This window comes from Chelmon rostratus, chromosome 7, assembly GCF_017976325.1.
Source record: "Chelmon rostratus isolate fCheRos1 chromosome 7, fCheRos1.pri, whole genome shotgun sequence".
Lineage (NCBI taxonomy): Eukaryota > Metazoa > Chordata > Actinopteri > Chaetodontiformes > Chaetodontidae > Chelmon > Chelmon rostratus.
In genome coordinates this window covers 19,408,030-19,534,937 of record NC_055664.1, presented here as the reverse complement: position 1 = coordinate 19,534,937, position 126,908 = coordinate 19,408,030, and the positions used below count along the sequence as shown (strand labels likewise).

Here is a 126,908-nt window from a genome sequence, read left to right as displayed (position 1 = left end):
TAAATCAGTTTTATAAAGTTATTTTTCAAATCACCGAGTGAAAGAAAGAAAATAGCAAAACACATAGACTTACTTACTGTGAGACAAGTAAAGTATCACAAAGTTAGAATCATTGAAAGGCAAGGGTAGTTTCAAACTGTAAAAATAAACACAGTCTGATATAATACATCTCAGCCGGATGGTAGCAACAGGCCAAACACGGTTAAAAAGACAGACAGGGACACCACTGAAGTTATATGTGTCCTGTAACTCTGGCCAGTTAGATTTTATTCGTCATTGGTACATCCGGGTACTTTATTTTTTGATTGACAGTTGCCATGGCAACAAGCTAGAGCATCGCCATTTTGTCAGGAGGGTTTTTTTCCCAGCTCAGTCTTTTCAAATGTTCTCCCTTCCCGCCGGAATAATGCTGTCAGTGGATATATATTTGACGTTTTTGGATATCGAAATGCGTCTAGTGGATCGGATGAAGAAGATCAAGAGGCCGACGTTTTAACATAGTTGAAATAATTAGGCGGCGCCGCACTAACTCAGTTGTCCGTGTCTCTGGTCCACCGGGCCGGTTCACTGCGCAGGTTTGGACCGCGCGCCATTTTGTGAAAATTGACACAAAATTCCTAACCAAAATTATCAGAGGACACGGTTTCTGTTTCATGTTTGAAATACTCTGGATTTAACTCTATTGTCGTATTTATCGAAGTGGCCGACGCTAAATTTGCAAAGACAACGTAAAATCAGAATTTGGCATAACGTTTATTTAGCGGTAGCTAGAATTGTTAGCTTGAGGCTAGCCAAAGAAGCTACAGCTAGCCAGGGCAGGTAGCTAATGTTAGCTGCGTTCATTTTGTCAACTAGCTAGCCAGTTCGCTAAGGTTAGCTAGTAAGTTATGCGTGCTAGTTAACGTTAGCATGTTGCTAGTCATCAGCTGATGGTAACGTTAGTCAAAGTTGCTTCGATTATCGATGTTGTTCATCAAAGCCTGGGAGATGAAACGCGTATTAAACCTGGCTGGCGAATTTTAGAGTTTGCCGTTCAGAGGACGGGGATTGGATTTAACGTTAACATTACTCGCTAACCGTGCAGGGAGGGGAGAATCTCAAGCTGGATAAGTTTCCTCATCATACAGGTTATTGGACTTTAAATGAAGATCGTGCCATCAGAGGTGAGCAATTGTAAAATGTTATTTTTGATATAAAGCTTCGTTATCTTAACATATCACCTTAACGATTTCGCAGATGTATATTAAATGCAACGTGAATGGTTAACAATGATGGACGCGACAGTGAAGTTGAGAATGGTAGCTTATGGTATGGCGGCTAGCTAACATTTTGTGGCGGTGCCGACTCCGCCGAAGCCAGCGTTAACATTTGCTTTCAGTCAGTAGGTCAACGGACTAATTTTAACGTTTGACGGGAACAGTTTTCCAGGATGTTGTGAGCTAGAGGGTGCAACGGATTGTATCGACTTGGACGGAGAGTCATGCTGGCACGGTGTTAACGTTTCAGCTAACGTTAAGCCTGCGATATTAGACACTGTCATTGTATGATTTAAGCAAATGTTGCCTGTTAGCTAACCACCCTGTTTGATTTACTGTCAATGCAATCTCTAAGTATATTTATATAGGAGGTGTAGCGTGAGGTTTAGAGTTATACAGAACGGAAGCTCCCCTAGCTAACCTGGCTAACGCCTGGTAGCTATTTCGGCTAACCTGGCTAATGGTTAACGTTGACTTGTTGACGAACCAGCTGAATGGGCCCCACAACCCGCTGGCTGAGCACAGCGTCACTAGCTAACGTTAACGTTGGATTGGTGAGAGATATGCTTGCTTGTCCCGCAGTTTTCAGGGTAACGTTAACGACGACAGCGTTAGCTAGTTAGACTGCTAACGGTAACGTGAGCCTGAATTCCGTTTGCCATTTATACGGGGAATTGGAGGCATACACGAACGATATGTAGCAAGAGAGGACGCAAATTAACACTGAATATGCTTTCTAAATTCCAACCATGACGAGATCTACCCCATCATCTGTAAGTACAGAGCTACTCGGGCACCGTCTTTATACACGAACATTGGGCTTTTAATTGTTTTGGATGGGTTACATTTGATTCAGCTTTGGAATGGATCTAATCAGTTGGGCGTGAGAAGATGACACATAGGCTTCTTACATAGGTCTTTAGCTATCACTTAAAATATGAAACGGCTACTAATAGCAAGCTAGCTGTCGTTATATTTACACATAAATAGGCCCATTGATGCCGTGATGAGTCGAGCCAGGAAAGGAACTGTTCATATGTCAGTACTGAAAATGAAGAATAATCAAACGTTTAGGAGAGAGTAAAGCTACAAGTGCGCTTGCAAAATGGCTTTGTGGTCAAAAATAGCTTAATTTTCCCACTAGGGTTTGTGATTTTTATAATGACAAATTCACCCTATAGTTATGTTACTCTGATGTCAGGTATTGTGTTTGTACAATGGGCTCAAAACAAACTTTTTCAGTTCTTTGTCAATTTGCATAATCTTGTACAGTCATTTCAGTTGGGCTTGCCTATTTTTAAAAAGTAAATTTCAGGGCCTACAATTCACTATAAATTACAAGTACATTGACAATGGACATGCTGAGAGGAGATCCTTTGCTATTAAGTCCACAACAATATTAATCCTGATTTGTTTTGTTTAGTGTTATGTAGTCTGAGATAACTATTTATCTTTCAACAGTTTCACAAGAGCTTTAGATCTTTTGTGTTTTGAAATTTCATTGCCTGGGCATTAGTTGCTTTTTGACTGGATCCACAAACAGCTTGTTGTATTTAATTTCAGCTTTATTTTTAAATTCCCTGAAAGTTCATAAGTTTACCTCAAGCCCACTTTTTAAAGTTTTGGAGTGTCATCTGTTCTTTGGGGGGGGGGGGGGGGGGGGGGGGGGGGGGGTCATCTGTCCCGCCCTCTCAACAAAAGTTAAATCACTATGAAGTTAAATCCCCACCAAGAGATGCACAATGATAATGATCTGTTTTTATTCTTTGTAGTGGGTTGTGGTTTGCTGCTGGACTCTCCTCCCAGGATGATATGAAATTTTACAGGAGATGATGCATCCAGGTTAGCTGCTATATATTAAGACTTAACCCTTTGCTGGGAAGTGGTGCACCTAAGATCTTCTTTTCTTTCAGTCATTCTGCTGTTCTGAATTTGACATCCAGACTCACAAATTGTAGGTCATTGTAATGCCTTAAAAAGTCAAACATTGTTAAATTATTGTTATGATTGGTCAAAACATGACTTTAAATTCCATTTAATGCATTTCAACTTTTTATTTGATGACAGAGCTCAAAATGATTAAAATTTGTTTGGCATAATTGTTTTCGGGTTTCAGCTGAACAGGCAGGAAAATAGACACACTAGTCATCATGACAAATCAGTCTTATCATTTTAGTTCTTTTTGTATAAAAGATTAAAATCTAAAGTCTTGGTTAAAGGCTTATCTAATTTAGCAGAAAGTGGTTTTACTGTTTTTTCCATCTTTGTAACATGAGGTTTTATTGAAAATATTTTAATTCATATATATATATATATAGATAGATAGATATATATCTATAATATAGATATATAGATATATATCTATATATATATATATATCTTGATTTCTTAAAATACAGCCTTTGCCTGTGCTCTATCATCTTACAGTTCCTCTTTTTTCTGTCAGTGGATTTGTATTTTTTCCTTTTCCAAAGCTGGGTCAGCTTTCTAATGCTCTCAGATGGAGTGCAGGTTTTGGGCTGTGCAGCTATTTTGCTGTCAGGCTCTTGTGTTGAAAGCAGCGTCTAAGTGTGCCAAAGTTCAATTTTATTTCTTGTTTATTTCTTGTTTTCTCATTGGAAAATGGGAGCAGCTCTGCCCTGGCAACAAAAGTAGGCTATTTGCATACTGCGTTGTGATTGGTCTGTGCATTGATGGGCTTGCCAAATCACGCTGTATCTCTGTGGTGATAGGCTATGCTAATTAGGTGCTGTTGCTGGGATTCTGAATAGTGGTTACTGTGTAGCACTGGTGAATTGTGTTGTCTGGTGAGAGATGCTGATAGCTGAACATGCTATTTGATAATTTTTTGATTCCTTCTGGCTTAAAATGAAGGATGATTCACTGTATAGTGTGGAGATGCTTTATTTTCACCCCTTTTCACTGTTAAACCTGCTGTTTTGCTCCTTTTTCTTCACAAAGGTTGATATATTACTGTTATGATTTATTTTGTGGTTATCCTTTGATGCATTTTCTGACTTAACATGTTTATCAAAAGACACTATGTATTAACTTGACATTTATTTTAACAATGAATTAATCCTTGCTGCTCTCAAAATCTTATGATTATTTTTATCTGTGTTAAAGTGTGAGCTTGATCATTTCAACATACATGTAAATATTACAGATGCATAATTTGTATTTTGCATATATTTTGCTTTCCCAAAGGTAGATTTAGACATTTCTATGTTAAGGCAATTCTGATTGGTTAGATTAAGCAGCAAATAATTCCTTTTTATATTAGATTTGTACCATAAGTAGCAGATATCTTTACCTGTTTTATACTGAGGCCAAAAATCTCTTGTGTGAAACAGGAAACACAGCTATTTTTCATGAAGAGTATTACCCCTTTCCTTCTTTTTGTGATTTGTTACATGCAATGTTGAATTAAGCTATTATGCAACTCATAGCAGTGTTAATTTCTTCCAGGAGGAGAGACTTCAGCATGCAAACCTTCGTCCGTCCGGCTTGCGCCCTCTTTTTCTTTACACACTGCTGGTCTTCAGATGGCTGCTCCAATGCCCCATACGCACCAGCAGTACAGTGACCGCCACCAGCCAAGCACTGACCAATCTGTTACGGTCTTACCGTACAGCGACCAGACACCACAGCTCACTGCCAATCAGGTACACTAACCCTACCCTACCCCAGCTGTTGAATTTCCTTTTGTCTGAATGTGCAGTGTTAGAGGAATTGCAATACTTACTGTGATATGAAAGTCTACTTCTCTTTTAGCTGCTGTCACCAGGCAGAGTAGCTGCTTCTCAAATATTCTTTCAGTCTGGCAGTTTGATATGTGCAATATTTACTGTATTAAATGAAATAAATGGCTTCTTAGATTTATTACTAGTAATTCAGGTTAGTCCCTGTTACTTACAAAAGTACTGTGCATATCGTTTGTTTATTAATGTTGTGATTTTTCCCTTCTAATACTTCAGAGGCACATGCCCCAGTGCTTTCGTGACCCAACTTCAGCTCCCCTGAGGAAGCTCTCCATTGACCTTATCAAAACATACAAACACATCAATGAGGTTAGATATGTTTTTTTAATTAATTTAGCTATCTATCTGTCCATATTATGTTTGTTACATGGTAAAGATTTCCAAAGCTTTTAACTATTTAGAGCACTATGACATTTCTTCAAGTCTAAATGTGTGACTTATTTTTTTGTTGATTTGTAGGTGTATTATGCAAAAAAGAAGCGACGCCACCAACAGGGTCAGGGTGAAGACTCCAGTCACAAAAAAGAGAGGAAAGTCTTTAATGATGGCTATGACGATGATAACTATGACTACATCGTCAAGAATGGGGAGAAGTGGATGGACCGCTATGAGATTGATTCCTTGATAGGAAAAGGATCATTTGGACAGGTGCTTAATTACATATTACACACGCATGCACTTTGAGTACGTGGGGCAGAAAAAAATGTCTTGGATTTGGGGAAAGAAATGATGGTGTCATTTTGCTCAACATATTTGATGCTACTTACTGAAGATTTTTTTGTGTGCAGTTAGCATTTGAAGTGTTTGGGTTTACTATTAAACAAACAATTTGATTGAACATTGGGTAACACTAAAACTAGCTTTTGTTGGCATCCTTAGGTTGTGAAAGCTTATGACCGTGCTGAGCAGGAATGGGTTGCCATTAAGATCATCAAGAACAAGAAAGCTTTCCTCAATCAAGCCCAGATTGAAGTGCGCCTCCTAGAGCTCATGAACAAACATGATACCGAGATGAAATACTACATTGGTAATGCTCTATTTGCCTCTCATCTGACAAGACATCTAAGATATACTAAATCTAAGATGCATTAAAATGATTTCCCTTTATTTGACTAACATTGGTACATTTTGGTTTTCTGCAGTTCACTTAAAGCGTCACTTCATGTTCCGGAACCACCTCTGCCTCGTGTTTGAGATGCTTTCATATAACCTGTATGACCTACTCCGAAATACCAACTTCCGTGGCGTCTCACTCAACCTCACCCGGAAGTTTGCTCAGCAGCTATGCACGGCGCTGCTCTTCCTGGCCACGCCTGAGCTCAGCATCATCCACTGTGACCTGAAGCCTGAGAACATCCTCCTCTGTAACCCAAAGAGGAGTGCCATCAAAATAGTGGACTTTGGCAGCTCATGCCAACTGGGACAAAGGGTATGTAGCTGCAGTTTTCTTTTCCAGCAATAAAATGAATTTATGCTAGAGAGAAGTGTGGGTTAGTTATTGCTTCTAAACATTAGCTCTAATGAATAGATAATTCAAGTATGGAGTCTGACTGGCCGTGCTTTCTTTTTGTAGATATACCAATATATCCAGAGTCGCTTCTACCGTTCCCCAGAGGTGCTGCTGGGAATGCCCTATGACCTGGCCATCGACATGTGGTCCCTGGGTTGCATCTTGGTAGAGATGCACACTGGAGAACCTCTCTTTAGCGGAGCCAACGAGGTATAAGGAACTGCAATACTACTCAGATTAGTTCTGTGTTGTGTTTCATAATATAACTCACAATGGCAATGGTTTCATTGGCAGTAATAGTTTACAACTTTTCACCTAATGTCTAACTTACAGATAATGCCATTTAGACTTCTAGAGTTCACACACCTAAAAGATATCAGATAACACTCAGTTGTCAAGACTTGACATGCTTGTTTCCTGTAATTGTGGCCTAAGCCTTAGTGTTTTGACAGAGAAGTCATCTTTGGATAGCATTTGATGACATTTAAGTTCACATAAATGGGGTATAAAAATGGTTCCCAGAGTGCCCGCCTTTAAGTTGCAGGTGCACAATGTAAATGTTATGTTAACGATAATTTTTCACTTTTCCTCCCAGGTGGACCAGATGAACAAAATAGTCGAGGTTCTTGGTATCCCGCCGAATCACATAATGGACCTAGCCCCAAAAGCCAGGAAGTTCTTTGAGAAGCTTTCGGATGGTACATGGAGTGTTAAGAAGACCAAAGATGGCAAAAGGGTGAGCTCAGTTTATTTTTTCTGCAGTTAGACTCTGACTTAAATTATTATGTGATTATTGTTAAAACCAAGGTAGATTGTGTGATAATATACAGAAGTCAGAGCTATATAAATCTCTTAATCTTTGTGTACTCTTCCTTAAACAGTATAAGCCTCCAGCCTCGCGGAAGCTCCACTCCATCCTGGGTGTGGAGACAGGGGGTCCAGGTGGCCGGCGGGCGGGGGAGTCTGGCCATGCTGTTGCTGACTACTTGAAGTTCAAGGACCTGATCCTCCGGATGTTGGACTATGACCCTAAGAGCCGCATCCAGCCCTACTATGCCCTGCAGCACAGCTTCTTCAAGAAGACTGCGGACGAGGGGACCAATACAAGCAGCAGCGTGTCTACAAGCCCCGCATTAGAGCAGTCCCAGTCTTCAGGAACGACCTCCAGCACCTCCTCCAGTTCAGGTAAGTGCCACTTGAATACTGTGGGCAGATGTTCTACTGTCCTTCGTTTTTAGGAATAAAATACTTTGATTTTTCAGTTGTCGTATTCTAAGACAACATGATAAATTTATTACATCCCCTTTCTACAATTATCTATTTGGTAAAGGGTATTGATTTTGTGGAACTTCTGTACTATGAGCTGTAGCAGGTCATTGTCGAGAAAGAACTACTGACAATGACAGAACAATTAAAGTATCGAAATCCATTTCATTGTAGAACTAAGACAATTCTGACATATGATGGGTACTCTAATAAACATTAGCTAACCATCTTGTAGCATTTGTAACATCACTTTTGTTTAACCCTTAGGAGGCTCATCTGGGACAAGTACCAGTGGCAGAGCAAGATCAGACCCTACCCATCACCACTTGCACAGTGGAGGACACTTCGGCACGGCCCTGCCTGCCATCGATGGTGACAGCCTCTGCCCACAGGTCAGTGAGTTACCGGGAATGAGTTATTGTGGCAATATTTAACGGTTTGAGCAGTTATATCAGAACAAACATAAACAAAGATTGTATTTTTGTCTAATAAATCCTTTGAATTATTTATTTTTTTCATGTTGCTTGATTGAGTAACCCTAATTGCGTTATCCTAATGCAAGATGGAATTAACATCAAATTAAATAACTCTGGTCTTAAAATGAGATCTTACGAAAGTGTGATTGTTTCTGGCATGTATCAATGAGAAAAAATATCATGATTCCTAAACTGAGAATTCTGTTCTTATGAATTATGATAACATTAAGCAATACAAACTACACACATTCCACAACTGACTTTTGTTATTTGCTTGACATTGACAGGCAAGACAGCCTTACCCACCCCCGCTGGTGTGGGGAGGTGGCGTTGGACCAGAGTCAGTCACTGGAGAGACCCACCCAGTCCAGGAGACCACCTTCCATGTTCCCCCCCAGCACCCTAAGGCCCTGCATCCCCACTCACATACTCATCACCACCACGGGCAGATGATGGCTACACGGCCACGCCCACGCCACTACACCTCCCCGACACACAGCTCCTCGACACAGGACTCCATGGAGGTGGTTCATGGCCATCTGTCCATGACCTCCCTGTCTTCCTCTGCCTCCTCTTCCTCTACATCGTCCTCTTCCACTGGGAACCATGGCAACCAGGCCTACCAGCTCCGCCATTTGCCTGCCGGAGCCCTTGACTTTGGTCAGAATGGTGGGCTGAGCATGGGGCTAGGTGCCTTCTCGAACCCACGGCAGGAGACTGGCATGGCAGCGCACCCTGCATTCTCCATGGGCACGAACACAGGGCCTGCCCACTACCTAGCGGAAGGCCACCTGGGCATGAGGCAGGGCATGGACCGGGAGGAGTCTCCAATGACTGGAGTGTGTGTGCAGCAGAGTTCTATGGCCAGCTCGTGACTGCACTGACATTTGGCTGTGTGTTCCCCCTGTGCGTCATTTTTAAGGTGGTGTTTTTTACTACAAGGTGTGTTGAGAACAAAAGCTGCTCACGTCAGAAGGGAGATATCACTGAACCGCTACTACAGAGAAAAACCTTTGTTAAAAAGTATATATGTAATTTTCATCAGTTTTTCTTTTGCAATCATTAGGCACAAAATAATACTGCGGAATAACCATAGTGAGATTGAGACATCCATCTTACCATTTCACCAGTTTCATGTAACCACCAAGTAATCACCATATGGTATTATGTGGCAAAATCTTCTAAGGAGCATTTCAGAGCGAAGTTTGAAGCTGTTTGCAGGTAGCTGTTGGTGATGAAATGCTTGGCGTCCTCTTTCGGTTCAAAGTGTGGACTGCCTGACATTACTGTTCCACTGGTTCTTAATTATTTTGCCCTTTTTAAGTGAAATTTCTCGTAAAAGCTGCTTGTAAATCCTGTAGCTTGACAATGAGGGGAAGTGTTTGCGGTGATATTTCTTGTTGTTGGTCGGTATTGTGTAACTCTGTTAAAGGGGAGCACATAGCAGTGGAGTCCCTATAGCGTGTGCTGGCCGAGTGGAGAAGAGACCCTGCAGGTGGATACTGACACCAACCGGGTCAAAGGAGAGGGAAGCACCACCCCTCAGGCCGAGAGGCCCCGTAGTCCTGCAAGCTGCAACCGGGCCCGGCACAGATGAGAGCAGCGATGGGCACGGGAGACGAAAGGATCCAGCCCAGTGAAAGGAAGACAGTCAGTGGCTGGTTCTAGATAACCCTTTGGCCTTATGACTCATGGACTTGGAATGGGATGGAGCTGGACATTATCATTTGAATTAAGATGGCTTTTCTCTATTTTTCTCTCTAGACAGCCCTTAATTCTTTAAGGAAATTAAAACAACTTAGAAAAGGTAAATAAGAATGGTAATTTGAGGCCTTTCTCAACAAAGATTTCTTCTTCAGCAGGGCCCCACATAACAGGGTCTTATTGTACACAACAACCTCCTAAACATTACTTCCTTGAAAATCTTATTCACTGGTTAAGGATTTTGCAGTGGAAAGAACTATCTATTCCAGAGTCTACCCTTTTATGTTTTATTTTTCCCTTTTGCATGTAGTTCCTCATCAGAACCACCTGCACAAGTCTCTCCATCCAAAACATGGAAACTGAAGAAAAAAATGAGTTAAGTGACTGCCTTTTTTCTCCTCAAATTATGCTGTGAATTTTACAAGAATTTATTTTCCCTTTGGATATGTTTTTATACCAAAGCAGTTGTTTTATAGCATATAGGTGTCTGTAACCAATAATGTAGCAGTTCACCACTTTGACGCAAAGTTTATCAAGATCTTATTTTAACGTCAATACAAACAGCTGCAATATATTACTTTAGCAAAACTGGAGACCGTTGTTGAGACCGTTGGCTATTGTGTATTCTGGCCAGATTTGTTTGCAACGTTTTACCAAAACTGTTTCCATTTTAATTGGTAGATTATTTTGGGAGTCTTTTAAAACTTTGGTATGTTAGAGAATTTGGTAGTTACTCTGCAGGCTCCGGAGTAGCAAGTTAGAAGCTGATGGTTTAAAAAAAAAAAAAAAGGAGACTAATGCGTTCTATTTCTGTGTCGTCGTTTTTCTTTTGCCCCCATCATACTATTTCAAAGGGTTTTGCTGCCTTTCATACATCATTTGGTCAACTTGGTTAGTTTCTGCCGTGAAGCAAGACTTAATGTCTTTGTCTTGGCAGGGTAAGGATAATTGTGGCAAATCAGTTTGTGTTGAATGGTATTTTTCTGATTTGGTAGGGCATCCCCCATGATTGTTGTCCTATTCAAAGGGAAAGGGTGTCCGTCAGCCCACAATCACATGCTTTGCCTAGGCAGACATGCATGTCCTCAAAACATTAGTCAATAACCAGATTTTTTTTATATCAGGGATTTTGAAGTGCTTTCTTTCTTCTGTTGCTCATTATACCAGCTTGAAATTAGACAGAAAAACCTGCCCATAGCCACCATTCAAATTAAGGGCAGGCCACAGGTCATGCTGTTGCCATTTTAAAGGAGAAACCATCGTAAGAGATCATGCTTGGTATTTCCACAAACACAAATGTAAAGCTACCTATATTGAGATTGGGGTTTTATCTGGATGTCAAGGTTAATTGCAAATTTGCAATCATTTTTCATACCCCACAGAATTTGAGACATTTAGAAATTGCCAGTGGTTTTATTACTGGCTCTCATACTGGTACTAAACATTCCAAAAATAAAGACTGAAAAAGAAAAAAAATTGACTGCAGTGACTCGTAAGTGTGCGCCTATTTCAGATCATGCTGATTGACCTCTTATTTAGAGCAGTTGTCATGAAATGCAGCCCCTTTTTAATAGTTGAAATAGAATTTATGTATATATTTATATTTTTTTAATAAAGGAAGTATAGAACTCACTACCTTGCTCCTGCTGGTATGTTGATTATGTTTGTCAATTTGGTGACCATTCAGTGGGCAGGAACTCCTGTTTTCTTAGTGGCAAAACCTTGCCTTTTGGCAAAGGTACTTGACTACATCAGGACAACACTATGAGGTAGGGTTTGAATCAAACAGGGAAAGCTAGATCTTCAAACCTTAATAATTTTCACAGGGTATATTGTAAGTGCATGTACATCACAAACCTTACTTTTTGGTTATATGAGAAGCACATGGTTGAAAAAAAGGTTCCATCTTTCATAAGCCTGTTGAGTTTGTGGGTTATACACAAACACATATACTTGTCGACATATCTGAACACCCAACAGAAGTTGAAATCCTCTTATTTAATTTGGATTTATCCTTTTCATTTTTGATTTCACATTTTTTCACTTTTTTTGTACATGCAACATGCACTATAGAATTGAACAGCATGGGGGAAAGGATAAGTCCATGTATCCACAGATTGTAAGATCTAGTCAAGACTTTGCTGTGTTTATGACAATGCCCTTTGTATTATATTAAGACAGTCTTATGTATGATATATAAAAAGAAGTTAATTGAATTGCTCTGTGTGTCTTTATTGTTCTCTGACAACTCCATCTACATTTTCTACTTTCAAAGAACTGTTCATTTCTCATCCCTGATAACATAATCATACATTCAGAGACATTGTCACAAGTATTTACGGCGACCACAGGTATGTGTATGACGTGGGATTTTATAAAAGACGGGGAGTGACGTCTAAACGATCTGGCTCGTTGGTCTAGGGGTATGATTCTCGCTTCGGGTGCGAGAGGTCCCGGGTTCAAATCCCGGACGAGCCCTCTCTCTTTTACTCCACAGACAAAATCTGTCGAAAACCCAACCTACTGTCGTTGATAAATTGCAAACTTGAAAAAGAAGTATAACGAGTAAATTTCAAAAGATATGCCGAAAACACCTTATTTCTTTCATTTTATGCTTCTGTTGTGTTAACATTACCTCTGTAAGCTTTCCGGATGGTGTTCATTGTCTTTGTTTGAATGGTAGCATTGTATTGCTTTGGCAATATGGGGAGTCGCCAGGCCCATTCACCTTTGATCATAAAGATCTAAAAGTGGGCTCGTCCGGGATTTGAACCCGGGACCTCTCGCACCCTAAGCGAGAATCATACCCCTAGACCAACGAGCCAAGCGAATGCCACAGGAAAGCGGACAGAACATAACACTATTTTCTTTTTATGTATTTGATTTATTTTTCTACATTCCTAAAATGGGCATTCTGGCACCAGCATTTGCTGGAATGAACACATAGCTAACGTTAGGTAAGTCGCTACTGACCTGGAGACATCGTTACGAGGAACTGATGGTAATACATGGCGTTAGCTAGCGTTATCGATTCCTAAAATGTCATGTAATTGCAAGCTATATGTTATCACTACAAACGGTCAGTTCATGGCGTAGCGTTAGATCAAAATCGGGCCATTGAAGGATAGCTATCGCACATTACCCAGTTTAGTAATTGCAAACGCAGTCAGACTGGTCGCTCTACCTAGCAGCTAGCTAGCTCCTGTCTTGTAGCGATTGAACCAGTTGACGGCAGCAGTGCACCTTAAAGGGCTGCTGTGACTACTTTCAAGGTAGAAGAAGAAAAATCGGTCTTTTAATTGGTCTATAGAATAAACCGGTGTAGCACGACCGACCAATAGTTACACGTAAATGTTGAGGTACGTCCAATCAGGTGCATTGTAGGCGAGGTATTGCCCTGGAAAACCACGATTGACTCAAAATTCAACGGTTTTGTGAATATGTCGTGAATCAAGTCTGCACTGTGATAGTTTTCTGTAGAAACTCTAGTCAGACACTATTTGAAGTCATATAAATTGTTGGTGTTAGAAGTCATCTGCATCCACGCGAACCCCGAAAGGAAAGCGCTAGAGTTAGCAGATGGTATTAGTGAAGTTAGCTAAGCTAACTATCTAGCCTGAAGCATGCCGAATTTTTGCGCGGCCCCAAACTGTACACGAAAGAGCACACAATCGGATTTGGCATTTTTTCGGTTTCCACGGGACCCAGAGAGGTAAGGCATCGTATCAAACGTTGAGGATCTTAAATATTAAGGCATGCACCGTTAACTGGTGCGCTTACACTTGTATCCTTAACGTTACTAGATTGACTGTAATCATAACATTCGTTAAGTTCGCTAACCTCATAAAACGCAGTTTGTTTTCATTCTGAGTGCAACGGTTGGAGTAGTCCTTATTCTCCCAACAAGTTACCCATGTAAACACATTTTGAGCGGTAAATATGTTTACGAACACATCGACGTCTTTTTTAACTCTGATGTTTGTGTTGCATATCTAGCCTTGTGTTTAAAGTGAGTTTAGAGCTATTTGGTAGGTAACTCAGACCCATGAAAAGCCTACAATGTGCAAACGTACTTCAATGTAATGTAGTCTCAACAATACACTCAACACACAGCAATACACAATTGTTTCAAAGTTTACAACTACGACCACTTTCATATTTGAGAAATTCAATATAAAACTAGAGGAAAATTTTTTCAATTATTTATTCCTTCATTTCTTGATTTCCTGAGCTGTTTTCACACAGTGTTACATTTTTTGTGAGTACCTTTTTGATGTCAGTTGTGTTGTGCGTTATAACCTTAATATCTGTCAACCCCACACTGATACAGACACGGCTACTGTCTCAGTGCGTTACTGTTTTTCAAATGGTGCATAAATCTGATGTGTGTAATTTTTAGATGCCGAATCTGGGTCGAGAACTGCCGCAGGGCAGATCTGGAGGCGAAAACAGCAGACCAGTTGAACAAGCACTATAGATTATGTGCCAAACACTTCGACCCAGCTATGGTGTGCAAAACAGTAAGTGTCTTCCGCATTTCTAGCCAACAGCCTATTGGCATGTTTCCTCTTAATTTCCAATAATTCTGAGTCTCCTAAAAATGGCTCATTTGACTTAATTGTTTTTCAGAGCCCATATAGGACTGTTTTGAAGGATACAGCCATTCCAACTATATTTGACCTGACAAGCCATCTAAGAAATCCTCATACAAGACATCGCAAGCGGATTAAAGAACTTGTAAGAAAAATATTTATTACCTCTTAGGTCACTTTTCAGGGTTGTTTTAAATGCACCTCGTAAGTTTAATAGTTTGTCCAACTGTTGTTGTTAACTTCTGTTTTTATTTCAGACAGAAGAAGACATAAAGAAGATTAAAGAAAGGAGATGTAAGTAAAAATGACATTTTATTTGTAGTCATCAATGTAAAATAATTTCACGGTAATTTTATTCAATGCCCATCACTGTTACTTTTCTTTGTTTCTCTCTCTCTCTCCCCAGTGGCATCTTCTATTGAACAGCTTAACTCCAAAAAAGATGCAGCAGTTGACGATAGCACAAGCACCAATGACGACGAACCTCAACTGTCCACAGAGGAGAAGGCGTTTCGTGAATACCTGAGATCCTTGTTTGAGGTTTTGGTCATGTTAGGGAAACAGAGTATCCCATTAGTGGCTGACAGAGCATCCGAAGTTGAATGCATGTCCAACAACTTCCAGGCCCTTCTGCATTACCGCATGAATGCTGGAGATGAAGCTTTGAGGAAGCGGTTTGAGGCGACAGCTGTAAACACAGAATACCTGTCTGCAACCCAGCAGAGCCAGCTCCTGGACATCTGTGAGAACACAGTGAGGGAGGAGATGCTGATGGAGGTGAGAGAGAGTCGCTTCTTCTCCCTGGTCACGGGTGACCTTGTTGAGTTTGGCAACGAGAAACACCTGCCTCTATTTTTACGCTTTGTGAATCAGCAAAACGTCCTCCGAGAGGAGTTTTTGGACTTTATACTGTTTGATGGTGATGAGGCCACACTGGTCGAGAGGCTGGAGGCCCAGCTGACAGACCGTTGGGGGCTTAGCATGGAGGACTGCCGTGGTCAGGCCCACAAGGCCACTGGTACATCCACCACCAAGATGAAAGCTGTGGCAGTATTACTGATGGAGAAGTATCCTCTGGTATTGCACATGCCTTGCTCTCATATGGCTTTGAACATCCATCTGGCCAACAGTCTGCCTTTTCCCAATGTCCAAGTCGTCATGGAGACTCTGAGGAGGATCGGTGCATTCTTTCGAATCCCGTTTGCTCAGGATGAGCTAGAGAACGCTATCTCTACCCACTACCAGAAAAATGAAGAGAAGGCAGCTGTGTTAAAACAGGCCTCTGGCTCAGGATGGACAGAGCAGCACAATGTCTTTGACGTGCTGCTAGACGTGTTGGAGCCCCTGCTGCTGTGCATGGACAGCATTCGGGACAATGCTGACGGAAAGTTTGCTGACGCTGCCGCGGAGGATGCATATTCAATCGCAGAAACTCTGGCTGACTTTGAGATCATCGTCACCATTGTTATCTTAAAGAACGTTCTCACATTCACCCGCGCCTTCGGAAGGAATCTCCAAGGGGAAACACTCGATGTGTTTTTTGCTGCCAACAGTCTGACTGCTGTCCTGCATTCGCTAAACGAGGTCAACGACAACATCGACGTCTACCATGAGTTCTGGTATGAGGAGGCTGTGAGCGTGGCCACCGTAATGGCGATTCCTGTAAAGGTCCCCAGGCTATTTCTTCGGAAGCAGCGTGCAGCTGATGTGGGTGAAATCCAAGCAGAGGCATATTTTAAGGAGTATGTAACAGTCCCTGTTATCCATGGCATCATGCAGGAGGTGGAGGACATGTTCTCTGAGACCAACCTCAAAGCTCTCAAGTGCCTGTCTCTGGTCCCAGCTGTCATGGGCCAAATGAAGTTCAACACCACCGAGGAGAACTATGCAGATGTTTACCGCAACGACCTCCCCAACCCAGACACTCTTCCTGCAGAGCTTCACTGCTGGAGAATCAAGTGGAAGCACAGGGGCAAAGAGGTGCGCCTGCCCACCACCATCCACGAAACCCTTCAGCTGCCAGATGTCAAGTTCTTTCCCAACGTGAACTCCTTCCTGAAGGTGCTCTCCACCTTGCCGGTGCTGAAATTAGAGGACAACAAAAGTGCGACGGCGAGCGAACGGCTGCAGGCTTATCTTGACAGCATGTCGCCTAAGCAGTGGAACAAAAGTCTCGCGATGCTTAACATCAACACTCACGTCAAACACGACTTGGATGTCATGGTGGACAAATACTGCAGACTCTACCCGGAGGATGATCCTGAAGCTGAGGCCGAGTCTGAGGAAGTGGCTGAGGAGGATGTGACGAAATGATACGACACAGAGACTGAGCGCAGCTGTTCTGGGACAAGAACAAGTCAGTCATAAACACATCGTCCGTTAGTGCTGATCATTTTAATGCCATAGATGCCATTTGTATTTGGTCTCTGAGGCTCCCAAGAACATTTCAATTACCCTTGTTTTTATTGTTTGAGTGAAAAATGTGTATATATTTAAATGCATCTGAGTGTAATCTTGCATTGTAAATAAGTAAGCTAATTCGGCAGGAAGGAGGAATAAATACTCAATACCTCGTCGAGACTCGATGAAAACTGCAACACAACAAAACGTCCAGAATTGTAAGGTAGTGGGCATGAGCTGTAAACATTCAGAGCACTGAGTGTCTGTCAGGCTGCTTTCCTATTAGACGAGCCTCCTCTTTAATGATGCCGCGATCTTAAGGCAACATTTTGCAGCCTTTTTCTGCTTCATTTATTTTATTTGTTCAGTTCAGCAGATGGTGGTTTTTGTGCACAAATTATCTGACATAAACGGCTCATTTACTGTCAGCATTTATTTTATTTTTTTTTTAGTGAATGTAAGTAGCCCCAGTACATGGATGCCACTATGAGGCAGGAAGAGCACCAGAGGGAGCAGTTACACCAACACCAGCAGCATCCCTGAATTCATACTCTCATTAGGAAGCCATCTTTTTTTTATGTACAAATAAAAAGCTTATACTGATAGTGTGACATATTGTGTATAGTTAAAGGGCCTGTGTGGTGACAGATAACCTCTTTAAAGGGTGCGTTCTGGTTGGGGTAGTTCTTGATCAAACTTCTGTCTCAACACGGTGAAAATAGCATTCTGTGATGTAGTAACATGTACTGTTTTGCAGGAAGAGAAATACAGGAAATAAGATGTAGCAGTCATTGTATGTTATTGTGGTAATTATGACGAGATGCCCTCTTTTTGCTGGCAGCCAATCTATTCATTAACTTGTTAGATTTTATATGAACCTTCACATTCTGTTCACAGTTTGGTCTAATAAAATCCTTTGTGCAGAGCGCAGAAATGAAGGCACTAGAGGGCAAAATGCGTCTTTGTTTTCCTCTTGCTTCAGTTGTGCGCACTTGGCTCCATCCATCCAGTTACCGCCTTAAAATGAAAAATCACATTGAAAACATGAACGTGTAATAAAGGAAACAGGAAATAAGCAGGAATAAATGGAAGTATTTGACTCTTGCATTTAGACATGGACGAGTAAAGCTTTATTTTATTTCCGATTTGCAGCAACATTATCGGCCATTTCCTCCAACTACAATAGGCTGCTGTTGCATCCGCTGTAGCATGAAGTTGGCATTTTGCAACATGGCACGGGTTAAACGTGTCTCCTCCTCCTCCTCCTCTGCCGGCCAGACGGTGACGAGCTCAGGTGATAGTTCACCGTGCAAACTCACAGTGCAGACCCCGGGCATCACACGAGTGTGGGTGGGGTCGCTTTGATGCGCAACCAGACAGCAATGTGCACTCCACAGCAAACCCCAAAGTCCCTTTAAACTTCCAATAAGAACAAATACCCTGCAGGAGGAGGGAGAGAGGGAGGCGTGGGGGCCTTACTTCCTTAAAGTCTCACGCAAAGACTGGTGAGATATCCTCAGCAGAGAATTACAGAAAGCTAGGAGGAGGAATAACCCTGACTGGACAAAAACTGAGAGGGTACGGGGTGAGGGATCGGGCATTTGCAAGTCTTCGAGTCGTGAGTAGGACGCTTATTAACACGTTTATTCCTGCTTCAGAGTTTTTCTGTGCACCCTTTTACCTGACAGCCTCCTAGCATCCCTCGCCATGGCCTGGCCGTGCATTACGCGTGCTTGCTGCATCAACCGCTTTTGGACCGAGCTGGACAAAGCGGACATCGCGGTGCCTTTGGTTTTCACCAAATACTCGGATGTGGCCGACGTGCAGCACCTTCCCCATCACCCGCAGCCGAAACAGAAGAGGGCCGGTGCCATTGCCATAGAAACGCAGCCCCATCCCGGCGAGCAGGAGGCAGGGAAGGCACCGCCCGCGACGGGTGCCGCAGCGTGCAAAGATGGCTCTACTGCGTCCGTCATGCGCCAAGACTTCAAGGCGTGGAGAGTGCGCCCCGAACCCAGCTGCAAACCCAGGAATGAGTACCAGCGCTCGCCGGCCCCGTTCAACAACGAAACTCAGTATCAGAAGGACTACAAGCCCTGGCCTATACCGAGGAAGCACGACCACCCCTGGATCCCCAAACCGAGCCCCACCAGCACCTCCGGCGGCCCGGAGCGGAGCGCGCCGAGCAAGCTGGAGCACGCGGCGGTCGAGGCCGAGAGCGGCGTGGAGAAGAGCGAGCTCGAGGAGAAAACGCAGGAGAAGGAGCCCAAGGAGGCGGTGAAGAAGAGCGCGAGGAGGGAAAAGTCGGCCGAGAGAGCAGCGGGCGAGAAGACGGAGGCGCAGGTGGCCGCAGAGGCGAGCGCCGAGCAGAGGAAAGGCAGAGCGGCTGCAGACGCTCTCAACAGGCAGATAAAGGAGGTGATGTCGACTTCCAGCAGCTACAGGTAAGTCTGTGAGAGGACGAGCCACGACCACGGTGCGCTGGGTTACAGCAATGCTCTCCTGGTTTATTCCGAGGCCACTGAAATAAAAGTGAAAACTGTGACTTTGCACTTGAGGCTTTTCACAGGCCACCAACAAAGCTGCATACAAGCATCCCCTGTTACACAACCTCTCTGACAGAGTTTCATCTGACAGCAGACCAGAGAGGTGTGCCACCCTGCTCTGTGCTGTGATGACATTTAGAGAACATCAAGGGGCGGTGGGTAGTGGTCTCTGGTTACAATCTCCAGTGATTTCCAAAGCAAACTGATATTGCCACAGATAAAGGCTGCATTATTGATTTTCTCTGCTTTATCCTCCCAAGGAGTACTATCAAATCAATGCAGCAGCCCATGAATGAGTACAGCCAGTAAAAGGGCATCAGTGTAATCATGTGTCTTCTGGTGGTTTCTTTGCAAAGGCCTCCTACAAATTGAATTGAGGATGCATAATGCATGCAAGTTAACAAGACGAGCCGGCTGCAGTCTGCCCCGCTGACATATTGAAGTTAACGTGAGATGTACCAGTGCCCTCAATTTTCTGTTCGGTTTCCTGACGAGAAACTCATTCTCAGGGACTAAGCTGACCAATAAACCTCATGTGCAACTTATTAAAGCAGAGCTTTGCGCGAATTGGAAGCAATAAAACCCAACCAAATCTTATTTCATAATTAATGACGTGCTGGATTAATAATAAGAGGCAGCTGTACAAAAGAGGAACGCAGACACGTACAAGAATAAACAAGGAACATTAGAGATGTTCCTCAGAAGCTGAAAAGACCACAAGACCTTTATCTTTGAGCTTATTTAGAAGATCTAGTTGGCTAATTTCCTTACATGGAGCATTAAATACTGTCTTAATAGTTTCTTAATACAATAAAAAAAGATTCACTCCTTATTGACCATAACAGATGTGTTTAAAAGGCCACAAGCCTCGATTTTAGAGTCCATGTGGCTCGATAAAAACCTGCACGCTGCCATGTCAGAGCTCACAGGGCTTAGAGATTCAACCTAAAGATCAAATGGTGACATCGATGCTAAAAATTACATTTAGCCGATATGGAGAAATTAATACGCAAATTCGATCCTGTGACATAAATCAAATATTCAGCAATAAGCAGAGCAGCAGAGCTCTGCACAGCCTGGTGCTGAGCTAAAGTCAACGTGAGGCTTTATAAATGCCCGAGCAACATAAACGTCCCTTATTGTCAATATATGTCCAGTCCAATTTAGCCCTGCCATGTTTTCTAAGTGGCCAACAGTGTGCATTAAACCACATTCAGACAGCTGCTCATGGTGATGTGTATCTGCTGTTTAACACGCGCACTGGTCAGCATGCTAATCACAAGCCATAACTCGCGAAACTTGTTGTAAACCTGCTACTTTGTTCGCGTGAGCAGCGTAACGTGACTGGCCATCAGGTTTAATTGTGGAAAACACGCAATGTTCATTTTCAGCAGTTTCAGTGACTTTAAACTTTTTTAACCTGAAACAATTATTCGATCAATCGAGCAGTTCCACCAAAAATAAATCAGCAGCTTCTTTGATAATCACTTAATCCTTTCAGTAATCTTTCAAGCAAAAATGCTGACAATAAAATAACAAAGCAAAACCCAATGATATGTCATTAATTGAGAAAATAATAAAAAAAATAATCCTAATTTGAAGCCATGAAACCCCCTCTGTTTGCCTTCATCCATCTTTATTAGGACTGAGTTCAAGGCATATAAGGATGTGAAACCAGTGAAGCCCATCAAAGCTCCGTCTCAGTACAAACCCCCAGTGGAGGAGACCAGTCTGGAAACCAGCTACAGCGCCACATTCAAGGGGGAGCAGGTGAAGGCTCAGCCCAGCGACAACAAGGTGGTGGAGCGCCGGAGGATACGCAGCCTGTACAGTGAGCCCAGCAAGGAGCCTGCCAAGGTGAGAGCCAGTCCGCCCTCAGACCCACTGATGTTAGTGCAGGTCTGTGAAGTACCCGGGCCGCTTACCATGACTTGAGTTTCCTTCAAATACATTGAATTATAGCCATGTCTAAAACATAATTAGCCCTGCTGTAACCTAGCTTTAGTACTTTGTGAGTAACACACTGTTTGTCAGCTTTATGTTTTTTAAGTCGAGTTATTACTCACTGGTACTTCTGCTGCATAAAAGTTATTTTATTTCACACGCCATCTATCGCTGTGGCCTAACGGCAGGTGATTGGTTCTCACAGTTATTAAACGGCAACAAAACACCTTCATATTTAAAGTCGACAAAATAAGCAGTTGTCACAAAGACATTGTTCTATTATTCCATCATGCAGATAAATCGCCTGTGTAAGTTTTTAACTAAACAAACAATAACTACATGCATACAGTACACAAAATATTGATTGCATCATCTTGAAAATGTACAGCAACAAGTGACTTCATCCCATATTAAAGCAGGCCTTTATGTGAAGATATGCTGAGCGTAGACTGGTATCTGCGTGCATGTTATCGACAGTGCAGACAGCATTGGTGAATAATGTGTCTATAGTAGTGTGTTCATATGGCCACTCCTTCTCTCATCCTTGTAGGACTTCTCAGAGACTGAGAGCAGCTCTGTTCTTAATCTGCTGTAGTCAGGTGTGTTCTCTGTTTCTTCTAGAAGGCATGGAGGCTGACCTCAAATTGATCAGACGCAAACTCGCATACTGTACGCACACATCCGCACACAGTATGCGCCTCGGCCGGTGCGAGCCGCAGTCACACGTGTCACCCAGCTGCCAGATGCGATCCTGCAAAAAAGTTATCAGCCACATCTTCACTGTTTGCCCACCTCTCAGCCCGCACTACCCACCACCCTTTGTGCAGCTTAGCAGTCTGAAAAACTGACCGTGCATAGTCTGTGGGTTTATGCAAGAGGGTGGATTCACTGATAAACGGAAGAAAGAAAGAAGCTTTGGTGAGGAAGTAATAGATGAGAATCAAAACAAAAGAGAAGGATTGAGGGCAACAAGACAAAAACCTCCTCACATTTGATTAGTATACATCTGCGCTGTTTAGGGCTCTATTTCAGTGACGCCAATTACATTGTGCAAAATGACAAGTTTTCCCATGTCCGCAGACAGCTGGCTCACCATGAATTTGACTGCAGGCCCAGTAAAGTGTGGTGCCAATGGCAGTGGACATTTTTGATATCATTGGTAAAACCTCTTTGCAGATGATGTTATACTTTTCACTTTTGATGTCTGATTTGCGTAGTAGCAGTTTGCAGCTCAGTATGATGCAGCCGCGAAGATCTGCTTTCACTCCTCAAGGTCCACAGCGTCAAGAATTTGTTTAATGGTTCAGAGCGCGCTGCTTTAAAAGTTTTTTGAGTGCATCAATGACACAGTCCCCTTCCACACGGGACCTTAACATATTACTCCTAACTCCACTCTGACTGTCTGTGGCGACAAAATTAAAAAGATTATTTGCAGTGCTGTGCGCTTCACTTTGCACCACAATCCTTTATATCACAGAAATAGAGCCCTTCATTTTTACTGTGAGCAAGAGTTTGCCATCTCTTACAATACACTAGTGTTTAAGGTTTATTTATTCAGCAAAAGTTGAGCATGTTTGCAACTTTTTTTTTTTTTTTTGCTGTGCGTCATCTCATTTATACAATCTGAACATTTGGGAACTTATCCAGAAGACTTTTATCATTGTGGCAACTCCACAAGAGCAGAAAGATGCCTTATTTCAAGGTACATTCATCACTGGACCTACATTTTCCCTGTCGCTGTGGGAATTTGAATCAGTAATCCTCCGGTCTCACTCCCGCTTCTCACATTTAGGTTTTGCCTCCATATTAATGGATGAATGTTACCAAAATATTTCATTCTGTAAAGTGTAAGACTAACATCATATACTAATATAAACCATGTACTTTTTATGCTACACTTTCCTTGAAAGTTGATTTTAACAGAAAATTGCACGAACCACTCTTCTATAAAAGGAAAGGCACAAATACACATTTTGTGCTGTTTTTTTTTTTCTTTTATCTTCATTGCACTAATCACATAAAGCAAATATCACCCGCAGTGTATCGTATGGTGTCATTTGCCTGCCATTAGTTTAAATAACAGGATAAAGAAAAGGTGCGTATTGCATGCTAAGATAGGACCTTGACATGATTTAGAGTCCCCGATAATAAAGCGATAATTCAAAGGAATAGTTTGAGAAATTCTTGAAATGTGCCTCTTTGCTTTCTTGCTGAGAGTTTGATGCGGAGATCAATTGTTAAATAAGGAGCTACAGCTGACTTCCTGAAGTCTTGCTGTCAGGGGAAGCATCTGAAGTCGCTGCTCCTGGGCCAAGAAATAGTCTGGCACATTGTCCCCCAAAGCTAGCTGTTTCCAGTCTTTATGCTAAGCTAAGATAATCAGCTGCTGACTGTAGCTTCGTATTTAATGGACATACATGAGTGTCGTGTTAATCTTCTCACCATATTCTCAGCAAGAAATCAAATAAGTGCATTTCCCAAAATACCGAACTATTGCTTTAACATCAGTTAAGTTTAACAGAATATTTTTTTTGTTAGTCTAATCTCAGTGTTGTCACCTCTCTTCCCCACAAGGCGGATAAACCAGTGTCTCGCACCAAACCAAAAAAGACACCGACAACGACAACAGGGAAGATGGTGAAAAAATCTAAAGAGAAGCAGATTGCTAGTTCCCAGTCAGCCAAGAAGAAGCCGTCTTTGGGCGCCGCAGAACCCAAACCAGATGGGGTTGTCACAAAGAAGAGCAAAGAGATCAGCAATAGACTGACTGAAGCGAAGCAGTAAAAGTGGCTCATCTCTACATTTCATGTGCGCGATCGAAGGCTACTTGGCGAATTAGGCGAATCTCTTCCCGTTGGTTTCTTTCCTGACCTGTTGTTTTTGCTGTCCTGTCACATATTGTTCACCTTTGAATGGGCACTGATGTTGAGCTTTTAGAATAATGCAAATAATTTCACTGTAAACTGCGTGTGTGAGCGTGCGTGTACGTACATGTGCGAAAGTGTGTGATTTCCTTGTGTTTTGGTGCACAGAACCGCTTTATATTATTGAGCACATAATTTGCACATTGTTACTATGAGTTCTGTTTGGCAGCAAGCTATAAAAAAGAGCCATCAGTACACATATATGTGTATGAAAGGGCATTTTTACCTTTGTCTGAATGGATGACAATTCAGATCAATATTAAAATGATTGTAGAAGATGTCAAAGGGATGCTTTTTCTCTGAGACTGTATCACATGAGAGGTTTTGTTAAAGTACAAAATCTGTTTAACGGTTGTGTTTCCTAGTTACAGTGCCTCCGCTGTATGGTCCTGGTTTTCATTTCGTTGTTCTGGATGATATCTGGTGTCATCAGTTTGGTTGCTAAGGAACCAAATGAACTGTAATATAATTGCTACAGCTTGCATGCAGGGCCCCATTTTTTGGTTGAGTAGCAATATTTTAGCAGACTATATTGTCACAGTCGGTCACAGTTTAGCTTGTAAATTGAGCCATTTAAGATAAATGTATAGGGGCAAGACCTTTTCAAATATAATGCATGTGTAGTAATAGATTCTGGTCACACCGAGAAACTAAAGTACATACATTATGAAATATCATAGTCTAGTGGCTGTTAAAGCTATACAATTAACACACCAGCAATATGGTTTCACCCACAAACACATTTCTTGCTATCTTAATGGAGATCCACTCCTTTAATTTCAAGGGAACACTGCAGTTTTTGCAATGTCTCACTATTTATGACATTGTGCTCCATCCACTCCTCTGAGCTGTGATGCTAGTCGTGCTAAATAAGCAAACAAAAGCTGCATATAGGCCTGAAAAAAAAAGGAGAGCCTACAGTATTTGCTCACTGACGTTGACTCTGAACGGGCTGATCTCTCCAGGTGTTGAAGAACAAGGAATGGGCCAGGACTTGTAGTTCAGCTCTTTAAAAATGCTGCTGTCTGAAAATGCGCAAATCACGTCTGTTCGTAGCGAGCGTGTCACGTTTTTACTAAAAATGCCATCACGCCCTTCCCCCTCTGGTTGTAAACACAGTCATCCTTCGTCGTGATCCCCTCAGCGGCCGACATGGCTGCAGAGTGCGAGGGCCGAGCTGAGCGCTGCCCGCCGTGACTCTGCTTCCGGTTTTAGCTTCTCTGTGTGTGAGAGTGAGCGAGTGTTTCGTGTCTGACCTCTACAGCCTGCTGCCTGCTAGCATCAAGTCTGACCCAACCACTAGACGTGCTGCTATGCACTCCGACACCCTGGTGCTATATCTCTCATCGTGTATGCTGTCTGGTTTGGACTGTGTGTGTTGACCAGAGTGAAATGATGGTATGACAATGTCATACTGCTGCAGACATGTTGTGATGTTGTGCTTGTATTCTCAGCTTGCTCTGAATGAACTCTGATTAAAATGATGATACAGATACTCGTGACTTGCTGTGTCCTTTGTGTTGAGCTTTTGTACTTCAGCATTCCACCTTCACACTCTTCATAGGACAAAACATTCCTTTTGAGTTACAGAAATGTTGCAAGAAAGTGTTAAATGAGATGTCCCTCTTTGATAAATAGTTGTATTTTCTATATTTTTGTTTTTGGTGTAACAGCATATGACTACTACAGTAATAGTAATAGTAATTTAACTTTATTCTCTATTGTTCTAAATAATTAGAAAAATATCAAGATATTAAATAGCTAGCACAGTAAAATTACAGGAGGTAGTTGGTACCCATATTGCAAAGAACACAAAATTGACCTAATAGGTGAAAAGCTGTTATTCCCAAAGTGTAATATATGAATGCTTTAGAGATATTAGCTGTTTTTTTTCTTCATAGTTATAAAATAAATAAATTTTAACCTTTAAGTAGTTACATACCTAAATTTTCACTTCATTCATTTGCACCAGTAAAATATCACAATTTAAGATGATACTTTTGTGTAAGTATAATCTCTTCTTAACCAATCAAGCCCTTTCTTATAGTGTTCATCATGTTAATATTGGTGTTTTTTGTCTCTAAGAAATTGTCTGTCCCTCCTTACATGCACTGGAGAACCTGGATATAGATTTAAGAAGAGCTAAATCTGGAAATGCAACATGATGCTCCATGTGATGGTGTCTGAAAAATACAAAACACACTGTACGTGTGCTTAAATATAAAACAATGGATAGAAACTATGTGGAATTTGTTTCTCAGCAACTTTAGACTAAAGTACAATAGTCGTGCATACTCAACTACTCGTTTTTAACTATAATCATCAGTGGTTTGTTACAATTCTATTATATTGTAAGTGGCATTTGGGAAATCCTAATCCAGGCCCTGGATTCCTTTCTCACAGCGCCCCTTCGGGCCAAAGTATGTGGGTTGGGTTTTTTTTTGTTTTTTTTTTATAACAGGCATCTTGTGCCCTGCTGATGTTTTATGTGCAGGGTGCTTCTCTTAATATGAGATGTCATCAATGCATCAGTCTCTCCATTTTTCCAACATTTCAGGGATTAAGTGAGAAATGCAAACTGGCCCCATCTTAAAACAAAACATTCATCTTAAATAAAATGAAGGTCAAATGGAAAAGGAAAACATGATATGATCATTTTTCAGTTCATTCACTTGCTTCACTTTTGGATGCTGGTGGTCATTTTCCTGTGAATCAGTCATCCTGACATAAAAATGCATGAATAATTCAGTTGTTATGGGCCCTTATGTTTGCAGAGCAGCATGAAATATTGAATAACAGATCAGTGATGGCACAGGAGCTGCCGAAGCTCTGTCCCCTCTCTAACAGACTTGTTTGGCTGGTTACAGACTCACCTACATCGCTTATTATATTGTGTTGAAAGAGCTGAGTTGAAATTTCATACACTTTGACACTGTTCAAAATACAATTGACATGTTGAAGCAGTAACTGTTATTTACTGTTATAACCAAAAAAGGCCTGTTTATGTAAAAATGGCATCTAGCCATGAAATGAATATGTCGACTAAAGCCCAATTAACAGCATGTGGTCCCTCCTGTGTGTGGAGAGACCCCAGATGGGAGATCCCAGTTTACGAGTCTGCATCAAAACCTTCTCTGACACACAAGTGTGACAACCCTAATGGAATTCACATTTGGATGAAATGCGCACTGCAACATAAATGGCTATTTTTAACCACCTGCATTGTTGATATCAGTGAACTATATTGGATGACTTGCATACACCTTCATGGAAATATTGTATTTCTGGGACAGGCGAGACATTGCTTCCTGTGGTGCTGATAGTCAGCAAATTATGACCTCTAGTGGTTAGGATCTATTGCATATGCACAAGTCATGTGAACCTGTATAAAAATAAAAGTGGCTGCAGTAAAGTCTGTGAAGTGGCTCAGATATCCCTCTCCTTGCCCATAGTTCTTGGTCATGTCCAAGGTGTCCCCAGGCTGGATGGGATATGTAGTTCTCGCAGGAATTAAATGACCTCTCTTCCTGCTTGGCTCTAATCTCTGTTCATATCATGGACATTGAATAATAAGAACAGCAGAGAAACTTTTTAATACAACCTGGAAAAACTAACACTGCAACATAGCAACCACAGTCAGGCTCTCTGGAAAAACACTGCAACATAGCAACCACAGTCAGGCTCTCTATGTCAGGATTATGAGAAAAACACATGAAAAAACAACAGTGATGGTGGTGGCATTGGCTCACATTTAAACACAGGGACATATAGCACTGCAAAAATTTATTAGTGGCGTTCAAGGAAAATTGCAAATCAGAACACTGAAGTTAAGCAAAGGATTGAACTGATAGGGTTAATCAGGTCACCACTTAATGCATCAATCTTAGTATTTGGCTACCTCCTCAGGCCTTAGGAACCATAAATTTCTAATATGAATCCAATACAGAAAATCAAATTTTATTGCTGGCACAATTAATTAACTTCAGTATAACTGCACATTAAATACTGTACGGCAATTATTAATAATAACAATAACTTAATATGAGCTTATTTATTATAAGCAGCAGGTTTCTAAGTGTCCCATTTTTCTCTCTAAAACTGACTTAGTTTGGATTTTTTTCCGTTTTACCGAGACAACCTCTCATCTCACACTTGCTCCAGTTTTCAAATTCTTGGACCACTCCCGGCCACTAACAGGCGGTATGTACTACTCCTCATTCGTTCTGAAAAACAGACGAAGAAGAATAACTTCCGCTTGGAGGCTGACCGGAAATAAACAAACGCAGACAAGCTCAGAGGAGGGAAGAAATACTAAGCTACTGCTGCCAGTGACGTTAATAGCCGTAACAAGTATTTACAAAACTTCGTCTCTCACAAGTGTCGGAAATATTAGTCTGTGTGTACAAATTGTATATTAAGCTGTCAAATATTTCTCATGTTAAACGGTTAAAAAGTGTTGATTAACGTTAGTTGTTAAGAAGTCCGACACAGTGCAAACCTGTGACAGGTTCAGTGGCAGCTAGGCTGTTAGCCAAAATACTAACTTTTATATGAACACAACATACTAAGCTAGAAGTAATCTTACTGGCTAACTGTTAGCTAGTTACGGTTTTCGTTAGCTAGTAAACGATTGCAAGTGTTTTCTTGGTAATGTAACCTTCAGCAAAAATAATGCGTACATAGTCTAATATAACATTAGATGATCAGCGAACTTGAGCTAACGTCGGTTAAAATATTTTCTAAGTTAGTTTGTAGCCACGCCTAGCTGCATTATATGCTAACTAGTGAAACTGCATAGCTAGGGTGTAGTAGCCCACACTTTGTTTTTCTCTCTTGTAATGTCTGTAGCTGAATGTGTTTCTGTGTAGGTGGTCGGGATTGTGTGTAGCAGCAGCTGCAGAGCACACAGTGATCCCCATCATGATGACAACTAAAAGACTAGACAATTTTGAGGTGGTATGTGAGTGGGCTTCATGCAGCTTCAAGGGCCACACCATGGAGGAGCTGAGTGATCATATGTCACTGCATTTAAAGGACTACTTGGGAGACAACGACGCCTTGGAAGAGCTGGGTGAGGGACAAACAGAAAGAGTCGGGCTATGTCACGTGCAGGGCTGGGAGACAGGACTTGAAATCAATATGACAATCAATATGGCAATATAATGAAAAGTTGTAAACTAGATGAAGCTATTTTAAAGTAGAAAGACTGGCTTATGTGTACAGGATATATCATTGTCAAGTAAAGACTCGGATATGTCCTGCACACACATACAGTTAACAGAATTTTCAGTTAACTGCCCGGCTCTACTCAAATCTCAACACAGTCCCTGTACATTCTCCAATATTTATCCTCTCTTAATGGCACTAATTACTCCTATCCTCTCTTTGTTTAGATGAGTATGCTTGTCTCTGGAATGGATGTGAATTTCTATCCATGGGTAGCCCCGCGGAGCTGGAGGTCCATGCTTACTTTCACAACTACCACGGTAAGCTCAAGTTCATCGGGTCACAACTACTCAAGTCCCGTCCTGATCTGCCCAGCTGCAACCAGGGCTTGCACAGCAACAACCTGGTCCCCGAAGGATCAGACGGATACGTTTGCCAGTGGGAGCACTGTGATGTAGGTATTTTCCGTTTGAGTTACTCATTTCATCATCAAATGATAGCACCGTTTTTATAAAATTAATTCTGTCTTCATCCAGAGTACATTCAACAACCCTGAGTGGTTTTACCGACATGTGGACAATCATGTTGAAAGTGCTGAGCCACAGTCTCTCCCACAGCAACAGCAGGCTCTCTTCTGCCACTGGACAGGTATGACTGAGCAAAGAGGAGGTTATCAGATGGTCCTTGTGTGTCCTGCTCCACCTACTCTAGCATAATATTATGTATATTTCATGTTTTTATTACAGGCTGCGATGCTTTCTTCAAGATCAGGTACCGATTGAGAGAACACATGCGGAGCCACACCCAGGAGAGACTTGTAGCCTGTCCTACATGTGGTAGCATGTTTTCCAGCAACACGAAGTTGTTTGACCACCTGCACAGGCAGGCGGAGCCAGTAGGTGAGAAGGGCACGTTAGTTTGTATCATTTCTGTGCTAAACGTATTGCATAAATGCTGACTTCCGTATGTTCACATGTCTCATTTGAACAGAGTCGCTGGTATGCGAACACTGCGGTAAAGCTTTTTCCAGCGAGAGGCTTTTGAGGGATCATGTCCGTCAGCATGGTAATCATTTTCTACAACTCTGATCTGAAATTGTTGTTGCATTGTACATTTTTACAGTTTGGTCTGATCTCATGAATGTTTGAAAATGAAAGTTTTTTGTTTAATGATTTTGAATCATTATTTGAAATATTTTGTTTTACCCAGATGTAACTGTAATGTTGTCTCACATTAAAATAAGTGGAACTAAGTAGTATATTTAATTATTACTGGTGTTCTTTTATTGCCAGTGAATCAGGTGAAGTGTCCCTTCTGTGACATGACCTGCACCACTTTGGCAGCTCTGAAGATCCACATCAGGTTCCGCCACTGTGATGAGCGGCCCTTCCCATGTGACTTCTGTGACAAGAGGTAGATCTTAATAGCTGATTAGATCTCCTGTTGACAACAACTGGATCAGGGAATCAGGGGAATACTTAGATTCTATACAACTCTAAATTGCGTCTTCTCACAAATTTGGGATTAGTGATATCAAGTTTCAGCTATTTCAGTTCGACATCTCTAAACTGATTTATCATAAAGGTTATGGTTCATTACCTCTTTGTGGGTGAGAAAACTTTATGTAGCATTTACTAACTTGTTACAAAGTCCTGCACAGAAGGAAAAAATGAAAGAGAGAAAATAGAAGAGATGGACAACACATTGTTACCTGTAATGCTACGTTCAGTAACATGCTGTTTTTCGCTCATCCTTTTCGTCTGACATGAAGCAGAAAACTGTACTTTGCAAATTATGCTGCTGTTGAAAAGAGTTTTCTGTGTTTTTCTACCTTTTCATTGTTTACACATTAATTTTTTATGTTTTGTTACATGTAGATTGAATTTTTTTTACAAATTAAATATGTGTAAGAAGCTTTAATTTGTTTACTTGTATATAATTCAAAATCTAATAAGAAAAAGGCCTTTCTCTGTTGTCATTTTATACAAACGATTCATTGAATTTCCGGAGAATGTGCTGTGTCGTTATATGTATCATTGGCGAGATATGAAATGACTATCAGGATATGAGATTTTGGTCATATTGCACAGCCCTTATTTCTGGATTATTTCTTTGGACTCATATCAGCATCATAAAATCTTTTTGCTGTTGTTTTTCTGTTTGTTTTTACAGATTTAAGAACCAGCGTGATCTACAAAAGCACACAGAGGTTCACAATGAAGGCACCGTGTATCACTGCACTGTGGAGGGTTGTGATTATTCTTGTCACACATTCCAAACCATGAACCACCACTTCAAGAGAGTGCACGAGGTTCGTTAGCATCAAGTGCTGTCCAGCATAAAGCATCCCGCCTATTTAGATAATCATTACAAGCTGCTGTGATCTTATTGACGGTTATAATGATGCTTTATTGTCCATGTCATTACCTGATATTTACCAACAGGTCGGGGGGATGTCCAAATATAAATGCCATATCTGTGATAAGGTCTTCTCCTGGTGTTACACTCTCACACTTCACCTTCGCAAGAAGCACGAGCTGAAATGGCCCTCTGGACATTCCCGCTTTAGGTGAGATCACGTCAGCTGATTACCGCTGAAACAGCCACTTTTTAGATCCACTCAGCTTCTCAGCCCTCAGCGGTGCATCAAATATAATTCAAAGTGCTATAAGATAAGTAAAGACTGACATAAATATTTAATGTTTGGTTACTTTCTTCACAGATACAGGAAGGATGTAGACGGCTTCCTCAAAGTAAACATGGTGCGGTTTGAGACTGTGGAGGTGACCAAGGAGATCATGAAGAACATGGCCAAGAAGCCGCAGAGCCTCCGGAAGAGTCAGAGAACCAGCAGCCGGAACAAGAGGCCTGCGGTCACACCGGAGAGCGGCCGAAGCTCCCCTGCAGGATCCTCCTCGCCCTCCTCCAGCTCCTCCTCTTCGTACTCCTCCGAGCTCTCTGGAGGTGAAGACGTTTCGTCTCAGCCCAGCCCCCGAGGCAGTGACTCTCCCGTGTACTGTGTCATGAGCACCATCCCTCACATTGAAGAGGAGCCTGGAGGATTACCCCAGGAGGACTGTGATGGCAGTGGGACATCAGGAGCAGTCCAGGCTCTGACGGAGGTAGCACGGGGGCTGGGCATGGACGTGGTGTGATTCCTCCACGCTGCACTGCACCACGCGTCCACTGCAGGCTCTCTTCTAGCTGTTATGCAATGAAACTGGTTTGCCTGTTGTATATTCTGCAACATGCATGCGGAGCCGCCAGTGGAGACGTGGCTGGAACCGTCTCTTTCTAGCCAAAGCTCTGTCATGGACTCAAGTGTTTTTATAGTGGTCTTACATTGAGATGGTTATCTCTCCACACTTTCATTAAAGCAGCTCTAATGCTTCAGCTTAGCTTTGTGACGTGTCCCGTTGCTGACATCGCCCTTTTGAACGTAATTTCAGGTTTCTGAAAAAGCTCACATGAGGAAGATAAAAGCACTACAAAGCCAGTTCCATGTAGTTTTCTTCACTCCACTTTCTGTGACATTTCCGTGGTGTTGCTCAACAAAGCATTTAGGAAGACATAATTTTTCATTGTAGTCTTGGAAAGTTGCAAAATTTTATTGTTACAATTTTTAAATACATTTTTGATACAAAAGTAAACTTTTCTTGTTTGTTTTTTGTCATACTTGTAGCATGATAAGTGGCTGAGTGGTGCACTGGTGGAAGTCGATTTACTCAACTATTGTACTTGTACATTTTGAGGTACTTGTACTTTAAGTATTTCCATTTCATGCTACTTTGTACTTCTACTCCACTGCAGTTCAGAGGGAATTAGTGCGCGTTTTACTTCATTTGTTTGATACCTTTTGTTGCTATACTTTGCACTTTCAGATTATTGATAGAAAATATAATCAACTAATAAATTCTGATGTATTAATCTGGATAAAGAAAATACTTTATTGATCCTTGGTCAGCCTCAGATGTAGTTTGTGTTTAGTGCTAATTAACAAATGTTATCTTGGTGAAGTGCTCAACAAAGATGGTGAACGTGGTAAACCTGGTAAACATCAGCATATTAGCGTGCTGACATTAGCATAGAGCTCAAAGTACAGCCTCAGAGCCGCCAGCATGGCTGTAGAGTCCTAACTCAGCTGCACTCGATCTTAGCACCAACATAAAAAATAGACAAGCACATAGAGTATGTCTCAGTGTATTTAATGAAATAACCAATTAAATGGGGGAATCATAACAGCACAAGTATGACTGTACAGGTGCCAAAGTCCATTGAGGGAATCGGTGCGGTCAAATTTCCAGAGCACCATGTTTTTATTAAGAATCTTCTAATTAAAGCTGTTCTACTGCCAAGAGTATCTGTTATACTTCCACCGGCTTTTGGTGACCAGTGAACTTAACAGATGTACTGTAAATGAGCTGTTATGGGAATAGCTGCTCTCCTTTTCTGTCACACAGACCCTGGAGCCCCAGGTAGGGCATTGCTGTAAAGCCAGGATGAGAAAGTTGATGCCTGCAGCGTTGGAGGTGGTAGTTTTTCTGACGTGAGTCTAGAAACTCCCTCCCTCTGAGGTAAACCGTCTCCTGCTGCCTCAAAGCAACAGGGAGATAAAGAGGTGGCGCAACGAAACCATGAAAGGCCTCTGTCTGCCTCTGTGCTGCAGGAGGTATCCTGATGGCTTTGCAGGTGTTCACTGAATAACCTTTTAGAGCATTTTGTCTCAAGTGGAGATCAGGTCTCTTGTGAACGTCCCTCATTTGCTCCCATGATGCAGTTTGGTAGGGATGCATTTCGACTCCTGCATAAGAGACCAGTCCCGCAGGAGCTCTGGTGACATTACATCTACTGCTGTCAGGATACAGGGCAGGCAGATCACTTATATGTTGCACTGGCACGGTGTGTGAGTAAGGATGTGTATGAGATGGATCAAACTGATTGTCTGCAGTTTCCTGCTTCATCCTCTTCACCTTCATGAAGCTGTCGCACTCAAGCGGCCTTTTCCTGTCGACTGAGCCGCCGCGTCTGCCGTCAAGCTCCACAGCTGGATCCCAAGATTTGTCTCTAAGAGGTAAGTCCTTTGCTCTGTCAGTCTGCTGGCCCCTGTGTGTCTCCTCAGCAGCTTTCTCTTTCCAGCGCAGGTTCGAGGGCTGTTCCAGTGTCTCCCTCTTGTGGCCGTGGAGGGGTAAAGACGTGTGAAGGTCAGAGGGATAACTTCTGTTGAATTCTCTCGCATTTTCAGTCATTTTCCCTGAGCGTTCACATGGAGGGTCTAAAAAAGGAGATGATCAGCGTTAATAACGCGACACATACCGTGCTTGATTTCTCACACTGCCGTTCGTAAACTAACCCAGATTCTTGTGTCTGTAGGCGGGCTGGTCTGACTCCTTGTGTTGCGCCGAGACAGGCAGGCTGGTGGAAGGATGCTCAGCCGTCAGACCGTCAGGCATCGTCTGCATTTTCTGTGAAATTATGCATCAAATACAGTTTGTAAAGCCCAAATGAGTTTTAGAATCAGATGCAGAGGTATAAAACTCACAATAACAACATTGCTTAACTAAAAGATTTTTTTCTTTAGTTTTATGAGCTCCAAAAATGTATAATGTTTTTTTCCTTGTAGTTGTAGCTCCTTAAAACTGAGTTTGAACCTTTTCTAGCTATAAACCCATTAAAAATCATAATTAGAATAAATTTGTCACATCATGGATCCATTTTATAGCGATTTCACACAAAAAAGGCTAAAAACTTCCTGAATCCGCTCGTTTCTGTGACTAAAATTTTAATGCATTTAGTCATTACCTTGTGTTGTTCATGGTAATAAATCTTCCAGGCAATGCAGACATGCAGTGCACCCCATCTCCCTCGTTTCTGAAAAAACAACAACAAAAAACATAAGTAAGACAGTAGTTTCACTTCTACCTCTCTGTATTTCACTTGCAGCACTGACATGGTAGTTTTGCTTGTCGGACTCACTGTTGACCTGAAGGGCCTCTGTGTGGATCTGTGAAAGACAGTGACCGGAACAAAAGAGGGCCTGGATGTTCCTCTGGGAAGGTGCATGTTGAACTGTGGCAGGAGGTAAAAGGCAGTGACTTTAAATCTGTTTAAGGTTGAGGTGAAGTTTTGAATAAAGTCACCACTAAGCAAAAGTGAACAGTGCATCATAATGACACGTCTCCTGACCTTACTGTCCCGAGGTCCCGGTGGAGCAGGCAGGACGGTCGAGGGCTGCTGCAGGACGGGAGCGAAGGCGTGCTGGTGACTGAGCTGATGCATGCGAAGATGTTGATGAGCTGCTGAGATATGAGTGAGCAAGTGTGAGCAGGCGGGATGGTACGGTCTATAGCAGGGGTGTTCAAAGTCCCAGTAGGTCTGTCTAGCTATCAGCTCAGTTTTCTTTGCCTGTATTTTTTCTTTTTTTTTTTTTTTTTGCAAATTTGGCATCATTAAAAGTGTGCCGAATTAATTATTAGCAAGCCCTGTTTGCAATGCGCCCACTGCCGTGCAGGCAACAGTAACTGGATCAGTTTAATACTGAGGTATACTTAAAAATGTGAGGATTTGCAGGGAAGTTCTGGAGTCATACGGAGCACCTTTTTTATGAAGTGGATTTATAGACTTTCTTTTATGATGGACATTGGAGAAAAAGATTAGTTTCAAATCAGTGATCAGTCGCTCCCTCGCCGTGTGAAAACCTCTGCTCTAGAGGGAAAACAGTAAACGTGTTTAACTGGGAGCGCAGTCGGTCGTACCAGCCTGCGTGGTGTGTTCTAGAGCTTGAGGAACTGGAATTAACTAGTTTGCTCCTGGCACGAAAGAGGCAGGTTCGAGGCCCGCTGGAATCCGGACGTGCTGGTCTGAAATAATGTGTGGAGCAGTTCAGGGTCACCCCTACAGTCAAGACGCAAGACTAAGAATAAACATTCCTTCTAATGTAAATGGTAAAACATATGATTATTTTCAGGCAATTTGCCTTGCAAATCACATGCAAATGACAGTATCTGGTTTGATTGCATTACAGACTGTAATCCAATTGATGCATTCAGTGTGCCAATCCATTTAATTAATTTAGGACCCATCCGTTCCAAGGACACATGATTAGTAATGCTGTTAGTGAATGGGCAGCACTGTGGTGTGCGGTGTATCAGTTTAAACTAGAGGAGGAAACCACTGTGATTTACTGTGTTGTGCATTAAGTGTGTTAATGTTTGAAGACGACAAAGTTTTAGCAGGACAGAACAACAGGAACCTGAGATGCATTAAAAAACACTTTTGTCTGCATGAAATGGAAATATTAATTGAAGCCTATGATGTGCACAAATACAAAAAAAATCTACTATTATTAATCGGCGCTTATTTTGATAATTGATTATTTCATTTCCGAGTAAAATTCTCTGCTTTCAGCTTCTCAGACGTGAGGATTAGCTGCTTTCTTTCATATCACTGTAAATCAAAACTAAAAGAGTGTCTGAGAAGTGTCTGTGTGAGAGTAAATAATGCTCGTAAATCTTCCTTCTCCGCATTTAAATGAAAAAAAGGTGGATTCCTCTCTGTGACACAGCCACTGTTTCCACGAAGGATCTCTTTCCTGTTTCTGAGAAGCTCCTCCACCCTGCCGCTTGTGTCAGTGCCCCTTTAACCTCTCTAGGCCGCGGCAATCCGATTGGCTGATCCCTCCTTTCTCATAACGACAAGATTAGCTGGAGGTTACACATCCCATGTTCTCTAAATTTCATCCGTGTCAGCGTGTCATAGAAACCTCTTAATCTGGTGAAGGAGCCGGTTGTTTGGAGCGAACAGTGAATGAGGCATCGGAAACGGCTCGTGCAGGTGACTGAGTGCACGAGGAGCGAATCCTGAGATGCACTAATGTCTCTTTTCATCCTCAGCACTCCTCCGTTATCAGACATTAACAGATTTGAACTCATTTTTAACACTTGCAATTAGTAAAACACACACAAATTGCCAAAAGATGAGTTTTGCACCTCAGCGATTAATTGTTCTGATCAAAGTTTGTCATTTTTAAGCCAAAATTGTGAAACACAATCACTGGTTCCAGGTTCATTTCCTGTTTTTCCTTATCTTATGTGATTTAAAGTGAATATTTGTGGACAAAACAAGACATTGACAGACAGGCTCCAGGATTTTTTTCACTATATTCTTGCATTTCATAGACCAGACCTGGTTGAGAATTTGGTACGTGATCTATTCATTGATTATGAAAGTAATTGTTCAACCCTAAAACAGTTGCAGCAATAATGTAAATAGTCCTGAATTGATAGATTGCTGCATGCAGACAATAAAATCAGGGGAGAAGAACGATATAGCAGCTATCCTTCTGGCTTAAAAGACAACAGAAATTAAAATTTAGCTGTTTGTTCATGTGAACTGGCACCTTTTACAGTTACAAAGACGTGGTGTCACTATTTCATGCAGTGTTTCCCTATTCTGATAAAAACAAAAAAAAAAACAAACAAATACAATCATTGTGTAAATGTTTCTCACCTGTGAGATGAAGTGAAGTCGGCGTAAAATCTCGACCTCCTGATGTTTGAGGGTAATTATCCAGTGAATAACGTCCAGCTCCCCCAGCCTTTTGTTATCAACCAACGGATAGCTAGATAAAGACCTCTAATATGTCCTTTCTTATATTTTAACATCAGCCACATTAACTGAGTGGATCCATTCAGCTAACAGGAGGATAAATCCCCTCTACAGATCCTAAACAGTGACTTCAGGTTCCACCTGTCGCTGTGAGCCGGTGTCAGCTGTCTGCTGGCTTTGGCCAATTAGTCAGTGTTACTTACCAACACCAGGAAAGACCATTAACTACTCCTAATGGCTTAAACTAATCCCATCAGCCCCCTAAACCCTTCTAATTGAGTTTAGAGAAAGACAGCTTATGTAGCAACAGGAGGGGTTTTCAAACAGAGACGCTGCACAGACAATCGGACATATAAACACATAAATGAACAGACCATTTATAATGTCATATAATGCAACATGCGATGTTCTAAACACTAAGTAACCAAACCCTTCATACCGACACTAGCTTATGCAGGTGTTTTAATATGTTTTGGTGATTTGACTGAATTCTAAACCTTTTGCACTTTAAGGTAATTTATTTCTAGCTTGTCTGTTGTATTTATGGGACTTTGTGCATTTTAATATGCTGTTATTTATACTGTGTTTTATCAGCAGGATGCTGTGTTGACTGAACTATGAGCACACCCAGGCAAGTTTCTCATCTTTGTTGTAAAGTTGAGTTTACTTAAAAACTCAAAAGATTCATTTTGAAATTGCTAAATTAGTTTTCTTCTTCTTCTTCTTCTTCTTCTTCTTCTTCTGTGCATGTTGGCTGTGTATGTATGTGTTGTAAGTGTATGGGTGGCCTCCTTTCTTCTCACTTTCAGCCTGTGTAGTCTATTGGTCAGTCTTTTTTTTATTTTTATTATTCTTATTATTATTTTGACACAGACTCATTTTTTGTACTCAGCAGATAATTTAAGATGCCCCAAAATCATATCATTTAAAAAGAAGTAACACTACAATTATTAAAAGTGCTTATTTGTCTTATTTGTATTATATATGTAATTAAGATTTCTATTATATAATGCCAATAAATCGTTTTGTGTACAACCTATTTATTATGTAGTTTTAATTATTTTTTAGCAAGTTTCACTATTTTGGAATAATAAGACTATTGCTGTGTCTCAGTTCTGTAGTAGAATACTAGCTGTTCATTATACACTACACTGTCTTTGCAGTTGGTTTACAAGAAATCAGCGTATTTTACCAACAGGAAATGATGCAAAATGTCTTTCTGCAGATTTATATTATCTTTTTGTTTTTCAAGATTTTCTTTCTTGTATGTTCCCTTTTGCAGGAGTGAACAGCTCCTCCATTTCTTTTGTGCATTGCACTGTGAGACATACAGTAATAGTATCTCTATCGAAAGCACACTCAAAACTAGAGCATTTTTATACATGCTCAAAACCTGCCCAGTAATGAGTATAACGAGTAGAATGGCTTTATTTTGTTTCCATGTTCCTGCTTCACGCGGACAACATGCAGAAAGATCAACTCGTGTTTTTAAGCATTATCGACATGAAGCGATTTGGGATTTTTACTCTAAAAGTAAAGATACTGTACTTAATCTACTCACATTTTACTTTTCTATTTCACATTTAAAGGTGTTTAAAGGTACTGAAGACAGTGGATTATGTTCTCCGGTCAATGATGACTAACCATACATGCAAAGAATACTATTTATGTTTTGTGGAAAGTGAGTGCTTCAGCTGACCGTCTTGGACAAGACAACTGTCTGATTACATTGTCATTTTTCACCTCTTGCGAATGCAGCTCTTTCTGAAACACAGGAGGCCGGTGTTTGAGCCGCAGAGCAGCATGTGAGGTCAGCGTGGAGCTCGACACCGGGGCACAGACGAGCGCTTCACACAATCAGTGTGAGTAAATCCGTTTGTTGGCTCCAAACATGTCCACTCCCGATATAACTTCAGTGTTTGGGTTTCCCGATGAAACGTGTCTAAATATCGAAGCAGATTCCTTGAATTCTGCAATCTGGCTCGAGCCTGTTGTCCCGAAAGGCCGGAGACAAATTAGGCTACCCTTCAATTGGATCCCATTAAGCAGAACATAAGAAGGTGATTGGATGAGGCTTTGGGATGAAATGTTCTCCTTGATTAGCTAATTCCATTCTCACTAACCATCCGAATCCAATTTGAACCATTACCTTTCATGACCCGCAATTCACTCGTGTGCCAGGACTTCTCAGACAACGTAAAGCAGCTTCTTCAACAATGGAAGTCACAGTAGGCTCGCTCTGCTCATAATAAGAAATGACCATAATCCCACTAATGCTCGTCAGTTGATAAATTACAGGAAATTGCAGTTCAGAGATGCCAGAGATGCATTTAAAGTCGTTCAGAGACAAAGAGACAAGAAGAACATCTCATATTTTGTCCACCGGAGAGTGATGACAATTCTCATTTTCAGCTGTGAAATGTCCCACGCAGCACATACCTTAGTCACAATTGTTTGAAAACAAAATTGAAGGGATAAATCGATATCATTTGGGTATCGTTAACAGAATTCATGTTTTTGGACTAATATCACTGCTGCATTCATGTGCATGTTGCGTTTTACTGCTGCAGATGTTTGGGGTTGTGCTCATTTGAACTAGTTTTCCATGCTGTTGGGTAGAACACTCAGCCTGTTTTCAGCTTTGTGATTATGTATTTTCCAGGTAATCCATGAAGGGTTTTAAATAGTTAAATAGTCTCCTACTACTTGTTAAGAAGTAGGAGAATTTTCACTGGACAAGACGACAAGTATCTCTGAGATGTAGTCGAGTAGAAGCATAAAGTTGCACAAAATGGAACAAAATTTAGTACTTAAGTGCAGTACTTGAGTAAATATACTTAGTTACACTGCACCACTGTGACCAAGGTAGAGTAAGTAAAGGTCATAATGTTGAAGTGAAGTAGTAAGAGAACAAATGGAGCTGTGGAAGGAAAAGTCATGCCACTCTCTTTCTGCCAAAACAGGACAGTCCGAAGGTCACTGAACCAGAATGAAGCAGTTCAGCCGCCGTTACTTCCTGTAAGTACGCTCAAAGTGTTGTTTTTTGTCTGACATTATCTGCTCAGACAACCAATTACATCCTGAAACCTGAGCGATGTCTAAGGCACCATTTACAGTGTAGGGCCTTACCTTTATGTCAACAGGAAAATTCTGTCTTGTGCACTTTTATGCAACATCTGTATAATTCAGCAAATAACATTTTTTTTTAATGATGCTACGGAAGCACCCGTGAGGTTAAACGGGGAACATCACTTACTTTATATATGAAAGTGAGTTTACTAGTGAGGGAGCACTGAAATCTGGGGGGACATTTTTCCCTCTGGGAAAACTGCTCCAGAAACTTTAGCTTTGAGGCTTCAAATGTTCTGAAGCATTCATTCAATCTGAAACACAATTTCAACACATAAGCTTTGTCTAAATTCTACACTAAGCACTGATTATGGGCAGATTTGAAGGAAGTGTATGTAGTGTATATTTGAAATATGCTCAATATTCACACTAAAAACAGGCTGTTGATGTACAGACTGACATTGTGGCGCCATGCTCAAAGAAATTAAAACTATTCATTGTTTCAAAGGGGAACATAAATTACAATGGTTTTATTTGTCCAGTATAATAATGTTGATTTTGTGTGCACTAATTGTATATAAAGATCAAATTAGACTTTAAATGAGATTAAGATCAGTATATAGTACATACTGTGCACAGTTAGTGTGAGTTATGGCATTGGGACTAAGATGTCTGAGGTCTAAGATGCTGCCAAGTTGCATTATGAGATGTGTAGGATGAAAACTTTCCTGTGTTTTTAATTTGTCTGCAGAAGTGCAACATTAAACCACTGGAGTACTTTTTTAAGAGGAGAAATATTTATTTACCCAAAGCTGTTCAAACCTGTCAAAAACAAGCCAACAAGAACAAAGAGGATAAGGTAGACGCACTTTATTCCTAAAACAGAAGCTGCACCATCAGTAGCGGCACACAATTATATGTACACATATACACACACAATTACCTAAATCTGTTATATAAAATATATAATCTGACAATGTACCTTTTAATTCCTCTTCAGAGCTCATTGAGTTACTGTGCGAGAGACTCTGGAGCCGAAGCAGACAGAGAGGTAAGTCTCATCCACTCATTGGGTGGGACACAAATGCCCAGGCCAGCTTTTACTTCATTTTTACAGCATGGCAATAAAAAGGTCTGTACCCTTTGAAAAAATAATATTCTAAAAGCAATCTACAGCAAATTCACTTGAACAGGTTTTTCCGTGTTGCAATTGAGAAAATTACACTTATTAAACCAATTCCTTTACAGTGAGATGTACACACCCTCTAGGATTTGTAATATATAAAAGATATTAAGCATTAAAAATTCCACATTTAAAAACTTACAATAAATAATATATGCAGGCATTTCATTAAGATAAAATTTCATAGATTGCAATCTACAGTCATTAAAAAGACAATTTATTCTCCTTTATGAAACGTCCCTTGAACTTCCAAAATGCTAAAATGGATTCTTGGCATCTGATTGATTGGTTGATTGGAAACTTCCAGTCAGTCAGTGTTGTGTGAGGGAGGAAGAGGAGGAGGAGGAGGGCTGCTTCCTCCACGTCTGCCCTGGTGGAGTGTGAGGTCCTTTGAGCGTCGGGGATCCTTCGTAGCAGGAAATCCACGATTCGACTGAGCGATCCATCCAGTCAGATCTCAGCAGTTTGATCCCGTTAAGAATTCAGAGCATGTTCATGATAAAGTTGTACATCTGGGTGAGCACCACAAAGTGAACGGGCAGACAGGAGCGTCGGTCCTGGGTGGCAGGGTCGCACGTCAGCCAGGAGAGGGCGTTGTATTGCTCTAGAACAAATCTAGCACACGGAAGGCAGACAGCAGTGTTAGTGCGCGTCATTCTCCTCATTTTAACATGCAGTTCTTCACCTGGACGGACTCTTCTGATCGGAGCAGCTTACCTGAGCACATCAGAGGTGTGGTTAGAGTCCAGGGGGTGGGAGTGCTTACTGTGGAGAAGCTCGTCTGATTGGACAGAAGACACGTGCAGGTGCAGAGAGGCCTAGGGACAGAAAAGATGGACATAGAAATTAAATCAAAGTCACTCACTGAGGCAGGACTGGACTGGATTTTGGGCTGCTAATCTTGAATTTCTGATGAAAATGAGCGTTAGTGCTAATGTACCTTGAGGAAGAGTGGGCACTGGTTCTGGGCTTGAGGGCAGGCTGACCAGAACCAGTCAGGCAGTGGTCCAGCTTTGGCTGTGGAGACGAAGTAGCCTAGAGCCATCGGCTGCTGCAGGATGTTCAGAGCCTCCTCGTGGGACTCCATACGGTCTGCGCTCTGGCCCTGCAAGACCACATCGATGAAATTAATGAACAGAGCAAGACTTGTTTTGCACAACAGGAGATTTGGATTTAACTCGTCTTTTTCCAGCTATTCATATCCTGTTAATGGCACAAACTATGATATTTCCTTTATCCAGGAGCAGTTTCCTCATCATTTCAGCACATCAGCACATATTTAAGTGTGTCTTTATTCAAGTAAGTAATTTCATATCTCTTGTTTCAAACTTCAGGCTTCATCTAAAGGCAAAATGTGAATCAGAAGGACAAAACACTGAAATTCGACAGAACTGATGCAACAAAGTGAGCCTCTGCTCTTTGTTGTAGCATGTAAATAATCTTTACTGTCTGTGACAGACACTTAAAGCTTTTTTGAGCCGTCCTTTTTTTTTTTTTTCCTAAATCATTGAGTTACAAAGAGGACAGACCTTGCTTCCATCTCCCCCCTGGTGGTAGTGGGAGCCAGGAGAGTGAACGGGGGAGGTTGTGGGGGAGTTGGGCAGGATGTTGATGAGGTCTGGATCCACCATGTCGTTGTCAAACAGGTCAAAGATGCCCATTCCATCAGATCCATCTGCAGAGAGAGAAACATGCACAGAGCTCAGGGGTTGACTGTGGATCAACTTCAGCGCTATACAACAATCAGGATTCAGAATGTCACTGAAATATAAAGAAGTGATGCTTTTCTTTTGATACGTACCAGGATTTATGGGGTTGAAGTTGATGTCGATGGGCTCTGAAGTGTTCGTGTTGACCTGCACCATGGCTGAGGTGGGGAACACCAGGATGTGTGTGCAGGATGTGTCCTGAGGTGTGCTCAGCTGCGATGTTTGCATGTTGAGCGTGGTGCTGCGACCAAACACTGAACCTGTTGACACAGAATCTGCAGAGACAAGACGGAGGAAAGATCTGGAGTCAGCTTAAGAACTTATCTGGGCTCCCTGTCACAAAGTCCACATAACCATACAAGTATTTTCATTTACCTGGCATGATGACAAAGGAACCCTGGGGCTCCATGGCAACCAGACAGGCGCTAAGGATGCTGGGAGTGTCAGCAGCAGAGATGCCGCACATCCTACATGTCTCCTTCAGACGTTTACTGAGAGACTGCAAGTTCCTCCTGCTCAGCAGAATACTCCAGTCTGGAACCAGGACAAGGTAAGAGAACATTAGTGTGTGTTCGTGCATGTAAATAAACTACGTAACTGCATGTTATACAAACACTGGACGAGTGTGCGTGTGTGCGCGTGTGTACCTCTCAGCTCGCCGTGGCCCATTCTACCAAGCCGCCCAATGACAACCCTCCATGGTAGCGATGTCACCTGCACCAGGCCGAGACACCACTCCCACAGCTTCTGCAAGCCCACTCGCCTGGCTGAGCCCTTTTTCCTGCGAGCCCTGGAATGGACACAACACACAGACTTTAATTACAGACTCAGGGGTTACAGAACAAGCGGTCCTGTGGGACTGATTGTTTTTGTGTCCGTGCATGAGTGCACGTACCTGTTGGGTACATCAATACTAATGATGCAGGTCTCCAGCAGTTCTCCGTGTTGGTCGGTGCAGGAGGCCAGCAGCCAGCGCTGGTCATGGGACAGACAGTAGCCGACAAACAGGACGTTGTACTTCTGGGAGGCCTCACCGAACGTCTCCCCCAGCTCCGTCTGCTTGTCTTTCACAGGAGCCAAGATGAAGGGCGGCGTATATAGACGCAGACACTCGGGCCTCTGCACAGAGGGAAAACTTGTTAGTTCCTTAGTTCCTTCCTTACCAGATGTCACAGCTGTTTCAGATGTGCAAACAGCATTACAGGCAGTTACCTCCGGGTTCTTGAGTGCCATGTCGATGGCAAGACCAGGACCAAAGCCCGTTAGAGCCTTGAAGTTGGTGGAGGTGGGCAGAGGCCGACGGCACTGAGTGAACACAGAGAAGGCCAGCGACTTGAGGTGCTGCCCGTAGACGTGACGCTCCCCACTGTGCACCGGTTGAAGCAGATACTGGCAGGGAACGATCTGACAAGAACAAGATAACAGTGGTACTTCAGACAGGTTGCGATAACGCATTTGTTGTGCTTATCTACTCTCGAGCAACCAGCTTTTGAGGATGAAGTAGTGGATTCTCTGTTCTCTGTACGTAAACATCACAGCTCCAGCAGCTCCACACATTTTCTGAAGTGGTTACTTTTTTTGGTCATTTTTCATGTATGAGGAATTTCCCCTTTATACAGGGGAGATAAATAATATCATAACTGCACATAAACCACGACCAGCTCTAACGTATCCCTGCATACTGGCTTATTCACAATTAGTGGAAAGACACAGAATTACACAATTATGCTGTTTATAATTATTATCATTATCATCATCATTATTGTTATTATTAATAATAATAATAAATAATTCATGACAACTTCCTTTTCTAAGACAGAAGTATGCATGCTGTAATTAATGGGTATTATTATGTGCATCTCCTGCCAGTTTGGCTGAAAATCAAATATTTATTATATTCCAATACTTCATGTGAAAAAATAAAAACGATATAGAGTCAAACTGTGAGCAGAAGGACATTAAACCTGCTGAAACTGATGCTGAAATCATTAGCACATTCACACCTCAACATTCCCTCTGGCATGCTGTGTCACTATATCACAGGTGTGGAAACTACCACCTCTATTAGTGCTAATGACTTCCCGTCCTCCTTCCCACCTCCCTTTGTGCCTGCTGGTAACCTGCTCTGTTGTAACTCAACTGGCAAAGATGACATCAACCACAGACCTTCAGCAGAAAGATGAGCGACTGTGTGAACTTAACTTGTCCCTCTGCTTAGGCTGGGAAAGACTTCTAAACTCACAATTATGACAGAGAGCAGACTGATGTTGGCCTGTACCTGCACTGAGACAGCGTTTCTGATGCGAGCGGGAAGGAACTGGAGCATCTCCATGTAGCAGCGCAGTAGGCCCAGAGTGTAGGTGCTGGAGTGGACCTCTCTGTCTGCGTCCTCGTAGCTGAAGGGGTCGATGATGTACACCACGATGGCAGGTGGGTAAGACACGGCGTGGGACTCTCCATCTGTTGGCTTCCCCACTTTGTCTCTCTCCATTGTGCTGTTGAGAAAAAGCCGATTAGGATTTGCCATTTTACGAAATGTTTGAGCAGTATTGATTGCTAAGTCATTTTAGCAAATGTGTTACTAAAAGCAAAGCAATTTAACGTTTATTCTACCGATATACTGAAACGTATAAAACTAATTCAGTGGAACTACTATCTTTGAACAAAAGGTGTTTCATCTTTCACATCTGCTTATTATCTCACGGCGCCACCACAACTCAGCCGTCGCTCTGACAACAACATGTGATGACTGGCTGTGCTCTGCTACGTCACGTGCTGTCTTTCACACGCACCAATGGATGACATGCATGCAGGACAGCTCACTCTTCACAGCTGAGCACTACAGTAAGAGTCACACCTTACAATAACAAATCCTGAGACAGCATTTTTCAGTGTTATTAGAGTGCATTGTACACGTGCATGTGTGCCAGCTCTGGCTCGTAGTATCACAAAATAACAGTTCAGTGTTATTTGACTGAGATATTAAATGTTTCATATGTGAAATCACAGTATATCGATAAATTACATTTCTCTCATGCTGCCGGGAGTGATGGCTTTGTCAGTAAGAAGTATTAAAACATAACAACTAAACATGCTTGCTGGAGTGGTGACCCACCTCTCTGGAGCCTCAGTGGGCCCTTGAGGCTGGTTGGCAGAGGGTCCGTTTTCCGCCAGCCCGCCTGCGCCCTGTGAGTTTGACTGGGGTCCGTTCTGAGCCGTGCTGCCCTGCAGGCCTCCCGTCCCGAACGGAGAGTAGGAGCTGGGCTTGGCTGGGGCCATTCCCCCGATGGTCTGGGGGCCTGAGGTGGAGGAGGAGGGAGGGGTGCTGTTGACCTGGGCAGAGCTGGTGCTGGAGCTGGTAGTGTTGGTGCTCTGGGGTCCTGAGGAGGTGCTGGAAGAGCTGGAGGTCTGGGAGGAGGAGGCCACAATGGGGCTGCGCTGGGACAGTAGAGAGCTATCCAAAGACTGCTCTGACAGGTACGGAGCTGAAAGAGGTGAAAAAGATCGATTATCACTTTTACAAACCATATGATCTCGAGAACGTTTAAGATTGTTTAAATTTAAGATGTTACCTAGATCATAGCGGCACACTTGAGCAAAGAGTTTGAGCTTATTAAAGGCTTCATTGTTTCCGTCTCTGGCAGCCATCTTAAGGAACCAGTCGCTAAGGGGCTGCTCTGTCATGCTCTTTCCTTCTGTGGTGCCGACCTTCAATACGCCCTCGGGGTGACTCTTACAGATGGGCCTGTGTTGCCCAAGCTGGCAAGCCTGTCGAGAAAAAGAAAGCGAATGCACAAATGAAAAAAAGTGTGAATCATTTCACCACAGTAGGAAATTGTTTACGTGGACATGCCAGGACAAGAAGGAATTAATTTGATCACACCAGGTGCGTACCTCATACATAGCACTCAAATCTTTGAAGAAGGTCTTCGCTCTGCCAAGCAGAGCTTCATTTTCTGGGCAGATGACAACATATCCCACATCTCTCTGGGAACCAAAAGGATCCAGAAGAAGCTTCTCCCAGTAGGGCAACCCAAAAGGAGACAGCACCACAAAATCGTACTCGTAACCAACCAAAAAGGTGGGGATGGGTAGAGGCTCAGGAGACTCATCTGTACCTGTAGTGGAAAGAAGACAAAGGTTATCTCATCTCATCGACTACAATAATCCAAAAACTGATTAGGTACAAACCCTTTCTACGTACCGTATGATCCCCTCCCGGCCATCTTGTGGAACTGTTGCCAGGTGAGTGGTCCCTGAACACCCCAGGAGCGCACACTCCTCTTCTTCTGAATGGTGTCCTGCAGCACAGGCTGGAGGGACAGCAACACCCGCAGGACGTCCTGAGAGAACAGCTTGCTCATGTCTGCTGCTGCAAGAGGAAAAACAAAGAGAAAGAAGTCTTTACCAAGTTTAAAATTAGGAACAAAAAAAGAGGGATATTAAGCTTGTAGTAAGGAAATAGTGGTACAAAAATACATACATTTGCATTTTGGCCACTGATGGAGACAGGTGCTCTTCACTAGTGTTTCATCTACTTTGCCTCCTGACATATTGTCCATGAACTGCCTGCCATGCTCCAGTGCCATGTAGCAGTCATTGTAACAGTCTCTCTCTTCCACCCTCAGAAATGAACTTGGTGCTGAGCTCGGCTTGGGGTACTCCACGCCCGCCATTGGGGCAAAAGGGTTGGTGCACTGGTCCTGCAGCAGCAGGATGAGCTCATCTGGAGGTTTCTCCGTCAGGCTGCCAGCCTTGTGCGTTGTGGAAGCTCGCAGCTCTTCAAAACACCGCTCTGTGTCCCGACTAGAGTCCGAACCCCGTCCGACCACATCCAGTTCGTCCTCCAGAAACAGCCCGGCTGATTGGCCGAAGCGTCGGTTGGCGACCGCGCTAAAGCCACAAGTGCAGGGGTACTGGGCCTCGCCGTTGTCCTTGAGGTACACGCCTACGTCTGCTCCTCTAATGTTCATGTTGCAGACGCACACGCAGCAGCTGTCAAAGTTGCAGTCCTTGAAGAGGTTCATGACCGACTCGGAGAGAATGAGGGTGACGTACAGACTGTGAGCCTCTGGGATGGAGGGCACGGTGGCCGGCTCGACAGAGCTGAGTGGTCGGCAGGTGGAGGGAGTGGAGGCGGGCGAGTAAAGGTCAGAGTTGTCGTACTTGAGCGAGCCCTGGACGCTGGATGGGCCGCGGGGCGTCCGTGGAGTGCGTGGCGTGCGAGGCGTGGGCACGGAGAACCGCGGCGTGGCTGGAGAAGGGAGGATGCCTGTGCCGCTGTTGCTGGGAGGGGCACTGCTGGACATGAAGGGTGTATGGGTCTGAGGGGTGTAGGTCTGGCTGTAGTCTGGCTCCACACTGGGGACATTACTGTTACAGAGAGATGAACAGTGATTAATACTTTCAAACAGATATTCTATTATTTCATTTTCTATCCATTAAAAATAAATACATAAATAAATAATCATAAAGCTTTTTCCAAACTATAATTTGAAACTGGATTTGAGGCTGTCCTTCAGTAATCAGCATTAGGCGTAATAATAATTAACGTAAATTAGGTTATACAAGCGTATTCTTCACAAAAAATAACTATAGCAGCACATTAAATGACACAATAATGAGCACGATGATTCTTCTGAAAGTTATAATAATTAGCTTTCCCACAAACAATACTACTTTATTAAAATGTGTTGCTTTCCTACCAAACATCTTAATCAATCTCTGCTGCGAACAGTCAACTATTGTTAATTGGTTAGAATAACATCAATAGGAATATGTGCGTTGCTATAGCTAACATCCCTTTTTTTCCCCTTTTTCTCCAACTGAATTTTCTAAACTATCACTGGATGAGGCTGCAAGTTTCAAACATAGTTGCTCTTTCAGCAATACATACAACAGCGATATGTTGCTTTCATACAATACACAGAACCCTAACGCATGAACGCAATGAATGAAAATCTACTAGGTATATAATAGGCATCTATAAAATGGTGCTTATCTATCCTCACTGTTTTGAAATAAACTGCTAATAAAGGACAGCACTGACCTACTGTTGACGCTAACTGCACTCACCTGTCTTTGGTGAGGAGATTGACGTTCGTCACTGGGGGCATCAGTTCCATTTTTCCCAGGGTCCAGCTGGGCGTGTACACGCAGTCTTCTGGCAGTTTGATAGGCAACAGACACTGGCTGGGTAGCGTCTTCAGTGGGGCATACATGGAACAGCCAATGAACAGCTGACTCGTCTCCGGCTTGTACACGAAGGAGAAGTCCTAAAGGCAAAGTAAAAATGGTGAACAACGCTGATGTAACTACATTTTCCACTTGCTCCACACTTTGCAGGTGTGCAGCATGTCGTACCTTTATTTCAGATGGCTTTGGGCTGCAGAATCCCTCCTCCACCTCCATCTTGAAGTGGTTGTTGAGCTGGCTGCCGTCCAACAGGGTGAGGCCCGCCCCTGCTTCCAGGCTATCCTTGCTGCCGGAGTTCATGGGTGAGTATCCCTGCTGCTCCAGGGAGGGCGGGGTGGGAAACATCTGGTGCAGGTCTGCTGAGCCTGGAGAAATAAGATATTATTACCTCTCTTGAAACAACATGTGTAAAAACATTTACAATGCACAATGATTAACTGATGCTTAGTCTCCATACTTATGCAAGACAGGGGGTCCATCGTGGCTGCTTTAGTTTCCTTACAGCCGAACTTGTCCTCTGTACTAACTCCGGCTCTTTTGGATCCAGGCTGCGTCTAGAAAAACAAGACTGTATACTCAACACATCTTCCACTTCAGTGTTTCAACAGGCTTTACAGGCCCACATCAGCAGCAGTTCCCAATCAAATCAGATAGCTAAAAGAAGCACGACTCTCCGGCGAACATTCCACCATCATACTGATGCACTTACCGCTAGCTCGTCCTCATCCGAGTTAAAGATTTTATCCAGGTCGCTGTAGGACACGGCCAAGTCGTTCTCATGGATGAGGCTGGTCGAGGCTGAAGGTTTATTACCGGATGGACCCTGACCATCTGCACGGCAAAACAAATTGGAGAGGAGATCTTGAATAAGACACAAAGCTCCAAACATTTTATTCAATTAACTGTAAAACCTCGGGCCCAAATAGACGAAGGGAAGGCGTTCTCACCGTCTGCTGAACTCCCAGCTCCTTCATCCCCCTGGGTCAAAAAACAGGAGATAACAGTTACAAACAGTTACAAAACAGTTACAAAATTTCACACAAAGTATAAGGCTATCAACTGCTGCCATTTTTAGTAATGTGCAAAGCTCTGATGTTTGGACTTTCTGAAAGTTTTGGAAAACCACACCATGCAAAATGCACCCTGTTATGTTTTTTACCACCAGTACCTCTGTTTTTATGAGTGGGCCACGAACATGCACACTACTGCACCTGAGTGTCAACACGCTTGTTTGTTTACAAGAAAACTCCACAGGGCACGCAATAAGTGATTTGCCAAAGCAAACAAAAGCATATTTACTGCCACATCTCTGTATCTATTTTTGATAATGGAAATCTTCTCAATAATTTGAGGAATAAACACATTTTTTGGCAAAATCCTCTTTCATTTAACAAAAGAAACTAAATTCAAGTGTCACATATTGTCTAAAAACAACCAGCCATCCAACAGCTGTATCTGAATAAAAATATAGAGTATGTCAACCAAATTGATTTAATGCTAACTTTTGCTAACTGTGTTTGACTCTGTGATACAAGCACATTTTGGTTAGACTCAATAACTCACTGACCACACCAGACCTAAATATTGGCAGACACCAAATTAGCGGAACCCACCTTATGTTTCTTGTTGCCCTCTCTTTCAGCTCCAGGCTTGTCCTTCTTCTCGGTGAAGCTGAACTCCTCATCTCCCTCTACGAAGGCGTAAGGGTCCGGCTCCTCGCTGTGTTCTCCGTCTCCCGTGGCGGAGGCAAGATGGCTGTTCCTCCGCTGCGCGTAAGTCTTGACCAGCTCCTGGGACACCTTCAGGGGCTGCGTAGAGCTCGACATCAACCTGAGAGGAAAGAGATTGTGCAGAGATGCTCAAACAGAGGCTGGCATGCTCTTTAAATAAACGGCTACATTTTGCTTTAATACATCCGAGAAAGAGTAATGAAATACTAACTCAGTGACGGACACTACACTTTCTGTTCCTCCGCCTCCCCCAGAATCGTCTCGGATTTTATCCACAGGTAGCTGGGGTGTCAGGAAGTTGGAGGCCTTCTTCCTGGGCAGGTTGAAATACTTCCAGGGGTTGTGGGTGGAGTCTTCATTGGGGTTGATGGCTGAGCCTACGAAGACGGTGGGTTCCAAGGTTTCGCTATAGGCGGGGGGAAAGGGGAGAGGCATAGGCATGTTCTCCAGCTGAGGCTCCTCAGATGAGCCCTTCTGTGGCAGCAGACAGGGCTCCACTGACGGCGGGTAGAACGGTTGGTGAACGGGTGTGGACGAGTTCTTCATGCCACCTGGAGTCGCGTCACCTTCTACGTGGTCGCATGGGTGTGGGCTGAGAGGAGGGGGAGGCGGGGATCCGACGAGGTCTGCGGGGGGGCCGTGCGTGTGCAGCGTAGGGGCTTTGGAGGGCACTGTGTCCACGTGGTGCAGGCTGGGATACGAGCCCTCCTCCTGCGATCTTAAACAAAGCCTCTGGGTCTGCGGCTCCAGGGACTGCTCCTCGCTCACAGAGTTGCGGTGGTGGAAAGGCGTCTGTGGCCTCTTCTGCTGCTTCTCCCCCTTTTCCAGCTTCTCGCCCAGCTTGTGCTTGGGGGCCGGCTGGGTAGGCTGGCCTGATGAAGGCGGGTGTCCTGAGGTGCTGCTGGATCGCTGTTTCTGATTCTTATGCCTATGAGGGGAAACAAAAAATACACAAATAATGCTTATAAAATACCTTCTGTTAATTAGAAACAAACATCACTTGTGAATGCATACCAGTCAACATACCTTGAGCAGTTGCAATGCGGCCTGTGAGTGGGCTCCACAAAATCCCAAAGTCCAGTCTTATCGGACTCCTCCTCACAGGTCCCATTGGTCAAGGTTGTAAACTTCCTCCTAGTGAAAAAAAGCAAATTAATAATTTATCAGTCAGCGAGTAGGCACTTCTTTGACCGGCAATGCTAGTTTTGTGGAAGAGATGATGCTAAACATACTTGTGCCCTGTACGGTTTATGTTATACTCCTGCCACACAGACTCCACCATCTGGCTTGCCAGCCTGCGAGGGATTTTACCCCCATGAAGAGTGTTGTTAGAGCTGTAGCCATCAGATGCAGAGGACAACTTGAGCCATCTCTGGGCAGGCTGATAATCTATGAGGGAAGGTAAGACAAAAAAAAAAGCGTAATACCGTTAGCATGCAGAATCTCAGGCTGATAAATGTGTTTAATTCTGCTCAACATGCTCCAAATCTTACCAGTCTGAGCCTCCTCTGGTGACGTTGGAGGAGTCAGAGTGACAGAGGACATGGCAGGGTCTCTGTGAGCAGCCTGTCCCTGCTGAGCACCACACAGGCTTCCTGAGGTGTTGGCTGAGCCCTGAGGGACCACAGCGGGGAGGTCCGACAGGGGGAGAAGCACCAGGCAGGAAGGGTAAACCATCCTTACTCCCGCTGCAACCAAACAAACGCAATAAATCATTTCAAAAGCCTCTAACTGCATGCTAGGAGCGGAGAGATGAAATGAAATTGGTTCACATTTTTGCAAAATCAAAATTAATTTCAACATCCAGTTAATTTGATGGCTTGATTATTCGTCTTCATTTCAGCTCAATCATGGTTCTCTGCAAGTTATTCAAGGGCCAAATAAATGTTTCAAAGGAGGCCATATTGAGACTTTCATCCACCTTTTCTGTAGCGTTTCTGTGTTGATCTTCAGTCCATCTTTTTATTGAAAGGTTAGGCTACTACTTATCAGATAGTATATTATTTGTCCAGATATCCCATTAAATTAAAAAAAAATAACTTTCTCAAACCTTTTCAGACTGTCTGTATCAGCCTGACCCAAGAAAAATACAAAACATCACTCAACTTATTCTTTATTCATTAACCATACAAAGTTTAGCACAACCCCAACGCCTCATCTAAACATCAAGATGTCTTACCAACAAGGACCTCGACAGCTGCCAGGGAGTCGTCCTCCCAGTCCGAATCCTCCATCTTGTCTTCCTGGACCTCCTTGGGATTTGGACTGATGGGATAAAACTGCCTCCACTCCTCTATGAGCTTCTGAGTAGGGTGGTCCGACATCTTAAAAGCCTGACCGGTGAGGGTCCCATTCAAGCCGTATGGGCTGAGGATGACTGGAGGGCAGAGAGGAGTCACAAACGTATGTAGGATAACTTCACTAATAAATTCAAAGGAAAATGTATTTGAAAAGACCCCCTCCCCCGTCCCTATATATATATTTTTCCCTTCTCGACTGTCCAATAAGGTAAAAATGATTTTTTTGTTACATTGTGCATGGCTGCCGTGTTCCTACCTTGCAAGGGGCTGGAGCTCTGCTGGGCGAGGCTGAGATGCTCCTCGCTCAGTCGCTGCAGAGGCTGATGTTGAGCGATCTCCACACTCGTGCACACGTTGCTGTCGCCGTGTACGAAGAAGGTGAAGGCGCACGACAGGTGCTCGCTGCGAGGTGAGTCAAAGACAAAAAGGGGCATTGCAATATTTAAAGAGATGTGCCCCAAAGCTGTTCCCACAGCATTACGTAGGTAAGAAAAAAACAGAAACGCTTGACTAAAGATTCACTTCAAAGTTAGCACCCAAAAATGTAAACCCCTGCAGGCAAGGGAGGTTATCAGTGTACTCCATCACTGTTAAGGAAGGACTCAAAAGGGAAAGAGAGGACTGAAAAGGGGTGGAGACTATTGGATGAGTACAATTCCTTGTGTAGCTGGTTGGGCGCTTTGATCCATATCATGCTTTCAGGTGACAACTGTTGCTTCCACTGCGATGACATGAAGGCCTGCCATTACTTCTAATCAGATGGCGCACATAACCCACACTCTTCACTACAGTCTGAAACTTTATCAAAACTTTCCGACAATGCAAAAAATACACGTAAAAAATACACATGGGAGATTATTATAGTCCTTAAATGTTAAAACAATATTCATATTTATTTTCTAACTACTTCTGGAATGCCAGGATGCACTAAAATAGTACTTGTTGACATGGTTGCTGTAAAACCACAGTGCACACTCAGCATTTTCCAAAGACTGCCCTGTTTACCAGCCAGAGAGGGCAGGCGACAGCGAGACTGCCAGACTCTTCTGTTAGAGGTGCTGCGCTGCTGCCTCAACACACACTTGTGGACATCTTTATGTAAAAACACAAGCTGAACACCACTGAGCAAGAAATCCCCTCCTGTTCTACGCAACAACTCTTTTATGTAGCTGCTAACCAAACTGTTGCCGAAGCTGCCAGAGGGAGCTGAGCCAAAGGGCTGTGCATCAAACACAAGTCAGCTTGGATCAACACGGCCAAGAAGCAGAGGCTCAAATTAGCTTGTTAGGGAACTCCAGGATACACCAGCCCCCTCATTCAAGAGCAAGGGGGGGGCTAAATCTATATCACCACCCTTATGCAATGCAATGGGGCTGTGTAAACTGACCAAAAATGCTGTTTGATTATTCCTTGTAAAACAAAAAAACCCCACAGACATACGAATGGTTCAAACCTATTTTTATGCATTATGTCCATAAGAGGACAAACCAATAAAGCAACAGGCATACTTCTTGCATGGGTATATTTATTTCAACATAAACATGTCTTTTGAAAGATTTACATACTTACAAGGTACAAAATAAACAAATAAAATAGGGTCCTACAGATGCTGAATTGTTCACTACTCTCAGCTTGGGCTACATTTGATTTTCACTCAATGAAAGTGACGTTTTGTGCAGAGTGTCACGTGTTGCGGAAGATTTCTATGTCCCACACAAATGGGAGAAATTCTGGTCAAATATTACGTATGTTTTGGATCCTATTTTCCAATGTTGTTGTGTCCAAGTGACTAATAGGGACAATTTTTTAAATTGTTCCAGTACTGAGCTCTGCAGCTGCGAAACAGACTGCAATGTAAGCCCACCAAGTGTCTGCAAACCGTCAATGTACGTCCACTAAAATGTTTGTTTTTTGCCACCGACTGGCTCAGATTGTTATAATAAGTGTCTGACAACGTTATGCAAAAGATCCCAACAGAGACAGGTCTGTTTGTTAAAGAGTAAGATCCTTTTTGTTTAACCAGAAAAAGCTGCAATATCGCTCTCACCAAATCCACAAAACTCCATTTAGAGAAAACAATTTTATTATTGTAAAACACACTTCATTTAACCTCAACATTAACAAAATAAAACTCACCAAAACCTTCTTGGTTCATCTTCCAACAATCACCACCAACTCTGGTTTAGTCTAAATAAACTCAATTCACCGAATCACGAGGGGAGTGACAGAGAAGGCAGACATCAGAGACGCAGCAGGGGGAAAAACGTGTAGAGCCAGAATATTTTCACATCTGACCCGGGCATAATTTACAGCTGACGTTATAACCGGAGAGATTTAAATATGTCAGAGTTCAACTGATTTTTCCCAGTATAAAAAAAGGGGTCATTATCAGATTATGCTGTACATTCAGTGCAACAGCCTAGGCCCACGAATATATGTGTGCCATGTCGTGGAGATACATATATTCAAGTTGAGAATATTTGTTGTCAGCCCTAATGTGCAAGAGATAAGGAAATACAGCTGCACTGAAATAAACTCTGAACCAGATAGTTACTTATGTGCTGCTGCTGGTTCACCTCAAGCTTGTACTGCTATAACGAGAACAACAAAAACACCACAGAGCAGTTGTTACCATGCAGTTGGGAGAACGAGGTGTGGACATTAAACATTACCCTGCAAATGTTGCTCTATTGCCTTGGAAAAGTCTAAACTGATATAGAAATGATGTAACATGTTGGAAGACGATTAAACCAGTGTGTCAATCTGATTTATGCAATAACAAAATTGTAATAATCTGGTCAAAACTGTCACGTTATTAAAATCAGATTTTAAACCAGGAATCAAAATTTAATTTTTTCTGTTCAAGCCATTTTTCTTATAAGGAAGATGAAGCCTCATTGTCAGAAACAGCCATCAGCTTATAACAATATAGTTGAAACAATACAGCTGCAAGCACTATTTCTCCATTTGAATCCCAAATGGGAATTTTAACGATTAAAGGCCATCACAGGCAAGGAATTCGTATGGGAAGTTCAAAGAACAACTTTCACAACAATGAGGACATCTGCCCAAGGAGGCTTTTCCCACTGCAGTACACGACATATGCTTAAAAAACATAATCATCCACCTCTTAACAAGCACAATGGTTCACGCACTGTTCCCAACAAATATGTCGCACTTCACAGTAGAAGCCATCTCTTTATAAAAAACAGCCAAACCTCACATGCTGCAAATCTCGACCGCTAATCCAATACTAAATACTGGCTAACATTCAGCCCTCCAGCACAAGTACGATTCATGACATCCTCTTCTGTTGCCATTTTCATTTTCAGCATATTGTGCTGCTTCTTTGTGTTATAAAGAAACTGCTTTGAGATACGTGTAAGCTGGACGTTTCTAATGTAGGTCAAAAAGATCTTCACTGTAGCTACATCGGTTGACTGCCACAACCATTGCTGTCACAACATAGCCGACCGATACTCTTTTCTGACTCAGATCATCTGAGCTTTTTTATCTCTGAAAAATAATGCCATATTGAAACTGCAGCACAATGTCTTCCTCTTTACTGTAAGGATTTTTATTGTGAAAAACCAGCAGGATGTGTTGAGATTCATTAACAGCAGCTTAACACTGATAAAAGTAGAATCAGTCAAGAGTGAGAGAGTGATAAAAGTGTTTCTGATGGAAAGCTGATGGACAAGAGCAACAGATAACTAAGAATGGCATTATTGTGTGGCACTACAACAGACAGAGCTACAAGTAATTCCTGCTCATTCAAACAGGGCAAACCCCAGCTATAACTTGTGACCTGACCATTAGCAGAGTGTGGGCTTTTAATTCATTTAAATATGGCTGCGTTGTTTGCTTTAGGACACAGGACATACCTTTTATTAATGGTCTTCTCCTCTTTCTGGTATGGCTTAACAAACCACTTGCCGATGCGGACAAAGCCACGGTTCATGAGACAGCGCTCCAGCAGGTTGTGGATGGCTTTGAACAGGAGCGTTCGACACTCGTAGGACAGGCCACTCTCCCACTCACCATCCTCCTCACCTAAAAAACAGGGACGATACATTAAAAAAGATACTGTAAACAAACCTGTCTACTTCCTGATAAAGAACACTGCCTTGCTGTTAATTGCAAACTTTGTGGTGCTAGATGGGTTTGACACACCGGGACTCCTAGTTTGGTTTGTAAACAACTGACCACAGGAAGTGACCCATGTGAACACTGAAAAACATTTGAGTTCCACATATTTTATATACATAATGATTAAACGTATGTTTCCATCTCCAACATTAAACCTTGCAGCTGTCTTTGCAGTTCAGCTAAGATTTGTAAAAGTATTGGGAAAATGTTGCTCTTTCGGTATCTGTAATGTCGTCTTCAAGCAACACTTGACCCTTGTTGAGACTGGAGACAGAATACCTGGTCAGTGTGGCAGCCCCTGGGGGGAATTTTTGTCACACATATGCCAATTAAAGCTGGAATGAACCCTTCCTCTAAAATCAAGACTGTGTTTGGTGGCTGTGATGCACAACGGCTTGCTCTTATACTACCATACAAGTCCGGACCTACGTGGCTGAGAGCCAATGGATTCCACAAGGCTTTAGAGACTTTAAAAGACCCGTTAGCCACAAATCAGTTAGTCTATCATAGCTTATTATCATCAGACTCTGCATCATTAAAACTGCATTAGAACTCTTTGCCGCAGTTTAGAATGGCTGGCATCGGCATCTAAACTTGTTTAAACATGAACAGCGTTGCCACAAATGGACCAATTTTGCCTGTAATTCTCTGCCAGCACAGCACAACTTTAGAAAGTATCTGTTGATAACATGAAGCATGACACTCTTAAGCTTTTTATCTAATTTTAATGTCTAGAATAGCTGTGCCAATTCCAAAGCACTGAACTGTTTTGATTGTATGAGAATACACATGTAATTTAGGGTAGATGTACAAATACGGTTGCTATTTACACTGATCAAAGTTATACTGTATATTTTGCTGCAACCAATTATATTGTGAAAATAGCAAATACTGGTTTTGAACCTGCAGAAGACATGAAGATGTTCATGGAGATGCGAAATGCACTTACTTGAGAGCTCATTGTGGATAAGCTCGGCAAAACTGGGGTCATCTCCCCACCAGAAAAGCCAGAGCTCTCTGCGACCCGGGGTGTGGTGCCTTCTCCACACGCTCAGCACGTCTGCCGCCAGGCATCGGCTGAAACTACACAGGATAGGGTCCTCCTCAGTCACAGGGAAAAGGATGGGCGACGAAGTGGGTCCTTGCCACACAAAACGCCGCCATTTTATTCCAGTCAAATCAGCCTAAAAGGAAGAAATATGAGAATGAATCATCAATCAACAATCATCAGTTGTTTCCAGCATAATAACTCAGCGTATGTGTGTGTTTCTTTCCATTACACACAAAGCGATGAGAAGCTTAAGTCTGTTAGACCTGTCATACAGAACATTACTTTCAATGAACACAGTTGAAATCTGAGACTTGCTGACATCTTGGAAAGTTTTGCAATACTTTCTATACATGACACCACAAGTGTGCTTGAAGTAACTGTCATGCAGTAATTTACTCACCAGTTATTAACACCTAGTGACACACCACTGCAAGTTAATCTAATATCAGAGCAGTTGGTAGATATTTAAACAGCAACTCTGTCACTAATATTACAATATGTACATGATTTCATACTTCAGTGTCACTTTAATCTACGAAAAATGAGATGTTTTTGACTAGTTTTAAATAATTGCCCCGTTGGCCTGACCTGTTACCATCATGTAACTAACGCTAATGCTAGCTGGATGTTTCTGTAACCAAAGCAATGTAAACACACGATTATGACATGTTCATGAGAAACTATCCAATATAGTTAATCTGCAGTATGTGCTGTCTCTGTTCTGAAAGTTAGCTTGATCACGATTTGCAAGTTGCAGGCCCGATGCCTTCACGCCAGTCTGCAACTGACGTTACAAAGCTTGTTGCCTGATTAGCCAAAATGGCTTTCTGGCCTCTCAGTATCATAGCTAACGCTAGCTAGCGCAGAGAGCAGAGAGACTTACCAGGCAGAAGAGGTTGGAGTGGCAATCCTCCAAACTGGCCCCGTTTGGTACAAAGCACGAACTCATCCTTTCACTGCGTGGTTGTAACGTTTAAGTCCATTGTCTCAATCACCATCGGGGGCAATAGCTATCTTCTTAACTCGCTGGCGAAGCGATGTTCAGTTGCAATTATCCCGTTAAAGCGCTGGCCAACTTGCTAGCTACAGTTAGCCACCGCTAGTCAATCAGACAACTTCTAACCGGCGCTAGCCACAACTAGCCCGGTAGCTAAGCTAACGTTAGACAGGCAGCCAGATAGCGTCAACTGTAACGTTAAGCTTCTAGCTATTCGATTCATCAATCCTATTTGAAATGTATTGTCTGATCTGGTTAGCCGCAAGCTTGCTGCTACATTACCTCAACATCAAATAGTCAACGTTAACATGACCCGGACTAACGTTAAATCAAACACCAGAAAAGTTATATGCGCAATAAAAAATACGAGCTTGAAAACTGGAAAACTTCACCCAAAAGCTTAGTCCCTGGTGTGCTAGTGCTAATGCCAGCTAGCTGATCTGAAACAATTTCAAAGCAAAGGAACTCTCCCCTCCCCCTGATCTCTCCTAGCCTGCTAGCACAAAAGCTAACATACCAGAGCTCCAACGCTAGCTTGCTATCTAAATAAAACAATTATCTACACCGCCCTCCTTTTCGCTAAAACCATCACAGTGCTCCGTCATAGTAAAACTACTCTTAAAACGGGTGAAATGCCAAATTAGCGACACTACTCATCGGCTACTTTTCTCTGCCTGATCCATGGGTCCTGCAGATTTCCATTATTTCAGTTCATGGATTGAATTCTTTAATGGCGGCCAGGAGGACAACTCTGCCTCTCAACTCCTATTGGCCAATTTGTGGTAATGGGGGCGTCATCTGTCTTCAAGTAGCTCCATGACTTCACAGTTTACAAGATGAGAGCTCCAGTGCGTCTGTCATACGGACACTGGTCACTCCTCAAAGCTGTCTGTTACTAATCATGTTTCATTGTGCAGCATCTGCTGCATGTGACCCCTCCAAGAAAATCAGATATTTTAAAATTTATTGCTGTTGTTGTTGCAGAATTTGATTTATGATAGGCCTAAATAAGGATCTAAATAAGAGGATGATTCTATTGTTTGGCTGATTTCTTTGCTTTGTGCATTGACTTATGCTGCAGATATGAAGTTATCTAGGTCGGGTTGTGCAGACAAAGCGGCATTTTTAGGTTGATCCTATGAATCTCAGTTGCAATGTACATGGAAAACTTTTGCACCCCGCTAGATTATTGCGCAGAAAGGAGCTTTCGTTAATTGGTATTCACGGTGCAAAGTATTGCAATTGTATGTGCTTTTATAACATATGTCAACTTAATGCAATCAGGCGCACTTCAACGCCAACCTGTCATATCCACACCACACCACAGGGCGGAGACTTTACGCAAGCGATACCTTTGTAGACCCCTCCCAAACAGGCGGAGCGTCAGATGCGTCGACAAAATGTCAACAACATGCCGGAGTCTTTCGGAGAAACAGAAAGCGAAGGAGGAAGAACCGTCATACAACAAAGAGATCATGGAAACCAGTCATCTCATAACATCGTGTCAGTAATATCTCAGTTCGCAGATGATAATTTAACACTTGTGCGGGTAAGAGTCTCCTTTGTGTGACCTGCAGCTGACAGGTGATGCATGTTCATGAGTGTGCAACATGGTCACTTCAGTGCCACAGTGTACTGAGTCACCTGCATCTATGGTTAATCTTTTAGGTAGTGGTAGCCTATTTATTGGTAAAGGATGGGGACATATAAAAAAATAAACTGAAATCTGGATTTTCAGGAGTAATTCCCTCTAGTCTACTCCTCTGTACCACATGGTTTCAAGTAAAATCACCACACTGACCAGACATCCTGTCAGGCGTCACCAGTTGTTCCCACTGGGGATTTTGATGCCCCTGTGTCACTATTATATCTGTCAATATCTTTCTCATTGTAACTGTCCAGCACATGTTGCGCTGGGTTGATGGTATCACTGTCATCCTGTCAGCTCTCGACCCTTCACTGCTCTCTTGTCTCTCATGCAGAACATAAGCACCGGGCTGGCAGTTGCTGGCGTTGTTGTAATAGCAAGGAGTATCAAACTGGTAAGAGAGAAAGGCTTCTAGATGCACACTTTGGATTCAATATGCATTTGGTGTTGTCCATTCTGTAAATAACAGCTTTCCTCCTGTCTTTCAGGCCACAATTTGGCACTAACACTCAGATCCTTTGCTTAAGTCAAAGTAGAAATACTGTTAAACAAGTAAAAAATACTGTATTCACAATGTAACTTGAGTAAAAATACAGAATCCACAATGAGTAAAAGTACTCATTATGCAGAATGGCTTCTTTCAAAGTGTTACATTATGATGGAGTATTATATTATTCTGTTATAAATACACGCAAAAGTATTTAAATGTTGTACTTCGTCAATTTGGAGCCAATTTTAGATACTTTGTACCCGACTGGGAAGATTTGCAATATAGTTCTGCTTCATATGTTTTTATTGTAAAAGGTAATTAGTAACTGTTTTCAAATAAATGTAGAGGGGCAATAAGTGTAATATATCCCTCTGCAATATGGTGAAGTGGAAGTATAAAGTTGCATAAAATTCAAATATTAAAGAACAAGTATGTCAAAATACTACTTAAGTACAGAGCTTCACTACATGTACTTCCAGTCCACCACTGCCAATACTCCTCAATGGAAACTCTGGATTATTTCAGACTGAAAGCTTTATCAAGACTAAAAGACTTCTGCGACTGACTCAGTTAATTCCAGATCTCATTGCGTATTAAAACATTACACTTGTAGGGTGTTAATGATATTCAGATATTTCGTGAGTCGTTAAAAGTTGCCACTCAGTTGCCTCATTCCACCCGTTCAGATCACCAGATTTCAAGCTGCGTCCGAGATCCCTGCTCGTTTCATCGAGAGGAACGTCAGCCTTCGTGGGAAAGTTCAGTCGATCACAGAGAGAGGAGTTGAAGTGGAACATGTCCCGATTTACCTGCCGGTCCTCTCTCCGTTACTTTCAAAACACAAAGGTAATGTTGGGGCGTTTGACTGAAATCATCAAGGCGCACACACACACACACACACACACGCCCACACAGTCTGAATCTTATTGCCCCAAAAATGTCGTTGTGACATTTTGCCTTTGTAATGTCAGACTCTGTTGCATTTGATGATCTGTTCATGAGTGAGAGTGAAAGGTAAGCTTGTTAGCAGTCTTATCAAATCACTGAGCAATAAAATCAAGCAGCTTGTGCTACATACAGACTGCTCCATCAGCAGCTTCACCGTGGAGGACTCACAGGAGCAGCTATTTCAAATATTACCTTTATCCCACTTGACCTCCCACATTTTCAAGCTGCTTCTTGGCCTCTGTGGCAGTCACACAAAGATAACTTACTGGCATTCATTTCATACATGTGATTGGTCTGAGTTAGCGATTCTTCATATAAAGCCTCAGTCAGTCATAAATAGGGCCCGATGTTGAATCTACACTAAACTCGAAACTAAAGCTTTGCCAGTTTTAGACTATTATATGCAGGCAAAGTCCTTGTACAGCTACTGGTGTTAAGACAGCATTTCAAAACTGCAGCTCTTTTTGTCAGCATATAATAAAATTACAGAAGAAAAACACTTTGATATTTTTAAAAGTGAGGTCATGAAAAAAAAGTATAATGTTGAAATTGGTACCCAGATTCCGGTATCATATCAGCTCTGGTATTAAAATAATCCACAGAGTTTGCATAACTAGAGCTCCACAGGTTTGCTTTAATCTTTATTGTAACCCATACAGCCCTTTTTTCTCCTCTTTAGGTGTGTCCACATCCACGATACTGGTGCATCTTGCAGGGGTGGAGTTGACTCCAGAGGGCAGGGAATGGCTGCAGAAGAACTTGGCTCCTGCCCAAACAGTCTGGCTAAAACTTATCAGCCGAGAAGACGACACGCTGCACTGTTTGGTGTCTCGAAGCAGGGTGAGACGTCTAATAACTGAGAAGAATTGTAGCTTGTCATAATTTTTTACTTAATGTCAGACTTGTCGTTTATATCCCATGAAGTGATTTCCTTCTCTTCCCTCATATCTCCAGCAGGGGTTGATGTGGAGCTACTGTGTGAACGAAGAGGTCCTCCGGCTGGGCCTGGCCCGCACTGCGCCCGTTGTCGGGGTCCTGCCTGACTCGCGCCTCTACTGGCGTGTCCACAAGCGGCTGCACAGGGCAGAGGTCAGAGCCGAGAGGAAGGGGCGGGGACTGTGGAAGCAGGACAGCCTATGGGAGAGGGCCTCCAGGGCTGTCAGGGACAGCGCTTTATTCAGACTGATGAGGAGGATCTTCAAGAGGACGTGACAGATTGTTCCAAGACAGAATTGATTTTGAGCTCTAAAATAATCAAAAGGTGACGGAACACAATCTGTTTTGCATACCTGTTACTGCCAACTCCTAAACTAAGACATCTAAAATGAGTCTTACTACAGGCTAAACAAAGTGGCACCCACCACTTATCTGTCAATATGTTTCTCAATGTACAGTTACAGTTACATTTCTTTGTTATTACAAAACAACAAGAGTTGTAATTTCTGCTTTACATTCCTTTTTACACCTGTTGCAAAGGTTCATGGTGTATTTTAACTGTAATTCACAGGCTTTAGAAGCCTGAAATGATTAAAAAGCTTGTTAACTCCCTGATACTAATCCCTCAGCTTTCACTTACCCCACTAAACCACAGCTAAGCGCTGCCTCCTCTGTTGGTGTGGGACACCCCACTAAACCCAAGACAGGGGCGGGGTATGTTAATGGTGTTCAAAATGGAGAGGGGGGTCCACTGGTCCCTCTCTGAGATCACTGTTGCTATAGAAACACCAAATGTGAAATACAAAGCGAAGCAAAGGCTAAACTCTATATTGGCCGCCCTCAAACCCCGTGGGAGCCTTTGCATGTTGTGTGTATGTGTGGGGGTCTGTAAGTGCCTATAAAGAGGGCCCTTGTAGCAGTAATGTGACCATGACATTTGAGTATTTAAGCACTGGAATGGAACAGAAAAGAGACCAAGCCAGTGAACTGCCTTTGATTTCACGTGATATCATTGTACAAATTAATGAAAAAGGTCTAAATTGTGATTTGTATCTGAAGATATTTTCCAATATTGCGCTCATCAATAAGCCCCAAAGCAAATGTCACGGGTGTCCAGGATTATGATCATGCAATTGTTTGCAGAACAGGTCCACTGCCAAATTTACACTTTGTGCCTCCATGTGCTGTAGTTGCTATCCATGCTTCATCCTTGAAAGGCAGAGGAGGAGGAGGAGGAGGAGGAGGAGGAGGAGGTGGCCCTGCAAATGAGGCCAGACTGTGATGTGTGTCCAGTGGGGTGCAGGGTGAGGGAGTCTCGGTGCAGTGAGAGGTAATACTGAAGCACTCAATCCAATGGGTGCAAGGAGATTAGTGCAAAGGGGAGGAGGGTCACAGGGGTAGAAGGGGATTTTGGGTTCGAGCACAAAGGCAGGAGAGGAGGAGTCACGGTGGAGGGGAAAGGGAGTGAAGCAAAGGGGAGGCGAGGGGGGGTTGATGAATCAGCTAGCCTCTCTTTTGTTGTGCAAATATTACTAGCGACTGTTACGGCCGAAGAGGCTCGTGATTGGTGGGCTGATTTAAATTGTAAGGTGCATTTCAGGCTGATGGCTGTTGCTGCCAGACTTTGAACTGTCACCGAGGGAGGAGTGGGAGGGAAACCACGGCGGAGACAGACAACAGGCGGGAGGCAGAGTCAAGTTTCTGAAGTTGGAGATCACAGAGAATTAGTGCTGTCACTGAAGAGGGTGAAATATTGAAGATGTCTCTGTAATATTTAGTGTGACTGCGTCTTTTATCTCAACTCAGACGTTGATTTAATACTTGTGCGTGTAGGAATTTCTTTGAGCACAATCTGTGATCAGTATTTGACTGGAGACACATGAGCAGTATACGGGACTGTATAATGTACATTATTCGCCATTTAAGTAAATAGTTAAATTGATATTTTAAGATTCAAAGGAGCAAGAAAACGTTTAAAAAGTCAGAAAGTTGTGGAACCTCAGGGGAGGATTTTGGGCCACTTTTAAATACTACTGGGGAAAATAGAACTGCTAAAATTAAAACAAAAATAATTGCAATATGAAATATGATATAATTAAACATTTCATCCAATTAAAAGAAAGAAAAATAAGCTATTGTCACACTAAAAAGGGTCATACGGATATCAGCTCATTGAGGTTTATGTTGGTAAAAAAAGATATACAAGAATTTAATTAGTCTGTTTCCCTTTTTCTTTATTCTGAATTTGAATAGAGGGACTGAATGAATGAGTAAACCATCTCCTTGGCTCTTGTGTAAAGGTTGTCCACTCCGAAATCCAGTCCAGCTTTTCCCAAATCCACTGGTCCCACACCAGCACTAGTCATTTGAAAAGGCACGGTGCTTGATGTAGTGGTGGGTGCTTGCCCTCACCAGTGAAGTTGTTGGGACATTCTTCCTCCACGTAACCACACTGCTGGGACCATCACAGGCTTATTTTGCATCTGTGCCCTCTGCCATGGACGTCCAGCGCCTCAAAGGCTACTGTTCTGGTGAAAGTGGGAAGCTTTTGTGAGGAAGCTGACAACGTGGTTTCAAAATCTGAACCTGAAGTGATAGAAGTAAGTGAGCCTAAGATGCTTGGTGGGATTCATGTAGGACTGACATTGTTTTTCCTTTTTGCATCTCACATGGTGCATTTAACCAACTTAAAAAGCCTTTTTCTTGTATGTTAACACTTGTGCACTTTTCTGACTATGGCAATCCACACACAGTCTGCTGTCACTTTAAATTTACTGTTGGTAGGATACTGTATACAGTAGCCAAGCGGATGTGCACCTGTTCAACCTGTGTGTACGCGGGCACATGCTGTGTAATGTAGAAACTCGAGACATTTCCTCATCCTTATCTTTATTGCTCCAGTCTACGTCAGGCACAGGGAATCAGGCTCAAAACATTTCTTTTTTTTATCCTTGGATCATTTTGCCAGCCACAAATTGCCTGAGCTGATGTGATCACTTTTATATTTTTGTCATGTACTTTAGCTTGTTTGTTGCCAGAATCAATAATTCATTCATGTGATTTATGAAGCATTTTCTGCCGCGTGCATTTCACATTTTGGTGCTCCTTCCCATTGTGCTTTAAGAGCAGAGATTTGCAGCAGGGCAGCATAACAAAGGCCTTTATCACACTCAGCCGGTAGCCATCCCAGAGAGAAAGAGATGGGGCACTCCCCCATCTGAGAGCAGGGTCCTTGGGGATTTTTTGATTTGATTTGAGGGGTTGAGTGTAGTTGGCCCGGGTGTTAAAGACAAAGAGATTTAAAGAGACAGAGAGCTGGTGTGAAAAAAGGCACCAAGGTTAGCTCTCCATCTCTGCTCCTGCCTGATAAACTTTACAGTATGTTGTCAACATTTCGTACAAAGAGTGTCTTTGTCAGGCAGAGTCGTCAAAGCTTATATGTAAATTGATACACACACGCAGGCCTCAGGTCCGCATTCAGTCACTTTTAATGTGCTGGTTCGCCTTGCTAATTAAAATTATTCTCCAAAATGAGGCTGATATTTGCTTTCACCTCCTGCCACAGTAAACACTTACTGGTCCCCGACAGTAACACTGGGTAGCTATTCCATCACATGCACTGTAGAGGCTGTGTGTGTGTGCGTGTGTGTGTGTGTGTGTGTGTGTGTGCGCGTGTGTGCGTGTGTGTGAAGGAATGCATCAGCCGTAAAGTGACTCCCTTGTTATTTTGTGACTTGAAGTATTGTGAACAGTGTATCAGCTTGCTGGTGTAGGGTTGTAGGAGTGGAAACACGACCCTTTGTGGGTGCTCTGATCCCTCATAAATAATTGAAGTTTCTTGGTGGAAAAGAAGAGGACTGAGGGTGAGCTGTGTATAAATGTGTGTGTGTGAAGGTAAAAGACAGAAATATAGAAGCAGAGTGTTTTTCTGACACAACTCTCAAGAAAACGAAGAGGCTGCCGCTGTGTGTCAGAGGCCTATCCCGCACATGCTCATCTCCATTTACAAACACTGAAGTGGGAATCTGTGTGTGTACTGTGTGGACTCTCTTGGTACAAGCTGACAGGCGGAAAATGAACAGTTCTCTCTTGTCAATGAGGACATTAAGCAGACAGTTTGAGTCCAAAACCTGAGGGTAAAAGTAAAGGATGGGAACAGGAGGGAGAGTCTCTGCTTGAAATAGATCTGACGGTTTGACTTGTGACCTTACCCACCCCTCAATTCCACGGTAAAGCAAGACGACCCCAGCACACGCACGCTCTACCACACACACAGCAGCACATGTGAAAGTTAGAATAAGATTGGTCTCTTTAAGGTTACAGAACATGCCGTATACTTTATATTCTGGCTCCGGAGACAGAATTTCCACCTAAAGTGGATGCATGTTCACGATGGTGATGTCTGTTTCAGCTCAACAGCCTCAACAGTGCATCAGTTAGGACACTCTGCAATTTTTTTTTATGACTGCACGATGTTAGCACAGCGTCTGTTGACAAGCTCAGATAGCTTCACTGCCCCTCTGCAACACAACTCTGACCCCTCAGTAACCTCGCTGCCTCAAGGTCCGCTCTATGTCCTTATCAGGTCACTGAAACACTGGCTGGACAATTCAGATGTTACCACTTCCTCCTCTTTCCTCTCAGCCTGGTGAAAACACGTTATTGTCATTTTGCAGGGCTGAAATGAGTAGTTGAGTAATCGATCAGGAAATTAATTTGCAAGAATTTTGATAATCACTTAATTGTTTCAAGGATCTTCCAAGCAAAATAGTCAAAAATGATCTCGCTCCAGCTGCTCAAATGTGAGGATTTGCAGCTTTCTTTGATTATAATTAACTATATGTTAAATATTTTGGGGTTTTGAACTATTTTTCCAGGCAAAACAAGCAATTTGAAGATTGTGACCAGCAATAATCAAGATAATAATTGGAAAATGAATCAATAATGACAATAATCATTAGTTCTGATAATTATCAGCTTTAAACATTATGATTTTCTGTGTAGATGACATTGAATCTGAAACAAAAATGTGACTTTTGAAAAATAAAAAATAGGATCTTAAGAGCAGTACAGAAATAGACAATAAATAGTTAATTAAGTTTCAGCATTGGTTGGCAGGAATCCAGACTGCTGTGATGCACCACACGCTACAAATGTTTTTAATGTCTCTAACCCATAATGCACAAACCCTGAACACAAACACGTGAAAACTTTATTTTACACAAAATGTTTCCAAATTCAAAATGACAACATGAATTAATGAGCATGAATTAAAATGCCTTCTCTCTCTGTTCCCCATGCTGCCTTTACAGCCTATGCTTAAATATCAATGAGTTACTGAGCTTGGGAGCACTCTGGAGTGAAACTACCGTGAAACCTGAAATCTGTTTAACCATCAGCATACCAAGACTGTTTACTCTCTGTTCTGAAATCTGCTTAACAAGCAATTACAAGCTACACATTGACTCTGTAGAACAGCATGGTGAGTTTACAGGCTGAAGGCCATTAGCAGCCTCATCCCAGCTGACAAAATGAAGATATGTGAGGAGTAACATAGCTGTGTTGGATATAAGCTTGTGCTTTGTAAACACTTCACAAACACTGAGACAGTTGCAGATTATCTTTGAAACTCTAAACATGGTTGATAATCACTCAGTATTTGTGGCAGCTGGTCACATAAAATAGAACAGCCATTGTATATCTCATTAATCATGTCTGAATCGAGTGCTCTTTGGCATGTGTCAGTGTGGGGTGACAGATGCTGCTCTCTTTGTGTCTGTGTGTCATGAGAGGACCATTGTTACAAACATAGGTGTGCACGTGAGCAGGGATTTGTGCCATGTCACAGAGAGTTATGGATTATTACAATTTGGGTCTTATGTTCGTAGTTTTGGCCATAATGTTTATCAGATATGATAACAATACACTGTCACTTGCCGAGATCTGGAAACAAGGAGATACTGCTACAGTGAAGTCTGATGGGGCAATAAAAAGAGGAGCTGTCAGACTGCAAACATATTATAAAGTGACTAAAGTGTCTTGCACGTTAAGACCTAAAAAGAAAAAAGGATTTAAATCGTAATTGGTCCATATATGTATATCCCTCTGATGTTTCCTTTCCTTCCTGTAATATTTGAAAGACACAGCATTACCCTAGTAGTAAAAGGCTGTGATAATACCAGTGGTTATTTGGCTAGACAAGAACTGAAACATGTGCTTAACATGCAGGGCTGCATCCACATGCATCAGATTTTATTACTCTCACTCGATTTAAGCATCTACTAAGCAAAACTTTAAAGTCCGGGGGCATCTTCGACCTACTTCCTGTTAGGGCCTGAGATGAGAGTGGCTCATCAGACAGTGAAACATTTATTTTTAAGCTGCTCCTGTAGCTTGATAGACAGGAAAGAACAGACTGTATCCCCCTTGAGCTTTGGGCCCTCCTATAAATGAGAGGGCTTCTTGTGTTACACGCAGTCGCAAGAAGAGAAGCAGAGTCATTTTACCAACACATTTGTCGTGCACTCACAAACACTTGGTTTGTGCGGGTGTGGTTTATAAACCACATGTTTGCTTTTCATTAACCTGTTGTTAACCTCATTTTGACAAAGACGTGTGTTTGCTTTCTTGTTGAAAGACAGATGAAAAGATCAACACCCCTGTCATGTCTGTGTGGTATATACTAAGCTACAGCCAGCAGCCTCATTCAGTTAGCTTAGCTCACTTAGCTTAGCATAAAGTGTGGAAACAGGGGGAAACAGCTAGCCTGGCTCTGTCCAAATTCAGCAAAATGCACCTACCAGCACCTCCAAAGCTCACTAATTAGCATGTTGTATCTTGTTTGTTTAAATTCATAGAAGAAACAGCCTCCTTTGGTTTGCCTGGCAGGCACTCTCCAGACCAACAAATAGTCTGGCACACAACCCCCATAATAATGTGCCATTTTATTTATTTAAAAACCAAGAATTAAAATTAACTAATGAACTTTGGAGGTGCTGGTAGGTGGATTTTGTTTCTTATGACAGTGGCAGGGAAGCTGTTTCCCTCTGTTTTCATTACACTAAGCTAAGCTAAGTTAGCTGCAGCCTGCGTAGCTTCATCTTTAATGGACAAACATGACAGCAGTAAAAATCACGTCATCTAACTCTCGGCAAGACAGCGATTTCCCAAAATGTCTAACTATGCCTTTACTTTGGTAATATTTCACCATCATACTTGCCTTTCCCTGGTGAATACAAGCAAAAACAAAGAGAAATGTGACATTGATGAGATTTTAAATTCAGATGCACCAGCAATATAGCCACTATTTGCCCAGTGATCAGGTTTGCTGTGTAACTTTGTGCAGCATTTCTAAAGCTAACTAACATGCACATTGTGGTAGCTTCTTTTTGACATGTGACCTCAGTGTTTATGCATTCATATAATGTAGCTATATCATGATTTGACACCGCATTAAAGCAAACAATGTCTCTAGTCATGCACCTCTGCTCGGCTCCTGTCTTTAATTTGGACTCTGTTATGAAAACAAACGGTAATTTTGAAACATTATTCTATAATTAAGCAGTGAGCCACGAGGGGCCGTGCTCTGTGGTGCGTTCAGAGCAGCTAAGAGGCGTTGCAGGCACAAGGTGAAGCAGAGTTTAATGACAGTGAGCAAAAAGCCTCTGATGAATTATTGTGCTTATAACATAAAGGCAACACAAAGGTTTCCAAACCCTCCACACTGCAAGCAAATGAGTTATTGTTAAGCAGAAATTACATGTAAAGTCAAAGCTGTATTTGGCATCAGAGAGCACCGATTGCAGCATGAGCAGAAATATAAGCTCCAAGCTCACCGTGAAGCTCTTTTTTGCTTCTCTTTGTTGCTGTTTTTCTTTAAGCACCTTCGCCGTTGTGTTTTTCTCCATCGACTGTTGTAAAAGTGAATCTTTCTGCCTCTGTGTTGGGGTTTTGCAGGGCATTTCCTTTTCTCTTTTCTGTTCCTTGGAAAGTTACCTTCCTGCACCAGCACAAACTCACCAGAGTGCAGCTTAATATTTAATCAGTATCAATAAAATATTACTGATTTTTCTTACATTATTTAAAGGAACAAATATTAAACATTGCTTATGTAATCCAGTCTCATTGAGATCACAAAATCTCTTTTTCATGGGAGCTATGGCCAAGATAGCAGCATTGCAGTGTTTCAAGCAACATGCAAACACATGCAGTTGAAGTATTTTACAACATATACATATACAGGCAGTTTTTACGGTAGTTATTCTTGGCTGAGTTGCAAACACTGATTCAGCATGACATGGGTGTGATACTAACAGAACGAGTGGGTCTTTGTTCATATGGTCTGTCATAAACACCGCAGACATTACAGGCTTCTGCCTTTTAAAGTGAGGTGGTGGCAGGGTCACAGGAAAGTACTTTCACCTCAGAGATACTTGACCTATAAGCTCTATGTGTTCAGCCAGACAGTCACCTCTCCTCAGGTCAGCCGGCACCAGGCGCCAATAACTGTCCCAGAGGCTCCGAGCCTTTCCAGATCCATACATCTCCTGTGTGTGTGTGTGTGTGTGTGTGTGTGTGGTGGGAGGTAGTAAATCACAGAAAGACGGATGAGCAACAGGTGGGGAACCACTAAGCAGTGAAACTGGCAGTAGGAGAGGCAGGAATGAAAAGTGATCAGGAGGAAATGGTGGAAAATTGGGAATCCGGGAATAATGGCGAGGAGAAACAGGAAGAAGATAAATGAGAACACATGGAGAGATGCAGAAATTCAAAGGCGAGAAAAAGGTGGACGACGAGAACTTGTTGGATCGATGAGACAATGGTTTAGGAGGAGAGAGAAAGGCATCAGAGAAATGCCTTTATGATAATGGAGACAGTTAAAGCAAAACTGCACAAAACAATGATTCAAAGTCTTGGTTCAAGATAAGCAGTGGAGTCCCTGCACCTGAGGTTTAACAGCAGTGGAGGGGTATGTTTGTTGTAATCCCACCCCAGACTTTTGCACATGTAACTCTGAAAATGTGTCTTCCAATTTGCATAATTTGTCCTCTTTGCACATGATTTAAAAGTAAAGTTGTCTCTATCTGTAATGACACCACATTTTCTTCAGCTCACGCGTTTTCCCACAGCAACACATTTAACATCCAGGTTTTAGTAAATGCTACCAGAAAATCCGCAGTTTATGAAAATTTGACTCAAAATACTAACCCTGCAAAACCATCCTTAGTGACGTTTCTCCTCACATTAACTCTTATCTGCCTGTCCAGGAGGGAAACAATTTGTTTTTCATTCTCTTTTAACACACGGTATGTGATGTAAATAAGTTTCCTCTTCTTCTTCATAGGGCATCCACTTGTTTGTGCTCCTGCGTCCCGCCTCTTCACCATGAGCTCCCGGGTGGTGAACAGGAAAGGAGAGCCACAGTACCGCCGGCACTTCCTGACAGACAACAGCACCTTTCACGGTAAATAAAAGAAACAGAGAATAAAGCAATGAACCTCCTGATGACTGCACAGCATGGGAACGAACAGTAGAGGGAGACTCGTCTCCACTGTTGTACCTCAAACACTTTTGAATTGCAGACACTGCAGCCAAGAGTCTTGTGAATAAAATCTTTTCCTGTTTGCTGAGACACAAAACCTGTTGCAAGCTACTGAATTATGATGTGACATGAATGAAAAACTGTCCACGGAACTTCATTCAGACTGTTCTAAATACAAAACATCTGTGTACAATCAGGCTGCAACACCTGACTTGTATTGCCATGGATAATTCATACATATTAGTACTTACACAGTGGAGCCAAATATGTCAGAGCTGAAGAAAGATATGATATTTCCATCACCCAGTATTGAGATTTGTAACTTGAGTTCCCTGACAGACTTATATACACCCCTATTTTGCATGCTGTAGATACGATTTAATAAACCAGAGAAAATTGTGCATTTTCTCCTTTTCATTTTCCTCAAAGCTGAAATTAATCCAGACGCTGAAAGGCATCAATTTGATCAGGATTTACTGCGTGAGATTTGAGGTGTTGAGGCTGCACGCTGACCAGTCTACCAGATAAATCAATGACCAATGTCTGATCTCTATGTGCTGCCACTTAAAGCCGCACCTTGACCTACTACAGCGAGTGTCTAGATCCCACCACCGGCAGACCGTGTGCTACATAGTACATGAGTGTGTGCTCTGTGTTTGTCTGTGTACTGTAAGTAATCAGGTGTGACTGCTCCAGAGCTGTGCTGTGGATTGACCTGACTGACTCGATTGATCTGTTTCCCCGTCCACCATGCTTAGAAATAAAGATATGATCACACTTGAGGAAATTTCAACCATTATCTCCCTTTGTAAAAATATTTCTTCAAACCAAAGTTTGAGTCTTTCAGAATCGGTGGTTAATTAATGTTGTTAAAGTGGAAATGAATAAACTACTGAGCATGAAATTAGATGTTTTCATAAAAACTGCGCCATCCCTCCACCCCCTCCTATCCATTTCTTACAAGATAACATGTCCTGATGCTAATCTAAAGTTATTATGTTCAAGCTGCCATTACGTTTTTCAGAGGGATAAAGGGAAGAGGAACAGAGCAGATTGTCTGCGAATAAATCGTCTGTTTAATCTTCACCACACTTCAGATCCTGCTGATCTCTGTCTGTATTCATTCCTGCATGTCCCTGAGAGGCTGTCCTTTCTTGTCAGAACCATCTTGTAAACATATGCCTCTCTCTTCTTTTCCCGTTCATTTTCCGCATGGCTTTGCTTCTCTCCTCCCGGTTGTTTCCAGTCTTTTGTGAATGGCAGAGTGGCTGATGGTTTTTGTTTGGCCGTGGTACATAAATCAGTGTGGGAAAGGGGTTTTGAGGGGGTTGGTGGAGACTGTGGTCTGCCTGTGATCAGGCAGGTGTGGCTGAAGAGATGTTTACACGTAAATCAAAGTGAGCAAACCCTCACATACTTGCTAATGCACAGCATGCACATGGAAAACACACGCACGCACGCACGCACACACACACACACACACACACACACAGCATTGAACTGAGGGTGAGACTTGTGTTCAGACACGTCTTTTTGCTCCTCCAGACAGCACTAATCGATTTGATAACCTCTGCTCTGGCTCTCATTGTCTGAACACCACTGTGTGTGTATATGCGTGTGTGTTGCACTGTGCGTGCGTGCGTGCGTGCGTGTGTGTGTGTGTGTGTGTGTGTGCTTGGTCACTTCATAATTGTCTCCTGCAGTCCTAAATTAAATGGCTTTAATGTGGACCAATGAACATGACTAATCTGGGAGCTTCAGGATGACCAAACCTTCATTAGGGAATTGACTCAACTAGGATGGATGCACACACACACACGCACACACACGCACGCACCAATAACCTCAAAGCCAAAAAACTGCCTATTAATTAATGTTTACACGGAACTTGCGCCCTGTCTCTCTCTCTGGGACCCAGTGCACCGCAGCGCACCTCTCACATGTCATGATGCCCGTTTCCCGCTGCGTCTCTGAGGAAGCATCGATACCTAAACTGACACACAGAGCGTTAACTGGGTCATTGCGCTGGCATCCCTGCGTAGCGGTGACTTCTTCTCTCCCGAGAATACACACGAAGGAATAGCTGACCAAAAACAAACAAACAAACAAACAAACAAACGGATGAGGCACGAGTTCAGCTTGGTGGGGAATTCAAACTGTCGCCAAACAGCTGAACCAGACTGTCGGGCAAAACTGATGAAATGTCCAAATGGGCAACTCTGGCGGTTAAGCCACTGCTCTGTGCTCACCCTCACTCACTCCACGCCGATTCTTAAGCTCTTGCTTATTAACAATCACTCTCAGTCAGTCCATCGAGCGCGTGAGAAATCGGCTTATCGTTGCGCCTCTGTGTTGCGCGGAGAGGAGAGGATGTGCGCGCAGGGGCTGTGGATGTGAGGGGTCTCATGGTTTGTGAATCCACGCCGCAGATCATACAGGGAGCCAGATGCTGAGGAGTGTGTTAACGGGCTCTTTTTTTTTTCTTTCTTTCTTTTTTTTTTTTTTGGACCCTTGATCATTATGGCGATCCAATCATAATGGAGAAATTGACGAGTCAGGCATGTTTTGATGGCATTTCAAACCGCTACAACTAGGAGATAAACATGATGTCCAAAACGCATGGAGGGACCTTGTGAGAGGAACAACTTCAGACCTAAATGGCAGAACTTGAAGTTTGCAGAAATCTCAGTTTGGAGAAGGGTAAGTGGTCATTTTCAACCTTTTTGTCGTTTGGTTATTTCGTCTTTCAGTCCCGTTTGGAGAGGAATACTCTCAGGGGTGCACGCATTCCTGTGGATGCCTTCTAGTCTTCATTGCAAGCAGACCATGCGTAATTTCTCCATTGCGCTTGTTGTTGTGGAGAAATTGCATCGCCCACGCTGCTACAAACACTTAGAATCTTAATTGAGGATTCTCAATTTGCATGAGGGCTTTATTGTGCAGTAATTAATGCTTATCGACATTTTGGGTACAAAACATCAGAATTAATTGCATGATATCACTCAGTCGAATGATTCTTCTGTGAATTCCTAAACAGATGTCAGGTTTTGGCAGTTTCTGTGAGAGCTCGTGATGAGAAGCAGCGGGAAACTGTCCCTGGTGCTGAAAATGCCGCTTTGTACTTGTCACTAGGGGGCAGAAAAGCCTCTTAATTTGCTGGTTTTGACCAGACATGCTGTGCCCTGGATTCACGTAGCACATAGGTGTGTGCCACGTTCAGTCATGCGTCCTCTGCACCGCTCACAGAAATCAAACCATCCCTGTGATGTTTATAGGTTCAGCCACTGCAACGCCTTGGTGAGAAGAAACCCCATGGGATTGCCACATGCAGTAGCTCAGTAAAAGAGGTGGGCTGGATTGTCAGCAGAAACAAGAGCCTCTTGAAACCCAGAGAGGGCATGTTAGCACCACACAATGTGACAGAGCTCCAGGTTGAGCTTTGATGGCAAAATTGAAGCCCCAGCAGTCCCTGGGCTATAGGAGCAACCCTTTTGCTCTCTCCCATACGTTGTCAAAATATGGCGCATCTCTGGCACTTAGAAAGCAGGATGTGTCAAACTGTCAGTCTTCGCCCCTGCAGCGCCTGTTTTTCTTTAGCTATGTGAACGTTAGGGTGTGGGAGGGAGGTCTCTGCTTGCTTCAGTGGACAAGAGGACTACCTCTGTCTTCACTTTGACAACACTTGTGCTAAGAAGAGTTGCGTTGTCCTTACTGAGGGAGAACAGGGGAGAAGATGATGGTGGGAGGAAGGTTAGGAGGAGCATGCATGGCTGCTAATCTCCTCCACATGGAGGAAATGGATTTTCCATGTAAAATGTGTTTTTCCCCATGTACCTCTCCTGTACTGATGATGATGAATCTCAGCATGCCCCCCCCGCCCCCTTTCTGTTTCTGCCTCTTCCTTTCTGTCCCTCCAGGGCAGAGAAACAGCTAACAAACACCAGGGGAGGGAACATACTCTCATCCTTTCAGCTGTTCTCCTCGTTTTTATCCCATTTCTTGTTATTTTCAATCTCTCTTTCACACTTTATTGGTGCAGACTGAAATGCCTCTGTGAATATGCGTACTGAAAACTGTCACGTACCAAAAGCTGGCATCCAATGTCTGATCACAGAGTTCCCAACTCAAATCAAAATCTCACGTCTAATGTTGAAATGAGTATCATTTTTGGTACCTATTAATTTTTTGGTAAAGATTGAGATGAGAATTGAAAATTGCCAAAAGCTGCTACTGAATATCTGATCAGGTAGCTCTTGATCTTGCCCGTTTAAGACTTTTGTATGTCGGCAAATTTTCTCCCCTCCTTTTTGCCCGATGTATCCAGTTTAGCAATGTGTCACATTTAATACTGTGATCCTGAAGCACCGTCATTTGCATTTACATAAAGTGTCACCGGCTACACGTTTCAGTATCTTTCTGCATGTTGACTTAGTAGCTGCTGGCACATCACATTTGCTCTTGCATCAAGGAAATATTTGATGTGAGTGTGAAACGTCAGCTCCTAAAACTAGGATTCTTCATTGGTATGAAGCTGCAGCTGCACAGGTTGCAAATGCATTTACAGTGGTCTGCATACCTGTATCTGAACGAGAAATAGGAAGCAAATTATTCACAACTACTGGCTTTTATTTCATTTGCATTTTATTTGCACTTAGTTACATAGCCAACACTTTTAGGCTTCTCCTGTGAAGGCAGTTACATTTCATTTGAAGCAGTTGAGATCAGCACGGCAGTCAGGCTCTGCTGCCAAAGATAATGTATCTCAATCGACTCACAGTCATCCAGCCTGGCTTTGGGAGGAAGAAGGCAGAGGCTTGAACATTACAGCAACAGTCAACATCAATATATACTGAATGTGCACTAACAAAACCCTTGTACGCACACACACTAGCACACACACACAGACGCAGGCTTCAGTTCCCTCCTTTGATGTCAGTGCTGAACTCCTCCACTCGGGGAGCCCCCTGTAGCATCTTTGGTGAATGCATTATCATGCTGCAGTTGTCGTGTTTATTTTTATTCTGGTGCTGCTCTACACTCTGCACCCTGGGGGAACCTGGGAATCCATTTGTAGCGTTGCCGACTTGAGCGCTGCCTTGAGCGCTCTTAATTAGGCGAAGTGAGTGAGTATGAGATAAGAGTGTGTGTGTGTGTGCGTTTCCCCTCTTTCTGCACATCATTTCTCTATTTCATAACCTTTTATGTCGCTAATAAGAGGGTACACCAAAATATTTTTGACTTCCTCCTTACAGGTTTTTTGTGTAATTAGCTTGGTCTAAAAGGTACTTATATTTGAATTTATCCCCCTGGGTGCCAATAGTTTAGACTCACAAGCATTATGCTGCTGTAGGATGTGAAGCTTTGAAGCTGTAAGAGTGAGGAAACACTGGCAACGAAAAGCTGCCATTTCATTAGCAAGAATTAACTGTCGTTAGTCAGTTGCAGCCATTTATCAGTGTCACGAAGGAATTCATGGAGGTTGTCTTAATGTTACTTATATTGTATGCAGTATTTAAATAGGCAGGAATTAGAAGTACAACCCAAAAATTAGGAAAAGAAATCCTGAAGACTAAATGTCTACAGTCATGCCAGCAGCTCTTTGAGGGTCTACTTGAGTTAAATGCTTACAATGACAATGCCAGCATGTTGATATTTAGTGTAATGTTTACCATGTCGGTTCAGTGTGTTACCATGCAACCAAAGCACTAAACTAAAGGCATAGCTGAGGCCAATGGGAGTGTCATTGGTTTCGCAAGTATTAGGTCATAAATCAAAGTATTGAATACAATGAAATTTTGACCAGATGATTGCGGTCTATGACAGTTCAGGAGATTAAAGCTATTACAGTTCAGCCTCTGGGATCCATGGACTTGTGCACCATCTTTCACACCAATCCCTCAAATATTTGTTGGGATATTTCAATTGTCAAAAGTCACGCTCATGGTAGTGGACCGATGGACCAACAGACGATTTGGTCAGATATGTAATATTACCTTTGTTTTAAAACATTCTTTCATGCTTTTATTAGATAGAAGCGACAGTAGAGAGATGACAAGAAGTGAGGGAAAGACAGATGCAAAGCTGCATTCAAACCAGGGGATCATGGTTTTAACCCCACAGCCACATGGATGCCCCTGTTTACATTTTCCTTACAAGTTACTCTTGTGGTTGTGTGAATGATGACTGTTGTCACTCAAGAGCAAAGACACAGGCAGCAAGTTGTTTATAAGTACTTGAAACCTCTCAAGAGGGACCTTGGGTGGTTGGATTTAGCCCACAAATCGTGTTCCCACCTGTTGTCAAACTTGTGAGCATGATTTTTAACCAAGCCTCAGGAAAGTAGTTTAGTTGTCTGAACTTAATCAAACATCAGCCACAGAGGTGCTATATGAATCATTTAGTTGTTTTTTCCAGTGGTTTAGGCGGCACTGATTGACAATGTTCTGCCGATGGGGGCGCTAAATCAGAAAATGCTTCAATGGATCAGGCTGTTATGAACAACCTGTTTTGTCATTTAGGTCGGAGGAGATGTTACATTTTCGTAATCGGCTTCTTCCTGAAAGCAACCGGATCCTTCATGAGCCAAAGTCAGAGCCGTACTGGTTATTTAATGTGATAAGAGATTTCTGCGCCTGAGTTTAACAGTATCTAATCAGAATCACAGATGCAGGTTTGTGCCTTGGATGTACACAGTTCAGACAATGAATGAAACTTTGGTTGAGCATCTAGCTCCACTCCTTCCTGTGTGCAGTCTGCATGTAATTCCTGCATTCATGCAGGTTTCCTCTGTGTTTCCTTACAACGGATTGGTGGTTGCTGGATTAGACACTCCAGCTGTTCCACAGGTATGAATGTCTGTCTATCTGTGTCAGCCCTGACAAATGAAACGCCACTTCATAATTTCTTTCGTCATGCATGATTGTCATGCTTGAATAAATATGAACACGTGTTAGTCACTTTGTTGGCCATCACGCTGGTGGAGCAGCCTGTTCAAGCTCAGAGCTGTCTTAAATATGTTACTGCAATTTGTCCCACCATGGCGCAGCCTGATTTCCCTGCACATTTATCCAGAAGTCATCATCAGTCCCAGAGCTGCTTGTCTGACTAAATTATTTTCATAAGCTGTTGAATGTCCCGAGAGGAACAGTGAAACAGGCTGGAGACTGGATGACATAACCCCAAATTCAGGGGTAAGTGTAAGAAGAAGATGCGATGGGATTACATGAGGTGGCAGTTGGGGTTTATCATCTTTGATTTACAACAGTGCAGCAATATTATAAATCACCTGTTTATCTAATCTGAAAACTGGATATTTTTCTAGTTTGATAGTGACATGTGACCAAATTACTCATAGATTTTCAATGAAAATAACCATTGAAAATAAAGTTGTTAAATATAAAGACAATCATGTACAATGCAGAGATGGACAGTAATAATGTTTATTTCTGAAGGGATGTAACATGAACAACCTCAGAAATCTAGGCCCCATATAACCCTATTCAGACTGAAAAAAGACAGAGATGTGTATTAACTGCTCCCAAGATATTGTGAGGAAACATTAATTTAATCCAATTTCGGATTTGATGACTTGACTTTCACTAATTAGTCAACTTGGCATTAGTCCCATAGCATACCACAGGTTTTTATACTACCCTCTGTACCCTTGCTTTGTATCACTACAGAATGAAAATCAATCATGGCTGCAGACTTGCATCCCTCTTGAGATCCATTTCCATGAAAGTGAAATCCTGCTTTCCCTTATTGTCCAATGTTACATCACTGCTGCGTGTTGCAGTTTAAGGCAGGATTAGTTTGGAAGGCAGCTTTCCAATCCTTGATGTTAAGTTTTCCACCCGCTTGCTCATTGTTTTCTGGGTTTCCATATTTAGACAACCAGACAAATGATTTTTAAAAGCTGACACTTAAATGTCAGTTTTTGCAAGTAAAGTGTAAAGATATGCTAAACTAAAGATCACCTCTTATCACAAATGCAGATGCAGGGCAATTGTCGTGGCTCTAGTGGGCAGAGACACACAGCTGGCACAGCTTGGAGACCCTCATTGATTATTTCAACCTTATACGCCACATTTAATGGTAAACGTCTCTCTAAACACCCTATTTTGCATTTGTTTGTTTAAAGATATTCATTTAAAAATTTTTCTGTTGGATAAATAAAGAAATGAATTTGGAATTTGCAAATAGAATCGTTTCTGTTTGTTGGAAATAAGTGTGTTCAGATATGCAAAAGAGCAGAAGAATCGCAGTTTAAATGTTTCACTGATTATCCTCATAACTGCTTGAGCAACTATAACGATATAAATAAACATCAGCTGCTTCTTTATTCTACCTCTCAAATCACGTATTTGGGACAATGCATCCAGGGTACTGGAGAGGAGAATTCGGATTCAGGAGGAACAATGCGGTTTTCGTCCTGGCCGTGGAACACTGGACCAGCTCTACACCCTCCGCAGGGTGCTCGAGGGTTCATGGGAGTTTGCCCAACCAGTCCACATGTGTTTTGTGGACTTGGAGAAGGCATTCGACCGTGTCCCTCGTGGCATTCTGTGGGAGGTGCTTCGGGAGTATGGAGTCCGGGGCCCTTTGCTACGGGCTGTCCGGTCTCTGTATGACCGGAGCAGGAGCTTGGTTCGCATTGCCGGCAGTAAGTCAGACTTGTTCCCAGTGCATGTTGGACTCCGGCAGGGCTGCCCTTTGTCACCGGTTCTGTTCATTATTTTTATGGACAGAATTTCTAGGCGCAGCCAAGGGCCGGAGGGAATCGGGTTTGGGGACCACAGGATCTCATCTCTGCTTTTTGCGGATGATGTTGTCCTGTTAGCTTCTTCGAACCAGGACCTCCAGCATGTGTTGGGGCAGTTTGCAGCCGAGTGTGAAGCGGCTGGGATGAGAATCAGCACCTCCAAGTCCGAGGCCATGGTTCTCGACCGGAAAAGGGTGGCTTGTCCCCTCTGGGTTGGAAGAGAGCTCCTGCCTCAAGTGGAGGAGTTCAAGTATCTTGGGGTCTTGTTCACGAGTGAGGGAAGGATGGAGCGTGAGATTGACAGGCGGATCGGTGTGGCGGCAGCAGTAATGCGGTCGTTGTACCGGTCCGTCGTGGTGAAGAAGGAGCTGAGCCGAAAGGCAAAGCTCTCGATTTATCGGTCAATCTACGTTCCTACCCTCACCTATGGTCATGAACTTTGGGTCATGACCGAAAGAACGAGATCTCGGATACAAGCGGCTGAAATGAGTTTCCTCCGCAGGGTGGCGGGGCGCTCCCTTAGAGATAGGGTGAGGAGCTCTGTCACTTGGGAGGAGCTCAGAGTAGAGCCACTGCTCCTCCACGTCGAGAGGAGCCAGCTGAGGTGGCTCGGGCATCTTCAACGGATGCCTCCTGGACGCCTTCCTGGGAGGGTGTTCCGGGCATGCCCCACCGGGAAGAGGCCCCGGGGAAGACCCAGGACACGCTGGAGGGACTATGTCACTCGGCTGGCCTGGGAACGCCTCGGGGTCCCCCCGGAAGAGCTGGAGGAAGTGTCTGGGGAGAGGGAAGTCTGGGCCTCCCTGCTTAGACTGCTGCCCCCGCGACCCGGCCCCGGATAAGCGGAAGAGAATGGATGGATGGATGGATGCATATTCACATTTGGGGTATATTCTGGAATTTTTTTCACTCTCAGATACCTCAGTCTCTCGCCTTCCTTCTCACCTGTTGTTACTTTTAAAGGCATTAGAGGAGCTCATGTGATTGGTCATTAGTGAAACTCGTCCTGACTCCACCTGTTGATTCTGGATCACTTTTACTAATACAATGTATTCAGCCTCTCTTCCATGTTGTGGCCAGCTGTGCCTGGATTGCGGCAACCCCTGCGATCTCTAAAATTACATAATTTGCTGGTTATTTCCATTTATGACTCAGTCTGGAGATTTCGTTTCCATTTGTGCCCATTTTCAGGAAATTAGAGCCCCATGGATTTTATACCAACATGAACTTATAATCTCCTTTTTTATTAGGTATTGTCTTACTCCTAACAGGCTGGCTGTGGAAACTAGAAGAGCATTTAGTACAGGACGGGCAGATGTGCTGTCAGTGGCTCTTCCTGCAGCACACACACACACACACACACACACACATCAACCCATTAAACCTTACTTTTAGTGCATTATCACAAATGTTATGTCATCGTTCTTATCCTTGTATCCCACTGGTTGACCTTAATGAACCCAGCTGATATGCAGAGACACACATCTGCTGCACTCTCCTCCTCCTCTACTCCTCATAATCACCCCATAAAGTGCACAACAATAACTGATCTGTCAAATCCTGAGTCTCAATCTGTGCATCGGGGCAGCATATTGGCAGCCGCGCCGTCACAGCAGCACAGGAGAGACGCGTGAACATCAGAGAGAGGTGGATGGGAAGAGCAAGAAGCGGGAGAGGACAGCAGGTGACCAGGAGACAGGTGGAAATGTGTGTTGTGCTTTCAGAGTGAGGACAGTCGGATCAGAGGACAGCACAGAGGAGGATAAGCAGCAGGAGTTTCCATGTGCTTTCTTGTTGTTAGGAGTGTGGAGGCTCTCTGTCTGAAGCCGGTCTAGAGTGTCCGTCAAGTCTGATGTGAGGAACACCAAAAGTGTTTTTTTTTTTTCTTTGTCTGAGGTTTTAGCTACAGGTGGAGCTGAGTGTGTTGTGTACTGGGACTGAGCCGAGGAGGACTCCTACTAGCTCATTTTCTGCAGAGACAATGGAGGAAATGTTTCCTTCTCTTTTTGATCCCACTGCATTATCTGCCCGTAAAGTAAGATCCAACTTTATTTATGGTCCTGAAAAATCAGCGGTGGTAACTGTGGCGACGCTCCTGGCGCATAACGTCTACCATGTTGGTGGCACCGTGGCTGTACCACAGAAATGCAGGCTTTCACAAATTGGTAAGTTCATGCATGTGTGTGTGTGAGTCTAGACAGTATAACTGAGGGTGCCTAGCAGAAGGAAACCCCTTAAAAGTAACAAATATAAGTGAGAGGCTTTTCCACTGCATTTTCCATCTCTCACTACTTAAATTGCCATATCTTGTCTAAAAATCTCTTGTCCAATTGTTTCTGTTGCTATGCAGGTTGACTTCTGCAGACCAAATGTGTGTGTGTGGACAAACATACTGCATATTGAACATATTGCTTACTGGTGCTATTTATAGCACAGCAAAAGAGCAGGAGCTCATGTTTATGTATCAGAATATCCCCAGGACGGTCGAATTGCTCGCTTTCTGCTACCGTAACTTTGAACTTGCAGGAAGCTTGTTTTAATGAGTTGTTGCTCATTACACGCAAGAGAAGACCGGTCTTGTTTGCGTGTTGATTTCTGTGCATTTTGGCAATCATTACGTGTACATGTCATTCATTTTGTCGGTTGGACAGTCAGTCGACCAAAACTGAATCACATCTTGATTAAATTTCAGCACACAAAGCAAACCCTCAGGTCATGAGCGCTAACAGGCCTAACAGAGCAGTAAGTGAAAAATTGCGCCTCCATTCAGACACTTTTATTTTGGTGCGATTGCTTTGCTTATTAGGATTCATCAACAGTCGATTTGGCTTGGGTAGTTCATGTGGTGGTTCCTTATGTCACATGAATAGTGCATGAAAGATCAGGCAGATGCTGTTGAATATGAATTTATGTAGTTATGAATAAATTATGCTAACCGTTGGACTGCGGTCCATTTCACTCATCACCCTAAGACCGAATCTTATCAGAGATCTCATGCAAAACCCTTCGAGAATTGAAATATTAGCCATAACTGATTATGACTGATGACAGAAATGAGGCTGGGAATCTTGCATCATGTTGCGAATAAAAATGACTGTTAAGATTGAAAATTAGGAATGAAAACTGCTGCTGATTCTGATGGTTGCCGCGCCAGCCTGACCTTTATTGTATGGATCTAAATGAGGATGGGCTTTGTTCATCAGGGTATCACAGAGGCGTCTCTATCACCTACCACATTAAAATATGTTTGAATTGCATGGGCCTCTGTGGCAAGACAAAGCTTTGATCTGCTCTCTCTGCTCTGCGCCGACAGAGATGATGAGTTTTTAAACGTGCGCACACGTGCACTCGCATAAACACAAACACACAAGCGAATGCAGACGCTCAGACTCCGGTTTGCTTGAAAGAAATGGGAGCCAGAAAGTAGAGGTCGGATAGAGAAAGAAAAGATGCTTTACATATTTTTTAATTCTCTCACCTAGCTGAAAATCACATTATTTTCACACTTGGGTGGAGCTGATCTGTGTGGCTGTCTTTTTGAATCCCCCTCTGTGAGCTTGCAAGGAGGGAGCTGGCAAAGCACTGATACTGTAGCCACAGACAGCAAAGCAGAAAGATTGGCACCTGGTTATAAGCTGTGTATAAATGCCAGGTGGGTTTAAGAAGACACTGGATTCATTTTTTTCTGAGGTTTCCCGCAAGACAGTTACTGGAAGTTCAAACTAAACTGTACATTTAAACCCTCATGCCCAGACGGTTTGAGCATGAATCCACGAGGGAAAAATGGACAAGAGATGTGAGTGAAGATGTGAAGGGCGCTGATCATTTGATTTTAACCATCACTGGTCTTTTGAGAGCCACTTACATTAGTTCTCATCTTTGATTGCGAGGCAGCTTCGCTCTCCTAGGAAGATATCAACGCTGTTCCCCTCTCCTTCAGCCTAACTAGGCTTGAGATTTGACTCTTTATGGTCCTTATCATGATGGAGAGCTGGTCTGTAGAACGCCTGCGGAAATGTCAAGGACTAACATGGATTGATAGCCGACGAAGAGGAGACAGGAAAAAAAATGGAAGGAGAACCAACAATAGAGAGTGCGCTGTGCTCTTTAAGTTGTGTTTTGTCGCAAAGAAACCGAAACATATGAACTGATAATGTCCTCTATTTTTGGAGAGCTGCCTCATGTTGCCTGCTGAGCCGAATGAAAAAAAAAATCCAGACTTATGTATTCCCTTTTAGCTCTTTCTTGTGAAATATATCTGACTGCCTCTTGGAAAAAAAAAAAAACACTTTGCAGTTGTGGGAGAATGGGCGTGTTCTCTCTTGTGCCGGCGAAAAGTGTTTATTCACTGATTTATGGTGTTACATGTTTAGTGTTGCTGGGAACTTCTCCAAACTGAGTCATGGATTTTGAAGCCTAAACTGGTGTAAGATCACAGACCCAGAACAACATGCCTTTTCACTGCAGCACAGCCTGCACACTGTGAATACGAGCAACACTACAGTAGCACACAGTTGACAGTGACCGCCATTGAATTCCATCGTTAATGAAGCTGTGAGTTGCAGAAGTGGCTCGATGAGATAAATAATGCAACACAGCCCATTTTCTTGTTTCTGATTAATTCTTTTTCCCAGAGTCTCTCTGCGTCCCATTATTCTCTGCAGCTCTCACCACAATATACAGGACTTGCTCACACATTATGGACAGATATGAGTTTGTATTAATTCCTGCAATGTGATAAATGATGGGATAATTTGTATGATTAAAAAACTTGAGAGCAAAAGTTGGTAATGAAATGATAAAACTGAAGAATAAATGTCACAATTTAGCACTTTTTCCTCTGACAACTGCAAGAACCAGAGAAACCACCTTTGTTTATCATCTAACTTCATTTTAAGTGCAACAGACTGCAGTTGTAGTTTTAAAGCTGCACTTGAAATGTTTTTATACCAACAATGGATCAAATTAGTGTGAAAGGAGTCACTTGTAGTGATGAGCCCGCACAGAAGCATCACCCAACTCTGCAGTTTTCCTCAGCCTCACAGACTGTTTTACAGCTTTTGGTGCATTGTTCTGGTTTTATGGCCCACAGCTTGAGAGGTTTGCCTCTTTTTACTGACTTGAGTTTGTATGAGTCTCTCACCAAAGAGAGTCAGGTTTTCAAGTCATTCCAGTCACCAGAGCTTTGTGAATCCCCAGCCGGCCCCTGTTTTCACAGAGCACGCGCACCAGAGACTTCCCCCCCAGTCAGTGAGGGTTACCGGAGACGAGGACTTGTCACTCCTCTCATCAGTGATAAATCCATCTGTAAGCCACATGTTCAGCACCAAACAGTAGATGGAGGAAGTTAACGACTACCTGGTGAACACAGTGGAGCACTGAGCAGCTAAAGATGATATTGATACTGATATTTCCCTAAGGAGTTGGTGGAGACCAAAAACAGATGTAAAACAAGAGTAAATATCGGCCTTAAAAGTGGACAAAAACATGCCTCTAAATGAATGTTAATGTTGCTTTGTGTCTGCTGGATGCCTAATATACAACACACTTGCTATTCAAGTTTAAAAGGTGGTATAATGTTAGGGTTAGCTTGTTCAGCTAGCCCATAAAGGCAAAAAAAAAAAAAAAAAAGTGCTACTTTAAACCATCATACCAGGATGCAAATTTGTGTGGTTTAGGAAAAACAAACAACCAAGTTAATTTTAGTTACAACTGCTTTGTTATATTTGCCCACAGTGGGTTTACGTACCATCATTCATGTCAGATGTTCACAGCAGTAATCCGCTGTTCTTTATATAAATTCAAGCATAGAAGCCGTGTGCTTTACAAGGTGACCTTTGCAAACCATTAACCTCAGCTAAAACCTAATCTTAGCAGATCTATCAGTCATTCTAGAATAGAGCCATTACTGTTGCAAGCAAACTGCTGTAAACTGCAAGAAATAGCAGTTAGCTGGACTTGAGGTCTTTGTATTTGCACAACTCTCCTGTAGGGATTAGTTTCCCCAAGCTTATTGTTTTATTTACACGGATGCTTGTTTCTCTCCGCACGTACTCCATTGTGCAATCAACGTGGCAGGTTGTGTGACCATTAGTGCATTCATTTGTCATGCACCCTGGGAATACACAGGGCTCAGGTTCATATGCATATACTTGTGTGTTTATGTTACCATCCCTGGAGTGAGCATCTATGACTCAAAGAATATTGAGAACAAAATTTGTGTCATTGCTAAGCCTGCCCTCAGGACAGAGGGCCTCTTAACAAGTACTCTGCCTGGTGTGTGTTCTTTTAAGTACACTTAAACATGTGTTTTTGGAGAGGTTTGACTTTAGCTGTCTTTGAAGATAATCGTCCATGTCCTCTTAGAATAACCTTTTTACTATCATTGTGTGTCTGTATGTGTGTGTGCATGCTCCTGTGTGTCCTTCTGAAGATGGAAAGATTACAAATGTCGTACAGCTTAAGAACATTTTGTTTTTTCTCATTTTTCCAAGGGGCTAATACACCGTTACAGACTTTGAGACATTAGGTTCGCTCACCAGATTTTCCATGCTCGTTTTCTAACATGGTTTTGATTTCATGCAGAAAATAGCAAACCTGATTGCAGGCGTTCATGCATTTATATATTTAATTGTAGGATACAATCACCAAACATCTTAACCATGAATTTTTGGATGTGAATTTTAACTTCTGATGCATCATTGGTGTGTGGTACAAATGTGCTCTTTGGTGTTGGGTTTATTTTCTTTATTGATCCAAAACTTCGGAAATGTGCCGTGGGGACCCTGAGCAGAGCTCAGCACCATTAGTCAGATATTGGTTGAAGGATTAGGACTGGGGTTATGGTACATTAAAGTCTTGTAGTCGAGAGTTTGTGTCTGTGTATAGTTTCTTTTTGGCCTTTGTCTCTTTGCCAGCTGCTTAAAACTGTGAATTCCCATCACGTTGAGGAATTAAATGTCAAAGAGGTGTGTAATTCCTTGTAGTACACGCTTCCCTTTTTGGCAGTTTGGGAGTGCAAACACTGAGTTGTTGACGGATGTCTTAAACCTCCCCTAGTTGCAAGCAGTGGTGTAGCCTGGTATTATGGAACAGATAAATGCAGCATCCTAAATCTATGTTAGTTGCTCTTGTATTTGTGTGTTCATATGTGTTTAATGCTGTGCTTTAAGGGGCTACAGTTTGCTTGTCATGGGATAACAGTTGTATAATGTCTTCTGTTGCTCTTTTCTGTATCAAGGTTATTTTATTCCAGGCTTAAAGAGTAAGAATATATTGCAGACTGCATTACAAACTGGAACTCTGGAAGATGTGGCCATTTAAAAGACATGGAGGGTTTAATAAAGAGACCCAAAAAGATGCATCATGGGAAGTGTGGGATCTCAATGTATCTCAATCTCTGCTGATGTGATTTGACGATTCTCATTTTTAGTCTCTCCTGCTTCCCCCGGCTTTGTGGAAGTGCAATATTAAATCACTGAAGTTCCCGTTTAATATAATGATGATATGTCATTCCTCTGGGAAAGGAATGATTACTTCTGAGCACTCAAGGCTGGTCCTCCAAAGTTTGTTTATTAGTCATCACATCCCATCATAAATTGTCTGTATATAAAGGCGTGCACTTTCCCTCACCTTCACCTTAAGAAGACGCTTGAAGCTTTAGCAGTCAGGATAAAAGGAACTGAGAACAAACAAGCAGTGTGCAGGTATTTTTTCTTTCATTATTTTTCCAGCAAGAATTTAAGGGTGCGCATTTGCCTCTTGGAAATTGCCTCATTTGACGAGAGCTTGTCCGTCTAGCTGGAGGACTGTACAATCATTTGACCAACTGAAGAGTCCTTAAAGTCCCTGAACTCTGAGCACAGAGGAGTCTGTAAAGCCCACAGTGATATTCAGGCACTTTTTGTAACTACAGTAGCTACAGTGTATATTGAATCTTACTATCAGTGTCATAATGGCTGTGGGTCGTCTTCTCTAATGTGACTGGAAAACATGTTGTTAGAGAACTGATGGCAAAAAAATAACCTGATCTATCTGACATTAAGGAAGAGAATAAGTGTCTCTAATATTTTTTACAGTGGAAACAAGCTGTTCACTCTTCAATGATACGTGTCTCTGACTTAAACTGAAATTCAAGAGAGTCTTGTGAAAAGAGTGGGATTCACTTCACAAGACATAAAAAAAAACGGATATAGCCTCAGTGTCTGAACACCTGAATACCTCCGAGCTAAGATTGTACCAAGTGAAATCTATTCTATTCTAATCCTCACATGATTTGTTAATAATTTGACAAAACACATGTGTTTAAGGCTCCTTGTCTACCGTAAAGACAAATTATGCACTATGAGTGTTTACTGATTCATGTAAACATAGACATATTGCATGCATACATGAAAACATGCGCTGCATGCGTAGCCAAACATTTGCACAGACACAGCCAGAGACAAGCATGCACGCGCACTCCACTAATGAGGATGGCAATCTCGCTCGCTGCTGTCATCCACGTCTGTATCGCTGCCACCAGCTGTCAGAAAAAGTAAAAAGTTTGAAGTTTTCGTCTTTTATCCTCTCGATGCTGGACAGTTCCAGGCAATCAAACACAGAGTCACTTCTCACCATCGTTTGAGCCCCTCTGTTCTCTTCAGAGCACTCCACCATTATTTTACTTTCCCTCCCACTTTTCTGGTTGTTTCAGGTGTCTTTAATTGAACCTTCACCTGTAGATGACTGCCTAAAATTGAGCATATGATGCACATACATACTGGAAACTGAAGCACAACAATGCATTGCAGGGACAACAGTAGCACAGCATTTAAAGCCCCCATGATGCAGTAGGAAGTGGTACCAACACCTTGCTTTTTTGTTATTTAAGATGATCCAGTATTTTAAATTATCACTGCAAGATTAAGACAGTTTAACTGCATTTCAGGCAGCCTTTAATGTAGCTTCCACCTGCCTCAGCACGAGGTGGAGATTTCTTCTGGAACAGCCTACAGCCCCTCCGTGAAACTTAGAGACACACATGAGCTCTGTCTCCCTTTATAAGATCTCCCTCTTTCTTCCCTCTCTCCGTTGCTCTCAGCAGCAGGTCAGTGGGTAACAGAAAAGCAGCCCTGTGCATTCGCACAGTAGCGTCTCTGTTGCAGTTTGGACTCTGACCCACATCAGCTGCTGCCTGCTCCGCTAATTGTCCGACACCGTGACATAGCCTCGCTTCTTCCTGAGAAAAGACAAATAAAGCCAGGCACCTGTTCCCATTGTGTTGTGATATAGTGCTCCACTGACCCCAGTGTTTGTGCGTGTTTGTTTTTTCTTCGGCAGTGGAGCGATGCATGAGTGTGATGCAGTCCGGGACACAGATGGTAAAGCTGAAGGCAGGATCCAAAGGGCTGGTGAGACTCTTCTACCTGGATGAGCATCGCTCCTGCATTCGCTGGAAGCCCTCACGCAAGAGTGAGAAGGCCAAGAGTGAGTATGCATGGGCGCACACACACACACACACACACACACACACACACACACACACACACACACACATACAAACACACACAGATAGAAAAGCACATATGCACACTCTGTCTTTGTCACTGTCTCCTGCAGTCTCTCATATGATACTGCTGCACTGTATAAACATTCTGATTACATATAAAAGGATAGTTCTTCTTCATGTCAATCATTGAAAATATTTTTTTTATTTTGCATTGTATTAAGTTGAAGGGGCAGGATTATAAACATTATTAATTATTATCAAACAAATTGCCCATTGTAATCATCTGTCACTGTACAGACTGACTGCCTCGTCTCACTTTTACCCTTCATTCTTGCTGTAGTCGCTATTTCTGGACAATGACAACCGAGTGTCCTGGAAATTGTGTTTACACCATGTAACTACAAATGTGTTGGCCAAAGCTACAACAATAATTAACAATGAACTGGAATTATTCTTTAAACTTACATAATAATACTAATGTTCTTATTTTTGTACCACGTAAGTGCCACAAAGTGCTTTGCAGATTGTCTGCTATTTTTTCCTAGAATGTCAGTTGAATTTCTAAAATCTGAGTCAGCCACACTGCTCTGCCTCTGAGGGGATTATCATTCTATATTTCATGTCCCCTCACAAAGCAGCATTTTTTACCCTACTAGTTTTATGTATCAACCTACTGAAGCATTCATCTGTCTATGGACCTGTCCTGACATGTGTATAAATGGAAGTGTGGTAGTTTGTGTGTGTGTGTGTGTGTGTGTGTGTGTGCGTGTGTGTGTGGATTAGATAAGCCTCTTAGATCCTCTCCATTGACACGATTAAGAGAAACACACAACAGCTGCCCAGTTCTTTCTTTGAATGTGTGTGTGTTTGTGTGTGTGTGTGTTTGTGTGTGTGTGTTATCTGTCTGAGCAGGATCAAAATAAGGCTGCCATATTGTTACTTTCAGTCAGGGCAGAATTTCTGGGATCAGATTAGGTAAAGGGATGAGAGAACTGAATGGGGAAATGGACATGTATATTTTGGAATGGGTGAGAGATAATTGAACAAAATCATCATGTCAATAATTCTTTAATCAATTAAATTAAACATGATGCTGTTTCCCAAGACATGGAGGTTGGTTGTCCTGAGGAAAACACATTAGTGCATTGATGAGTGTCGTTAATGAATTGCTTTAATTGACACCTTTAACAGCATGTTAATGAGACGGAGACAGGCAGAGCATATGTGTGAATATGTAGGACAGGACATAGTTTACTGCAGGCGATTTCTCTCTCCTAACAAAGAATCAAAGATAGCCGAGTTTAAACTCCAATCTCATTAGACCGTGATACACTCTGAGACCTTCAGGAACTTCTCTGTGTATTTTTACACACAATAGAGGAAAGCAGAGAAAGTGCGGTGCTTGCATAATTTTGTTCAGAAAGCTATTCAAGGCATTTTAATAGTTTACACTGACTGATCATTCTACCTGCTTCGTTCCTCTGTCATTATACTGTGTCGGGAATTGCACTTGGCTGCAGAATGAAAGGATAAAGCTCATGTAGCTCTATAGTTTTGCTATTGTCAACAAATCATAGAAATGGCCCAAAACCAACAGTGTTTTAGTCACTTCAGGTGTATTATTTAAAGGCATGCTATGCAGGATTTTACTAAAAGACAATGTAAAGATTCATGCAAATTCACCTATGACCTGTTAGCAGTGGGTATGTAGCCACCAGCTATTAACAGTGCGCAGGGGGTGAGGTTGGGATCCAAATGTAGCGACACAAATGAACATCATGCTATATTAAAGTAAGGATTGAGACCATAAACTCATTTGGAAACTGTTAACTGAGGCAATAAATCAAGTGACAATTTTTTCACTCTCTCATATGCTTCCATACAATAGGACTTTATTTTGCAGCCAGTGGAGTCGCCCCCTGCAGGCCATTAGAAAGAAAGCAGGTTTAAGGCACCTGTGTATTGGCTTCAGTTTTCAGACCTGCATGCTCCATCCACTATTTATACAGTCCAAGGGTCACATCACTGTCTCTCTCCCCTTTCTGTGCTGTATGAAGAGCTACAGGTGTGTCTGTTTGACCGAGGGCAGGGCTGAGCCACACACACACACATACACACACACACACACACACACACACACACACACACAGAGAGAGAGAGACATTCACAGAGCAGATCTAGAGAGACCACATCAGACATGATGAAGCCTGTGCTTTGTCTGCATTCACATAAAATCCAGCAATGCGGCACCTTCCTGCAGGGTTGTGCGGAGGTGTGGGTGTGTTTATTTGTGCTTTAGAACATAACTGCTGAGAAACAATAAAAAAAAAAAAGTTTTATATCTGATTCACTGCTAACGCGGCTCCTTCTCTTCAGTCTCTCTTCACTGGTTTTGCAGGAGAGGAGGGTCCGATAATGAATGGTGATGACAGATCTTGCATAGCGTGCCTTCAGCTTTTTTCAAAGACCCAATGATTTCCTAAAGCAGCTGGGCGCTGAAGTTTTTAGCAAATAGTAAACCATTACATGCATTTTAGGGGACTATTTCCAACCGCGGATTAATACACACCTGATGTTCTAGTGAGTTTTTACAGAAATGGTGTGGTGTCTATGGGAGCAGACGATGGCAAAGAGGCGTTTACTCTTACAAGCTTCAGCTCCACAGTGAATATGTATTGGTAGGATAAATTCACGGTTGGTTTTAGTCTTTCTAACAAAATACGACTGGGCTTATCATTTAAGTTGTAATACTCTGTTAACTAGAGACAGAAATCATTAATGATTCCTACATTTTTTTGTTCACTCTTTTGACTGATAATCAAACTGGTCCTTTCTTTCCCATCCCACCTCTTTTTCCACCAGTCACCATTGATTCGCTGTACAAAGTGACAGAGGGCGGCCAATCGGACATCTTCCATCGGCATGCAGACGGCAGCTTCGACCCGGCCTGCTGTTTCACGGTGTACCATGGAAACCACATGGAGTCCCTCGACCTGGTGACTTCAAATGCAGAAGAAGCCAGAACCTGGATAACTGGCCTCCGCTACCTGATGGCTGGGATCAGTGATGAGGACTCGCTGGCCAAACGGCAGCGCACACACGACCAATATCCTTTAAACAAAGAGCTCAGAGATTTTTCCTAAGCTCAGAAGGAAACTCTTCAGGAAACTATGAGCTAAAAAATAGCATACTTTCACTCAAATATGCAGCATTTCTAGACTGCAAGTGACATATTATTGTTATATCTCCATCCACCTCTAGCACAGTGTTCTTGGTTAGAATCTGGGGGTGTACACGTGATACACACCTAATTTTCCTTAATGTGTGTGTGTGTGTTACGTGGTTGAAGCAGACGTTTGAGGAGGCCGATAAGAACGGAGACGGACTCCTGAATATCGAAGAGATCTACCAACTTCTCCACAAGCTCAATGTCAATCTGCCGCGCAGGAAGGTCAAACAAATGTTTCAGGTATTTCAGCCCCTGTAATCTATAGATAAGATAATAGTGTGGGTTGCTAGTTATCTAAGCAGGGAAAAAAACATGCAGACTCAAAAAGACAATCACTATTCTACATCTCACAGCTACAGTAAATTGCATTTTGAGGCATCAGGGAATAGAAATTCATTACCAAAACATTTACTTACATACATCAAGCCCGCTATTAACTTAAAAAGAAGTTTGCTTTAATTTGAACACATTAAATTTCTTATGTATAAATATTTCAGTTTGCTGACGTCACATTACTGTTGCATTTTTTATTTTTATGTGCGTCTGTGTAATTCAAATAAATGTGCGAGGAATATTTCATACGTCCATGGGCGAGAGAGGCACTTTTAGAGGAAAAGGATGAGGGAATGTGAGGAGAGGGCTGCTTCAATTTTTAAAGCACGAGTCACATTTAGTAATGTCAGAAATCCAAATACAGTGTCTATTGGCTTCTCTAATGCAGGTTATGGCGTGCAGTAACACCGTGCAGCGTTTAAGGACACTGAAGGCATTCACTTGCAGTGTGCGAAACAATTGGATACGTGTGTCCTGAGCTGCAAAAGAAGGCTGGATTGCCAACTGGAAAAAATATGCAACTGCCACAGAGCCCCGGCCCTCTCCAGGGGCCCTCAAAGCCTCACTACTTTTGGGATTTTAAGAGTGACCCTGTTTCAAAATCTAGTTTAAAGATCTTAATAATTTTAGCTTATAATGAGTTCTGTTTATAGGGATGGGGCCAATATGGGCCCACCACCATATTCTTGCTCTGTGACACGCTAACAGGTTTATTTATACTTCATAAAATAGGAATCTAACTTATTAATGTTCCAAACTGGACCAGGTTTCTCAAGATTCAGATATATTTCATCTTAGAACTTAAAATTGAAACCGCCTTGCAGTGTGTAATTTCATTACATTTGACAAACTATCCAAACACAGTGTCCTCTGAACGCCTCAGCTCCACCCCCAGTAGTTTAGAGTTGATACAGTGGATTTCAAAGTGAAATCTTCATGATGGGCTAAACTGTAATTTCGCAGCATAAGATAATTCACTCTCTGGGTTTAGCTCACAAGGAAATGCCTTAATTTATCCCCTTCCACTTAAGACTTGGCAGACAACAGCGTTGCCATCTGAACAGCTTGTGCAGTTGCTTAAAATACCGTGAATGTCTTTGTTTTCTGTCCATGCATTTCTGATGAAGTCCATCACAGTGATTTATCCAGCTGGTTGTGTGTGGATTCTGCCTGTGATCGAGTCCCCGATGCACATAGTGAGCTCTTTATGGGAGTGTGATGGAAGCATTAGCTGGTATTATTAGATTTGGTGCTGGAGTCGAATGGGCCTCTGTGAGATCCAGGTAATATGAGACGCTGGATCCCGGGCGAGCACACGGCGCGAGGCGGCAGGATGGAACGAGCAGCGGCCCATGCGGCGTGCGTCCTGAGGCATTGTGTTGCGAGATATGAGGTTAGGGAAGAAAAAAAATTGGTTGCGGAGGTAATGTGTTTTTTGTCATGAAGACTGGCACGGCGTTTGCGCCTGTGTGTGAATTTGTGTTTGTATCAGCGTGAAAGAAATGACAAATGACAAGAGATGGAGAGAAAAAAAAAAGATGAGACAGCTGTGCTCCTGTGCAAGCCTTCAAACATCTAATTTTACACCATGCATACATTGACAAGCTGATACTGGCTCATCACTGACAATCATTCTGGGCCATATATTATAACCTGATTATCAGACTCTATCTCCATTTTTGGCACGTTTCACTTCTCTCATTCAGTCTGACGTTGAATTCATGGTGGCTGATTTCTTGTGAGGAGGGAAGGTCATTTGGTACATGAACATTCGACAGTATGGTGAAATCTTTATGCATCTATGTCCCCTTCTTATTCTCACCTACTGAGCTCTGATTGTTCAGTTTCCACAACCATGGGAGGAAGCCGCCACTTGGTAACGATACCAGACATATTTGAATTAAGAAACCTGAGATGTGGGAGCAATTCACAGGTCTGGAACCAGATTACAGGCTCCATTTTTATATAAAGTGGTGACCTGTGGAGAGAACTCAACAAAGCCAAAGGTGTCACCTTGAGCAGCAGCTTTATTAGTAGGGACAGACACGCCATCAGCACAGGAGTAAACTCATGCTTGCATTCACACTGGGGAGAAAGGCATCAGTAGAACCTACAGCGTCATTCACAGTTGAACAACATCATGCAGCAGCGAGTGAAGTGTGGAAACACACATAACATGAAACTTATATGAATCCACAAGTCCCACAGAGGAGAATATATATTAACATATCTGTTAATTTTTCTTAATTCACTTGCAATATTAGTTTTATTTGCTTGTATTTATGCTTATCATTTTTTTAGATTTTCTGGTGAAGTTTACTGTGACGTATTATTATTATTATGGTTACTGTCGTCATTGATTATAATGTTTTTGTTTAACCTTAGATTACCTATTAAGATAAGATAAGGTAAGATTTTACTTATCCCACCTCAGGGAAATTCACCTGTTATAGCAACAGAATAAAGAATAGACAATAAAAAATATACAAAATAAAATCAACTATAGAAGGCTATGTGCATTATATACAAAGAGTATACAAATAAATATTGCCAATTTTATTAAATAAATATTAATAATTATTAACCAAATTTTAGGCTGTGGGTAAAATGTTAATGGGTTGTAATCAAATCATATCACTACTTGTGTTCAGTTTTTAAAGCAGCCATCAGATGAGGAGTGTGTGAATCGCGCTGCAAGCCATGAAGCTTGTTTTGCAGTTTTCCCGTATCAATCAAAATATAAGAGCTTGAGACGTGTCACCGATTACATTTCACTTCCCCACCCCAACAGGAAGCGGACACGGACGACCAGCAGGGAACGTTGACGTACGAGGAGTTCTCAGTCTTCTACAGGATGATGTCTCTGAGACGGGACCTCTTCCTGCTGATGATGGCGTACAGTGACAGGAAGGACCACCTGACAGCGGAGGAGCTGGCCAACTTCCTGCGCAACGAGCAGAAGGTCAGAGGTCACACTGTTCTCCGGCTAGAGCCGATAAAATGCTCAGGCGATGATGTTAAACCACGCTCATTTTTTTATGATCAGGTGTCCAAACTACATCCACAGAAAAGAGATATTTCCGTTCTACCTCTGCTTAGTCTAACACGTATCTGCCTCTGTCTGAGCCGTCTGCCCAGAGGAATCTCTGCTCCACTAAGCGAATCTATCACTCCTAAAATTGGTTTGTCTCACGGGTGCCCTTTCATTGCTGTCTGCAGCTTTTCTTTGCTGCGTTTTTGTCAGGGTTTTTCTTTGTGTTTCCGACACACTCTTCTTTTCCTCACTCAGCAATGGTGTCATTTCTCATCACGCTATTTACCGTCTGCTGCGTGCGATGCTCGACATTTATACTGTTCCGACTGTCTTGCTTGCTTGACATGGCTGACAATTCGATTAATGGGAAACGCAGATGTGCTACAAAACGGGAAAACACTGACACCATCTAGCATTTACACTCAGAGTAACTATTTGCTATTTATGACAAAGAGCCTAAACAGGATTTTCAAGTGTGTTATGTCCTTTTCTTTCTACAGATGACCAATGTGACTCCAGAGTATGTTGCAGAAATCATTGACAAGTTTGAGGTGTCTGACGAGAATAAACAAAGAGGCGTCATGGGCATTGAAGGTAACTTCCTCCCATTTCTCTTTCTTCTTTCACGTCTGTTTTCACTCCCTCAAGTTTTTCCTTTTTTTCCTCTCGGCCTCCTTCTCGTTCCTTCTCGTCTCCCCTCCCTGCAGCTGTCATGGCAAACCATTAGTTTACAAATGGCTGCTATTTTGTTTGATTGTTTACCGTCCACTGAAAACAGGCCTCAAGAGCAGATATGAATAGTTTACGCAATTGAGGTTTTTTTTTCAAGAGGTGTCAGCCTGCATGAAAAGAATCAAACAGATTGTGTGCTTTGTGATTGTGAGACATTGGCCAGGGTGCAAAATACATGCTATTTGCTCACACTGTTGTGAACACTGAATGACACATGGTGTGCAAAGTGTGATGTACGATGAAAATGGTAATCACAACAAGTTTGTTTTTTAGCATTCTGTATCATTCTGTAATGCCCAGCTCACACTGCATTTACAAGACACCATGAATTGAAGCCAGATCCTAAAAAGCTGTGCTCATGTTTTTAATCAATAGTATAGAAAAGTTCAAAAATAAAGAAACCCAAATTGAATAAGTTTTATATAGTCAGAGTTTATTGTCCACAATAGTGAACATATTTGTGATACTATGCTGCAGAAATGAGAGAAAATGCTATATAAATCAGCCATCTTGCCTTTTTTCCAGGCTTTGAGCAAACTTAAACACATCAAAATGAACCTTTCAAATTTTGATCATCTGTTCTCCAGGATACCGTCGAGCCATTTCATTGAAAATTGACATCATAGCATGTTCAGTACAAAAGAAAATGGGCCTCTGCACTTCACACAGCTTCTGAATATTTATGAATCTGCCAACCTCAAAGATCTCTGTCTCAGTTAAGTGAGACGTAACATTTGGTTCAGGAAAACTTTTGTTTTATGTGCATATATATCGATAAAAGTAATTGAAAAATAATAAAAAAATAAGCATTATTTTTATTTATACCAGTTCAGTTGACATGTACTATATATCAAACCCCATGATAAAACCTTGAATACCAACAACGAGTGGCTGAAAAGATCAAATAATGACTGTGAATGTTTTGACACTTTGTCTTTCGGAAGTGTTCATCTCCGAGTGTCGTTTTAACGCAACATGTAACTGAAGGGTGAGCTTAAGGGAGCAGAAGCAGTGAAGACTGAGGAGGGTAGCTGGGGTGAGAAAGTTGGAAGTCAGAATGAGGCGGGTGTGAAAGAGAAAATGAGACTGTGACAGAAATGAGAGGAGCGAGTATCGGGAGAGGAGATGAGTGGGAGAGGAGGAGGAGTGAGACTAATCTTGTTGTAGGAGGCATGAAGGCTAACACTGTGTGTGTCTGACTGATCAGACCAGTCGGCCTAATGTCGCGCCTGCAGGCCGGAAATGTGTGTGTTTAAACATGCATTGAGCACAGATATGACAGACATGTAGAAATGGATTCACATTAACATGTTTTTACAGTGTGATGAGCTCCACTGTTTGATCTCTGACTGTATACACTATTCAGTATATTCATGTCACACAGCGTGCTGTTCAAATCTGGATTTAGCCATGATGACACCATGATGAGATTACATGTCCAGTCTGATCACTGACTTCCCATAGCAAAAATCTTTCCAATATTTGCATCACATTTTCCATTTCTCCTCCCCAGTCTCTGCACTAACTTGACCTGCTTTCTAGCTTTTCTCCAGCTCTTGGTATTCCTGTCTCATTTTTATTCCTCCTTCTCTGGGTGAAAGGATGCTTTTTTTCCCCCTTCACTCTCAGTGCTCTTCATGCTGTACCACCTTAAATAAAGATGGATGTGTGAAGTATATCCACTGGTGGCGTGGTTTCAAACCTCACCGCTCCGGTTTGAAACCGCAGCGCTCTGGTTTGAATGTGCCTGTCTGTCATCCTTTGGTATTTTCCTGGAAATCAAACTGCTGATGAAGAGAGATTTTGTAGATGTCACTGTTAGGAGCTGCAGGATATTCAAAAACAGGCAAATGCAAACAACAGTGAGAATACTTTGCTGTGTTCCACCATAACCTCTGCAGCTGACTTCTTCACTTCAGCATCTGCATGTTAATGAACAGCTCTGTGTGCACAGAGGTGCTTTGAGCTAAATGTGTGCATCAACATGCTCACAGTGACAATGCTAACATGCTGATGAGTGGTTGATATGCTACAAAAGCGGTATATGAATGGAGTCCATCACCATTAACCTTGTCAAGCAGGTATTAAATTTAGTTTGATAGCTTGCAAACACTTGCAAATTAGCACTGAACACTAAGTACAGCTGAGGTTGATGGGAATGTCACGTATTTAATTATAATCCGTCCAATATTTTTTGAGACATTTCACTAAAAACCACAAATGTGAACCTCATGGTGGCGCTAGAGGAAATTTCATTAGTGAAATGTCTGGTTGAAACTTTCCACCAAAATACAAAAAAAAAGTGTCAACCTTATGATGAGAGTAGAGGAAAAATCAGAGCATTGTCAAAGTCAGCAGGATTCATCTGCTGAGCACCATGAGTGAAAATTTCTGGTCCAAAGTGGTGCACTGACCAACAGACCCAATGCATTGCCATCCACAGAACTATGCTGCTCGCATGGGCGAAAACAAATGATCCCTGTGATCATAATCCATATAACCGAAACAGAGCAGAAATCTTAACAAGGCCTGTTTTCTAATAGATTTTCCCCACACATTTTTCTTCAGGTTTCACAAGCCTAATGCGCAGTCCAACGTGTGACATTTTCAACCCTTTGCACCACGAGGTGAATCAAGACATGGAGCAGCCTCTGTGCAATTACTTCATCGCCTCTTCTCATAACACATACCTGACCGGAGACCAGCTCCTCTCCCACTCCAAGACCGACATGTACGCCTGGGTGCTGCAGTCCGGCTGCCGCTGCGTAGAAGGTAAGCATACGTCTGCATTGAATGTGGCGAGGCTAATCTGACTGTGGCCATTTCCACAGAAGACACGTCACAGTAGGAAAAGCACAGGTGTAAATAAATTAATCATGGCTGGAATTGAATTAGACGTTTCAGGTTCATGGTTCTGGAATTGTGCGTGCTGGCTCGCTGTCACACGTCACGGTTTATTGGGACATCTGAATTCAACAGAGCCATGCTTAATGTTATTAGTAACGCATGCTTTTCTTACTTTGACATATCAACATGTCTGCTGTGAAGAAAACTCCATTTTAATTGGACAAGCTGGCTTTTATGACTCCCTGTAATTGCAACAAACCATCTTTCACCCTAAGCAAATTGTATCACTCTGCTTTGTGCTACACGTGTATTAAAAAAAATAAAAATAAAATCACTGTTCGGGATGTTAATGATGGTATTGGGCTTCAGGTGATTGTTGTTGCACCATGTGATGAAGCTCTCTATCAGTCCTCTGTGCTCCTCTGGAAAAATAGTCTCTAAGTGAAGACAGCATGTTTCTCACTGGAATCATACACGTCAAAATAGTGATAACTTCCATTTGGCTTAAAAGAAGACACTGAATACCTTTTATTAAATTCCTTCAATAAATTGTATAGATATTATATGAGTCTGGACAGAGATGGATTTAAACCTTAACTTGATTGGTTGGAGGAAGCATAAAACCTCAAGGGGGTGATTCTAGTTTGTTAATGTTTTTAGATAAAAACACAAAACCCATTTTTGCTCTGTTTATATTTGGTAATCAAATTTGAAACAGGCCCACAGATGCAGACACAATGAAAAATGCTGCACAGTCTTGCACCTGCTATTGCTTGAACATTAGTTTTATTCACACCCGGAATAATTCAGCACCAGTGTTGAATGCGAAATAGCTGAGTGCAAGAGCTGGGACATTAAGTTCAGATGAAATGGACTGCCTCTCCGATATTCAGAAATGTGAGCAGTGAGAAGAGACAGAAACCTGAGAATAGTAACATAATGCAGCGTTTTATTCATGCATCATTCCTCCTGTTTGTTTCTTCCCCCCTGCAGTGGACTGCTGGGACGGTCCTGATGGAGAGCCGATGGTCCAACATGGCTACACTCTGACCTCCAAGATACCGTTCAAGCTGGTCATAGAGACCATCAATAAATATGCCTTCATAAATAACCAGTGAGTCAAAGCTGCCTATAGCATGTGTGTGTGTGTGAGTGATTGCGTGTGAATGTTTGTGGCATTTTATAGAAACTAGACACTTCCATTATGTCACAGGTATTGTACTGGGAGAAAATGGCCCAGAATGCCAAATTGAAATGCCATTTTACTTATTTCTTCCTCAGTTTGCTCACACATAGTACAAATCTAACTGAAACATCGTTTCTGCTTGACATTCTGTAGAGCTAATAATATTCTGTGCTGCAGCACTAACAATATTTCTCCAAGTGCACACACACACACACACAGATTGTGTTATTGATTGCATACTGTCCTCTTCTGATGATTTTTTTTCGCTTTATGTTCCACTATGGGAGGAGATATCAGCGCATTTCTCACACTGATACGATGAAATAACTATGAGAGGTTTCCCCACAAGGTTTAACAAGAAAGTTGCAACATTTAGACAGCCAGGTTTGTGTTTTCAGAGAACACTGTGATTCCTGGCAGTAATTAGCACCTATTACCGAGCCATCTGCTTAGCAGCGTCTCCGCTGGCTCCCTGAGGAGCCACTGTTTGTCTCTGCTGGGTCCAACAATACCCAAACAAAGTGGTGAATGATGCAGCTTCCTGCTGCCATATTGGCTCACTTTAACATCTATTGCAGCCCCTTATGATTACAGCACCTGTTTTATGAAACCATTTACTTTATTTAAAAATTCAGACAGTATTGGAATAGATTTAATAATGTAATTAAACTATTAAGTGCCCCGTTGGAAGTTTCACTTAAATTATGAAGGTTCTGCATCTATTATATAGCTTATTTTCTAGCTGTCAACCTCAATTTATTAACTGATCTGTAACTGTTATTGATCTTAAAGGAACACTATTTAGGAAATGTGCTTATTATCAGATTTATTGCAAAAATTTAATGGTAAGATAGAGACAACTCTCATATCGGTCCATAAAGTATCAAGCTGCAGCCAGCAGCTGGTTAACTTAGCTTAACATAAACCCCAAAGAGCCACACATCGTTGTTTTTGGTCTTTGGTTTTTGTGCAGATTAAACGACCCATTAGTGAGCTTTAGAGGTGTTGGTGGTGTGGACACAGCCAGGCCAGCAGTTTCCCCATCCTTCAGCCTTTATGCTAAGTTAAAATAACCATCTGCTGTCTGAAGTTTCATATTTAACAAACAGATAAAAGTGGTTTTGATCCTCTCATCAAATTCTGGACAGGAAACGAATAGGCGTAATTCCCAAGACGTGAATTTATTCCTCTAGCTGTCAGTGTAAGCTGTCTGTGACTCACATAATAAGTGGAGAAAGAAGTGAAATACAGTTTTCCTCAAGCTTAAATTTTATGTTTTTTATGTTGCTTCATCATGCCCGGACATCCAGCTAACAGATTCACAATATATAATATACTGTATACTTTATTTGTATGGCATCTTTCACACAGAACAGGAACAACCCACCTTTGTAAATTCTGAACATGGATGGAAAATTCCTGTGGAAACCCTGTTAATGACTGCCTCTAGTGTCATTTGATGTAACCTCATTTTACCTCTCAGTTTTTAGTTTGCAGTTTAAAGCAAAAACTGATAAGCTGATTAATTAATTAGTCAATAGTTTGATTGTTAGTAATGCTATAATTTTTTTTTCAAGCAAAAATGCCAAAAATAATTGCTTAACCTTCTTTATTGTGCAAGTTTGCTGCTTTTCTTTGTCCTCTGCGACCGTGAGCTGATTATGTTGGGATTTTGAACTGTTGGACAGACAAAACAAACATGATGCAGGCTATGGGAAATTATGACAGGCATTTTTTTTCATTATTTTCCAACCTTTTCATAGCCCAAACAATCAATCTGTTAATTGAGAGAATAATTGGCAGATCAACGTATCATGAAAGTAATTGTTGGTGGCAGCCCAACTGCAAGTATCGCTCTTCTTCTATTTATTCATTTTGCCACTTTTCCAAAATAATTTTAGCCAGCCAATGTTTTTGGTCCTGTGGGTAACTTGGCTAAAGATTGTTGTGCTCCTCTGTAAATTAAATATAACACCAAAAGGTTCACTGTTTCCAGAAGAAAAAAAAAATCACACGCGCTACTTAGGAAATACCTTCATATTCTCCTAATCTCATACCATAATAATTAGTAATCTGTAATAAAGAGACAGCGAGAGCACGTGAATAAACTGAACACCCTCAATCATTGCATTACCTCAATCACTTTTACATTCAGCTGAAATTTTATCATCAGTGCCACCTGTTAATATGATTAATGGCCCCTGGGCTGCATTGAAATGGAGCAAGTCTTTGCTCTCTCCCACAACACGCACACACACAAACACACACACGCACACACACACACACACACACACACACACACACACACACACACACACATTACACAGCTCACTGAGCTGCCGCACTGTTTCACCTGAGAGGAGCTCCGGGATGTCGCTGTCTGTGTGTGGGAAAGAAATGAGTCTGGATGTTACTCTGACTTTCTCCTTTGTATTAGGCACAGAGCCCGTTTGTGAGTGTGTAACTGTGTGTGTGTGTGTGTGTGCGTGTGTGTGTGTATGTGTGTGTGTTTTGGGGATCAGAGGTAGAGGTGAGAGCAGGGCTGGGTCCCCTGAGGGAGAGCTGTCACTCTGACAAACCTGACATTTGAGATGTGGCCACAAGTCATTTCGCCTTTCCTAAATGAAAACACAGGCACGCACACACACACACAAACCCGCACACACACACACACACTAGGCCACAGAGGTGTTTATGCAGCTGTACTTTTCCTTTTTACCTCCTCACTATTCTGCTGGTTGGAATTGAGAAATGGAAGTTTGAGATGTTGTGAGCCACATTTTGTGAGTAATGGCAGGTGTACATTATGGAAACCTGAATATGTATGTTTGCTTTCAGGTACCCAGTAATTCTCTCCATCGAGAACCACTGCAGCATCCAGCAGCAGAAGAAGATTGCTCAGTGCCTGCGAGAAATCTTTGGAGACAAACTGGATGTGGGAGATCTCCTGAGCAGAGGCTCCAGAACACTACCCAGTCCTCACAGCCTGAGGGGCAAGATACTCATCAAAGTGAGAACACATATATGGATGGATGAATGGATGGATTGTGGACTAACAGTTTGTGTTTTTGGATGAATAAATTAATTGCCCAGTCGGTTAGTGCGCAGAGCGCTTGCTTTCTCCATATTTGACTTAATGCATGACGCTGTGCTGAGGATGGGAGTGGGAGAGGCAATGCAAGGCAGCTAATTAATGCCCATAAACAAGGAAGAGGAGAAAATGAGGAGCAAAGCATGCCATTGTATTAATCATGGAGGGGAAAGGAGCGAAGATGCTGGAATATGATAGCTGAGCAACAGATAGTAGGTTTTTATTTTATCACAGCACACACACAAACAGAGGCACGGTGACTCAGCTGCGGCTGTTAAACTATTCATTTTTTTTAATTGCTGCTCGTCACAGCGATCCTGCAACTGACCGTGATGAATAGATGAATATTTAAAGACATTTAAATTCCATGGAAAATATGCACTGCTACCCAGCTGAGTTTATACAGAATTACAATTATCTTTTTTTCCTAAAATCCCTGCCCAAAACAAAAACAACATTATTGTTTTTCAAATTTCTTGCTAGAGACACTCAATTTGACACTTTCCCCTCAATGATTAATAAAGTCTTTGATTAACTTATAATTGAGTCACCACAGGTGTCACACATATTTCGTCCTCAAAACACCCCTGACACACATTCAGACTAATCTGTCTCTCCAAAGGTCTTTTAGTTAATGTTAATGCTTGTTACTTTAACATGTATGGAGAAACAACAGCACTGTTTGTCTGTTTAAATTACATACATGGAGGAAGTCACATTTTACAGTCTGTAAATTCTTCACAAGCTTCACAAGCTTATCTCTTTGCAGCACCTACTGTTGTCGTCAGTTAAGGCTGGACAGGTGTGCAGCAAGATGATCTGTGAAACATGGTTGTCATTATCATGCTCAAAAAAACAAAACAAAACAAAACAAAAAACGATAATAATAAACGATAATAATAATATCTATCTAATATCTTTCTTTTTTTTTAAATATCAGCTCTCACTTTGACGGCCTCAGACCCAGGAGATCCTTATCCACCGGCACAGTACAGTTATTCATACAAAGAAACAGAGAGAGAGAGACAGAGCAAAAGCTTTCAGCTTTTATTGGATTTTTGCTGTAAGATCCACATGAAATTGACTTTATCTGCGTTGTGAAGAAAGCCTGCATTGTTCCTGGGGAGAAGGTGCTCTGGCTTTGTCCCTCCCCCAGCCAGATATCTTAAAAAAAGTGAAAGAGCATTATTGATCGTCTATAAAGCCCTTTAGTCCTCTCTAACAGGTTTCCTCCATCCCTTTCCTCCCCCTCTCTGCACTCGTTTGAGAGCCTTTTACCACTCTCCATCCCCCAGTGGAGTGAGAGGCAAGATGAGATAATAAAGAAAAAATGGTGAAAGGGTTTTTGACAGTCGCCGAGAGAAGGCAGAGAGGGCACGGACTTGTGTGCTTGAAACGAGGGCGGTGATGTCTGTGTCAGTGAAAGACTGGCTGTACTGTAGGAAGCTCGGAGTCTGGCAATGATTTTAGAAGGAGCTTAGAAAATCTTGACTCCCACTCACGCCTTCAGAATGGCTCGTTGATGGGCTTCCACTCTGCTGAAAGGGCTGCTCAGGGAGCTCCTTTCTGCAGCTGATTGTACTATTTGTGTGTGTGTGTGTGTGTCTTTCGTGTGCTTACGTGTGGCAGTAATGGCACACGCTGCGGCTTTTGAAAGACTTTAACGTGTGCGTTTTTTAATGTAGGCTTGTGTGCAGTTATGTGAATGTCTGAGTGAAGCGTGTTGCACCCTGCTGTGTTATTCTTGGACTATCTTGGAGGTGCAACCTGTGTGGGCGTTCAAGCGTATAAAAGCAAGGATTTGCGTTACATTTAAGACATATGCACATGTCAAACGTATGTTTGTCACTCTCCTCCCATCTCTTTGTCTGTCCTCTCTCGGTCCAGGGGAAGCGTCTGCCTGCCTATCTGTCTGCAGACGCAGAGGAAGGCGAGGTCTCTGATGATGACAGCGCAGATGAAATTGAGGATGACTTCAAGCTTAAGAGCAATAATGTAAGACTGAGGAATATTACTATGAAGACTATGTCGACACAAATATGCACAAATACTCAAGTTAACTCCAAGCAGACATGTTACTTCACATTACTTGAGTCTTTCCTCCTTGTTTTCACTTAGTTTCCATCATTCGAAGGCCTATGGAGTTAACTTTGTGTCTTTATTTTGTAGAGATGAAGTAAATGAAAAAAGAGTCTGGGAGTTTTTTAAATTTCAGCCATTAGTTTTGATCGTTTTCTTATTTACATCATTGGCTTTAATTATTAGTTATATGTGCTTGCAAAGTAACCAGTGGCTCAGGATGACCTTTTCCATTTCAATTAGTGCAAAGCAGCAATAAAACACACTAAATGAATAAAACGTATCATCCAACAAGTTCAAGCAACATTTTGATCAATAAAGCAGATAATATAAATGAGAGGATGTTGGAAAACTTTGCTTTTTACTCCTTTTTTATTTAATTTTGTAGTTTTACCATTATCTTTTGAAAAATAATGATATAAAAGCAACTTTATCTAAATTTTAGCCTTTTTCTCCGACTGCTGTCCACCTTTCCGTCTGGCTCTGGTTGTGCTTCTCTTTCAGTTCCTTAAGTGCTGCTTAACGAGTTCATTCAGAAAATAAGGCAGCAGCAGCATCATATCATGAAAAAATGACTTTAGAGTTAAGACTGGCAGCAACCAATGCTAAAGAACATCCCCTGCCTTCATATACAGGGACCACAAAGATAATGTGATCTTAATGGCATTGTTGTGCTTGATATAATGACTGCAGTAATTGGGCAGTAATGCTGGTGCTTGTAAAGGTTTACATCATCATTATCGCAGTAATGTTTTGGAATGATCAATGTTTAATGGTGCAGATATGATATTAAATCAATGTAAGCACAGGAAAATAGTTTGAAAGTCATCTCAGCTTGCTTATGCTCATTGCCTGGTGCCATTTTAATAGTCATTCTTAATCCTGTTCATTTATTGCGTGGCACAGTAGTGCCAGGGTCCTCCTCACCACATTTAAAGCACAAAAGCACTCAGTTATTTTCCAGATGGTTCAGTTGTGTAACCAAATATGGCATCATTCTTCCACATTTAGCTGGAGGCATGAGGCTGCAGATGCCACTTTGGATGATCGCTGCCATTTTAAAAGGGTGGTGGCAGGTTTCCACCATCGAGAGGTTTTGTCTTTGAGCTCATTAAATCAGTGTGCTTTCACAGCAGTCACCACTAACGTTGCATAAATAGTGTGATATATTTCTCATCCAATAATGGTCCTTTTAAAGTGTTTACTATTAGGCTGAGCGTACGATTTTAGAAAAGTTGTTGTTGAATCCAACTCCTGCTGTACGAGTAAACTGAACATCGAATCGTCTGCGATGTAAAGTGTAAAGCCAAAGCTCACGATTTATGTGCTCACAGTGTACGTATAAAATAGAAAATAAAACAGCTCGTTGGCCCCAGTGGATGATTCTGGCTAATAAAGATTCATTTGAAAGCTGAGAGGCAGGCAGAAGTTTATTTTCTAGCAGAGGTCTGTGAACACACACACAGCAGCACCAGCAGACTAACAAGATAGCTGAATTTTGTATTCACATGACATGCATCGTGTCACCATGGTGCTTACAACACTCCTAAGAGTTTCACTTTACAGTGTACTGTGTATGATTGTGTATGTGACAATAAAACCTAATTTGATTTGATTGGCAGAGCAGTGAATGAGTGAACAAGGCATTGATTCTGAACACCAATCATGTGTCTATATAGGTTTGGTGTACCACCAACTGGCTAAATTAAAACAATGCTAGTATGTGGCAGATATTAAATAATCCAAGAGAAGTACAATGCAGCTTCTAGCAGTAAAGCACCAAACACCAGACAGATATTTGTAAGGCATTCATGTTTTTTTTTTACGCATAATAATGAAAGAGGGCATGAAATGAAGCTTTTTCAGCACACACAAAACTGCACTCTTCACAATATTTAGCAGAAACATACTCAATCTTTTGCTGCTTTAAAGTCTAAAATTTTAAGCAGTATACACACTGTCTTGCAGACATAAAAAAAAAATACTGCTGCTGTCGTTACTTTTCTTGCCAGAAGGTGGTGCTGGTTGGTCTGACACTGCAGGACTGACTGTGGCGCTGTGGCTCCGCAGTTTGTTGATAGTGGCTGGGGTCAGGTCTCAGGTGCTTTGCATCCGTAGGGGTTGTGTGTGTTTGCTCCAAAACACACTATGCTCCATCATCTCCTGTCCATGTGTACCCTTGCACCTGCACTGAAATGACCTCTTGCTTCCACGCCGATCTCTCTTTCTCCTTCCTCGGCTTAATAATTGCCCTCTTCTTTCAAACAGGGCAATGGTCATCACCAGGTGGAGTCTCACATCAGAAAGAAACTGGACTCTCTGCTGAAGGAGTCCCGGATCGGAGACAAGGAAGATACCGACAGTTTCAGCATCCGAGCGCTGCTGCGGGCCACGCACCAGGGTCTACAGAAGAACCTGCGGCAGGTACCAGCCTGAGGCAGTGTGTACAGCTGCATGTGGAGCAGAGTAATACGCGTCAACAGATGAAGAGCAGAAAGAGAAGAGAGGGGGGATAAAACTAGGTCATGGCATTAGTCATGGAGGGAACTGAAGAAAATAAGAGTAGACTAGTTACTGCACCACTCACAGGTCAAACACACCCACTGAACACATACAACAGGTCAGTCAGCCAGCACCGCCTCAGTCCTCTCTGAGGGGACAGCAGTGTTCACACCTGGGTGGTGTTTCATGCAAAGCATATCAAAACAGACCAAAAGTGAGGAGAAACTAAATGTCTGCAGTGTTACTTAATATTTAATTGCCCTGCTTGTCTCTAGCGCTATTTATAGAAGCTTCAGTTTCCTGACAGCCATTTTAACGTAGTGGGTGCTGTGCATCAGGCTTTCCTCTTCTCTTTATCCTTCTCCTGCTTTGTTGGTGTTCCCCTTCACCTCAATGTGTATATAGCCTTTTTTTCTCTCTTCTCTTCTTCACTAGTCATTTTCCTTTCTTTCTTATTCCTCACCCACTCTCTTCTTCTGCTGTGTTTTGCTTTACTGGCTGATGTCTGTTGCAGCCGCTCCAGCTACTGAGCTTCGGGGTTTAAGTGACTCACTGGGTGCTAATGTGGTTGTTATTAGATTCCCATCACATAATCCACACATATGAATGTAAACAAGCATGCACAATCACACATGAAGAGTCTCTGAATGTGTTCTCCTTGTCTCTAGAGCTCCAAAGGGGTTTTGAAGAAATCCCAGAGCAGATCCTTCATCACAACGCTCAAACAGAAGGTGAGAATGGAAAGAGGGGTTGCTCTCTTTTGCTTTTTGTGTGAGGTCTGAAATGGCTAATTCAGGTTAGTACAGCTTCTGATCAGTTGGCATGAAATGTTTAGCTACTTCATTCTTCAAGAATAACAAAACTTCAGGTAGTTCTCGTCATTAGACAATGTCTGTTGGACATTATCAGACTTATATCGACCTGACACAACCAGCTGGCCTTAATGAACGAACACTGTCTTTTACTTGAAGAAAGAACAGGCAAGTCGCACTAACTGGGTCAGATCGCTGATTTTATACCCAGAACTCTGTTGTGATGGCCTTTGCTGCTGTTTTAGCATGCCCAATCAGCTGAAGGGCCGCTGCAAGAGCCTGCAAGAGCCGACTATAGAGCCACTGCACTGAAATCCAAGCCTAGCAATGACATACAAATGATGCCTGACAGCCAGGTTTTGGTTTAGTGTGTCAGGGCTCTCTTAGACGACCACTGACAGAGCAGTAAAAGACCAACTTGTTTTTGTGGAGGGCTGCTAATTAACTGAGGTGGCAGCTGGGCTATGTGCTTTTTTTAACCTTTGGACAGAGCCAGGCTGGCTTTTTCCTTGCCTCCAGTCTTTGTGCTAAGCTAACTGTGTGTTTCCCTTCATATTTACCCTACAGATATGAGAGTAATATTAAACTTCTCTTTTGACTATCGGCACGAAAGCGAATGAATATATTTTCCAAAATGGTGAACTGTTTAGTGATAAACTGGCCTACTTAAAGGGTATCCGCGCCCTGAAATTCTGCTACATCACATATGGGAAACAGAAAAGAAGCCTCCTCACTGCTCTCCTGTAGATAATCATAAAGTCCCACATAGAAAATGCATATACAAAGCATCCTTTGTCGAGTTATCATCAGCTTGTGGTAGGTAGAAAGATCATAATTAAGAGTGCCACACTTGTTTTCCAGTTCCACACTGATCACTGCAGTGAATGCATGGATTATGCACATTTGAGAAACATGCTGATCTAAAGCATGTTTAGATGCTCTGTAATGTATGTGTTGGTCCTTCACATAGCTGCTCATGGTATGGCCTATTCATTTAACTCTCTCTCTCTCTCTCTCTCTCTATATATATATATATATATATGTATATATATATATATATACATATACATATATATGTATAGATAGATAGATAGATAGATGTTTGAGCATTAATGCTGTGCGTCTGTGGTTGTTTTTGTTCCATTTTGTCTGTGTTCCCTAATTTCTCACCCTTCTCTGCATTTCTTCCTCCATCCATTTGCTTCTTTTCCTCTATCCCATCCTCCGTTCACCCACTCACACCTCCTCCTCATTCTTTTATGCCTCCCTCTTTGCATATTATGCATCCTCCCACGTGCGTGTATATATGCACGCATGCATTGGTGCATGTAGTGTGTTGGCAAGCAGCCTAAACACTGTAATTACTGCGACCCTCATCCTCTTCTCAACTCCACTTTAGCCCTAATAGAGATGTTCCTTCTTTCCAGAAAAAAACACACAATACACCAAATGCACGCTCGCTGTAATTACATGTGCTACACCTAGAACACCCACCAGCATGCACATGCAACACTTAAACTGCTATTACAATAACAACACTAGAAATCACGCAGAAACACATACAATTTACTAAAGACACACTATCAGTGACCCTTTCACACTACAGAGCACTTAAACTGCGAGGCTGTGTGTAGGTGGTATCATGTGTGATGTATGTTTAAAACATTTTTCAGGATTTCAACTGAAGACAAGAATATAAGCACTACTTTTCTGCTATTCAACCAGTAAGCTAAAACCTTCATTGCGGTGTAACTTGTGCATTTGTTTATGCATACTCCTGTGTGTGTATGTCCATTGTTCAGAGGCACTCCAAATCCAGGCTGTCATGCCAAAGCGTGGACAAGGAGGAGGACAGTCAGGAGAAGTCTGGGAGGGAGGCTGGAGGACAGTTCAACAGGTGATCTTTGACCTGCTTCGCCACAACACTGAGAACCCCTGACAACTGAGAGGTTTGATAGTTGCTAACTGCTGGGAGCACTGAACAATCCGGGGCATCAGTGGCACCAGGCAAACCATTTATTTATCATGCATCAATGAAGGGCAGCAGGAAGGCTTGGCTATGCCCACTCTGCAAGCCTTTGTGCTCTGTTATGACTTCCTGCTCAGATCAGATTTTTCATTTTCCATGTTCACATTATATTTTTAAGGCAGCAGGTTTACAGAACGGACTCACAAGTGCAAAAGCCCAAAGACAGAACACCCAGGATGAATAAACCGAGAACAAGAATAGAGACACAACGTGTGGTGCCATCGTTTCGCTCTGATGGCTCATAGCAGTGGTAATTGTATAGAACAAAATTCAAGCGTGACAGCGTTTTTATGCAATATTTCTTGTGTTAAAAATAGGCTTACAGCTTTGCTTTCACATTAAAGCCACTCTCCTGTGACCAGTGATGGAAGAAGTATGGGATCATTTATGTAGTAAAATATCACACTATAAAAATATTTCCTTACAAGTAAAACCATTATATGCCCATTGTGCAGACTGACACTGTAAGTGGTCTAATTTTTAGAATGGGTAATAGATTATTATATCTCATGCATTAAAGCAACAATTTGTGAAGTCTGAAAGAAGAAATAGTCAAGTTGTTGCGGTTCACGAGGCCAGAACCCAGATGCAGAGACGTAAAACAAAGTTTATTTACCACAAGCGGTACTCAAAAACTCTTCTTTCCAAAAACAAAGTACAACAAAGAAAAGCCACGAGGGGCAAAGTACCAACAGAAAGCTCAAGCGACAACAAAGTGACAAAGTAAAGGATGAACTAAAAATGACTGCTATGGGAAAAATTGGATCTAGCAAATAATGAAAAATACACAAACAAAAACTCACAACATGGAACAAATTTCATTGAGTAGGAGGAGTGAGGTGAGAGGTGTGATCGCCTCACAACAGAGCGTAGCGAGAGGCACTGACACAGAGAATAGTCCAGCAACAAGACCAGAGCGGAGGCTGCTTATAAAGGGTGATTTAGCCAATTGGAGACAGGTGCGTCTCAGCGCTCTCCGCGAGTTGATCAGCTCCTGCTCCAGTCTGAAACAAAAGAAACACCATGAGTGCGTGGCACAGAGGCCAAAATATCCCACCAGAACAAAAATATTCCTCTTAAAATGAAGCATTGAATTCATAAGAAATAATACACACCTTTGTCATGTCAATACACTCAGGTGCTGCTAAAGCTTTAGCTGGTCTGGTGTGACCAGTAGCTTGTGGTGGCTCATGTTAGCTTAAGACTTTAAACAGATACTCTTGTGTAACTGACATTACTGAGTCAGTGTGCTGAGGTTACAGGTACATAGACTTGTATTAGCATATAAGCAGAGGTGGAGCACATCTCAACTGCTTTATATACTGTTATATACGGTATTTTAATCTATGTCAATGTAACATATGTTCTAAACAGATTTTGCTATAAGAAGTAAGTGATAACTAACAGTTGTGATATAGATGTAGTGGAGTCAAATGTCCCTCTGAGTCGTGGTGGAGTAGAAGTGGCCAAAAATGGAAATACTCAAGTGAAGTACCTCAAAATTATACTTAATTACAGCAGTCAATGCACTTAACTGTTAACCACTGCCTGTATCACTTTGAGCTTTTTGAGTTATGTGAATTGTATGCAAAATATTCCACCTCACTGTCTCCCCACCAAAAAAACCACGACTGCTGCAGTCCTCCATCTCTCCTCAAGTGTCAGCATGGAGTCATGAGAAACATGGTGCACTGGAGTAACATACAGAAATGCCACATGAGCACTCATATCAGCATTGAGGTGCAAGTTCCATTGCTAAAAATGAGGTATTCACCAAACGTATGACCACATCTGAAAGAGACGCAAAACACAGTTAATTAATTCAGGATGTGCTTTTTCCCATTCTCACTATTATTATTCTAAAAATCAGATCTGATTCAACAATGAAAGGGAAAATCTAATTGTATCTGTTTTTGTCTGCAGCATGAATTTTGTATCGCACAATTCTTTATCAATCACATCGTTTGCCCACCTCTGTCTCATTTTTTCCTTTCCTTTGTGAGCGGGCATTGGTCAAGAAGTGTGGACATTTGGCTGTGTTTTCCTCCCTCATTCTCTCTCTGTATATAAGGTCTTTGTCTCTCTTTGTTCTTCCTGTCTCTCTTTGCATATTCATATATGCATGTCCTCGGGAGCTGTCACAGCACAGATTCTGCAAGCATGTGTCTGAGTAGCTATGCGACTGACATGCGCAAGCTGTCCTTGTGCAAGACTGTGTGTGCGTGTAGTTGTATGTGTGCGTGAATGCGTGTGAGTCTTGCAGCACTGCATGCGCTCTGATCCCCATTAAGCTTTTTGCCTTTGATGCTCTGTCCTGCGGTTTGCAAGCTGCCTCACTGATGCACAATCCTCTCCTGCCTCCTATACTTTTGCCGATGTAGATGATTAAACAAATATATGATTGTGTGCAAGTCTTCTTCTTTTACCTGTCTTGAATAAATCTACACAATCTCACACACTCTCCTTTGTCCTCTCCTGCATTTGTCCTCTGTCTTCCGGCATTTGTTTTAGGGGTGGAAGGAAGAGGAAGACAATGAAACTGAGTAGAGATCTGTCAAACCTGGTGGTGTTCACCAACTCTGTTGCCTCGCAGGAGTGTCTGAATGAAGGTAAAACACCAACACACAAATTGGCTCATTGCAATCTTTACCTTGGACATTTGCTCATGCCTGACCCATTTTTCTCTTCAGGTACTCCAGGTGACGTTCTGTCATTCAGCGAGACCAGGGCTCAGTCTCTGGTCAATCACAGAGCCGAACAATTCCTGGCTTTTAACCAGAGGCAGCTGTCACGGATTTATCCCTCAGCCTATCGCATTGACTCGTCCAATTTCAACCCACAGTTTTACTGGAACGTGGGCTGTCAGTTGGGTAAGACGGCTGTCTGTCGCTGTAAGCTGTTGACCTGTTTGTCTGCTCTTGAAAACAACAGGTGCCTTCCCTGTAGCCACATGCCTGTCATTGCACAGTAATTGACACTGCATACCAGCTGCATGCACACACGCAAACAGATTATATCTGTGGCAAACCACACGCTTTATAACTTTTCTATGTAACTCAACAAGATATGTGTGTACTGAGTTTGGAAGTTTGCAAGTTCAGTCGTGGGGCTAAGGTTCAGTTTGGATCAGGAACTGGTGAGGATTAGCGAGAAATACATAAATAGGGAGAAACACGTAAAAATTTAAAAGAAGATGAAAAGGAGTTGGAGCCGAATATTTTTATCTGTGCAGAAATGAGCAGGAAATCCAAGATCCAAAGAATCCCAGCCTGTCCCTGCCAATTACATCTTTTCCCATTAAATTCAGAGAGCAATATTGGCTTGTACGATATCACCGATCCAGGTATACAAAAATAGAAACAGTTAGGAAGGAGAAAGGAAGTGAATAAAAAAGAAAAAGTTAAACAAACGGCAAACTCTGAGATCATCTTTGAAGCAGCTGAGATTCGCTCTTTTCTTTCTGTTGTCTTTTTGGCTTCTTTCCTTCCTCATTTCCTCCCTCTTCTTCTAAGGCTTCAAGGGTGAATAGACAAACAGGCTCAATGAAAAAAATGAATGAATGAATAAACTAAAGAGCAACACTTGCTTTAATCTGAAAAACAATGCTTAACAAGCTTAACAGACCACACATCTACACATGCTACATATTACTGCGTAGCTTCCACAGATTTTCACAGGTTACAGAAACTGCACCAATATCTGGCTAATAATATAAAAACTCAATATTGTATGTGGATTTTTTCTCTTTCAGTTGCTCTGAATTACCAGACAGAGGGCAGGATGATGCAGCTCAACAGAGCCAAGTTCATGGTGAATGGAGGTATTGGCTACGTCCTCAAGCCCCCTCCCATGTGTAAAGGTACTGAAACAGACAGACTGCAAGCACACATACAAGCACAAATACATGCGTACAATCAGTGTTTGTTCAGACGAATAAAAACTGATGTGCAAATCTTTGTTCCTTTGTTGTGATTTAACATTTGAAATGAAGCTGCAAGCTTAGAGACAGCACAGCTACTTGTAGGGATGGAGCCATACCGGAAGAACTGTTAACCACAGAAATACATACAATGGATATGAGAAATTTAAATGTAATTGTTATGTTAGGAGAGCAGATAATGTTGCATTTGATCTGAAAAGTACTGGAGGAATACAGAATGTGACATGTGAAGTAGTTATGCATTCAAATATAAGTAAGCAGTAACGTACATATTATCATCAAAAATCTTTATAATAGGCCCTTTAGCTAATAATATTTCACATGACAGCATGTTCAGTGTATTCCCGTATCTGCTTGCTCAATTGAACCTATAAGATATTTTCAGAGAAGACACGAGTTTTTATTGGCACACAATTACAGGAAATAGAAGTAAGTGATAACTGACTGTATCAAGATAGATACATTTTCCTGCAATTCAATGTGACATATTTGCTCTCTTTAGAAACTTTAGGATCCTCACTACAATTATTAATTAATTGCTGTGAGTTTGAGGTGTGTTTCTGCACCACATGAAGTTATAAAGATGATCTCATGCCCATTATTCTCCAGTACTGTTATATAATCAAGGAGTTAGGTACATAACAAGCTTGCTGCACATGTAGTTTGCGATGCTGCTCTTAATGATGTAATGCCTGCTGAAAGCAGACAACATGTGTCCTCACTCGTAGGTTTGAATGCAACTGTAGCCACTCGTGTCAACATTATGTAATCATTAACAGAAATGTGACAGAAACATATATCTGCTATTTTCATCATTCTGCATATCACATACCTAAACTGGAGCAAGCAGAGGAATCAGAGGACAGGACTTTAGGATTGAGTGATGGCGTTAATCAAAATTCTTGCTCTGCTGTCTCTCATTCCCTCCAGGCTCCTTCAACCCATTCAGTGATGACCCGCTTCCAGCTTACCCCAAGAAGCAACTCGTTCTCAAGATCATTAGTGGCCAGCAGTTGCCCAAACCACCAGACTCCATGCTGGGGGACCGCGGAGAGGTACAAACACACCAAAACACATACACTGTGTGCCCACATTCACCATATGTCTCTCTCTCTCTCTCTCACACACACACACACATGAATGCATGCATTATTATACTGGAGTACTCAGAGACTGCTCAGCTCGCTCTTAGCAGAAATATGTTCAGCATAACAGAACAAAATGTAATTAATTTTATTGTCCTCTCTCCTTTATCAGATTATTGATCCATTCGTTGAAGTGGAGATCATCGGCCTCCCAGTTGATTGCTGCAAGGAACAGACGCGAGTTGTCGATGATAATGGTTAGACACAGACAGATCAGTTTGAACTGCATCACAGTACCGCACACTCACTGAACCACTGAAGAATGATTTAACTGGGCATCTAATGACAATGGACAATCAAATGAGAATGTGAAAACAATGTGGCACCGTGAAAGAGTGATGAACATACAGAAAATTATCACCTGAATCTGCAGCTCTGCTTGACGGAGCTTTACAGTTGAGTTCCAGATCATTGTTTAGCTGTCTGGACTGTAGCTTTACTGTTTTAATTCACTCTAATTGTTTTTATACTGTTTTGTCCACAGCAGGCAGCTGTTTTAAGTTAAAAAAAAAAAAAAAAAGGTTTAAAAACCCACTTTACGCAACCTGCTCAGCACCAAACAGCAGGCAGACACAGTTAGCAACTAGCTAGTGTGTAGAGTGGAACATTTATCAGCAAGAGAGCCACATATTTCCCACAGGAGCTAGTAGAGACCTGAAACAGAGCTAAAATAGAGTGGGTATTGGACATTTTGGATAAAATGGACAATATTGGCACAGAAACATGACTCCAAACGAATGATAATGTTTCTTCCCAGCTGCTATATTGATAATATGTCAGTGTTGTGTTTAGAGTTTGATTCTGCTGCCCCTAAGTGACCAAAAAAAAAAAAAAAAAAAGAAGTTATTTTATTTAGGAATTACTTTAATATTTTTACAGCTTTATTATCTGGATGTACAGTTGTAGCACCGCTCCTTTTTGCCATCCTAGCTGCTGCATCTTTTACTCCCAATAGATGTTGGTAGAGAGTGAGTATCTCAGGTCACATCTAGCCATGTGTGCATAGTTTAGACAAATGCAACTGTAGTAGAGATAAACACATTTCTTCCACTTTAGCATACTTGCTTGTTACTGTATTTTCAAAATACACTTTTTTTCACATCAGATGTTATGACTTGTCACAGTTGGAAATCATTCAATGAATCATGGCTGAATTTCATTGAGCTGCCTCTGAATAGAACCGAGCCATTGCCATTACCTATGTTATTTTCGTACTATTGACAAGTCTAAATGTCTGCTGTGGAAAGGGTCTGTTGATGAAACATATTATTGATCAGGAAAAGGCAACAAACTATTTTGTAAACTTTTTACTCATATAGCATAGATCATGATCTGAGGTTATTTTACAGCTCTCTTTTGGCAGTTTGAACATTTAGTTGAAAAACATCCAGTCCAATTAATCCACCTTTTAGAGCTCTGATACATTGCAGATCTCTGTATTCAGGACTGGAAAAACTGGTAGACCATGTCTCTGCTTTCCTTAAGTTTTTTAATGCCTTGATATTATGTTATGACCTTTTCATTGCTCTGTTGCAACAATGCAAACTTTTATTACTCCCACCTTGTACTGTATGACTTAGCTATTTTTCATTGTTTTTTATCCTCTGAAAAGCAACCATTTTGTACCTATGGCACACAAACAAAAGCAAATGCAATGTGATCTCTCCTCTGTGAATTTAAATATTAATAATTATTGACATCATTCCTAAAAAAAAAAAAAAAAAGGAAAAAAAGAGCAGAGATGAAACAATGCCATTACCACAGATGCTCCGGTCTGAGCTGTGGTGCACTGCCAGGATCAAAAGTCAGTTTAATTAATTAGAGGCACAAAGGAAGCATAATCACCCCTAACATATCTCCACAGATGAGGGCACCTGGCAGGGGGAGAGGAAAATCCTCCTTACTACATCCTTACTACAACCAGCAGCACCTATTCTGGTGTTTTGGATGTCTTGTATATATATGTTTTAATGAGACAATGATGAAACAGAACCTAATTATAATGAGCATATATGTGTGTATTTTCCCCAGGTTTTAATCCGGTATGGGAAGAGACTCTGTGCTTTACACTTCATATGGCTGAGGTGGTTTTGGTGCGCTTCCTTGTGTGGGACCACGACCCAATCGGACGGGACTTTATTGGTCAACGGACTGTTGCTTTCAGCAGCCTGATGCCTGGTCTGTGCAAAATTCCTTAGTATTTTCAGCTCTTCTGAGAAAATGATCTTTTTTGTGTGTGAATGACATGAACTTAAGAGGGGACACAGTTTGTCAGCACAAGTTAGAATCACTGCAGTTCTATTTAACACAAACAGACAGACTCATACTTATACGCATAATGTCCCTCATGGCTTTGGCAGTGCTGTGGCTATGGGGCACATTATCTTGTGTCTAGTGGACCATGATTTGCTTGATTTGTAAAGTAAAAGACCTGTGGCTTGGCAGGTTATTTTTGTTGTTCACATCCATCAGAGTTGTCCCTGAACCCCTGATGCCCGCTCCTCAGGGAACTACTACACAACCACCACTCTGATGACAGCCGTTATATTTCTTTGACTCACTCCATCACTCACGCTCTCACTCACATGCTTTCTCCTTCCTTCTCTGCCAACAGGTTACAGACATGTTTACTTGGAGGGGCTGACCGAGGCGTCCATCTTTGTGCATGTGTCAGTGCATGATGTTTATGGGAAAGTAAGTGCTTGTCCCGGTATTTGTTGCAGACTTGCCCCTGTGAGTTTCTTTTGTCAACTAAGATTATATTTTGGAGATAAACAGAAAAAAATCAAGCTATGCTCCTTCAATCCCTTGTCTTTCTAGTGGAGTCCTCTAGTCCTGAACCCCAGCTTTACCATAATGCACTTTCTAGGATCTAACAAGGTATCCTGATGCCCGAGGCTCTGTGTGGTGCTGCATGAAATAGTAATGCATGGTGCAAAAGTGCAGTTTGTCCTCAGCGGTATCTTCAATGACATGTTTGTGTGACATTAAACCACTGAGTCATACAGCTTGCTTATAAGGTCATTTTTATTCAACTGTTGTTGTCTCATTTTCAACAAAGAAGGAATAATATGCAATGTAAGTGTGCATGCATAATCTACAATGGCTTCTTGCATATTATTTACTGTGGTAACTTAAGGTGTAAGGGTGCCATCTAGTGGCAATGCATATAAAAACATGCATTCGCTAAAAACTGTGTTCAGTACTTGGCATATCTTTTCATTGTGTTCATGAAAACTAACACTAATTTCACTGTTATTTGTGTAAAAGTTGTGGTCAGTCTATGTCAGTAGTCACTGCACATTGTTTGATCATGTGTGAAGCACATCTTTGTCCCTTCTTATTTCCTTCCTTCCCTTCCTGTTCCACCTGCCCTCAGGGTCATCAGCTGCGAGGTATCCGGGGTTTGTTCAACCGCTCTTCCAAGTCCTCTGTGGATACAAACTCCAGTGGCCTTCGGAAACGCTCCATCAGTGATCACCTCCTACGGCGCACAGCTAGTGCCCCAGCAAAGGGACGGAAGAAGACAAAGATGGCGCTGTCAGAGTCAGTGGCTTCGATATCAGACCAAAAGAACAGCACAGGTGCAGGAGCAGGAGGCGAGGGCATGTCAGGGAAGGAAGGAGGGGTGGAGAAGCGTCTCCAACCCCGAGCCCCCCTCACCCACAGACCTATCTCCATGCCCTTAGACAGGCTTCTGCAAGGGCAGCTATCCCTCTGCTCCCCAGACAAGGAACAACATGACATGGGTGCAGACACTGTCATTGGTGGGTATTTTTCATGTCATCCCAGTCAAGGAATTAATATATTTTAGAATCATGCAATTGTGCCCAAATTACATCAATTCTAGTTCAATCAGCATAAGAAATGTGTAAGATTCAAGATTCATTATCTAATACTAACAATAAGTAACAGCAATCTGTACCATTGATGTCAGTTAATGTCTGTTAATATCAGGGACACTATTTGGGAACAGTTATGGTGTGTTTTGCTTTGCACATTGATTAATGTACTGTAAAATGTTAGCATTTCCTAATTTCTCTCCTCTGCTTTACTTATCCTGCTACAACTATTTCAAACTCATGTACAGTAACATGTGAACTGACAGACTACAGCCTACTCTCCATGATACCTTAACATGCCTTTTCTGTCCCATCTTCATTTGTTGTGCTTCTTTATAGTAGAGAACTGACTAGGATATTCCTGCAGGTAATCTAAAATACCTATTGTCTGAAGGTTGCATCGTTCAAAAACATCCCAGTATTGCGTCCACCAAGTGTATTTTGTTCCAATGTGGTCAGAGAAATATATTGCTGTGTCATTTGATCCCATTTGACCAAACAATTCCATTTGACCATCTCTCTCCTAATCTGATGTCCGAAAACATGGATTCTTCCTTTTTTAACCTCCACAGCCTCATTTTCCAGCTTCCCCTTCACAGTTGTACTTGGTGATCCATTTGTCTGTGTATTGCTATTGCCTTGTATTGGCTGGACTGTTAATTGTTGTCATTTAATGTTGGTTGGCTTGGTGTTCTACATCTAATGCTAAAAGATAAGCCTATCTTTATTAATTGCTTTGTTCAATTATCTGTGTCCACAGGAGCTTGCTCCTTCAACAGGCCCAGGTCTTCCTCTTTGGACCCTTTCATCAAATCATCATTCTTTATCGAACCAGACATCTCTTCCCCTTCTGAGACATACATCAAAAGAAACAAAGAATTTGACCAATCAGAGGAGGCTTCCTATCTGGTTATTGGTGGGGGAGAAGTAAGAAATGAAGAAGATTATGCTAATTACCAAGCAGAAGACAATGGAGTCAACAAATCAAACAACTTCACAGCACCTTCCATGAACAGCCAGATGAGATCAGATAAACCAGAAACATCGTCAAACAGCACAGCATTTACCGTTGCACCTTCCATCTCCTCGTCCTCCTCCTCTGCCCCCTCCATCATGGCCCCTCTCTCCCCTGTCAGTGTGGACTGTGATCTTAAGAGTCCCAGCTCTCTACATGACAGCACCCTCTCCAGACTCATTGATGCTGTGTCCTTAGGCAACGAGCAAGACACATGTGGCTCTATTTCTGCTCTGATTGGTCAGTTCGAAAGTACTGTTGACCAAAACGATCTTACAATCTTATCTCATGATACCCCTTTCCGTCACTCAAACTTCAGGCCTACCACTCCTAAAGTGCTGCAAGATTTAAGGTCTCCTCTCAAGACCAACACTGCATCTCCTAACAAGAAACATATAATAAGTCCCCAAAAAGTAGCTCATAATCAGAATCATGTAAAACAGGAAATCCTTTCCTTGGCAGATGCACCTGCTCCAGCCATCCTCTCCAGCCCAGAAACTGCTGAGCTTGAGGAGGTCTACACTATTCTGGATGAGGAGGTGCTTTTGCCTGTATCAGTGTACAACCTGAAGAAACAGGCAGTCAGTGTTGAGGCAGATAAGATGGAGAGCACATCCTCAAACAGCTTGAGGTCCTCTCCTGCAAAGGTGGTTCAAGGTTTAGGGAAAGGGCACAGTGCGGGCTGGGATATGCACAGAACTGAGGAGGCTGAGGAGAGTGTATACGAGGAAGTGTTTGATCCCCCACCACCAGTACCAGAGACAGAACGGGGTCCCTCTAAAATGTACATGGGCTCCTCTGTAAACAACAACTGCTTTCAGTTTCTCCATGAGTCAGCTGGCAATGCTTTTGCAGAAGTGGAGATAAATGTTGATGAGGATCCGTTAGAGATAATGCTGACCTCGCTCAGACATGACAGCCAATGGGAGGAGCGCGTAAGTCCAACCAAACGGCATGCTATTTACCAAAACCATGAGTCAACTCCCAACTACTCCCAACAAAAACTGAATACATCATCATACCGTGATCTGCAACAGCAGTACCGTTCACATGCATCTCATGTAGCATTTTCAAAGTGTCCCTCCCCAATGAATCAGCCTTCCTACCAGCTGTCCAATCACCACCAACACCTGAACAACTCCCAGCCTTCTCCTTTTCACGGACCCGCCAACTCTAGAACCTCTAACCCTAGTCCACTGCGTCAGAACAGCTACCCTGTTCCTCAGAGCAAATCTGAGGCCTTGAACAACAGCAAAGACTTCAGCAGTTCCTACACACAACAGAAGAGCTATAGTGGCAGCCAGATCCTAAACAGGTCTCATCAAGATAGGGTTGGGTATAAACGGATGGAGAGGGAGCCAGTAAGGTGTTTCCACAATGGTTTCTCCTCTTCTGAAAGTCTGCCTAGCCAATCTGCTGTGTCTAGAAACATCAGCAGAGACAGAGGCCTATATTCCCCTTCTTCAGACTGTGATGCAGTGTACAGCCACCTGGACTATGACAGCATTACACTCCCATCAGAGTCTTCAGCTCCTCGAAACACCCAGCCACACTGCCAAAGTCGAACACAGTCATACACCCCGAAGCAATCATGGAATGAAAATGTTTCCCTCAATAATATAAGGCACCAGTCACAGCCTGAATCCATAATTTCTCTGCACTCAAATCAAGTCCCTTTATCAACAAAACCCCTGTCTGTTACCACAGACTCCACAGCCCCCAGCCCATGTAAGTCAAAGTCCCTGGGAGATCTGACCTCTGAAGACATATCATGCAACTTCCAGAGCAAATACCACATTATTAGTCGCAGTTTCATCACTCCTCATATGAGGAAGCAAAAGAGGATGGGCACCATGGGGGAAGTAACTTTCCAATCACAGTCTTGCGATCCACTTACAGAACAACTGCGTAAGCTGGTCAGTCTGGAGGGGGAAGACACTGACAGAGATAGACCTCTGCCTCCTCAGTTGCGTCACGAATCAAAACCTGCACTGTCACAGCCACAGGACACAAGTATAGCTCCTATTGTTCCCAGGGATGTAGATGATTCCCCTCCGCTCCTTACCCGTCGCCTATCCTCTCGGAGCCAAAGCCGAGTGCGTCATATTAACAGCCGTGCCCGCGAAAGACAGCAAGAGGCTCTAAAGCCTCGGGCAGGAGTAGTGATCAATAGTACTGCCAGCATTGGGGGGGTAGTACTAAGGAATAAACCAGCCTCACAGAATCCACCACCTAACAGACACTCTACTGGTTCTTACATAGCAGGCTACCTTGGTCAGCTAGAGGACAGGGGACTTCCTGAAGGAGCTTGCACGTCATTGCATTATGGAAATGGGGATCATTATGGAGATCGCTACTATACCGATGACTCCCTTCCACCTGCTGACTCTGACCACCCTGCATCAGAGCCTGAGGTCTATTTTCTGCTCAGACTGTAACTCTGACCTCTAACGACTAAGCAGTGATACTTGATGATGGTCAATTACACCAAAAGCCAGAAGATCAAAGAAATGAATACTTTCCGTTGTTTGTTTCCGTGTTCACAGACCAGTAGGTTTCCCTTACATTAATTTTTATGGGCTATTTCTAGAGAAAGAAAGTCTGTACAATGTAAGTGAAACATCACATATAATCCATGGTTGGATCTTACAGCATGAATTTCCTGTATGAAATGTCCACTATTCAATAGTGAATGGTCTTTCTAGTCTGGCAGTGTATTGTCTATATTCTGCTTAATGTGTAAATG

General features: G+C 42.3%; 8 protein-coding genes and 2 non-coding genes across 14 annotated transcripts; 7 read left to right on the top strand and 3 right to left on the bottom strand.

The window, feature by feature from the left end:
- The first annotated feature begins 340 nt into the window (after positions 1 to 340).
- dyrk1ab (dual-specificity tyrosine-(Y)-phosphorylation regulated kinase 1A, b) lies at positions 341 to 12,183 on the top strand. 3 transcript variants are annotated; one of them, XM_041940478.1, is made up of 12 exons: positions 341 to 1,163; positions 3,029 to 3,098; positions 4,725 to 4,921; positions 5,234 to 5,326; positions 5,477 to 5,665; positions 5,897 to 6,044; positions 6,160 to 6,446; positions 6,591 to 6,737; positions 7,123 to 7,263; positions 7,409 to 7,712; positions 8,061 to 8,185; positions 8,557 to 12,183. In XM_041940478.1, the coding sequence occupies exons 2-12, from the start codon at positions 3,086 to 3,088 to the stop codon at positions 9,142 to 9,144; spliced, it is 2,232 nt and encodes a 743-aa protein (XP_041796412.1). In that variant the 5' UTR covers positions 341 to 1,163; positions 3,029 to 3,085; the 3' UTR covers positions 9,145 to 12,183. The 3 variants fall into 3 exon arrangements, with proteins under 3 accessions (XP_041796412.1, XP_041796414.1, XP_041796413.1); XM_041940479.1 differs by lacking the exon at positions 341 to 1,163 and adding an exon at positions 1,799 to 2,029; XM_041940480.1 differs by lacking the exon at positions 3,029 to 3,098.
- A 196-nt stretch (positions 12,184 to 12,379) lies between these two features.
- Positions 12,380 to 12,451, top strand: trnap-cgg. Its single transcript has one exon. It is a non-coding gene; the product is annotated as a tRNA-Pro (tRNA).
- A 274-nt stretch (positions 12,452 to 12,725) lies between these two features.
- Positions 12,726 to 12,797, bottom strand: trnap-agg. The gene has a single exon. It is a non-coding gene; the product is annotated as a tRNA-Pro (tRNA).
- Positions 12,798 to 13,382: 585 nt separating this feature from the next.
- thap12b (THAP domain containing 12b) lies at positions 13,383 to 18,020 on the top strand. The gene is made up of 5 exons (XM_041941044.1): positions 13,383 to 13,685; positions 14,373 to 14,493; positions 14,603 to 14,710; positions 14,823 to 14,859; positions 14,972 to 18,020. Exons 1-5 carry the CDS (start codon positions 13,597 to 13,599, stop codon positions 16,876 to 16,878), a joined length of 2,262 nt encoding a protein of 753 aa, XP_041796978.1. The 5' UTR covers positions 13,383 to 13,596; the 3' UTR covers positions 16,879 to 18,020.
- Positions 18,021 to 18,672: 652 nt separating this feature from the next.
- Positions 18,673 to 24,239, top strand: map6b (microtubule-associated protein 6b). Its single transcript, XM_041941361.1, has 3 exons — positions 18,673 to 19,409; positions 21,155 to 21,368; positions 24,030 to 24,239. The coding sequence occupies exons 1-3, from the start codon at positions 18,673 to 18,675 to the stop codon at positions 24,237 to 24,239; spliced, it is 1,161 nt and encodes a 386-aa protein (XP_041797295.1).
- Positions 24,240 to 28,665: 4,426 nt separating this feature from the next.
- zgc:112083 lies at positions 28,666 to 33,451 on the top strand. 2 transcript variants are annotated; one of them, XM_041940940.1, is made up of 10 exons: positions 28,666 to 28,729; positions 29,248 to 29,450; positions 29,773 to 29,999; positions 30,082 to 30,193; positions 30,292 to 30,444; positions 30,536 to 30,610; positions 30,838 to 30,958; positions 31,718 to 31,856; positions 31,990 to 32,114; positions 32,268 to 33,450. In XM_041940940.1, the coding sequence occupies exons 2-10, from the start codon at positions 29,300 to 29,302 to the stop codon at positions 32,698 to 32,700; spliced, it is 1,536 nt and encodes a 511-aa protein (XP_041796874.1). In that variant the 5' UTR covers positions 28,666 to 28,729; positions 29,248 to 29,299; the 3' UTR covers positions 32,701 to 33,450. The 2 variants fall into 2 exon arrangements, with proteins under 2 accessions (XP_041796874.1, XP_041796875.1); XM_041940941.1 differs by having other exon boundaries at positions 28,677 to 28,775; positions 32,268 to 33,451.
- Positions 33,452 to 34,390: 939 nt separating this feature from the next.
- LOC121609277 lies at positions 34,391 to 38,133 on the bottom strand. Its single transcript, XM_041940863.1, has 7 exons — positions 38,051 to 38,133; positions 35,729 to 35,841; positions 35,519 to 35,611; positions 35,345 to 35,413; positions 34,896 to 35,007; positions 34,516 to 34,817; positions 34,391 to 34,396 (listed from the first exon to the last, which is right to left on the bottom strand). The coding sequence occupies exons 2-7, from the start codon at positions 35,819 to 35,821 to the stop codon at positions 34,391 to 34,393; spliced, it is 675 nt and encodes a 224-aa protein (XP_041796797.1). The 5' UTR covers positions 35,822 to 35,841; positions 38,051 to 38,133.
- A 3,902-nt stretch (positions 38,134 to 42,035) lies between these two features.
- LOC121609321 (mediator of RNA polymerase II transcription subunit 13-like) lies at positions 42,036 to 61,234 on the bottom strand. Its single transcript, XM_041940912.1, has 30 exons — positions 60,419 to 61,234; positions 59,434 to 59,668; positions 58,220 to 58,388; positions 54,592 to 54,737; positions 54,215 to 54,412; positions 53,529 to 53,723; positions 53,268 to 53,424; positions 53,062 to 53,169; positions 52,247 to 52,963; positions 51,919 to 52,135; positions 51,253 to 51,283; positions 51,015 to 51,136; positions 50,763 to 50,859; positions 50,474 to 50,670; positions 50,186 to 50,385; positions 48,594 to 49,483; positions 48,315 to 48,482; positions 48,005 to 48,228; positions 47,683 to 47,878; positions 47,226 to 47,595; positions 46,389 to 46,605; positions 45,323 to 45,514; positions 45,006 to 45,229; positions 44,758 to 44,900; positions 44,486 to 44,644; positions 44,203 to 44,385; positions 43,931 to 44,076; positions 43,342 to 43,506; positions 43,119 to 43,219; positions 42,036 to 43,016 (listed from the first exon to the last, which is right to left on the bottom strand). The coding sequence occupies exons 1-30, from the start codon at positions 60,482 to 60,484 to the stop codon at positions 42,884 to 42,886; spliced, it is 6,366 nt and encodes a 2,121-aa protein (XP_041796846.1). The 5' UTR covers positions 60,485 to 61,234; the 3' UTR covers positions 42,036 to 42,883.
- A 685-nt stretch (positions 61,235 to 61,919) lies between these two features.
- On the top strand, positions 61,920 to 65,169 carry c18h3orf33 (c18h3orf33 homolog (H. sapiens)). 2 transcript variants are annotated; one of them, XM_041941252.1, is made up of 5 exons: positions 61,920 to 62,081; positions 62,515 to 62,574; positions 63,357 to 63,516; positions 64,298 to 64,458; positions 64,573 to 65,169. In XM_041941252.1, the coding sequence occupies exons 1-5, from the start codon at positions 61,920 to 61,922 to the stop codon at positions 64,828 to 64,830; spliced, it is 801 nt and encodes a 266-aa protein (XP_041797186.1). In that variant the 3' UTR covers positions 64,831 to 65,169. The 2 variants fall into 2 exon arrangements, with proteins under 2 accessions (XP_041797186.1, XP_041797187.1); XM_041941253.1 differs by having other exon boundaries at positions 61,935 to 62,081; positions 64,576 to 65,169.
- Positions 65,170 to 73,938: 8,769 nt separating this feature from the next.
- Positions 73,939 to 126,600, top strand: plch1 (phospholipase C, eta 1). The gene is made up of 23 exons (XM_041940887.1): positions 73,939 to 74,017; positions 92,178 to 92,324; positions 95,209 to 95,452; positions 95,686 to 95,815; positions 98,700 to 98,870; positions 99,443 to 99,536; positions 102,243 to 102,446; positions 103,515 to 103,635; positions 106,546 to 106,717; positions 108,686 to 108,793; positions 111,146 to 111,301; positions 112,048 to 112,110; positions 113,994 to 114,088; positions 116,732 to 116,829; positions 116,911 to 117,090; positions 117,972 to 118,079; positions 119,091 to 119,215; positions 119,418 to 119,502; positions 121,337 to 121,483; positions 121,920 to 121,999; positions 122,126 to 122,185; positions 122,685 to 123,072; positions 123,908 to 126,600. The coding sequence occupies exons 1-23, from the start codon at positions 73,939 to 73,941 to the stop codon at positions 126,598 to 126,600; spliced, it is 5,748 nt and encodes a 1,915-aa protein (XP_041796821.1).
- The last annotated feature ends 308 nt before the right edge of the window (positions 126,601 to 126,908 follow it).

Bases quoted from the DNA above. Each gene is read 5' to 3' on its own strand.
- dyrk1ab (XM_041940478.1), top strand. The intron at 6,447-6,590 runs GTATGTAGCTGC...TTCTTTTTGTAG, and splicing joins CATGCCAACTGGGACAAAGG to ATATACCAATATATCCAGAG. The intron at 6,738-7,122 runs GTATAAGGAACT...TTTTCCTCCCAG, and splicing joins TCTTTAGCGGAGCCAACGAG to GTGGACCAGATGAACAAAAT.
- thap12b (XM_041941044.1), top strand. From the start codon at position 13,597: ATGCCGAATTTTTGCGCGGCCCCAAACTGTACACGAAAGAGCACACAA. The intron at 14,711-14,822 runs GTAAGAAAAATA...TTTTTATTTCAG, and splicing joins GCAAGCGGATTAAAGAACTT to ACAGAAGAAGACATAAAGAA. The intron at 14,860-14,971 runs GTAAGTAAAAAT...CTCTCTCCCCAG, and splicing joins GAAGATTAAAGAAAGGAGAT to TGGCATCTTCTATTGAACAG.
- map6b (XM_041941361.1), top strand. From the start codon at position 18,673: ATGGCCTGGCCGTGCATTACGCGTGCTTGCTGCATCAACCGCTTTTGG. The intron at 19,410-21,154 runs GTAAGTCTGTGA...CATCTTTATTAG, and splicing joins TCGACTTCCAGCAGCTACAG to GACTGAGTTCAAGGCATATA. The intron at 21,369-24,029 runs GTGAGAGCCAGT...CTTCCCCACAAG, and splicing joins CCAGCAAGGAGCCTGCCAAG to GCGGATAAACCAGTGTCTCG.
- zgc:112083 (XM_041940941.1), top strand. From the start codon at position 29,300: ATGATGACAACTAAAAGACTAGACAATTTTGAGGTGGTATGTGAGTGG. The intron at 30,611-30,837 runs GTAATCATTTTC...TTTTATTGCCAG, and splicing joins GGATCATGTCCGTCAGCATG to TGAATCAGGTGAAGTGTCCC. The intron at 30,959-31,717 runs GTAGATCTTAAT...TTGTTTTTACAG, and splicing joins TGTGACTTCTGTGACAAGAG to ATTTAAGAACCAGCGTGATC.
- LOC121609277 (XM_041940863.1), bottom strand. From the start codon at position 35,821: ATGCATCAGCTCAGTCACCAGCACGCCTTCGCTCCCGTCCTGCAGCAG. The intron at 35,008-35,344 runs GTAATGACTAAA...ATAATTTCACAG, and splicing joins ATTACCATGAACAACACAAG to AAAATGCAGACGATGCCTGA. The intron at 34,818-34,895 runs GTTAGTTTACGA...CTCCTTTTTTAG, and splicing joins CTACAGACACAAGAATCTGG to ACCCTCCATGTGAACGCTCA.
- LOC121609321 (XM_041940912.1), bottom strand. From the start codon at position 60,484: ATGAGTTCGTGCTTTGTACCAAACGGGGCCAGTTTGGAGGATTGCCAC. The intron at 45,515-46,388 runs GTACAGGCCAAC...TGTTCTTGTCAG, and splicing joins GAAACGCTGTCTCAGTGCAG to ATCGTTCCCTGCCAGTATCT. The intron at 45,230-45,322 runs GTAACTGCCTGT...CCCTCTGTGCAG, and splicing joins TGGCACTCAAGAACCCGGAG to AGGCCCGAGTGTCTGCGTCT.
- c18h3orf33 (XM_041941252.1), top strand. From the start codon at position 61,920: ATGCGTCGACAAAATGTCAACAACATGCCGGAGTCTTTCGGAGAAACA. The intron at 62,575-63,356 runs GTAAGAGAGAAA...CCACCCGTTCAG, and splicing joins TAGCAAGGAGTATCAAACTG to ATCACCAGATTTCAAGCTGC. The intron at 63,517-64,297 runs GTAATGTTGGGG...TCTCCTCTTTAG, and splicing joins GTTACTTTCAAAACACAAAG to GTGTGTCCACATCCACGATA.
- plch1 (XM_041940887.1), top strand. From the start codon at position 73,939: ATGAGCTCCCGGGTGGTGAACAGGAAAGGAGAGCCACAGTACCGCCGG. The intron at 92,325-95,208 runs GTGAGTATGCAT...TTTTTCCACCAG, and splicing joins CAAGAGTGAGAAGGCCAAGA to TCACCATTGATTCGCTGTAC. The intron at 103,636-106,545 runs GTGAGTCAAAGC...GTTTGCTTTCAG, and splicing joins TATGCCTTCATAAATAACCA to GTACCCAGTAATTCTCTCCA.